Source organism: Psittacula echo (genome assembly GCF_963264785.1).
Source record: "Psittacula echo genome assembly, chromosome: 2".
Taxonomy (NCBI): Eukaryota; Metazoa; Chordata; class Aves; order Psittaciformes; family Psittacidae; genus Psittacula; species Psittacula echo.
In genome coordinates this window covers 61,001,732-61,145,910 of record NC_137737.1, presented here as the reverse complement: position 1 = coordinate 61,145,910, position 144,179 = coordinate 61,001,732, and the positions used below count along the sequence as shown (strand labels likewise).

The 144,179-nt window shown below is 39.1% G+C and overlaps 3 protein-coding genes across 3 annotated transcripts; 2 read left to right on the top strand and 1 right to left on the bottom strand.

Moving 5' to 3' along the window:
- Window positions 1–11,541: 11,541 nt before the first annotated feature.
- Window positions 11,542–56,764, top strand: SLC9A3 (solute carrier family 9 member A3; the record flags this gene model as incomplete). Its single annotated transcript, XM_080610900.1, has 16 exons — window positions 11,542–11,737; window positions 34,148–34,450; window positions 39,481–39,641; window positions 40,562–40,640; window positions 41,424–41,601; window positions 42,477–42,697; window positions 43,783–43,985; window positions 44,812–44,901; window positions 46,817–46,887; window positions 49,157–49,286; window positions 51,623–51,738; window positions 52,373–52,502; window positions 53,003–53,179; window positions 53,750–53,825; window positions 55,086–55,196; window positions 56,517–56,764. 16 exons carry the CDS (start codon window positions 11,542–11,544, stop codon window positions 56,762–56,764), a joined length of 2,490 nt encoding a protein of 829 aa, XP_080467026.1.
- An 18,039-nt stretch (window positions 56,765–74,803) lies between these two features.
- LRRC14B (leucine rich repeat containing 14B) lies at window positions 74,804–77,764 on the top strand (the record flags this gene model as incomplete). Its single annotated transcript, XM_080611534.1, has 3 exons — window positions 74,804–75,188; window positions 75,318–75,708; window positions 77,122–77,764. The coding sequence occupies 3 exons, from the start codon at window positions 74,804–74,806 to the stop codon at window positions 77,762–77,764; spliced, it is 1,419 nt and encodes a 472-aa protein (XP_080467660.1).
- A 9,285-nt stretch (window positions 77,765–87,049) lies between these two features.
- SMARCD3 (SWI/SNF related BAF chromatin remodeling complex subunit D3) lies at window positions 87,050–142,228 on the bottom strand (the record flags this gene model as incomplete). Its single annotated transcript, XM_080611075.1, has 13 exons — window positions 87,050–87,162; window positions 87,260–87,361; window positions 89,746–89,868; window positions 92,059–92,194; window positions 93,552–93,649; window positions 94,242–94,403; window positions 97,092–97,193; window positions 97,702–97,797; window positions 99,610–99,732; window positions 111,317–111,439; window positions 127,765–127,807; window positions 130,953–131,170; window positions 142,151–142,228. The coding sequence occupies 13 exons, from the start codon at window positions 142,226–142,228 to the stop codon at window positions 87,109–87,111; spliced, it is 1,458 nt and encodes a 485-aa protein (XP_080467201.1). The 3' UTR covers window positions 87,050–87,108.
- Between the last annotated feature and the right edge of the window lie 1,951 nt (window positions 142,229–144,179).

The following is a 144,179-nucleotide window of genomic DNA, read 5'->3' as shown; positions in this document are numbered from 1 at the left end:
ACAGTAATTTTCATTTTACATTTGTATACTAAAAGGTGAGGCTAAATAACTTGGAAAATAAATTTTTAACGTAATTTTTTTTCCCCAGATTGAAGGATTTCAGGTTAATTGAAAATTACTGTGGTTTTCTTTTTAAAAATTTCTTATGATCGTTTATTTTATTTCACCCAAACTAATGCTTTGTCTTTTTCTTTTTTTTTTCTTTTTTTTTTTTTTCCTTCAATTCTGGTGGTGTATCTACTGAATAAAAATAATTTCACTGCTTAGTGATGTATATCCTACACTAATAATGTAATTTTGTTTCATCAAATGACATTATGTTTTTACTGTAACCTCTAGCTCATATTTATAAAATAAGGTATCTTTTCTTAAAAACTCTCTTTTTGGCTAAGATTTTGAAGTTATTTCCCTAACTATGCTAAATCAATAGATTTCATGTAGCACACTTGGCAATTTCAAAGAATTCCTGTAGCTTACACTCATTCCTTCATGTATGAATTAAAAATTTTGGATATTTCCCTTTTCAGTTGTTTTGTGTGGGTTGTTGGTTTGGGGTTTTTTGGTTTTGTTTTCTTTGGTTTGGTTTTGTGTTTTTTTGTTTGTTTGTTTGGTTGGTTGTTTAGCTATTGGAGCTAAATAACTGAAAGCAAAAGCAAACATTTCTTAACAGGCAGATTAAAATAATTCTTTTTTTCCCCATTTTCAATTTCCTGTATGTCAGTATTTCATTTGTTCTGTAGTCCTTATAGAATCTTCCCATATAAAGCTATACTTCACATTAAAGAAATAGAAGCACAGAAAAGCCCTCTCTGTAGTGTATTCAATGCCAAGCAAAAAAAAAAAAAAAAAAAAAAAGAAAGAAAAAAAAAGAAAAAAAGCCCTAATTTTTAGATACCTTCATGATCTCAGGCAAAATATTACCTAATTCCCTAAGCAAAAATGCTGACGCCTGCATTCCCAGAATCCCAGGTGCAGAATAATTATTTGCTTTTCTGCCATGAGCTATCAATCTGCTCTAAAAACATATTCTCTGTAGAAAGCATTTTAATGATCATGTCGGAATGTACATATATTTTTAATATGAAATCAAGTGCAATACAGCAAGTTTTCTGGCAGAAAAGGCATAACAGCAAAGTCAAGGTTTATAGTAGTTTTTTCTTTTGAATGGAATCTTGTGGTTTTTGCTAAAACATTTCGAATATGCCAGAAAACAATTTGACTTTGAAATGGTAACATGCAGAAGGAAAAAAACAAAGACAAACAAACAAACAAAAAAACCCCAAAAACTTCCTACAAGGAAACAGATCTTTTTGCTAAGTGTAATATCTTCAGTGGAGTATTCAGTATATTTGATTTCCTAAAGCAATACACTTTACAAAGACGTTCAAGAGGGAGAAGAATGACCAAGATTATATTAAGCTTTGTGCTTGATATATGGGAAGTTACTCCTAGCTGTGAGGAAGAACAACATGTAGAAGTGGCTTTGTTGTTGTTTCATTTGTTACATTGCCAAGATTAGAGTTTACTGAGGATTATAGTTCAGTTTGCAAACTAAAGTAATGTCTTATTTGATCTAAAATAAGATCATACTCTGATCAGTTCAAAAGAAAATACAAGTCATTTTTATATAACTCTGAAATTGCAAAGAGATTTTAGCCTTTTCAAAGAGTGCTTCTGAAAACAAGTTTCTGCTGGTACTGTTTTCTTAGTAGCAATTGACTGAAAAATTTTTGAATCAGTCTCCTTAAGAAAAGTAAGTTTGTACACTACTCCCTGTTTAAAGATGCTTGAATTTCAACTGTACTTAAACTTAAGTTGTAATAACTTCCAAATTAATGCACCTAAAATATGCATATAATTAAATATACTAGTCAGTGAAAGATAAAACTGCAAGGAACTTTAGAGGAACTGACTTAGCAATGATGAAAGTAAGTGTTGATAAAAGTGAAGTATTTGACTGGGGAGAGGGAGATATGAAATGCCACTCATAAAATTCTAAGTAAATCCTATCATCTTCAGGACAGGCTTTTGTAAATAATTTTTGTTAAATCAAAACCAATCAACCAACAAATGATACAACTCTGGCAAGTATGTAGAAGTAATAAGAATAATATATATATAAATAAATAAAGTAAAAAGAGATGATATATGGAAAAGAATGAGAAAATTACACAAGTTGAAATTACAGTTTTATTTAGAACATTTTATTCACTGTCTGTAATTTCAATCCATATTCTTCTCCCTGAATTGTAAATATCATTGAGATGGCTGAATTATGAAAGTAGGCCCCCTTCACTCTACAAAGCATAAACAGGCACCTGCAGAAGGTAATTAATTTTTATTTTTAAACATTCTGAGTTTCCCTATGGACAGCCTGTCTTTCCATTGAATATGAATGCTGAAGTGAATATGGTCCTAAATTTAGTGAGGTACATAATGTACCTGTATCCAAATCTGAAATACCAAAGCGGTAGCTCAGAATGAGCCAACTCCATGAGGAAGCTGGGAAGCATGGGGGAAAAACCTTGCATCTAAAGAACAAGTGAAAATAATTGTATGATTAAAGAGGAAAGTGAGTAAGAGGGTATATGGTAGCTGTACAAGGTAAAATAACACAGGAAATAAGGCGGAACCTTTTGTTCTTCGTATTACATAACAGGAACAAGGAAATATTCTGTGCAATTGTAGAATAATAAATTCTAAACTCATTAACAGAAAAAAAAATCACTAAGTCCATAATTACAGTTCTAGAAATTAGAGGTGAGAACAAAACAGAGCTTTCTCAATGCTCATGGATGCCACATTATTTTGAGTAAATATGAGTATCACTGAACTTTCAGTACTGTAAATCTAAATCCTGTCCTTTTACATTTTAAGACCTCTCCAGGCTTAAATGCTTACTTAATTTAAGAAGACATCTTTTGCTCATATAGAGCCTAATCATTCTAAATATGTGGAACTTAACCCCTGCTGATTATTTCAGAATTTCTTTTTTAAACTCTATTGTTCACACATTACTGCATTCTATTTCAGAAACTTTCTGACCTTTCAGAAACTTTCCTTATAATGAGAAACTGACACTATCTTCTTTTTTGTTTGTTGGATAATTTTCTGGATCATGAATTTTCACATTAAACATTACTGATGAGCACCACTGCTAGAGCTAAATATGATATGGTCATAAGAACATAAGAAAGGCCACCTTGATTCAAACCAATCACCTAGTTCCATGACAGTGGTAAATATCTGATGTCTAGTAAGGAGTTCAAGAACAGGATAAGTATGCGCCTGGTATTTTTTTTCCGGGAAAGAAACTGTATATTTATTTCTGGAATTTTATTTGAATTTTGGTTTTCGATTCCTATTATAATTTTGAGCAGCCTGCAAGGTTTTGAAGGTGCCCTAGAAGTAGCTAACTGGGATTGATGACTTCTTTCTCCTTAGATTATAATTTATAGAATAATAATTTCAGTACTTACTTCCACTGAAATACTTTTGGGTCTCTTCTTTCTCCTCTCTCACAGCCTATGAACCATTATAAACATACTCCCATTGATACAACTTAAAATCAAATATGATTTTATGAATAATATCTTATATTAATAACATCAGCTAAATTATTATACACCTGTTTACATACAAAGAACAAATTTAATCTGACATAATTTATTATGAGAGAAAGAATTATCCAGCAGCTCCCAAAGATGTGGTGGACCCTTGTATCATCATGTTGAATAGCTAGGTAATAGCAGTCAAAACTTAGAAAGGTTTTCCAAATTACTTGTTTACTGTGTGGATTCTTATTATCATATAGCAGACAAAATTCATAACCCTTCTCTGCAACTGGGCACCTTATTTTTCAGTGTTTCCAAAAGTATGACTTCATAAGAAGCAGGAGTTTAAAGTAATTACTCTGACAAAACTTGTATCCACTGCATAATTTTATTTCTACAGTTTCATGACAGAAATGTTCTAATCAATTTCTTTCTTGTTTTCACTTTAAAGTTATCATGAAGTCACTTTTTTCAATATATTGTTGCATTTAAAGAAAGTTCCTGAAAATTCAGTAATAACAACTCTGAGAAATTTGTCAAAGCCAGTTGATGCAGTTAATTCTTACATACAATAGCGCCAAATTATTTTGCATGTTTAGAAAATATCACTCTTCCTGTTTATACATTCATTTACCAATCTCAGTTTATGGCTGCTGTTTTGTGCAATGTGGAAGTTCATGCCATGTGTATGCTGCACCTCATGGCCTTTGAAACTCCACTGAGACATAAAGCAAACTAGTTCAGATTCCCTCAATTCAAAGTAGAGAGCCCTTCTATTTCAAAGAATCTCTGTCACTCCTTACACTCTCGGCAAAGGACCATCTTTCCCCATTCCACTAGATTCCCATTCCCATTTTACTACTGTCTAATGGACTACGAAATACATTTTGCATTCCTTTTAAATTGACTTCTGAAATATCACATGCAGGCTTCTTATATTGATTATAATATCTAGCACAGTTAGTGAAAAGATTTGTTTACTAATCTAATCAATAATTTTTAGCCAGTTTTCAATTTCTCAAGAATTGAAGTTTCAACAATCATTTTTGCTTCAGTGTAGAACAAAATTAAATCAAGACCATCTTAACTTATTCTGAGTCATGATCAGGGCATTCCCCTGAAATATATGAGATTCAAGATTATGTCTTTGCACTGAATTAGGCAGATCACTGACACTGTCATCAGCTCTGAAGTTTTTCCTTCCTCTGTGGCTTTGACCAGGAATATCATTTTGATCATGTGAAAACTTCCTAAAAAAAGATTCACAAAAATATGTATGTTTTGATTAAATGTGTTTTTCTTTTGTTTTGTTTTGTTTTGGTTTGGTTTGGTTTGGTTTGGTTTTTTTAATAAACTGGAATTATCCAATAAAACTCTACACTCCTCTAATGCATCATTCTTAAATACGTGCAGGTTTTAAAGTATGCATCAACAAAAAATAAGTATTGATTGTTATTTATGTCTTTTTTGCTTATCAAATTGCCATAATCAAGACATTAAGCCATAAATTGTGTTGGCAGATTTTGTTTGTATCATAGTTAATTTAATTATTTGCCTCTTTGTTTTGCCTGATATAAGTTCAAAGCAGTTCCTAATTAGTACATGATTATTGTTGCACATCAACCAAGGTTCACTGTTTTCTTTATTATAATTTAAATTAAAAAAGAAAAAAAAAAAGAAAAAAAGGCAAAATTTTGCTCTCACAAAATTGCAGCTGCCTTCTAAAAATATTTCAAAGGAAAGCTTCTTTATGTGCAGTGACAGAGGAGAGGCTTAGATTGGGCGTTTTGACGTTAGGAGGCATCCTGAAAGTGGGAGTTGCTGCTTTAAACAAGCATCAGATCGAAGAAGCATCCGGAAGCCCACTCCCCAAAGATTACTGAGGGCACTCAAGCCCAAGCAGACTGAAGGGTTACTCCCTCTGCTGGAATAAGTTAGGGATTGCAACAGGTAAGTAAATGTACTCGCATTGCTGAGTTTCCACATACTTGTTAACCATCCACGTCCACCCCGTGGCCTACCAATAGAAACAAGCGTTTAATCCATTCAAGACAGTGGCTGCTGCCATCTATGCAGACTTCAGCATGTAATTTATGAAGGGCAGAGAAAACAGAAGACACTCTTGTTCACTGTGTTTAAATACATGGAAAACAATGAGAGCAGGTGTTTTTTTTGTTGGTTTTTTTTTTTTTTTGATACTTGATCTCTGAAATTTGTAGTTACGGTTTCTGACACAGTCTTCCCCAAACCTTTATAACATAGAACAAAATGTTAATTAAACTAGTAGTGACTTGTGTCTTGAGTCACACAATTTGTGTTGTTCAGGTTGGTGTGAATAGCTGGGCGAACGATATGTGGTTAAAAATTAAATACCTGAATTTGAAGGGGTAGAGAGTCATGTGAGAGCTTAAGTACTGGAATGAACCAGGGAAAGTTGTGGAAGATGTAGGCTGTCACATGTTAAAATCTCTGAGGTCATCTTTGTCTAGCAGCAAGCCCAGAAGAGTCCTAACACAGAGTAGAAGACTTTTGATTGAAATTGGAACTTAAAGAAGGAGGACTTTTCATACACATGGCATTTTATAGAAGTTCATTGTTTTCTGAACATAATATGATAAAACGTACTAAGTATCTGGTCCTATCTAAGAAATTTCTCTATCCCATTCCCTTTTCACTGCTCATTACTGAGAGTTCACTGATATAATCCCTTATGGAGGGAATCATCCTTAACTGACATATTAGGTGGGGCTAATGTTTGTCACTTCTACCCTCCCACTCCTACTAGATTAGTTGCTAATCTAATATAAATGGGGGTGTCATTTAAAATGATAGAAGAAACAACAACAAAACAGAAAAATCTCACAATATGAAATGTCTGCAATTTTCAAAAAGATGTGAGACCAAAAATGATAAAAACTCTCTACTTACTCTCCTTATATTCACACACATATTGAAATGAGTAATGAAAAATACAGCTAATTTCCTCTGCCACCTACTTCCCAGCCAAATCCATTTTCACCTACCTCTCTGATTCATTTGTCCTCACCCTGGTCTTCATTTTGTTCACTTAAACTTGTAGTAATGTGTGTGAGCTGAATAATAGAATCATAGAATCAATCAGGTTGAAAAAGACCTTTAAGATCATTAAGTCCAACCATTACCCCAGGACTGCCAAGATCACCACTAAACCATGTCACTGAGGGTGACGTTTTCTGAACACTTTCAGGAATGGTGATTCCACCACTTCCCTGGGCAGCCTGTTCCGATGCCTGATCATCCTCTCTGTGAAGATTTTTTTTCCTAATATCCAATCTAAATCTCCCCTGGTGCAACTTGAGGCCATTACTTCTTGTCCTATGGCCTGTTATTTTGGAAGAAGATACCAACCCCCATTTCACTACAGCCTCCTTTCAGTAGCTGTAGAAAGCAATAAGGTCCTCCCTGAGCCTTCTCCAGACTAAACAAGCCCAGTTCCCTCACCCATTCCTCATAAGACTCATTCCTCAGACCCTTCATCAGCTTTATTGCCCTTTTCTGGACCCACTCCAGCACCTCAATGTTTTTGAAGTGAGGTGTCTTTACAATGTCTTGTAGCTAGGGTCCCAGAACTGAACACAGTATTCAAGGTATGGCCTCCTCAGCAACAAGTACACGGGGATGATCACTTCCCTGGCCCTGCTGGCCACACTACTTCTGATGAAGACCAGGATGCTGTTGGCCTTCTTGGCTGCCTGAGCAAAAGCAGGCTCATGTTCAGCCGTCAGTCAGCACCCCCAGGTCCTTTTCTGCCGAGCAACTTTCCAGCCACCCTTCCCCAAGCCTGGAGCTTTGCATGGGGTTGTTGTGGCCCACATGCAGGACCTGGCACTTTGCCCTGTTTAACCTAAACTAGTTAATCACATTGATTTAATACATTGCTTCTCAACAATTTCAGAGGTTCATATTCATCAAGCTGTAACATAATGCTCTGCTACATTACTTAGTCCAGCAATATTTGGCCTACTCCTTGCAACATAAACTTTAACAAACTGCACTGATTTCACTTGTAGAAACGTTGGCAAAATGTCAGCTGTTGAATCAATTCAATTCACTATAAGTTCATATGTTTCTGCATTCATGTGCATATCAAACATATTAATTTCCACCAAATCAAACAGTTATATTGGTACAATGCCTTTCACAACAATTACTCTGTTCTATGTAACTGTGTATAGAGTTGGAATTATGGCATGAAAATAAATGCTGAAACTCTATTCCTTTCAAAATCTTACCTTAACCTGCTTATGCACTTAGTAGGCACGAATATAAAAAGAATGCATTTCCCAAGGACAGACAGGAATGATAATAAGTGATTCATGATGGCTTATGTTACAGCAGAAGATTTTTCACAGTACATTTGCCATTTCTTCACTACTTAGATTTATTTATTTTCTTTATGAAAGGTTTGAACTCCCCAGGACCTTACTTTCTTACTTTCACCTCAGCTTAAACACATTTGTTGTAAATGCCAATATTGAAAGTTAATTGTAACTTCTACCTCTAAGTAAGTACAACTGAAGTACTGTTGTGCTTTCCAGAGAACACTAATATAATTTTGAAAAGTTCAGTTTATGTATTAGGGGTTTTTCAAACTGAAATTGTCTTTTACCTGAGATTTACAAAAATCCCCAAGAAGTAATCTTTACAGGAAACAGATCGTGTGAAGGGTGTGTTAGATACTACCAATTCTCTTCTCTAAACAACTATTTACACAACATTTCCAGAAATTACAATGCTTGAGGTTTCTTCAGTTAGGGAAAAAAAAAAAAAAAAAAAAACAAACCCAAACCCATACAAAACAAAAACACTCAGGACACAAAGCATTATTTTACAGTAAATAGAAATCTTCCTTGTGTGATCTTTTTGAAGAGTCGGGAAATACCAGCTGTTGTGTGATAGGATATCTTTATTGCAAACTTAGAACTCAAGATAATGCTTCTGTTACTGATAGAGAATGAGGTCATAGGAAACTACATACGGATTTCCTTGAAGAACCTTGAAGAAAATGGAATCTATTAATAAATACATAAACACAAATTTCTTACTGTACAACTAAATAATCTGTACATGAGTTCTCGCATATTCAGCGGTCTGCTGGTTTATCATGTATTCCTGTATCTACAGGAGATTTATGAGTTCCAGTTCCTTCCTCTGTCCTCTCTGTGTCATGCTAACATATTAAAGAATTGCACAAGAATTCCCTGATATATACTGTCATTTGATATCCAGCCTACTTTGAAAAATTCATAAGCATCAGAAGATAGGACAAATGTCACAGATACAGCTTGAACCATTAACGTGTTACTGTTAAACAAAAACACAGTGTTGGCATTTTAACACTGTTGTAAACATTTTTTTGGGAAGTTTTTTTGGCAAGCAAAATTATGTACTTTTGTAGCAGTTTGCACCAAGGTCTTAAAAAAACCCTTACAAATTATAAAATTCTCACATTCCTTTAAGATAGGTTGCTAGACATTACACTTTCAACTGAGGAACATATTTACATTATCTTTTCTGCTCTAAGATTGTACTTCCAACATTTTTTGTTTGCTAATATGGGTTTATCTCCACCACCAAACTCAGAATTGTCATGTAACTTGGTTGCTGATGTCAGTATTGTCATGAGTAGAACACTACCTAAATGTAATCAGAGGCATGATCTTGGCTGCAGCTCCGTCAAGTGAATTGCAAGCCTTTGCTTATCAGAGAAAAGATCCACGGGAGAAGGCTTTCTCATTTTTCTAGCACAGCTGCATGCATTCTTGATCTAGGATATGTTTGTCTTAACAACATGGTTCCCTTCAAACACTTTCAATAGTAAGGTTGATTTCTAACCTAGTCATCACTTTGTGGAATTAGATTTGAGAAGAAACACATATATAACATGGGACACTGTGACACCCTCAGCTGCACCTGAAATATTTAATCGTGATGTGATGGTACATGGAATAAGTTGTGAAAAAAGGTTGTGATAAGTTGTGATAAAACTAGTGCTGATAGTTTGTCTCTATTAAAGTTAGTTGTTCTCCTAATATCAGCAGAAGGAACATTAGCAGCTAGAAGCTACTACTATCCAAAGAGCTCAGCAACAGGTTACACAGATGATCAGCAGGTACTTAGTTCCAAAAAAAGATAAAAAGAATATAGGTAGGATTTCAGTTCTTAGACACTGAAACATTCTTCAAGTTTTTGTCCACAACATTTACCATATGAAATGGTACCAAAGAAAATATTTTACTGTCTATCATGCTTCCTAACGTTTTGCAAATTCCACCTTCGAATTAGCTCCTAGTTTAAAAATTCCTGCGTAATTTCTTTGCCCTTAAGTAATGAGGAAGTAGGGGAAAGAAAAAAAAAAATTAAAAACCTGTTTAATTGTCCAACATAAGGCCTGAACTTGCTTTGAGGTGATGATAACTGAATCTTTAGTGCATTAACTAAAGAGAACTTTGCTCCTTGAGTTCCTTAGCTAAATAAGATTATTACATCATAATGATAGACACCTTTTGTAACAACGATATTTCTTGCAAATTCATTGTTTTTATTAACCAGTTAATTGATTTATAGAGTGTCTGTGCAGGTCACTTAAACTTTGAAAAAGTATGTAGCTGTTCTCCCAGGTGATTGAAATAATCAAAATCATTTCATAATTTTCCAAACGTTTTAAGGGAGAGCTTTAAAGATTTTGAACTCCTGACAGAACTATCATGTGAGTTATATAAAAAGGTGGGATTTTTTCCCCAGAAAGTCACAGAAACAGTGGACTGCACATGTGACCAGCTGGATTGCTTCAGAGCACACAACTGAAGATAGAAGTTGCTGCTAACTGTGGTGTGCGTAAAGGTGCACTGAGGTCGGTTTACTGGGAACATGCTGCTTTGCTGCCTTTTACAGCACCGTGATTAGCATGGGTCCACCTGCCTACAATACACAACATAGACCGTCCAGGTTATCAGGTAAATGTTACTAGCACGAAAGAAGGCTTTAGGAGGAAAGTGAGAATCTTCCAAAACCTTTCACATTGTTAACAGTAAAAAGAAGCCAGGTAGTGTTTTTAATATAGCACATCTTAACAAACAGCTGCAAGAAAACCGAAGTGGAAAGCTAAACCTTGCCTCGTGGTGTCATTTCCCTGAGCACCGTGGGAAGAGGTGCTCTCTGGTGGACAGAAGAAAAAGCTGGCTTGTGAAATCTGCTGTTTCTTCGGTGTACTAGATCCTAAAGTGATTTGAAGTTGAAAAGCAGAAAGGAGTGCATTTCCTCCGTGCTAACCGGCTAGACAGTGGATCTGAGAGAAGAAGGCTGACCCGCTGGGCTGCGCATTCAAAGCGCTCAAACGGAGACTTGTGGATCTGTTCATCTGGCTCCGGTCTAAGCACGTACCGTCGGGTCCACCCTGGCGGTGCCCGCTGGAGCACCTTTGCTTTCGCCCCCTAGCACCGAAAGCTCAAAGCCACTTCTTTCCAACCTCCATGTGCCCACAGCCGAGCCGAGCCGAGACGGTAGACACAGCCCACAGCCTGCTGTCATCCCCTCAGCGGAACGGAGCTCCTCTGCTGATCCCGAGCGGTGCTCAGTCAGGACATCGCTGTCTCCGCACTGCAGGCTCCGCGGGAGCGGCAGGAAAGCTCCGCCTCCGGCCGTTCGGGAACAGCCTGATAAAGGCAGGTGCGGGCAAGCAGCAGGACCCTAGCTAGAAGCATCTGTCTATGCAGAGAGACCCTGACCCGTCCTTGGCCATCCCATGCAAAGCAGCACCTGAGGCAGCCGGTGCGGCCGTGCCGACGGTGGCGGGATAGGACCCTCCCTGCCTCCTGCACGCGTGTCCAGCGGTCCACAGTCTTTGGTCGCGTCCCTGCGAAGGGACAAGGACCTCGCCCCCAAGGACCTCCGAAGAGGCGGGATTTCTCAGGGAAGGGGAAGCAGGATTTTGTTGTGTGGCTTGGAGATGAGGCAGCTATCTGGAGTGGGGTTCCTCCTGGGGCTGATGGCTCTCCCAGTGGCGCTGGGACAGAGAAGCTCGGGAAGCCCTATAAATAGCAACCAGTCTCAAAGCTTTGCCATCGTCTCTTTCAAATGGGATCACGTCAAGGACCCTTATGTCATTACACTCTGGATACTCGTGGCCAGCCTGGCCAAAATCGGTGAGTAGAGTTATGTATTAATACATGTTCTTTCCCTTTCCCTTCCCCCTTTCCCTTCTCCCACCCAACGTAAATGAAGAAAGCTTATTATAAGTCCACTGACCCATTTTCAGGGGGTTTACTGTACTCTGTCCTGATTTCATAATATTGCCCTACACAGTGCTCAGCAGATCATCTTCTGCCCCGGTGAGTTACCTAGTTCGTTTTCAGTGCCCAGGACTGTGGTTGTGGCTTCCACACCTGACTCCTTGAAACCTTGCATTACTGCTGCTCCTGGGAAAAACTTCTTACAGCAATGAAACAGAAATTATTGCTTATACAATGCGTATTCCAATTTATGATATATTAGTGTCTTGATTGTGACTGGTTGCTATATTAGCTAGCACTATCAAAAATGGACCCTGTGAACTACACATATGAACTTAGTCTTCTTCACTTGCAGCTCATTGCTGAATTACTGTAAGAGTGTGGTTTACAGAGAAAGCTGATGCGGCTGAAAAAATACAAGCTTTAGAGCATACAGAATTTTCTTCAAGAAATTGGAATCAGTGAAAAACAGGGACTTAGTCCAACTTCAGTGTAGTTTAAGTGCATTTATATGAATGTTCTAACTCTTACGTTCTGAACTGTGTGGCTTTTCTAAAATCAATCTTATATTAATAATGCTGCTGACCTAGAAGAATCACTGTTTAATTAGAATGTATTTATTAGCTTGATGCTATAGTTTTCAGTCCATTTACATTTGGATCTAAAAACAGACCTCCAGTTTGGCTGACACTTAAACTGTTGTTTTCAATTTTTAATAAATCATCTCTAAAATCAGTCTCAACTCAGAAGGTATGATCAGCTGAAAATCCTAATAATACTTTTCTGTACTTGTACCATTAATACCCCTTTGGGATACCAGAATCACATTCCATGGATTTTTCATGTCACAGAGAGAATGGAAGATGTAAAAAGGTGTGCTTAGGTATGTTCTGTCCAGAGCATAAACACAGAAAAGCTCAGGTGGAAAAATGCTGTCTCCAAATAAACTATTTTAAAAATAAGGAGGAAGTTACATAGAAGTGATACTGTCAAGCATATTTCAGTGATACCTGCATCTTGGGTTTCACTTGCTTAACCATAGATAGATAAATAAATATCTGAATCAATGCTGGACTACATCTTTCAAATAGTTTGTATTCAGATGGTTGCTGCATTACCTCGATTACATAAAAACATAGTTTTGTCTTAATTGACTTTTATTGGAGGGTTATATCAAGTAGAAAGCTGGGGAAACCACATACAGGAAAAAACAGTGACAACACTGAGTCTCTACAAAATCGTGCTAACTAAACTAGTACACAAGTGGCTTATTTGAATCTACTTCTTGAAATATTCTTCTAAATAAGTATTTGCCCTTTGTGTTATTAAGGCTTTGCTGTTTTGTCCATGTGCCACAGTTGTATAGAGTAACATTATTGCTGCACAATCATATCAGTGCTGTCTTTGAAACCCTGTGAAGCTATCAGGACAGTCAGATTGTCGTATACTTAAATTTAAATGGCCTGGATTAAGATTAGTTTGGATTAAGATGAGCCAATCTACTGTGAAGTCCTCATCATAAACTCTTCATAAAACATTTATTGCTCTTGGAGTTTAGGAGCTGAATGTTGCTGGTTCTGCACTTCTTCCACAGCTGCACAGAGTGTGTCACTTACTAGTAGATAGTATCTATCAACTCCATCATTTTTCTTCCCCAAAGCTGTCAATCTTTGTTCTTGTCTCTCTTCACATTTGTAATTACAATCCTATGCTACTTTGGACGTTGTCTCTGAAGAAGGAACGGACAGCTGCTGTATTCCACTTAGAGACAATGAATGCTCCTGCTTTCCCCACTGATCAGAAATAAAATACAGAAAAGCAGAAATGTATACTCACTGTTCATCAGCTTATTAATGAAGAAAGCATGAAGGTGTTCATATAAGCCAATGAGAGGGGGAAAGGGGGCGGGGAGGCAGGAAGCCCAGCTTGTCAGCCTTCTTATCTGCCTTGGTATGTCAGTGGTTCTGGAAAGTAGATCAGAAATCTATCAGATTTTGAATGGCAAAAGTCCTATGCTGGTTCAAAGATTGTTTTATACAGTAAAAAAGCATCAGAAAAGAACTGAGGAAGAAAATTTAGAACATCTGCCATTATATTTCTTGCTTTAGTACCTGAAGGAGGCCAAAGGTAGAGTCAAAATGCTGGTGTGTTTTTTGCTGGGGAGGCAGTGTTCTTACCCATGAAAACTCGCTTCTCCATGGCTACAGAGATTGGGAGAGCTATTTTACTGGTGGATGACAGGGTAATGAGTCAGCAAAGGGTGTTCAAGGAATTGCAATTGGTAGCTGGAGATGAAAGTTGTATGAGAATATTTTACCTTCTCTTGCATTAGAATAACTTTAGGGGTTTGTGTGGGGTTTGTGTTTGTTGGTTGGTTGGTTTTTTTGATGTTTTTTTCTGTTTTGGTTTGGGGTTGTTTTGTCTGTTTTTTGTTGTTGTTGCTGTTGTTTGGTTTTTTTTGAAAAAGTTTCAGTTTATGATGTATATGGCTTGTGGAAACATGCATATAATAGAAGATTCTTGTGGATTTTTTGGGACTTGATGTTCATGTTGTGTACTTTCAGAATGTAAATTGGTGATGACAAGTCATTCAGCAACATGAACTATTGTATGTAAAATCTCAGAAGCATCCCAAATACATGAAGAAGTGCCTAATGTTTTGGGGTTTGTGGGAGAGAAGCTGCTTTTTTTTATCTGTGTGTGTGTGAAGCATACTCGCATCTTTTGGGCAAGTCTAAGTATTGCTGCAAATGAAACTGGAAGAAGAGTCTTCGTACAGTTTGCTTTCATACACTATATGAAATAAGTTAACATGTCTGTGTCTACTATGAAACTTCCAATGCATGTCAGTGTACTGTTTTACATACTATAATTGATTTGACCTTCTTCATTTGAGATGTTCCAACTCTTCATTCTAAGGTACACAGTGTTCCACTTTGGCTAATGATCTTTATTTCCTCTATTGATAGGCTGTCTTATCACTTCAAGTGAGTATCCTCATAGGATAAGGCCAATAAACTACTTACACGTGTAAAGCTAAGCCTGAAAAACATCTTATCTAAATGAAGAAGGTACAAGAGGTACAGCTAAGAACCCTCCCAGTGGGCTTCAGGTGTCTACTTTCTGGCACCTCAGTTCTCCAGATGAAGAGAGTAATACCAATGAAAAAAAAACCAACCCCAAACAAATACACACACATGTGTGTATAGTTACAGACTAGGGCACCGATAAAGAATGTAACATTTTTAAACAACATACTTGCAGATTAAAGACACATGCACATTCTCCAGCCCTGCACATGCTTTTCTATGTTCATTTTTTCATGTGTGCTTCTCCTTTCTATGTCTTTAAAAGGCCACATCTTGAAAATAACTTTTGAATAAACAGACCTGTAGAAGACACAAACAGTAGCAGGGAAGTCTGATACAGGAAAAAAAAAAAGAAAACAACAAACCAAAACCAAAGAAGCAGGAGGGAGATCAGAAACAAGTAGAAGGAAAGGAATAATCAGCTCAGGAGCTAAAAATGGGCAAGAGAAGAAATAGTTTAAATTCTGAATATTGTATACATTTTTTTTTTTTCTGAGGATATTTCCTGAGACCATGTCAATTTCAAAAAAAAAACCAAGTACGCTTTTTACCTAGGCTGTATGCACTGCATGCTACTATACTTGTTCATAACCCTAGGAGTCAGAGAGAGATTGTATTTCTATTTTCATTGGAGGTTATGTTGCAAAAGTGGAAAAATTCCTACTTGTGGTTTAAATCCTTTTGTGGATTTCTTCATCCTTCAGAAAGATAGTTAATTTTTGTCCCAAAATAAAATAAAAAACCAAAACAAAAAACCTTCAAAGCAGTCTTTCTGCTTTTAACCCCCTGAACTTGCTCAGTGTGGAACAGATAAGCAACTGTAAGAAAGAGTGGGAGAGTGAGTGACCAGGAACAGGAATGAGGAACAGCACATAACCTTTTCATTATCTGTGATTCAAACCTCATGCCAACTGTTTTCTTTGGTATAGTTTATGCTGAGTCCAAGAATGCCACAAAAGCTTTTTTTCTTTTCTATTTTTTTTTTTCTTTACATCTGAAGGCTTTTATATTAGAAATTTAAAAGTGGGAGTGAAATTTGAATCCAGGGCAGCTGGTAAATCTCTATTCTCTCTTCAGAAATGCCACAGTACTTTGCAGGAGGGGGAAGAAGTGATTCAATAACAAGGAACAAGCATTTAGGAGAAGGGTGGCCTAGTGATGTCTCAAAGATACTGTGTCAGATAGACTTGTTGAGTCCATCAGCTCTTGAGACCCCAGGAGGAGATGAGAGCTGGGGTGTAAAATAAAACATTCTGTATCTCTAAGTTTACAGAGATATGATTTCCTGCAAATGCTCTACTTTGTGCCTGTTTTTGTTAACACAATTGCTGTTGAGAATCTTAAGCATGTTAGGGATGGGCTAGGGAAGGAACTGTGAAATGCAGGTCTAGCAACCCATCCAATTTAGACTCCTGGGGCAATATTTTCTTTGAAGAAATCAATACCCCACCCTCCAAAGCAAACTGTCAAAACAAAAGCCTATTTGAATCCCAAGTTTCTCCTCCTGGCATTTTAGCAGTAGTCATGTCAGTTACTTAGAGAAAGTGATTTAGTGTATCGTTTTAATAAAAAGGGGACAAAAAGTGAGAATAGCTCTTCAGTAAATAACATCTTTAGGAAGAAATGTTGAAGGATGCTTAACAAAAGTTTATTGGAAGTATTTAACTGAAAATGGAGTCAGATACTCAAATGGTGAGGACACCACCAGACCCTGCAAAGCTTAAACTACCAGCTTTGTCATGATTGCAGTGCTTGTTAAAAGCTGCTTTCATTAGCAGGAGACAATATGAAAAAGAACTTTACATTGTGACTAGGAAGTCTGGACTTGGTTATCTTCCCCCATATCCTCCTAAACAAGATAACAAGAAAAAAATATTTACTTTTGTTGTGGACTTAGTAGAAGCTGGAACAGATTGACATAGTTACAATAGAGGCATATGCATTTCCTTCATGAATATAGTATTTTATTATCTATCTTAAAAAAAAATATATTAGGAATGCTATAAATCTGTGCTGGCAACCATGTTGTAGAACTGGGGTGTCTTCATTTTAGTAAGACTCTATATTTCTTCTTGCAAAGTGCTGTTTATAGCTGTTTATAATACCTGTGAGCTAAGAATGTTTAGTACTGTAAAAATCTCTGCCTTCCTAGGAATTACCTTTAGTATGCAACATTTTAGGAAGCTGAAAAGAACATGTCCAACATAGAATAATAGCTTTGCTTTTACAGTCCTAGGAACAACTGTATAACCCATATCTTTCTTAAATGGATGCCTATTTCCACATTTCATTGCAATTTTTCTCTTGCAACCTTACTTATTCTTTTCTTGTCCTTCCTGCCCCCTTGAAACACATATTTACCTTCTTCCCCCTCCTCCTCCAGGTCTTGCAAGTCTCAAGTCTTAATTATTTAGAGTAGGGAAGAAGATATCAGGACAGTATAATTTGACAAGATTCAGATTACATCCCCCGACGAATAGCAAATGTACAATGGCAACTTGTGTGAATTACATAAGAAAACAATGGCATGTTGAGAATGGCCCTGAATTGAATACAGTTCAGGCATGCATACCTAAGAAAGGATCTCTGCCATCAATTACTTTCAGGCACCTGTGTGCAAAGTGCTTGGTGTTCTCTGTAGAACAATGGAATCCTTTTAATACTGCAGTCTTAGGACTGTTGAAACCATTGATTTACCGTCTTCAGAGCTAAAGCCACTTATTACTAAGAGTGATCTACATACCCTCCAAGTGACTGTAAATCTCTCCTAGTAATGTAGCAGACCACAGGTCTGCAAGTAGTGAGTGCAAGCAGCAAACCCTTTCTGGTGTACACAGGTTCTCCAAGTGAAAGGCTTTGTGAGGTCCTCTTTGTTTTTGTGGAGCTTTGTGTGTTAGAGATGTTTAGCAGGGATGTTGGTATGAGAAATTATTACTTTGACCTGGCAGTAAGAAAGTTGCTTTTCCAGTTGTTTTGACTCATACCACCAGAAGTTTATCAAAAGTCAGTGAGTTTCACCACCATTTTGCTTAAACAAATGTTTTGAATTCAAATACAAAACTTCTTTTCCCCCTACTTATCATGTTCTAATTGCTCTGAAGTAATGCGGTAATGGATTACTGAGGTTTACTGTACCTTCTGTATGGCTTGTTCTATTTCAAGATGATGTGTTGAGTCTGAAGGCATAGAAAAGTATTTCTTGTCTTTTTGCTTTTTCAGGAAATTCTCTCTGATTTTTCTCATCTTTCTGCATTAGTTTACTGCAGAAAAACTAATGTCCTGAACAACTAGGGGCTCTAATTATTATTCAACTTGCTAATAAGTGGCCCCCAATTAAAATTATAGACCATTAAAAAAGTCCTAGTAAACTGCAGAGCATGGCCTGTTGACTGTGTTCTAATATTTTGGTTGCTTTTGTAAAACAGCTTACAAAGTATTTACCCCTATGGCAGGAGTTACTTGATACCCAATTGGCTGTTAAGTAAAGCACTGTAAAGTCATAGATACTGAAACTACTGGCTGACAAGGAAGAGCCAACTGAGATGGAATACAAGACCTAAAGTGGAAACACTTTTAATTAAGGGACAAATATTTAATGTTTATTCATGGGAGAAGAAAACTGAAAGATATTCTGAAAAGCCTTTGCAAAAGCAGGGTTTTGAAGTAGATATGAAGAGTTTTCTGCTTCCTCAATAACTGAAAGTAGAAGTAGATCTGAATTCATTAATGTGTGCCTAGGTGAGTTTTTGAAAGAAAAAATGCTTCAGCCTCTTGTCAATCCCAACTGTTAAAATAGCAGTAGTTACACACCAAGGAGGAAAATTAGTAGATTGTATACCAGTTTTCAAAAACATTTAGTTATTTTCTCTGCTTCAATTACAGTTCCTTAAAATTGGAAAGTGGAAAGTAGAAGCCTTATGGATTCATTCACTTCTAAAAGTTGGGCTTTGAGGAAAATATAAATACTCAAAAACCTTTATAGGTCTTGAGCCAGTAAGATTTCATAATGAAAATCTCCCAGGTGCAAACAGATTGTAAACTGATGGAGGGACTTGTCTAAATACAAAACTGATTTTCTGTTAACTATTTTGCCATAGTTAAAACATTTTAACTCATTTGTTAAAATGAATATTTTTACATTTGTTTGGTGGTATAATGGTATTCCTGGAACTAGATGACACTGATTGTTTGCTTTATGTTACTGTAAGCATCAGTAGTAATAGTTGTACTGGAGGTACATTGTTAAGTGACTATATAATAAAACTAAATATAGTTGTAGTATGGAGTTCTTACAATGCTCCTACTCCAGAGAAATAGCAGTACTGATGTCTATCAGGATGTAGATTTATCAGGCCTAGACAGCTTAGACATATAGTTAACAAATTCATTTGATAAATGTTATTTAGTGGTTTAAGTGCAGTATTCATGCCACAGTGAATAAACAGTGTTTGAATGCTTGCTGTTCTGTTCTAATGCATAGTCTAGAGTTTGAACTGCTATGGGATTTGGGTTGAATTCAGTTGCTAGATTTTCCACTGAAATAGCTCTGGTCCTTGGCTATTCCATCCTACTTAATTCTGGTGATGTCTTTGGGATGGTAGTGAACTGGGAAAAGTAATCTTTCAGATTGGATCAGTCAGTGATAAGCGGCTGTGTTTAAGGCTTAAATCAGTGACACAGTGTTCCTGTGATGTAACTATTTCTGAAGCTGACGACTAGGGAGAAAGAACACAGGAATAGATGCATAGTGTCCTGTAACACAGGCATAAGTTTGGAATTTTGCTGGACATGGGGCCTCCCAGAGTTCACCAAATCATAGAACACAGAATGGTTGAGATTGGAAGGGACCTCTGAATATCATCAGGTGCAACTCCCTTGCTAAACCAGAGCAACCTACAGCTGGTTGCCCAGGATCATGTCCAGACAGCTTTTGAATATCTCCAAGGATGGAGACTCCACAATCCTTCTAGGCAACTTGTGCCAATGCTCTGTGCCCTCACAGTGAAAAAGTGTTTCCTGATGTTCAGAAGGAACTTCCTGTGTTTCATTTTGTGGCCACTGCCTCTTGTTCAGTTACTGCGCACCACAGAAAAGGACGTGGCTCTGTCACCTTTGCATCTTTCCATCAGGTGTTTATATATGTGGGTGAAATCCCCCCCTTGAGCCTTCTCTTCTGCAGGTTAAACAGCCTCAGTTCTTTCAGCCTTTTCTCGTATGTGAGATGCTCCAGTCCCTCAATTATTTTCCTGGACCTTTGTTGAACTCTGTCCAGTATATCCATGTCTCTCTGGTATTGAGGAGCCCAGAACTCAATGCAGACCTCGCCAGTGCTGAATGGAGGGGAAGGAGTACCTGCCTTAGCCTGCTTGGCAATACTTTGCCTAATGCAGCTCAGGATATCAGTAGCCACCTTTGCTACAAGGGCACATCACTGGATATGTATACTTGGTGGTTACTGGGACCCTTAAGACCTTTTCTGCCAACCACTTTTCCAGCTGGGTGGCCCCCCCAGCATATCCCTGGTGCATGGGTTTGCTCCTTGCTAAACTCCCTGATGTTCCTGTCAGCCCCTTTCTCCAACATGTTGGGGTTCCTCTGGTTAGCAGCACAACCTTCTGGCCTACCAGCCACTCATCCTAACTTTGCACCATCAGCAAGCTTGCTGAGGGTACACTCTGCCCCATCATTCAAATCATCAACGAAGATGCTGAACAGGCCTAGACCCAGTACTGACCTCTGGGGTAGACCACTAGTTACAAGTTTCCAATTAGATTTTGCATCACTGATCACTACCCTCAGGGACCAGCCATTCAGAGTTTTCAATCCACCTCACTGTCTGCTCATCCAGCCCCTACAGAAACAGTCTGGGGGACTATGAGGCTTTTATGGGAAACATTGTCAAAGGCCTTACTGAAGGCTCAGCACTAGCCATTTTTCTGTCCTCATCTATCAGGCCTGTCATTTAATAATGCAAATTAACCAGGTGGGTCAAGCATGACCTCTTTTTGTGGAGCCATGCTGACTACTCCAGAAGAATTTCTTGTCCTTTATGTGCCTGGAAATTTTTTTCCAGAATTAGTTGTTCTATCAGTAAGGCAGGCAGATCCTGGTGTTTGGATTAGCAGTGTTCAGATGTGGATGGACCTTCACCCAGGGCCATCCACCTGGTCAAAGAAAGCAACATTTCTCCATGCAGTTTTTACAGAATCAGTATACTTTGATTAGCTGGAGCAAAATTGCATTGTAAGATACAGAGGAGAGGGAAATATATGGTGGCCATATGAATCCTAGAATGGTTTGGGTTGGAAGGGACCTTAAAATTCATCTAGTTCCAACCCCCTGCCATGAGCAGGGACACCTTCCCATCTTCCACTGGACCAGGTCACTCCAAGCCCCATCCAGACTGGCCTTGAACTCTTCCAGGGATGGATCATTCGCAACATATCTGGGCAACTTGTGCCAGTGCATCACCACCCTCATAGTGAAGATTTTTTTCCTAATATCTAATCTGAACTTCCCCTCTTTCAGTTTAAAGCCAGTCCCGCTTGTTCGATCACTACTACTATCTTTTAGAGGTGTAAAAAGAACCTGCATACCGAGGCTTAGTTTTATTTCCACTAAGGTGGCATTTCCTAGACAAGGTCAGTAGTCAGCATCACTTTGTTCTCTTCAATGTTATGCTAAGTATTCCTTCAAATCAGAGAGCCACCTTTCTATCTGCTCCAAATAATCCTGTAATTATTCATTTTATCTGTATAGGATTACACCTAACAGGTTTTTTAAAAAAAAACAGCACGGTGAAGCTGTCCACAGTTTACAGAGTTTTCTGCTTTAGTATTTGCCTTCTTTTTATTTTTTATTTCTGTGTTCCACAATACCATGCCACAAAGTCTTATGATTCAAGATAAGAACAAAAGATAGGTTGTAAAACAGGGAAGGTGATAGTTCAATCAGGCCAGTTATATAAGTTGCTGTGTAGCATCCCTAACAGAGCCCGAAACTTGTTTCCTGTAGTGCTGAAAACTTACACTGCTTATACGGTAAGTGTCTGGAAACAGAAGACTGGTTTAGTTACTTCTAAGTAATATTTAGAAAAAATGTGTGCACTCTTTCAAAATTTTTATTAGAAATAAAGAACAGAGCAAGTTGGGAAACTACACATTTTTCTTACTTCACAATGTGGTAGATATGGCATTGAAGTTGGTGAAAGAGAAATGCTTTGTAATTTCCTTTCCCCCTCTTCGCCTCTCAAGTTAATTCAATCAATTTTCAGATATTCTCTGATCTGAGGATGAGGTTATTACACTTCACATGAGTCTATAAAAAGGGCTGTCACATTTCTCACAGACTTAAATGGAGCAACAATTCCTTAGTACATAATATTAATTTTATTTCCAATCTGATGTTCCCTAACATTTCAGTAAATGGAAGTATGTCTTGTTTTCCTGTCTTGAATACTTGTACTGAAGAAAATGGTAGTAAGTGAAAAGCTTAAGCTTTTTGCTTTGAGACAAAATTATTCTTTATGAGCACTCAATAAAGCACCTTAATTCTTCAGCCTTTCCTAAGGTATAGAACATAATTTTCAAGCCAGTTCACTTGCATAATGCTGTTTGGTGTTTGAAAGTATAAGGATGTAAAAACAGCAGGAGGAAGTATGAAGTTTCCTTCTGTTTATTGTGATTTAAAAGTAAAGATTAAAACCAGTCCAAAATAAATCTGCCACTGTAGGTGGAAACTCAGCTGGTGTATAAATACTGAAGCTCTTATGTCAGGAAAGACCTACCCAAACGTAAGGATGACTGGTCTATAGCTGTATTTCCTCTTACTGCCTGATATAGTGTGTGATCTTTATCACATGATGGAGGATCCCAACGTGGTAGTAGTCAATAAAATCTTGTCTGTATTGCCCTCATCTGATAAAAGCTTTATGATTAAAGTCAAGTGAAATAGTACTACAGCCAACAGTAGTGTTTGTGCTGTTGTGCCTAAAATACAATATTTGTAGCTGGTGTTGAAAGAAGCCTGGTAAAGAGTCCATACTTTGGGAACAGTTTATCAGTTACAAGTACGATGGAAGTACAGATAAATAATAAGGCAGATTCAGATGCTGACAAACTAAACAGTCATAGCTGAAATGAAAATAGAAAAATACATCCTGTATTTTATTCTAATATCCTAAGTATATTACTTAGATGCTAGTGAATGTGGCAGGAAGTGGAGAATCTATAGACTTAAATATAGCTGAAACTTGGCTGCTGTCTTGACATAGAATCATAGAATAGTTAGGGTTGGAAAGGACCTTGAGATCATCTAGTTCCAACCCCCCTGCCATGGGCAAGGACACCTCACACTAAACCATGCCACCCAAGGCCTCATCCAACCTGGCCTTGAACACCGCCAAGGATGGAGCACTCACAACTTCCCTGGGCAACCCATTCCAGTGCCTCACCACCCTCTCAGTAAATAATTTCTTCCTTATATCCAATCTAAACTTCCCCTGTTTAAGTTTGAACCCGTTACCCCTTGTCCTGTCACTACAGTCCCTGATGAATAGTCCCTCCCCAGCATCCTTGTAGGCCCCCTTCAGATACTGGAAGGCTGCTATGAGGTCTCCACACAGCCTTCTCTTCTCCAGGCTGAACAGCCCCAACTTTCTCAGCCTATCTTCATATGGGAGGTGCTCCAGTCCCCTGATCATCCTCGTGGCCCTCCTCTGGACTTGTTCCAACAGTTCCATGTCCTTTTTATGTTGACGACACCAGAACTGCACACAATACTCCAAGTGAGGTCTCACGAGAGCAGAGTAGAGGGGCAGGATCACCTTTTAAACTTCCTATCAGGAGTAACAGTATATTTAGATAGAGGAGATCAAGAGATTAATGGGAAAAAAGATAGTATTAGCAGAAAACTATTAAGTTTGGCTGCTCACAACACTTTGTTTTCAAATAAAAATGGAATTAACCTACCTGCATTTTTTACTTTATAGTTGGTGTAAAGCAGTGTCAGTGCAGCTACGTCTTTCTGTGTGGTTGATGCTCTTCCATACCAGCAGTCTTTTTCCAGAACCTATCCTGGCATTTACATGTATTTGAAGATGTTACATTAATTCTTTTAGAACTAAGGCCAACACTGGACTGCCCTTAGTGGACATGAGCAGGCAGTGTGTGCTCACAGCCCAGAAAGCCAACCGTATCCTGGGCTGCATCAAAAGCTTGACCAGCAGGTTGAGGGAGGTGATTGTGCCCTCATACTCTGCTCTCATGAGATCCCACTTGGAGTACTGCATTCAGATATGGGGGTTCCAACATAAGAAAGGCTGAGAGAGTTGGAGTTGTTCAGCCTGGAGAAGAGAAGGCTCTGGAAAGACCTTATTGTGGTCTTTCAATAATTAAAGGAGAATGAAAGAAAGATGGTGGCAGACTTTTTTAGTAGGACCCGTTGTGATAGGAAAAATGATAACAGTTTTAAACTAATGGAAGGTAGATTTAGGCTAGATATAAGGAAGACATTTTTTACAATGAGGGTGGAAAGGCACTGGCACAGTTTGCCCAGAGGGGTGGCAGATGTCTTATCTCTGGAAATATTCAGTGTCAGGTTGGACAGGGCTCTGAGCAGCCTGATCTGGTTGCATGTCCCTAGTTTGCAGGGGGTGGATTAGATGACCAAAATAAGTCTCTGGCAAAATTTTGAAGCTTTGCAGGGGGAACAGTAGCATTCCCTTTCAGCAGCAGCTAGCCAGGTATGTTTTCTCAACTTCTCTCAAATTAAACTTGTTTTCAGTTTTAAGCAAGAACTACTTGACATTTGTGATTTTACTTTTTTTGTCTGTGGGCATCACTGCTAAATTTGAATGCCTTAATACTCATTTAATTTACTGCTGTAATCAGAATATTTCCACTGTAATACCATGCTACTCCAATTGTACTAATTAAAATCTTGCCCGGGTAGAATAGGGAGCAGGAAGCAAGGCAGTCTACCAAGGAAAGTGCTTTCCTACCCCATGACTTGGAGCAGCCTTCATAGCTATTCCCCCTAGCCCTTAGGCATTAATTATGTCCTTCATGCCCTTCCTAACAGGAAACAATCCTTACCATGCCCTGCAAGAAGCAGTACTAGGGAAGAACAGGAAGTCCTTATAGAATTTTGTAGAGTTTCAACCTACTGTTGGGATTCATAAAATTATTTCTGATGCATCTTCTTTTTCTTCTTTGTACAGTGAACCTGAACCAAGGAGAAGAACTGGTTCTTATTTGTGTTCAGGCTTTGGTAATTCTTTATATGATTTATCATGACACTAGAACAACTGTTCCCATATATTACCAGTAACCCATTTCTTTGCAGTGTTTCGTCTGTGTGAGCAGAAGCCAAAACATTCCCAAAGGGAGACCTTTATTTTAATTCATTTATCATATTAAAATGAAGGTCAAAAGGAAAAAAATTCTAAAATTCATAGTGTGAAATGAGTTGACCTAGCTTTTTTTTGTCATTTCTTTATTTAACTCAGTTCTCCCCATGTTTAAAAATAATAATAAAAAAATGCTTTCACTATTTGTCAATAAATTTCAGTGAATATTTTAAGATAACTTAAAAGCTGGAGCAGTTTCAATGTGTACCATTAGTAGAAAGTAAATCCTTGTGTTCATGCCCTAAAACGCCTTTTTATTTAATTTGTAAAATCAGCTGGACTTTTAGACCTCTAGCAATCATTTTAGTCAAAACCACCTTACTGATCAGAAAATTACTGCTAATTCTGCTTACAGTTATTGCCAACCCTTGAACATTTAATTGGAAGAGGTTATGACAGAAATATCGTATTTTTATTCTTTTGTATACAGAGTAGCTCTAGAATGTAAGACCTGTCAACTGTAATTATTTATATTTCTATTCAGTATGTAATACCATGCACTGACAGCATCTAAACACAGAAAACTCATAGTAACTCTTAATTCAGAAGTTATGGAATATTAACTTGAGCAAGAAATTGTCTTTCAAACTTAACTTTAATACATTTGCGTAGGAAATTAAGCAGTTTTATGAGACTTTTGCTGTCCTGTTTTATATCCTCTGCTATACTTCAAGGTGTTTCTAATGTGTACTTTGCTCTCATTTTGAAATATTATTTTTGACTGTTCCCATTTTTCTTTCAGTGCCATTCAGTTCCATAAGGGCCAAGTGCTACCACACTTGCACTGCAGTGGGACTGCTCGTTCAAACAAGAGCTGTTTGGCATAATTATGATAAAACCTGATTGCTTATACTTCATTATGTTCTAAGTGCTTATAGAAGTAATAGTTGCTTACTCACACACTTCTTTGAATTTGACTTGGGGCTATCTTGTTATGTTATAACTTATCAACTGGGAACCTTGACCTGTATGTTGGTTGCATTTTTAATTACTAACATATTTTGTTAATTGTTCACCTACAAAGAACAGCAACCTAAAATCTCCTGTTTAATGAGCTCATTACAATGCTGTACACTTCTTAAATGGTGGTCATTACATATGTGACAAATAAAGAAAGCTTTCTTGAGCTGGATAAAACCAAACTCAAACCAGTTCATCCGAACAAGTTACATATGAAGGACTTCGTGCTTTGCTTAGGAAAAAAATATGTCCAAGATTAAGTATGAATAGTATTAATAGTCGTGTTCGTATATTTTAAGACAGTATCCAAGGACCTATAAAAAAAGGGGTTTACTGCTTGTTACAAAATACACTTACATTATTTCTCTGATTTTCTTCAGATATAAAATAACTCTGAGACATAAAATATTTCTGTGGGCTTTTTTTTGGATTTTGGGGTTTTCTGGTTTGTTTTTTTTTTTTTTTCCAGTAAATCTTTGTATTTTTGCTAGATTTGGTAAAAGCATAAGGAACTGATTAACAAAATAAGTTAAAATCTAAGTAGTATTGTTTAGAATAAATCAATAAAGGCTTTTTCTTTAAGGGTTTTGTACTACTTGTACATAAGCAATTCAAAATGGCAAAACCAATTTGTAAGACTTGCAGAATATTGTTATCGCAAGGTCCACAGAACAGTATCTAGAGGGCTAAAATGTGCTATCAGTCTCTTGATTGGGGAAAAAAAATGGAGCACACTTTGTTGATAAAGATTAGAAAGGCAATAATGATCAGCTTCAGCCATGTTGTGTCTGCTCAAACATTTCCTGGACAGACTAGAAAGGCAGCTCCCTTATGCTTTGAACCCTTGCTTCAACAAAACCATCCTTGGAATATGATGGACCATTTTTGTGGGGGTTTTTTTCTCCTTGATTTAGGCCAAAATTCAGCTATTAGTATCTAGCTATGCCATGAAGGTTGCTGGTGAGTCTTCAGATAGGCTTAGCTGGAGCAAAAATCTCCCCAGATCATTAAATCATTAGATCATTAAATGTGGTGGTGTGATAATGGAGGGCCTGTCTACACAACTAAATGGGTCTTCTAGTTCTTATGGTGATAATTAAAATTCCTAGAGCCCCTGTGCAGGCAACATAAGCAACTGTAATTAGTTGGAAGGTATGCCTATGGCTATGCAGGCAAGAAATGCTGTGTCTGGTAATGTAGCAAGGGTAGAAAACTAATGTAGTAAAGCCATGAAGGAGATCTTACAAAAGAGATCCAGCATGACTGAGGTCAGTGCACAGGGATGAGAAACTGGCATGTCAGGAAAATAATGAGTTATAAGGATAGAACAGAAAATGAAAGACACATGAATACAGAGAAATGAGGTTTAGCAAGTGCAGGAACTTTATTAGAGAACTAGTAGGTTGGTAGGACTAATGAGAAGTAAAGGGAGCCATAACAGAGCATAAGAAAAATATTATACGTATGGGGAAACTCTATTACATAGGAAATTGTATCAAAAATCTTCTCTTAGTAGAAGAGTGGAGTAAGTAGAAAGTGGACTTAAGAGAAGAATGTGTTTTTGAACAAATATGAAATAGATAGGAAGTAATACGAAATACTTAAGGACAAGTAGCAAAAAGTCTGGAGAAATTTGAGATTAAAGCTTTAGAAGTATAGAATCCTGGAATGCTTTGAATTGAAAGTGACCTTAAACCCCACCTAGTGCCAATCCCCCTGCCATGGGGCAAGGACACCTTCCACCAGACCAGGTTGTTCCAAGCCCCATCCAACCTGGTCTTGAACACTGCCAGGGATGGGGCAGCCACAGCTTCTCTGGGCAAGGACCTCTGCCAGGACCTCACCACCCTCACAGGGATGATTTCTTTCCTAATATCTAATCTAAACCTTCTCTCTGCCAATTTAGAGCCATTCCGCTTTGTTCAGTTGCTGCATGCTCTCGTAAAAAGTCCCTCTCCTGATTTCTTGTACGAGTACCCCCTTTAGGTACCGGAAGACTGTTATAAGGTCTCCCGAGAGCATTCTCTTCTCCAGGCTGAACAAACCTTGCATAAGTGTAAAGAAAGTTGCCCATCAACTGGAAGGCAAGGTGACTGAAGAGTGGAAGAGACCCACCATTCCTAAAAAAAAAATAAAATAAATTTATATATATATATATATATATAAATAAGTTAAACTCTAATGGTCATTACTGTTAGGTCATCTTCTAACCAAATGCAACAGTGAAGTTTTCTAAGGAGTTTGTAATCTCAGTTTTTTAAGGAACATTCACTATTAGTCTTGAATAGGTGATGTGCAGAATGAAACTTACATACATTGTCTTTGTACCATGAGAGGACCACAGCAAAGACTGACAGCCAATAAATATCCGTGAGTGATTATGAGACTGTTAGTAAACCGAGAGCGAGAAGTTATTTTGAAACAGTTCAGCTTCTTGCAACAAAAAAACAACAGGGGAAGAAAAGGAAATACATAGTTCTCTGCCCCCACATCTGCACACAGTTCCTACACCATGAATAATGTGCAACCTCTGTCCAGGGACTTGTATAGGCTGTATCAAGCATTTCTACAGCACTGCTGCTTCTTTCTTGATATGGCAGATGCAGCCGGTTAGTCTGAGCTATATTGCACTAACTAGCTGTAAGTAATGTGTGGAGATACGGAGGAAGAGTGTGACCAGTGATGCCTACCTTTTAGGGATGGTGGAAGGAAAATAATCCCTTCTTGAAAATCTATGCTCCATATCCTAGGCAGTGTGGCCATTCCTTAGTTAGGTAGACCGACATAATAGGAATAGACTGGGACTTCCCGAAGGCTTTTGGTCTGTATTCCTGCCCAGCTACTACTGAGAATAACTGCAGAAAGGATAGAACTAAACAGGTTTTGGACAGAATTCACCTTTTAAGTGCTAAGGAGAACATAAATAAGTAGAAAAGAAACACAAATTTAATTTCTGCCAGTCAGAGTCCAGCTGTTGGAAGATGTTTAGAATAAAGGTTTCCCTTCAGGCAGAGTGTTCTTGGAAATTAATTCCATAGAATCCTCTTCTTAAGTAGCTTCCACGTTGTGCTATTACAATAAGTTATATAACTTATATATAAGTTATATAACTTATTACAATAAGTTGTGCTTATATAATCAGGAACCTGATTATATACTGCCTTGGAGACACTATTATTTACATCTATGTAAAAACCATGATGGAATTTATAGCATTTTGCTCTCATTTTAGTCAATGGCAGGGGTTCTCACCGGTTACAGAGTCTTGGATCTCAAATTAGAAGCACTCATGGCTTGATTGAATATGACAACTTCATCTTTATAAGTGAAAATACAAAGTCAAACCTGAAAAATAGACTAATAGCATACTATCAGTGATTATTTGACCCACTAGCAAAAATGTATATGGTAGACAGAATCAAAGAATCACAGGATCATTATGGTTGGAAGGGACCTTTGGAGATCCTCTAGTCCAACCCCCACAGCCAAGGCAGGGCCACCTAGAGCTGGTTACACAGGAACGTGTCCAGGCAGGTTTTGAATGTCTCCAGAGAGGGAGACTCCATGACCTCCCTGGGCAGCCTATTCTCTGCCACCCTCAATGTACAGAAGTTCTTCCTCATGTTGAGGTGAAACTTTTTGTGTTTCAGTTTATGGCCATCACTCTGTGTGCTGTCACTGGGCACCACTGAAAAGAGTCTGGCACCATCCTCCTGGCCCCACACCTGTAGGGGAGCAGTGATAGGCAGAGCTGAGAAATGTTTGCAGATTCATATCTATGCTTTCATGGGGACTGTGGAAATTGTAAGTCTGAAAAAAGAGGTTGAAAATCTTCATCTAAATTTTTTTGTGATTCTTTGGCCTTAGAAAGCTGCTAAGTTCACTGAATGCTATAAATTCCACTAAAGTATTTAATCTAAGTTACTGCACTTTAAAAAGGTGATAAAAAATAACTTACTTCTGAAAGTATATTTCTTTCTTGGAGTCAAAAAAAAGCTGGGTCCCTCATTAAATCATAGATTGCTAATTTGTTTTGTCTTTCTCACTGGATATGTTAAATGTCACGGTCATTTTTCTTGGATCTCTAAGGAAGTGTCAAAAAATTTCACAGAAAATTTATACTGTTGTTTCTTAACTTCGTAGAAAGCTTCTAATTCAGCCTGAATTTAAGCACAGTTTGCCCAGTAGCCAGTTCACTTTAAAGCCAGATTTCCATATACTGGATGGAAGGCATATGTTTAATATTTTTTGTTAATACTCTGCCTAGACTTACATAGATGAATTCTAAATGATAAAATTTACAGATTAAAAGATTGCCTTTTGTGCTGTTATTTCTTTTATGCAATGGACTGGCTAAATTTTTTTTTTTTTTTTTTTTTTTTTTGCTGTTTCCCTCTTCTCATTAAAATACATTCATGTATTTTTCATTATTAACAGCAGTGAAAATAGACTTGATTTCATCTCCGGGTCCCTCACAGAGTAATTTATCTGAGCAGCACTGCATGTTATCCTTCCTGATATTTGCAATTTCTTTCATAACAGAATCAAACTAAACTCCTTGACCATTATTGGTGCATTGTATTTTACTCCTTAGTTAGGTAAATACCCTGTCGTTCTAGATATTTAGATGTAATTAATTGTCATGGAGACATAATTCATTCTGTGGGACTATTTCTGGATCGCCCGTAAGCAAGTAAAGTCAAACTTTATGAAATGAACATACTATCATTATTTAAGTTTGTAAAACATTCAGAGTGTACTTGGGACATAACTTCAGGATAATAAATTTTTAAAAAAACCATCAAGGAGTGAATTTGGAACTAATCTATCTCTATCAATTTCTATAAATGCAATAATTACTCATAATGCACAGTCTTGATTGAATGTATTTTATGTATATAGCCAGGAAAAAATATCAATCACTGTAAATACAAATATTAACTCAACCCTTGATCTAAGTTTTAAATTAGTCTCAAGTTATTATATTGAATTTCATCAGCTGTGGTATTTTTCTGTTACATATTTCTATGTTTATATGCACTAGGATTTCACTAATCGTATTGCATCCTGTCTGCCTGCAAAGTTAGCTAAGCAGTTCCCTTAGAACCAATACAGTTTAGTGTTCAGATTTTGCTTAGGCCAAAGGCAAAAAAAAAAAAAAAAAGAAAGAGAAGAAACTTCTCTAGAGCCTTGTTCCTGGCTCATGCAATAACTTTCCTGTCCACAGCTGCATTTGTAACCTAGCTGAGAAGAAGAATTTATTGCTGATAGTATTAAAATCCAGTACAGACAATCAGTTGATTGGAGTTAAAGAGAGATATGGTGTAGCTGATTCATTGGGAACATGTGACTTCTAGGAGAAAGTGATATAACCAAAAGCAGGTTGGCTTCCTAGTATTCACTGAGAGAAATTGGTTTTGGTTGTAAAGATGAGAATTCTACAGAAGATGAATTTTTAGCTGGATGTCGTTTGGGGTTTTTTTTCCCCACAAATGTCTAGTTCTGAAAAGTCTTCACAGGTTTATTTTAAATTCTGAACTTTAACTTCTTGTAGTCATGGCTTATCTACAAAGAGTAGGTAAACCAGACTTGGGTTAGTAAGACTAGCTCAGCAACATTCATTTCCATGGATAAGGAGATAATCCCTACTCTGTGAGGTGATAAATTAGTTGATAATTCACTGACTGGAAATTCTAGAAATCAAGAATGACCAGTAGGAAAGACTTTTGGGAAATTAAATCCTACAATTTATATATATGGAATAGCAACTAGTTTGGTTTTCTTTCTTTAACTTCTTCCTTTTTTTTTTTTTTTTTTTTTTTTAATGGAAGCTCATGGGAAGAGAGGGAAACTAACTGGGAAAAACATACAATACAGAAAACTGGCATGGTTTAGCCAACTTCACTGAAAGCAGTTTGCTTTCATGTGTAATTGCTGTTGTATTAATCCCACTCTGAAGCTATGTTCTAACATGGCTTAGTGTTCAAGGTTTGTCTATGAACACTTAGGAACGTCTATGTTCATGCTCACTGTTGGTATAGAGCAGGTCATCATAATTTTTCCTTTTTATGTTTTCTATTCTGATTAGGCCATGGAGGTTATATAACTAGTAGGACCTATCTTACAGTGCTTATAATGACAGTGGTGCCTCTAACATTGCTTGTGCAGATACAGCCAAAACGAAGACAGAGAGTTAAGGAATGGGGCCCTTAAAACACCCTAAAAGGTAACTAGTAAATATTTGACTAGGGTAAATACTTGTCTGGGAAGAAAAACAATGGTCTTTGAGTAAAGTAATCTGGTGTAAGATTGCTACGTAGTCATAGGAAAGATTCTTCCACTATACCTTGAAAAGCTAGAATTCTTTATGATGTCTTCTTGTACAAACTAGTTTTGAGGTAACTTGCATCAACATTGTAAAGGCTTCTACACACTTTTAGGCTGATGCTCAAATCAGAAACTCAGTGGCTTTTAGTAGGATTTTCTTCCTAAAGTGAAACTCGCATTTTCAGCACAAAGCTATGTAAGTAAAATCCCAATTACTGGACCAATATCACAAAGTGCTAGGGCTCACACCATTTGGGACACATCAGAATTTTAGATAAACTGAAGGAAATGCTTGCAGAAATCCCAATAAAGTCAATTAGCACACCTGTGCTTCCTTATTATCCAACATCTTTTCCACCTCCTCCATTTTGATGTTCCATCTCTCTGTGTAGACCCGACTTCTTTCTGTTCTTCTCTCTGGCTTTGGTTGGTTGGTTGGTTTTGGCTTTTTGGGTTGTTTTTTGTTTGTTTATTTCTTGTTTATTTCTTTTTTTTTTTTTTTTTAATCTGATACCTAACAAGTGCACTGGAAATATGTTGGCACACGTACTTGCAGTGTTACTTGCGTTTCTGCCATCCTGCATAGTTTATTTTTTCTCTCTTGGCCTTGCCATCTTTTCACACATTGCACTGTCTGATTTTCTCCCCCTCTAATTATTAGCTAGTTTAATAGTCTTACCACGCCATACAATTACATAGTTTTGTATAATAGGTTTCATGTATTCTTCATCTTTATTAACAGATTTGACATACTACTGTAAGATACAGATTTTATGACACTTTATACAAAAGAAAGTAGCCTGCTGCAGAGCCATTTCCTGTGAATATATCTATCTATGAAGAAGGCACCACTAAAGTTCCCATTCCTCCAGAAAGCCTCTGAATTAACTGAAATCCTTACTAGAAAAATGTTGAGGAAAAGGCACAAAAGGGATCTCCCATTATATCATCTCCATTCTGCTCCTTCTGCAGGCTACATTGTCATATTCTTCACAAATTTAAAAAGAGTTGTCTCTAAACTTGTTCTTCTTTCAGCATTCTTCTGTCATCCTCCAATAATGTTGGAGGGTTAATACAACAACTGCTAATACAGTGATCATTTGTAAAGCTGGGAGTCAGAAGTGTATTTTTACATACAGAAATAAACCATAAAATCATACTTCCAGCACCATATTTCCAGCGCTTCTACCATTTCTTTTTGGTCTTGCACTTGCTGCGTTGCACAGAACACCATCTTTCCCTAAACAGATCTTGAATGGGGAAGTTAATTCAATAAAGGAAATAAATGTAAGGGAGTATTGGTTTCATAAAAGTTGAAATATGCTGGATAAAATCTGAAAATTAACCTTTATATTTTATTTTATAAGTGGCTGGGTTCTGACACTGTCTGTATCTTATGCATTCTATGCATGTTTTTGGGTCTTATAACAACAAAAGCAGGATGTTTCTGTGAAGTCAAAATTGCTAGCTAACAACAGTTGTTGCTCAAATTGTTTCTCCATTCCAATTCTGACAAAGTGTTTTCTTTTTTCCTTACAGTTTTCCAGTTGTCCCACAAAGTCACTCGTGTGGTTCCAGAGAGTGCTCTTCTGATTGTTCTTGGTCTCTTCCTTGGTGGCATTGTATGGGCAGCAGATCACATTGCCTCCTTTGCACTTACACCACATGTATTTTTCTTCTATCTGCTGCCCCCCATTGTTTTGGATGCTGGATATTTTATGCCAAATAGACTGTTTTTTGGAAATCTTGGTTCTATCCTTCTGTACGCTGTCATTGGGACAGTCTGGAATGCTGCCACAACCGGTTTATCACTCTATGGCGTCTATCAGACAGGAATAATGGGTAAGTTTGATCTGCAAAGGCACAATTGTGAAAGCTACTGTATGCCAGATGTTAGATGGGTGATACTTTACAACTTAACAACTCTTTTCAGCAGGAAAAAAACCAAACCAAAGCAAACAAACAATTGTAATGGGAGCAATCTGTAATATTTTTTTTACCAGATTTAAGAATAGTCTGAGAAGTCTTCTCTGAAGCAAACACAAAAGAGACACAAAATTGTGTCTCTTGTATTTCCCTGCTGTAAATGTGTGCATACACTCTCAGGATAAAGTTCAGGATTCATCCCACTAATGGATATCTGGACAAAAAATACACTCTGAAGGGCTTGTTTGTTTCTGCTGTGATAGAAAGTTACTTCATAGAAATAGAAATAGAATAGAAACTTCAAAGATACTGTGAAATGAAATTGTCATCCTTCAATCAGCTTTAATATTAAGCAAGCAATGGTTGTTGAGTGAGTCTGTATGCATGACATCTCTATTCTGTCTTCTGAGGCTGAAAATTGTAACTGAAGACTTACAGAGCCAAACAGCACACGTCAGACACACTCTGTCTTAATTATACTAAAATATAAGAGTATTGGGCTGCTAGAAGAGGCAAAGAACAGCAATTTTTAATCTCCTCAGAAGTTGTGGCATGCACATCTGCTGTGTGCTACCACCTGAAGAACAATGATTCACACTGTATGTGGATTACATGTGTTTTGAAACAGGAATCCTACCTATGCTTTTTACTGTCTGTAGTGAAAAGCCCTTCTAGGACAAAATTCTGTTAGACTATTGAGTTCAAGAAAGTACTTACATGGCACATCTGAGTGCTGCTGAGAGCAACACAGATTTAGTGTGCTGCTGTGCCTGTGCACTTTGACCATCTGTTCTTGGCAGTCAGTGCTGAGATCCTAGACTCTCTGTGTGGCTCCAAGAACGTGAAGAGTATGTTGTGCTGTATTAAAAGCTCAACAGTGAGTTATGGGGCTGTTCTCTAACTACAGTGGTTCAAAATCGACTCAGAACAATTTACCACAGACTTCCTTTTAAGTCCAGATAATAAAAGTGCCTCAAATATCAGAAGCTGCAGAGACATTCTTGTGATGAAGAATTAAACTATTAACCAATTATTACAGAAGATAACATAATAGAGACTTTCAGCCTGAAAGCCAGCTCTCATTATCCAACACAGGGAAGCAGCAAAATTTAGTTCTGGAAGAACTACAAGAAGACCACAAATTTGTTCATATGAGACTCGTTTTATATAACTGCAGATGTTTGTAATACAGACATCTATGACAGATTTAGCTTACATTTTAGATATTTACTTACAACACAACTATAACACATTTTGTGAGCAAGAATTTAGAAGATACAAAGATGACAGCTCAGATGCAGACACTATTGACTTTTATAGGTAGGTAAGACATTTTATGTGCTTGCAGCCTGTGAACACAATATTGCATCCGCAATTTCACAGTTAAATACAGGCTTTCAGGAACAAAAAAATGAAAAGGGATACTACTATTACAACAGATTGGACAGGTAGGACAAGGATTTCTTTCTTCAAATATCCAAGCTGTTTGGAACAATTTACAAAATACAACCAAAAATATTTTATTAACATCCTGTTCTGGGAAATATAATGAATGACAATTACTTTTAAAATATGTTTATATAAAACATTAAAGGACAAGCATTGACCTCTTTATGACATGTGAAATGGGAAAGTATTTTCCCCAAAGAAATGATTTTAAGTAAAAAATCCATTTATCTCTTACTCTCCTCCCAATCCATATGCAATTCTCAACTAACTGTAAAAGCTGGATTAAATGGCTACGTGTTCTTCATCATTATGTAAATCTTTCAGTGACGGTATATACTAGAACTCTGAGCTTATAGTTAAACAGGAGAATCAGCCCTTACCACAGGTCACAACTAAAGCTCTACAAGCTAAAAATAGAGATGTTAACAAAAGCAAACAATAAACTGACATGCCTGGTGAATTTAAATGTTTAGGATGAACATTAATTGATATACTGTGGGGACCTATCTTTACCACCAAGTTGTATTATAATCTGCTGGAGTTCTAATTTCAGATATGGAAAAGGCCAGACAAGCCTGTCCCTGATTCAAACTATGTCACTCTCCAGCAAAGCTAAGTAGGACTTTAAAATACCTTCGTGACACATACTTACTAATCCACTAAATACATTGTGTTGGCCTCCAAGATATCAGCAAGTTCTGAGTACCACGCTTAGTGAAAAGCCTTCCTGTTGTTACTTATTTGCTGAAGTTAGGAGAACGCTGAGTTAATTTCTAGAAGAGTTCATAGCAGCCTCTGGTTAAAGTTCTAAGGCATATTTTTGTTTCTACCACACTTTTTCTAAGATCGGATTGAATGCTAAATGTAATATCATTAAAATGTAGGAACATATATCCTCTACAAAAATTAACTAAAACCAAATTACTTCCATTGAAGTAATGGTCTACTAACCATTGAATGGGCCTGTAGTATTGTCCATCAATATGACATGGAATGATCCAAACTGGATTACACAAATTTACTACATAAAAATAAAAGTAGCTTTGTTCACATTCAGTATCCTTATAGATATCACAATTTGCAGAAGAAAAAAAGAGAAGGCGATAATAACAAAGAAATCCTTCTTTCATAAGAAATGAACTTAAAAATCAGCATCTTAACTACACCCATAACACAGCCCTACCAGTCTCCTTTCACAGCATAAGAAGTACCTAATCCAAAATCTTCCTGGCTGATTGCATCTAAGTGTTCACCATCTGCTGAAGAACACATGCAGTGCTTGTCTGTGGAATAACTGTGGTTGTGACTAATATTTAGAAAGATTTTTTTCCTTTACAATCTAGGTCACATCAACAACACTCTGAGTATGTGCAGAAGTCTTAAAATGGGCCCAGTGAATTTACCTCACTCAGGTGTCACAGCTGGCACCTAGTCAATCCAGACTCCAGATCCTCGAGCTGGAAGAAGCAGTGGTCATGTATCACTTGGAAATAACTTGCATTATTAGTCTAAATAGAAGCCTGATTTAGAAACCCCATGCCTCTCAACACTGCTTTGTAGGAATTATAGTTGTGTCCTAACCTTTCCATAAATATTTGCTCACTAGCTTTGCAAGTCTTCAAAGAATGTACCAATGATCATAATCGGTAACATTTAAAAAAGATAAGCCATCTCAGTGAGCCAATTTATTTTAAAAGCTTACATCCTATTGTACTTTGATATCAGACAGTTATTGTCACTGGGTTTGTTCCTTCCTTAAGCATGGCAGAGAAGGACATTTGATGGAACCATTACTCAGATTCAGATTCAAGGCTGTTCTCAGAATTTTTGGCACAGACTTCAGCTCACTGCTTCAACATGTCTGTCACACTAAAATGGATAGATTCAGTCCTCATTCACAGCCCAATATCTCCAAGAGTGTAAAATACTATTACTCTTTTTGAAAACATAAAGCAGTTATGTGACTGTGCAAACTACGAATTTTTGATTTCAGGGCCTTACCAAGGTCCCTATAAACCTATATATATGGAAAACTGTAGGCATTCTGATTGGCAGACAGCAGCTTATAGAATATGTACTTCTGCATCTGCCCCAGATTTTTGGCCATTGTTGTTTTCTACTCCTGTCTCTGGTTGCCCATGTAAGTGTCCTTCTGTAGAGTAAATATGCCCATATTGTTTGTATCAAAGCTATTTGGAATATTCAATTACCTTCCAAGCTCTATACATTCTGGATTTGAAAAATTATTTCATAAGAGCTCTTGCTGAAGGAGTGGCCATGTTGTTCTGGAAGTATCTTACAGGCAGTATTGAGCCTTTTGCTATAACTACTGCCTGTCATTGTCTAACTTCTGCTTCTAAATAACTAAATCAGATGGATTTCTCCCTCACCTTTAGAAATCATGCCTCATACAATTGTCTATTAATTTTGGGCATGGGCCTCTGCACTGTGTTCTAATGAATGAACTCTCAACATATTCCTTCTTTGCTCCTCAAATACTTTTGGGCTTGATCATCTCTTAATAACCCTCCATTCATTACATTAATGAACACAAAAGGGATGTTCTTGTTCTCTATGCTTTAAAAAATCAGTTCCCTAGAAAAAAATATTGGGATAGCACTACTCCTGATTGCATGAAGAGGGTCAATTTAGCAAGATGTCTAGGAAGGTAAGCAAAGCAATCATTGTGGCTCTCCCTTTTTTGTCACTTTTAAAAGAAAGTTAATGCTTGTTTCAGTCTTTGCATAACCAAAATAACCTTAATAACTAAAAGAAGATTTAAAAAAAAAAAAAATACTGGGTTACTTTATCACCAGAGTTTTGTAGTTTCAAAACTTTTGAAATCATTGCCGAAATCTCTAAGGGGCTACAACACAAACATGCTGATGTACATTTACTCTTTCACCTAAAGGACTTGCAGAGAGTGGCCTCGTGAATCATAATTCGGGAACAACTGGCTTAACTGCATCTATCAATGAATGTCTCCTTGAGTAAGGAGACCACAATGGTTTTTAACTGCACTGAATGCAGTTAAGCACCACTGTAGCAGTCTTGCCAACCAAGAGTTGAATTTGGCCTATGGCATGAAGTATTTTGGAACATTTACTTCAGGAGTACTGATATATTCCTCTTACCATCTTGTCATTTTTCAATTACCCTAAGATAATTTACTTAAATTAGATAAACCAAATCCACACAAATACAAAGCCAGTTTGGATCTGGAAATACTTGTCTCCAGTGCCTTTCCACAAGAACAGGATTGTACTGTTCTCAGAATCAACTTTGATCCACATGGACCAATTCTGGATCCAAAAAACCTTGTAGGATACAAGGTGACACATTGCAGAACTTGTTAAGTAGTTTCTGGGACATGCTTTCCAGTCAGTGCCTTAGGATCCCTATTTTCAAGGATTTTGCATTATTTGTAATATCACAGTATGTCATTACTATAGATAGCACAGAGCTAACTCTGCTTATACTTGGCTTTGTTTTTGAAGGCCACCTGAATACTGGACTGCTGGACTTCCTTCTGTTTGGCAGCTTAATTGCCGCTGTGGATCCTGTAGCTGTTCTGGCAGTGTTTGAAGAAGTCCATGTCAATGAAGTTCTATTCATCATTGTTTTTGGAGAATCACTTCTGAATGATGCTGTAACTGTGGTAAATAAATTATATATCCCAAAGTCATCCAAATTCTAGAGGGTTCCTTCTGAAGTTCATTTTCACCTTAAATGAAACACTGTATCACCTGTGTGTATCTACTCATGGGCTAGTGGACAGTAGCTGATGGTTTTCTCTGTCTTGCTTACAAACACTGTATTGCAAAGATTAAATGTTTGAGCATGAAAGCTAGTTGGAGCCCATAGGTCACATAAAAATACATAGTCCTGGGTTGGAAGAGCATGAAAAACATTTGAAATGAAGTTTCAGGTGTGTATGTTTCATTTGGCTTTCATGACATACTGAAATTAGTTCCAGGGATTTTAAGCCTTTCTTTGCTGTTTATTTTTAATGCACATAATCTTTTCTGTGTATTTCCATTATGTTCATAATTTATATGCATACCTCAGATACATAAACAGAAAGAGAATACTCTCCAAAGTGCTTATGCTTGTTCCCACTCTTTTACTTCAATCAGATGTTTATCAAACAGATATATAACAAAGAACCAACTTGAGAGAAATTATGGGACATTTTAGAAAATTTCTGATTAAGAGAATTATTATATCTTATTATCTTATTTATTTTATAAAGGTGATTGATTAAATCTGCTAAATAACGGGATTTTAGAATGAGAAGTGCTTTAGAAAACCCATTTAGATCTAACAACACTTCTTATAGACAGAAATAATATTGAACTAAGAAATGGGAAGTTGTGGGGGTATAAAATTTGTTTCTTCTTGTATCACTTTTTTTCTATCTTGAAAAATAAAAAACCCCTGTGAAATCTTTGCTTTCCACACAGAATTTCCCTCTGTCACACATCATTTCAGAATTCAAAATGTTGGAACCCATAATGACATTATTGAAATACAGTTAATTCAGGAGCAAATATTAAGTTAGTCTACTTTTCTTTTCAGGTGCTGTACAACGTGTTCGAATCTTTTGTTACAATAGGTTCAGAGAATGTGACGGGGACCGAATGTGTCAAAGGCATAGGTGCGTAGAATTGAATTCTGTATCAAATCATTGATGTATGTATGCAGACTTTTAAACAAAATGTTATTATTGTACTATCAGTAAATGTTATTTTTCAGCCCTTTCCCTTGTCACTCACATTCCTACATTCCTGTGGCATAGACGAATGCCCTAAGAAAGTAAATGAGTATTCCTGAATATTTGGGAAACTTAATCAGATATTTTTTTTCTGAGGAGGCTCAACAGATGTGGAGTTTGCTTGTTAAGAACACTGAATTTGATGGCTGTACATATTTTCTTTCTATTTTATAATATGTTCTTAGTTTCAACGTATGCTGTCACTGCATGCCAGGAGAATTGAAATTGCGCTTGGGCATTCTCACTCCTTATCACTGACTGCCATCAAGTAATGTTTGCCAGTGACTATAAAATATTTGCTCACTATTTCTCATTCCAAGCACGACATCATACTACATTATCTTATGAATCAATGTTTTATCAATGACTATGGCATATTCTATAGCATGCTTTTGGAAAAGCATTTGTTTACAGAATATGGGGGAAAAAAAAGTTCAAAGGAATGTAGTGAGCTTTGGACAAGCCTAAAATGGTAAGGCTCAACAGAAAGTAACCTTGTTTTTATTACAGAATCTTCATTCACATAAAAAGTGCTATAAGGCAATTCCTTTTAGAAATAATTGGTGTGTCCTCCAAAGTTTTCTCTGATGTGCTAACCATAAAATAGAACTAGTTCAAACTGTTATATTTCTACTGTTTAAACCTGTGTTTGGTTTTGGTTTTCAGTGTCATTCTTTGTGGTGAGCCTCGGTGGGACACTGGTTGGCATTTTCTTCGCATTCCTGCTCTCATTGGTCAGTCGTTTCACCAAGCATGTGAGAATCATTGAACCTGGATTTGTGTTTATCATTTCCTACCTGTCCTACCTCACGGCAGAGATGCTTTCTCTTTCTGCTATCCTCGCGTAAGTGTCTTTTAATTACTGCTTGTGAAGGGGTTGGGAAGAGAAAATAATTTTTAAAAGCACTGAAAAGGAAGACCTAAATTATATAGGACAGCTATTGAATATGACACTTATGAATATTATGCTGAATATTACTATCTTCACACTGCAGTAAATTGTAGTTTGTAAATATTGTCATTTAGGATTGAAAAGGAATGCAAGTTTTCCAGTATCTGCTGTGCAACATGAGAGCTTCCTTTGCAAAATACAGAATAGACTCTTTCCTCTTTGAGATTAATAATACTTCAATAACTACAGGTTGTCCATTTGAATTGACATCTTTCCCTATAATTTGTAATTAAAACCATATTTTTCTAAAGCATTATGTGAATGTCTATTATTTGCTGCTCTCACTTTCTTGACTGGCCTGTTAAGGTTTGCTTAAATCTTGCCTGGTTTAGCTTGAGTACCTCTGTGGACTTCCGTTTTTTAGAATCCATTGATTCCTGGCACCTTTCTTCTCAGTTTTGCTTGCCATGTTTGTAGATGCTACAGTGAGTATACTCAAGATCAGAAAATCTTGCTGCAAAAGCAGATCATTAGTTTAAGATAATGTCTAATGTAAACAAGGTTTAAAATTTTCCATGTAAAACTGTGGTACTCTGAAGAGAATTAAGGTCTGTTATGATATAATGAAATGCTGTCTTCAGACCTCTTGGGGATTACCTCAGGGTGATTGTTCGAGATACGCATTTTACCTAGATTAGTCCCAACAGTGGCTCCTTAGGAATTAATGATAGGGTTTTATCAGTATGTGACAGGAAGATAGAAATACTATTGAATGTTACAACAAATATTTTCTGAACATTTGTTTCTTTTTTCTTTTTCTTTCCTAGGATAACCTTCTGTGGCATCTGCTGTCAGAAGTATGTCAAGGCTAACATATCTGAACAGTCTTCTACAACCGTAAGATATACTATGAAAATGATGGCCAGTGGAGCAGAAACTATTATCTTCATGTTCCTGGGAATTTCAGCTGTAAATCCAGATATCTGGACTTGGAATACAGCTTTTATTCTGTTGACTCTGGTCTTCATCTCAGTATATCGAGTTATTGGTAAGGGGATGATCTTCTTCCTGTCCTTGTGTTGTATTGTTGATGCAATCACATATTCTTTTGCCAAGAAATAAAAAAAAAAAAGGAGGGTTCTAGACTTGTTCCTTTTAGAGTATTCAATTTATTGTGGTTGAATTTATGTTTGGTTTTGGGTTAGGAGCATAGATCTCTACAGTCAGCTTCATCATATGCTGAAAATATACTAGAATTTCACTTTTGATGATGCATGAGGATATGACTAGACCAGCAGTTAACATCAATCAAGCTGTGGCTGACCATTGTTGACCCAGCACATTGTCTTGGCAAAATCTTGCAGTGAAATGGACTTTGTTCTTTATTAGGCAGCTTAACAAAATATGTGAGTCTGTCAGCCATCTCTTTCCTTCAGCTCTTTCAATTTGGTAATAAAGAGACTGGTTTAAGCTAATTTTAGGGTTAACTTCAGGTTTGAGATACACAGTGATATCAGGTCATACATAATTACACCACAGATTTTTTGACTTTAGAAATAATTAAGAAACAAGAAGCTGTCTTCCTTGTGTGTGGTGGGAGCTCTGGGAGACATGAATTCTAGAGCTTTAGGTCTCCTACAGCAAGCAGCATCTCATCTGTAGGCCTGAAGACAGTATTACCATAACTACACAACCCTTCCCATTACAATACCATCAATGTCATTTTAGTGATTTCTAAATCACTCTCTAAATAAACAGTTTCAACTCTGTTCTCCTTCGTTAAAAGGCGCTGTGCATATCAGTGGCTATGGTGCTAGAAATTCTATTCTTTCTCAACTGTGAATTTCAAAGGTTAGCACGTAACAGAATTTCACCTATACTGTCTATGCCAGATGGCAGCACTCTCAGAAGTGCTGCTGGCCCACAGAACAAGCTTCATCTAACTCCTTTGGCTGAATGTCGGTACCAAGAGGGCCTGTCCTCCTTGGCAATGTAGCAATACAGAGGGAGAAATAGATGGTGTAGAGAATTTGTTATGAAAGCAGACTGACGATACTGGGTTTTTACACACAATTGGGTTATTAACATTTCATAAGGGTATTTCTGGACATGCTGGCATTTTCTTTTTTATAGGTGTAGTTTTACAGACATGGATTCTTAACCACTACAGAATGGTCCAGTTGGAAATAATAGACCAGGTGGTGATGTCATACGGTGGACTACGTGGAGCAGTTGCTTTTGCTCTGGTTGTACTTCTGGATGGGAATAAAGTGAAAGAGAAAAACCTGTTTGTCAGCACAACTATCATTGTTGTGTTTTTTACTGTTATTTTCCAGGTAATATAACTTCTTAAGTATTCTTCTTGCAAGGAGAAGGAGTCCCCCAAAAGTACTGAATGCTTAAAGCAGTTCTGAGCTGAAGGTTGCGTATTGTTTCACTGAACTGAAAGCATAATTGAATTTGTAATTTTAGTAACAAAGATCCTATTTTATGTTTTCATATGGCACCACAAGGGACAAAACACAATTTCCTCTGTGCTAAAAAATGTTCAGTCTTAGCTGCTTAGTATTAATAGTGCTCAAGTTAATATCTGATTAAACATCCTTCACCTCATATGAATAACTATAGGGAACAGTCCTTTTTATGGGCAAATACAGTCATTAAGCTGATCTACCTGAGCTTAATTCCTTGGTTTTAAATATAACCGTATTTAAACATGAGAGTGGGACAAAAAGTATTTAGCATCAAAACAAAACAGCACTTTCAAGATGAAAAAAACAACATTAATTTAAATGCAGATATGTCCATATAACCAGCTGGGATTTTTTTTCTCAAGTTTATTATAGAAAGTTTAATTGTGGTCACAAACTCCTGATACGTATAGAAAATAACACAGTCAGTGGTATAGGAAACACTTTAACCCTTCCACTACCATATTTTTCTTATAGAAGATATATTTTTCCACTGGTTGGTGTCTTTTCAAACGTTTGTAACAGGAGCTGAGGGTACTGCATTATTTTATCTTCTAAAGAGGACAGAGATCAACTGAAGAAATACCACCATATAACATACAAAAAATGCTCTATCTCTCTGTAACAACAATCAGCTGGAGGAAAATCTAAGACCATTCCTAAATATTTATTATCATTTTTCAATCCTTAGGGACTGACTATCAAGCCTTTGGTACAGTGGCTGAAAGTGAAGAAAACTGAACACAGAGAGCCAAAACTGAACGAGAAACTTCATGGCAGAGTAAGATTTTTAAACAAAACTGTAGGATCTTCTGGATTTTTATGGAGTGCCCCAAGGAAAAAAAAAAAAAAAAAAAAAAAAGGAAAAAGATAAAATTTCTCTTTGGAAGGGAGGGGAGAATCAAATTTCAAGTGCAAAATCCTTCAAACATTTCAAAATTTTTCTGTAGGCTGTAATTTGGCTTTGGGTTGGGTCCTGTGAAGGGATACTCAGCTGAAGGTTCTGGTCTTTCACTTGACAATTCAATGGGGCTGACAGTACTGGGGAAACAGCATTGCTGGAATATGCTTCTTTCTCTTCATCTAAAAGAGAGAGGAGGACTTTCAATTGACAACTCCAGGGCAAAGCATGTGGAAGTAAGCTTGTATTTCCTTCCCAAATATTGTTTATTTATGGAAAAGGTATGAAAGCAGGCTTTGTAGCTTGCATAATACATAGAAAGGTAGTCTGCTGCCCAGTGCAGATGTTAACTATATAGTGAAATTCCAGATTAATGGTAATAGTTCAGTGTGAAGTCTGGGTTTGTCCCCTTTGGTTTAACCTTTCAAAACATTTTGAAACATCATCTCTTCCAATTTACTTTTATAGAATATCGCAAAGTTTTTATTCAGTAAAAGAAAAACATCCGTTTTCAATACAAATATAGGTTAAAAGATGGAAGACTATAAAACATCTTTCATGGTCTTCTTTAATTAATAATCTTTTCAGATTTACACAGCTATCCTGCATTAAGTATTTTAACACATTCTTGTATGATCTCCTAATCTTGTCTGTTTTCATGTTGGATGTTACCTGAAGTGAATTAACAAGTTAGTGATGGACAGGGCTTGTTTCTGATTAATTCTTTTGCAGACTACTGAATAAATACATTGTGCTTTTGTTATCCAGCAATTAAAATTTCCATTTCCATTCAAATATCTTACTATCTGAAAATCTTGATTTTTCCCCAGGTGAAGACCTACAGTCTTTCTACATTCATGGGATACACATTTACGTGACACTTAGTAGTGCAGGCCGAGCAGCAATGTTAATCCTAACACTTTGCAAAGTTGTATGTACTGATTCACCACTTCCTAGAATATTCTAGCAGACGCTGTCTCAGGAGGCACAGTGTTCCTAGAACTGTATAAACCGCAAACTTCAGAGAGAAGGAAGCACTGTCTGTTCTCAGAGAGGAGGAGGGAGACAACTTATTGTAATATCATCTTCTCCATTTCCATATCAGATATCTCCTGAGGCAATGATTAATATTATTTTCAGGAAAAATCCATATCACCCATGTTGTTCTAAACCTAGCATGCTGTATATTCTGCAATAAGCACTCCAATGTTCAGAGTGAAGTGTAAAAACCATATACAGAAAAAGACTAAATTCTACCTGCAGCTGCCTTGGCTTCAATCAAGATCTATAAACTCAGGATTTCTGTCAGCCATCTAGTATACTCAGTATGGAATTTTGCCCTAGATATCAAAAGAATGGAGCCTACTTCAACTCTGACGGATATAGGGATTCCTCAAACGTCTGAAAAGAAACGCTAGGAACTATTTTCAACTTATTTAATCACCAACGCAAACAGTGGCTGATGTACTTCATAGGGCAGAAATTCAGATGGCAAAATGAGTTGATAAAAAGAGTTTTAAAATTCAATGTTAAAATGGAGGATCAAGTACCTTCTTGCTGAGACTCTTGTAATTTAAAAAATAGTGAATTCGTAAAGAACTGGTTAGAAAGTTCAGGACCTTTGAAGAAAAGCACATAGTAGCTGATATTTCAGTAAATGGGAAAAAAAAACACTGCTTAGCAGCAATAAAATTATTTTCCATAGTCGCCTGGTCGAACCTGACATAAATTGAGCTGTTTTCTAATTATGCCTTTTATTTCTGTAAAGATATTAATTCCACTTTCACTTTCCTAGGCCTTTGATCACATTCTTTCTGCGATAGAAGACATTTCTGGACAAATAGGGCATAATTATCTGAGAGACAAGTAAGTCGTAACTAACTTGTTATGTTGAAATATTGCTAGAAAATCTTGTCTGTAAATTACGACTTTTTAAGCCTCTGAGTTTAGAGACAAGAAGGATGTCAAAAGTAGTTGAGAAGGTTGTATGCTGAAAATGCTGGAAATATAGCAAATGTGAAAGTGGAGGAAAGGGTTGTCCCCTACAACTGGACTCTTTTCCTTTTTTCCCCACAGTTAAGAGTAGGCCTTTGCAAATGCCTCAGTTCACATCCAGGGATCAGTTACTCTCAAGATTTGAGAACTGGTCATTTGCACAAGATTTAAACTAAAATGTTAATGTTGGGCCTTCTCTGTAGTACTCCATTTCATGAACATTATTTGTGTGTGGAGACACTAAAAAACATGAGCTACAACTGTCCCAGTTGTTTGTTCTATTTCTACAAATAATGTGTTCAATGCTTCTGAAAGTGATGGCCGAGGGTGCTTGGAAATGACTGTAATAGTTTAAGCCTATTAGTTTGAAACCAACAATGAAAATTACAGATCATTTCTACCTTCCCCTGTTTATAGCTGATTCATCTTGAGAGAAGCAAAATTACTCAGCTGAAAGATACAGGCACCATTTTCTTTAAATTACACTTGAAGAGTTACCACTGTGATGGGCAGACTTCCATAATCTAGATGAACAAATGTGAAAGAAAGACATTAGTCTTGGACATCTTTAAGAGTGTTAAGGTTAGGCAGTTCTCTGCCTGGAGTTAGGTCATTACATAGGCATAGACAGTCACAGTTTTGACCTGCTAATTAATGTCTTGCTGACTCAACAGGTCCATTCCAATCCAAAAGCCATGTGGTTCGGTAGAGCACCCTGCTAGCCCTTCCTGAGAAGCCTGAATATATTAGCTTAGGTTTAGCATTATGTTTGCACAACCATAAAACTCCTAGGCTGGATCTAGATTGTACCTGAGCTCAAGCAGAATTGCTCACCAGTTATAGGAACAATCTTCTTCCTTTCCTTTTTGCTCTTTGTTCATTTATGCATCAAAGAATTTTCATGAGTTATCCCAAATACAGCATCCCCTTTCTTTTGCTCTAAATTTTTAGTTTAATTTTTGGGAATTAATTTCAGCCGGCTATAATGCAGGAGAATACATCCCCAGATTTGAAATACTGTCATGAAGTTGGAGCTAAATATTTTTAAAAAGGGCGTATTTTTTATTTTTTAATATATTTTTTAAATGGCTTCTTAAATGTCAGAAAGTTATCTCCCTGAGTAACAAGAGGAGTAGCTTAACATGGATCCGTGGTTGAGTGTGTGCTTTGATGACTAATGTATTCTGAATGACACCATTTTAAATCTGCTTCTTTTGGACTCTATGTACATGAAAGTGATGCTTCCTCAAAGAAACAACAGTCTCTAGCATCCCTAGAGATGTGCTTAGATGTAGCAACTTGAATTAGAGATTGCTTGTCAGATATTCTCCCTAGAGAAGAGGAATAGTTATCAATTCAGTGAATAATATTTAGCAACAAAAAGGTTTTAACAATCTGAATAAGAAGCTATAAACTCAAAATAGCCATTGGGCAAGGTGGATAGAATCATTTTGAATAGTAGTCTTAAAAGTTGCCTCATCGCCATTTAGAGAAAATCTTGAGGAAGGTCAATGAAAGTAAAGCAGCCTTTATCTTCTGGAGCCTAAATATGAACTGGCAGATATCCTGCTTTCAGACAAGCCTGGAAGTGTAAATAACAGAAAATACACACCACTTCTATCCCCCAGAGTACATCAATGGCATGAATAAAGCCCTCTGTAAGCGCTTTTGGAAGGACAATGTTGTGAACTGATTTTCTGCACTGGCTGTCCTGCAATACAGCTGGGGAAAAGCAGATTCCCTTCCAAAACAGGAAAGAAAATTAAACTTTTCGAATTAAGTTAGATACAACTGCATAATCAGAAGTGGAAAATTGGGGTAGCATAATCTCCTAAAGTATAAAATGTCCTAGTGACTCTGAAATGGGATATTGTAATAGTAGCACTCTTGCTGTTGTAGTAGTGTTTGGTAAGTGAACCTATGGAAAGCTTTATGACAGCTGCATAACTCTGTAGCAGGCTTTTCCTTAACTTTCTTTAAATGCTAATGGGACAGACTCAAAACACAAATACCTCATATTGCTATGTTCACCATTCTTTTAGAAATGCTTAGCTCAAAAAAATATCATTTATGCTAAACCGAAAATGATGTGAAACTAAAATTGCTTGTTGCCATTAACACAGTTCGTTTAAATCATCAGGTGGTCCAATTTTGATAGGAAATTCCTCAGTAAAGTACTGATGAGAAGGTCTGCTCAAAAATCAAGAGACCAGATCCTTAATGTTTTCCATGAGCTCAACTTGAAGGATGCAATTAGCTATGTGGCTGAGGTACTCATGAACACTTGTTGACATGTTATAGCATCATTTGGCTTTGTGGTTTTGTGGAGTTTTTTGGGTTTGTGGCATTTTGTTTGTTTGTTTGGGTTTGGTTTTTTTTTGTGGGGGATGTTATTTATAATATAAAGGAGATTGCAGGAGATGTCTTAAAGAAAATCATTTTAATTTCTGCTCTGCTTTCTATTCCTAAATGTGTTAATGAGACTCAATATCACCTGTTTCAGTGGCTGTAGTTCTCAGTATTATGCCTGATCCCCAAGAATGAGTATATTGTACTTATTATCGTACTTATGTCAGTGTACTTTTCTGTTGGGTTTTACTGATTAACTTTGTTTCTATATTTATTGCATTAAAAAAATACTGTAATTCCAAAGGCATCAGGCAAACTACTGTCTGTCTAAATGTGTCAACAGCCTGGCTCCTGCCGAGCAGTGGTTCTATGTTGTTGACAAATCTGAATTGAAGAAGCTTACTTCCAAATGGTGTGGATGTATGACAAACGTAGTGGACTGCTATAATCCCCTTCTGCCAGATCACAGTAACACACACCAAAAAAAGAAAACTGGGAAGGGTAATTTTAATTCAATGAAATCATAACACCCACAGTTCAAAAATTAGGGTTAAAGTTAAGTACTACAGGTATCAAACACAATCACAAAATTGTGAAGTTAGAGAAACTAAAGACTTGTTACAGGAGACATTTTAAAAGTTACAGAACAGAAGAAAATTACTGGTCTTCTGCAGGAGTACTATTACCAGACTGGAGCAATGTTAACAGGTTGTGTAAGAATTCCTAATCTTCCTCAGTGTGAAACTGACCACTTTAGTTCAAATCACCACATATATGCAGTATTCATACAGTGTAGAGGATAGTTTTAAACAGAGTAATTTAAACAACAATCTTTGAAGTGATCATCTACCTATGTCCGTAACCTCCAACTGAACTCATTATCACAGTCAGGTGAAATATCAGTTAATTTCTTTAATTAAAATAAACACCATCATTGTGACAGAATCTGCTACTAATACTAGTTTCTTTTTAAGAAAGTTGAGCTACAGCCAGGCAGACTTCTGTGAAACTTGGGATTTCAAAAATCAAATTCAGAAAATAAGATTAAATTCAGAAATTATATTAGTGTGAAAAATGGGGAATAGTTCACAAGATAAGTAAATACTTCCTTTTGAGATTTTGTAAATTGCCCCTTCAGTTTTCATACCATTTGAGCTCAAGAACTAATTTTCTTTCTCGTGGTGCTTTCTGGGTCACACCTTAGAGGAAGAAAGTTAGATAATGACTTTGATGTTGATGAGCATGAGGCTTATATTCTCATTCACCATTGAATCTGTTCAGAGCCTACTTCTTAATGTCACTGACCTCATCCAACACACAATACTTTAACATGTATGTGGGCTATCACAGTAAAAGGAAACACTTTTTTTTATTTACTCTGTGAATGTAAACATGTAAAGGGAAGGCAATATAGCTAAAGTTGGAGAAATGTAGATAAACTCTTTCAGTATTGTGCAAGGGAATTGTTTTGTCTTGGTGTATTCTTCATTACAGTTTAAAATGTAGGGACCTGCTATGGGATTTCTCTCTCCTGTTATGCAAAACCATAGATGGGTTCAACCTATGTAACCACAATGTCATTCAACAGCTACCTTTCACCTAAACAAGGTATTATGCAAGCAATAGGGAAAATAGGAAAAAATAGGGAAAACAAATCTGAGCTTTTCCAGCAATTCAATTCTGACATGTGTTTCAGAACTGAAAGCAAATCTCATCTCTTCAGTATCTCATTTCCTAGTGCAATAACCTCTTTCCAATAGTCTGGTAGACTTCTACCTCCACTTAAACTTTGTTGCTTCCAGCTTTGTAGAGAACAGAAAATTTAGTATTGTTCCTTTGAAAATGGTACTGTTAATGCAGAGGTGTGTTGAGTCATAAAAATCTGCATAGATATCCCTATGTACTTAGTTTTCAACGTGATACACAGTAAAAGGTCCATCCCTGAAAGAGTCTGTGAAGAGGAAAGAGACTGTGAAAGTGCAAGGATATAATTTGTAAACAGATTGAAGCCTAAGAAATCATTCACATCTTCAAAATCAATTTACAAGAGTGGAATAGCTTTTCTCTTTGCTTTGTTCATTGGCATAACTTCACTTAATGTAAAGAAACCATACCACCAAAAAATGGTTTGTATTTGTTAACCAAACACAATTTCTGCCCTGCTTCTTGTGCTATTTGCATAGAGCAGCGTCAAATTATCTGCATTTTCTCATACACGTTTTGCCCTAAGTGTTTACAGCTTTCTTTCTGTGGTCAGGGAGAACGCAGAGGTTCCTTGGCATTTATACGCTCTCCAAGTACAGACAACATGGTGAATGTGGATTTCAACACCCCACACCCAAGTACTGTGGAAAGCTCTGTCTCTTATTTACTGTAAGTAGTAAGGACTGATTGGGGTGGGAAGGTTGGGGGGGCATGTATGTTATAGATGAGGAAATGAAAACAATGTTACAAATTTTGAAAACCCCATATTACAGAGGCTTCATTCACTACTTTTTTGACCTTCAAGTAATTTTTTCTCCCACATAAAATGCACATTCATGCAGTTACGATGTTTCATTTCACATAAATTTTTTTGCAGTAAAGCCTGGTAAGATGAAGCAGACATCCACATTAGAGTTGTTTCACGTGCCTTTTGTTCACCAACTGCTAAAGGCAAGCCTAGATGTCATTTCTGTGTCTCCCACAGAAAAAGTCAGGAGAGAGGCAAGAAAAAACCCTTGCTCTTTCCTTAACTCTTTCATGATTCTGTCACCAAACAGATTGCATGTCATGTAAACTGAGAAATTAATGCTACACGCACCCAAAAGATGAAAAAATACACTATTTTCACATTTCTCTTCATTTGCTCACTCATTTTCAGTTAGCTGATTTTGATCTTTCCTTTTATCTTCTTTTCCTTTTCATCCCCATTTCTCCCTCTCGTTCCACATTTTCCTGGTTTTATTTCCTCTTCAGCAATTACTGATTTTTAAAACTGCTGTCTCTGTATTGTATTCTTCTTCAGGAGAGAAAAAGCTGGACCAGTGTGCCTTGACATGCAAGCTTTAGAGCAGAGGAGAAAAAGTATCCGAGACACAGAAGACACAGTTGCTCATCACACTCTACAACAGTACCTGTATAAACCTAGGCAGGAGGTGAGAGCAGATTGGACTGTTTTCCAGTCTAAAACTAGGAGACATTAGGAATCAAAACTTGGGAGTGAAACTCAAAAGGAAAGAACCCATCTGTAAAATCTGCACCTTTGAGGAAGATAGGCTTTTTGTCTATATTCTTTCTCATTTATGAATAGAATTGTATCCTTGATTTCACTGGGGCCAGTGGAATGCAGAACTGGATCCAACACAGGTTCTTAAGCAGGATTAAATGGAGTGTATCAACTGAAGTGATTCAGACACTTATAGGGAGAGGCTTACTTTGAATGACAGTTGCTCTTACATATTTAAAATTCTTGGATTTATACCTTTTTCATGGTAAAGAAAGAAAAATAGGAGTTTCATTAATGCTTTCAGACTAGTCTTTGATTCATCCATTTTATGGAGTTGTCTATATTTGCATGACACTGATTAAATGCATTGATTCAGGGCTTCCAGTTGTGTTTCTAAATAAATTAATTGTCTTCCCTTCCTGGCCACAGCATAAACACCTGTACAGTCGGCATGAGATCATGCACAGTGAAGATGAGAAACAAGACAAGGAGATTTTCCATAGGACAATGAGGAAGCGCTTAGAATCTTTCAAGAGTACCAAACTAGGAATAAACCATCCCAAGAAGCTCAATAAAATTCACAAGCGAGACCGAGGACAAAAAAGGGTAAAATACCTTCATAAGGACCCAGGTGTAGGCATGGAATCGGAAGGGAGCACTCTGAATGGTCTTATGTCCTGCATTTATCTCTGTCCTATATAACTTCATGAACTTAAAGGGCCCAAGCAAGAAGAGATTAAACTATGAGATAACTCTAGGAGCATCTTCTAACATGCTGCTCTTCTCTGTGCTTTACAACACTTCTGGGTGAGAGATTTTGGATCGCTTTTAAAACAACAGACCTTGAGCCACACTACAACACTGTGGGAAGATGTTGCAGGGTAGAAACATCTAGTACTATGCTATAGTAGCACTATAGTATTGAATATTTCACAAAATTTGTGTGAAACTAAGAGGTAACATACAGCATATAAAAAGCCAAAATTCCTTTCTTTTCCTGTAGTGAGTACAAGTGTTGGGGAGAAATGAATAACATCCCTATTGAATCTCAAGCAAATATTACAACACATTTCAGGGTTATGATTCTGAACTCATAATTTCAAAGGATTCCACATCCACATACCATTGCTATCAATGATGGTAGCATTTTTAGTAACTTTTTTTGTTTTCTTTCAGCGAAACAGCAGTGTCATACCAAATGGAAAAATACCTTCAGAAAATCCAGTACAAGATTTTACTTTGAAAGAAAAAGGTAAAAAGACTCTTAGACTGGTTTCATTATTAATTTCATTCATTTTCATTATATTTCATTTCATTTTTGCATTTTACCAGCTACCTTGTCCATGAAATATCACTGAAAATTTTTGCTATATACAACAATGAACCTGGCATTAAAAAGGCTTCTAACTGTAACTCAGACCTAAGAGTGGGTATCTGCCCGATGCTTAAATGCAGTGTCTTGACAATATAGAAGTTGTTTTTCTAGGTGGCTTGATGACAAATCAAGTTTTAATTGGCCTTTTTACTCATATTAAAAATATCACATTTCACTTTTGAAAACAAAAATATTGCAGTAATTATAAAATAATATGTATCACTTAAAACTGAAATGTGGTTTAAAAGCCACTGAACTCTTACTTTTCTTTCTTCTGTTTCTGCATGCAACCCCTTTATCTCAAAGAAAATTGAAGTAGAGAGGGATTCATCTTTTCTTAATGCTCTGAGCAGAACATTTTTCTTTATTACGCACTTTGAATCATTTTCTGAGCATTATTTTTCTTTGACTGACTGAGGCAATCCAGGCTGGCTGAGTAAGTGTAATAACCTAGAACCTTTTTGCACAGGAAGAGCTTTCCAAATACTTATAAGTAGGTCACTCAACGCTGTCTTGTTAAAGAACACTGTATATAGGTGTCACCCCTACTTAAAAAAAAAAAGCTTCATTGAAAGACAGTCTTAAAAAGTTGTTTCGTAGCTGTTGTAAAACTGATTCTTACTTCTACTGCAGTAGAAGTAGAACTGATCTCACCAGGTTTGAAATCAGCCAGCATACTAATGCTGGCCTCTTTCAAATGATGAAAATGCAGTGACTGGTCATTGTAACAGAATGACATTTGTCAGCATCATTTAATCATGAGCATTTAAGACACAAAGCACAGTAGCAGTGGTGCCACACCGTAGACTGATTTGTTTCAGTCCCAGGAAAGCAGACAATTCTGTAGGCCAAAAGCTTAACCAGCATGTGAAATCCCTCTATCATAGCACCAGACACTAACACAAGCCGGAAACCTGTGTTGAGTTTCATGCTGTAATTGGTATCTATGTTGCAAGCTCTCTATATATTCACATTCCCATTTAAGTGCTATAACTGCTGATTAATCTTTACCTTTATCTAGATCCTTGTTAAGATAAATCTTTGATAACAATGCCAGCAACAAAACAGCATGAAGTAGCATTTTCTATGATAACTGATACAGATCTCTAATCAAACTGGACTTTATTCTTTTTCCAGATTTGGAGTTTTCTGAATCAGAAGAAAATGATTATGAAACTTTGCATCTAGGCAAAGGAGTTGACTTCCTGGCTAATGTGACAAAGCAAAATTTCACAGATGCTCCTACTGGTAAAAATATTAATTACCTACAAAGCTGGGGTTTCTTCTCTCCATTGTGAAAAAAAAAAATACTAGAAATGCTGCCGATTTAGTTGTAAATTTTGTTTTGATTTGTTGTGTTCTATTAGAAAATATATTTGCTTAATATTAATGTTAACAGATAACAAGTTTTGGATATTCGCAAGTATGGAGTGCATCAAATTTGCTAGTGATAGAAGTTGTGAGCATGACCATCTAAACCTGTCCTAAAACCACTAATTATTTCTAGCAACAGAAATGTTATTTTAGAGTTGTCCTACGTCATAAGACCAGTCAATACCAGTCTTTTGGAATTGTTTTCTACTTGCACTTTGTTGTGTTAAACTTCATGCTTTTTCTTTCAGGCCAGATTTCTCCTCTTAAATTCACAGCTTCTTCACTTCCTTACAGGCTCATAGAAGTCACTTGAAAAGCACAGATTTGCAGTATTCCTGGAGCATTCATTGGACTTGATTTCCAGCCCTGAAAAGCTCCAAAATATCAGATAGTGTATTGCTATATATAACAGAAATTACATGATACCATTTATAAAGTTTTAAGATTTATTATTTCTCTTTAGCACTTTTGTGTTTGAATTTTCAGCATGCCACTATATACTTCATTTGCAACATGGTGTATATGGTGAAGAAAAATACTTGTGTCTGTACTTTTTTGGTAGATACAGCCTTTTCACTGTTCCATGACAAATTCTATGTTTGAAAATGTGTAAAGACATCCAAAATCAACCCAGAAATAAGTTGGTGACAAGACACAAACCTAGACTTATTTTTAAAATATCGTTTTCTGTTCAAACACTACAAACTTCATATCTATATTACAAGGCCCCTGTAACTTACTTGTGACTGTTACGTGGCCTGCTTGAGTCCTTTATGGAGTTCTGCAGTTTATGATTTTGCATTTTATTTTTTTTATCCCATCTTTTGTTTCTTTTTTTATGGCTTTGATATGAATTTTCTGCAGATATTTTTTATTGTGCTTTATTTTACTTAAAATTTGCAGACCGATTTCTTCTTTTATTGATTTTATTTTTTGTCTCCAGGTATCCCAAACATAACTGCATATTGGATATAATATCCAGATTTTCTCTTTAATAGAAATCCAAAATTACTAGTAATAACCAAGGTAGAAAGAGCAACCTGTGTGTGTATAATGGTCTGTCACACCTACACTGGCATGTATGGGCCTATTTTTTTCCCCCATTACAGCTGTTCTTTTACAAACCATCTTGCTTTGCATTACCAAGAAATCACTTTAATCAACTATATTTGTCACTCATGAACTTTTTTTTAGGAATTGATAACCCAGTATTTTCAGCTGATGATGATCAAAGCATCTACATGAAGTTCTCACCATGGTTATCTAGTGAAGACACAGTGGTACCATCACAAAGGGCCCGAGTGCAGATCCCATATTCTCCAAACAACTTCAGAAGGCTCACACCATTCCGGCTCAGCAATAAATCAATAGATTCCTTCCTGCAAGCAGATGGACCAGAGGACCGACCCAGATCTTTTCTCCCAGAATCAACACATATGTAATATTGTAAAAGATATTATCACTTTTGTTTTTAATCAGCCTTCTCATCAAACCTAATTGCTGACAAGTAAACTTACTTTTCTGAATTTTCTTCTCACAGAGCACCTCTTTCCTTTCTGATTTCTTCAGACAACTAAATTTCTTCAGATAACCAAATATCTTCTATTTTCCTCCAGCCTGAATAACAAAACACCTTTCTATTTTCTTTCTGCAGAAGATCTGTCAGACTATTTGGGGTCCAATGCCTTGCTGTTTTTATAAGGGTCCTGCTCTTCGTTTTGGCTTAAATGCCAAGAAAAAAGCATTCCAAATACCAGAATATTGTGCAATCATTTTCAAGAGGTTTCAGGTTTCTGGAATAGTGAGTTCTAGATGACAAAATTTGTACCTGAATTCCCTCACAGGAATCAGGTACCCTTTAAACGGTGATCAGTCTTTTTGAGTAACACTATCACTACTGTCTGCAAATGTAAGCAAAGTAGTCTGAAGCCCCAGAAAGACAATACAGTTGCTGGTGCCAAAGGATATGGTTTGCCCATAAGAGGTCAGATGAGTCATTTAACCATTGGACTCTATTGCATTTGGTTGTACAATAGGAGCAGCAGGGCTAGATCAGCAATGGGCTGGGCTATGTTTTGCATTCTTAGCATTATTAGAATATGATTTTTGACTCTATTGCTAAGAAGCCTTGAGGCAGTTCTGAACATTTGTCCTGGTTATTTAGCCAGTGCTCAGGAAGAGAAAATTGTCCCACTGCTACAAAACAGGTATTTAACGACAGTGCTGATGCCATAATTACATTGTGTAAAAAAGAGTTTAAAAATTAAGCATGTTTACTAGAAAGCGTCAGAGTTCCCTTGCACAGGTAGAGGTAATTACACAACAGCCATACTGTGGGGAAGCAGAATTCCATTTTTGGTTAGAGCTTTATCTTTAAACTGTAGATTTATCTTAATCCATACCCTATTTTGAAACCAGATAAATGGTTAGCTTTCTGATGTGGTAAATAACTTATTGCTTCTAATATGTTACAGGCTTAAAATTAAATTGACTCTGAGTTTAAATGAATATCCTAGTTGCCCTTGAATTCTTGCTCTATGGCAATTTTTCACACCATAAAAAGCAGCCTCCACTTCTGTAATCAACACACTCAGTGCTGTAAATTAGGTGGGTCAGGTCACAGTTCAAGCATCGTAATTGAATAGAACATAGGGCACTGAGGGGATTATGCAGTGAAATGCAACAGTCAGTTTCATCATTAATTTGCTTTTGTGGAATCCATGACCACAAATGTGTAATCTAGTGTCCTTTATGCATCAACAAATAAAGGAATGTGGTAAATTAAAACTACTTCTGTAGTTAATTGATGAAAGTTTGTTCAGACAAAAGACCTCAGGATTAAGAGTGAATGCGGATAATTTTTATTTGAGAAGAGCTTCATAACCTTTTGAAAAGAAACAGAAAAAGAAGTTACATTTTATTTCTGTTCTGGCTTCTGTCCCTGCAAGAAGATGTGCTAGTTCAAGTGTAATTACAAAAAGCATGTTACTTTCTTTACTGGAGGAACCTGTAAGTCTGTGGTTGCTTCTGCTACTCAGTTCCTTATTAATGCATCTTTGCTTATTTTTTAACTGATGTTTTAAAATAAACACTGGATTAATTAAAGAAGTATGAATTAAATTCCAACATCCTGATTAACAACTTGAACAATGACCAGCATTCTGAAAAGAAAACTTCTCCTTGACACTTATCCACATTGAAATTCTCTTCACTCTTTTTCCCCACTGAGAACATTGTCATAAGATATTGCTATATGACTTGCTAAACATTTTCTTGCTAGCTTTTGTTCTTTTCCTCTATTCTAGTGCCTTATTTATAATTGACTTTATTATTAGGAACCAATATATGTAAGGTTTTGTGCAGGTATGTTTGATATATCAAAATCACTGGGGTTTGACTGCTTTGTTTCCTAAGAAGTATTTTGGGAAGTTAGATTTCCCAAGCTAATAAGCTTAGACCTTGAATACTCTCTGAAACAGTCCTCTGGATTATCTCCTTAATAAAATTCTCCTAACAGGAGAATGATACTGCAATTTCAATTAAAAGGTTTTGAAAAACAACATGAGCTGGAAGCCAAGGGTGGAAATCTGAAGTTTCTCTACAGAAAAACATATCATAGGTTATGGTCAGTAAGGAACTGACTGATACATTCGGCTACTTGATTGAAAGAGCACCGTTTTTTTTTATTTATTTATTTAAAGTTTCTGAAATATTTCCTTGCTGAGCATCAGGACCCTAATGACCAGATGATGGCTCCATGCCCCAAATGTCTGAAACAGGCAGCCGTTCATCACAAACACTGAAGTTTCTTCTGATACTTAGCAAGGATAAGAAGTTTAATAAGCTGACTTCAAGTTGTCAAAGGTAGAAATTGGGACAGGTTACAGTTCCCCAGGGAAAAATAAATAAATAAAAGGAAAAAAGAAAATAAAATTAAACCACTTACTTTCATGAGACTTTCATAAAAATAGCAAAAAGCAAAGCAAAACTAGTCAGCATCCTAGAAAGTGTGTATTACAAATGTTTCTATTTAATTGTGTTCTCTAGGTGATATCAACCATGATGTTGAAATGACAGAATACTCCTCTTCAGATGATCAACTAAACCAAACTGAAGGTGTTTCAGTGAATCCCCTCCACTTCTTCCCATCATGTCTTGAGATGCCTTGGACACAAAACTATTCTTCACTGGAAAACAGAGGGAATGTATCTCTTTCTACTGTCTCTGAGTATATAGCTTCTTGTGACCCAAATGTACCTGATCTCTTCTGGGAATCAGGTACAGATACAAATAACAAAGAGACAGTAAACTCAGGTTATTGTTCCGAAGTTAACTACAAATCACAGAATTCACAAGAAGATAATTCCTTACTTATGTTTGAAGGGCTGGAAGACTCTTATATGAAAGAGCCCCAAGAGAAGAAATTGTTGCTTGACACACAAGGAAACTACAGATCTGCTGCCAGACGTGTACAAAGCCGACGTTCTTTTCACAGGCCAAAACCTCTGCAACACCCTAAGCTTCAGAAGCTAGCATCTCTTCCAGCATCTTGTCATGTTCCTCCACATTCTTTGGAACAAGAAGAAACACAGTTGTGAGCCAACTTTCTTGTTGAAAGGAGAAGATGAGAGAGAATAACTTAAACAAGGGGCTTCTGTAAAAATAGAAAGCAATCTATTGGTTCATGAGGTCTGCTCTAGAACAGTTTCAGATGGAAAGGGAGTCCTACGATGTCATAAACACTGGAGCTTTTCTGCTGCACTTACATTTTTAAGTTCTCATTCATAATGAAGGGAAACGTCTCCTTGTTATTTTGTTCAAGTAGACTGTTACAAAAGATCAATATTATTTTTGGAAGGCTAAATCAAGAATCTTTTCAAATGGTAAATCCTTGGGTTTTTACATGGAAATGGTTTCTTATGCCATAAATACATTTAAAGAAATAGGCTGCATTTGATGCTTCAGTAATGGAATTAAATATTTATGATGTACGAAATCAATGTAGAAGAAGCCAATGGTTAGCCTCTTGTCTGCTTTTAAATGATGTTTTAAAGTCTACTGTGATTGAAATGAATCAGTGCCTTTTATAAGTGCAAGCTAAAGAAAAATATTTTCATGCTCTTGAACATTTGTGTCACTGAGTAATTGTGGGATAGTGACTCCGGTGGAAATTTTCCAGGGAGAGGAAAGTCCTGGCATCTTGAAATTTAATCAAGGGTTCCAGGAAGGCTATTTCCTTCCTTCACCTTCATTTCCTCCACTCAGTAGCACTGGAATGAAAGAACATCCAGAATTAGCTCAGAATTTTAGTTTGTGTGGTCACAGGCAACACATTTCGTATTCTTAATTATGCTGCTGTGTTTAAATAGCCTCACTCAGAAGTGTAAATATTTGTCATTTTTACTGCTGCTTTGGAAGACACCTTCCAAATACTCTTTTGGATTTTATTGTTAATTTATGTATCATTTTCAATAGCTGATCAGGATAATGGTCTCTCAGATCCTATCCTGTGTTTTGCCACATGGTTTAAGTGCCACAATGACTCAGGATGTTGATGGTACAGAGGTAGTTTGGCTACTGTGTATATATATACATCTGTTTGTGTTAGGAAATTATTTTTTGTCCCAAATTTTCTGTTAAATGATATTAATTAAAATTGCACTAGACATCTATCGTGTATGGATTTGGTCTGCATCACCTTGAAGACAGAGGAGACATCAGTGAAAGCCAACTCAGATGAAAACTAAATAAAAGTGAAAACTGAGACATCTTGTGGAGGTACAGTACTACATGACAGTGTATACTCTGTGGGCATATCTGTATTTTGCCTTGGATGATTTCAGTCCTGAATTTTTTGGCTTGAAGTCCTCTGCAGTATTAAGTTGCAAAGATTCAGGACATGAATAGAAGATGAGTGCTTAGCTGCTTCTGTGATCCTAATGTGCACCTTATTTCTATTTGACATCAGTGTAAACCATTGGTAAATGAACTGAGTCACCTTCAGGGAATCTAAATTGCTCAAGACAGAGGCTTTATCTGGTAAATTTTACTTTATCATAGGAATTAGTGGTTTTTTCACTCTACCTACCCAGATTTCGAACAGGTTTTAAGTGATTCTGTGTCAGATGTCAAATTTAAGATTTACCCAGACACCCAAAAGGAGTGAAGCAACGTGTGAAAATTCATGCCCACATCTTTTTTCTATCTTTGCCCTCTTTGCTAAAACTGCCTGTTAGGCTAGTGCAAATTGCAGATATGTGATGGAAAATGCCATGTACAAATCTAAATAGATACATAACATATGCCTTTAGAGACTAGATTCAGAGTCCTGGTTCTTTTGATATCAACACACAAGCAGCTGCCTGTTTGAAGGCAAATCAGTGCCAAATCAGTATTCCTAATTGGAAAGCTTCATCACACAGTTCTAGTCTTGTTAATGAGGATCATAAGACATAAGGCTGTCACCAGTAGGGATGCTAATTTTGTAAATAAATAATGTAAATACAATTTTTGTGAACTGAGTACATATGAATGTACTATTTTGGTGAAGCAGACAATATTAATGCTGTTCCATATATTATAATTGGAACAAGTATTTCAGTCACTGGCATAGATATATAACAGGACCATGACTGATCCCACTTACTAGCACAGGTGAAGTGCAATGTGCCAAAATCTGACCTCCAGTCTCATAGCAAAATGCTGAAGCACCAACACCAAAGTTGGCAAGATGCTCATCAGGTATATATATATTATATATATATAAAATATATATATTATATATATAAATAAAAAAAAGTTTAATAAATAAAAGTTTAATCTCTTATTGCTGCTGTACAGAGGTCATTGCAGTCAGAAGAAGAACCACACTGAGGACTGTGTTTTCTGCATGATTCTTGAAGCATTCCTAATCTTTGTGTACAGGCTACCTCAAGAAAACATTTGTAAGTCACCATCATCAGATAGGAATTTTCACCAGACAAGTGTTGCACACACACACAAGAGTAAGCAATTTTGAAAACCACAGGTTATAAGATTTTAATGTTCTTATATGTTTTTATGTTAAACAAAAGAGGATCAATTGACAGGACATTATTTACAAATACAGCAGTCTGCGAAAAGTCAGCAGGATTCTGTATGCTTTTGAGAGGGCTTTGGACTGTAGGAGTTTTACAAAACACAGAAACATGTCATTTTTAGCAATACAGGAAATAGAATGACACTATACACAAAGGGCTTAACTCTTCATTTACTTTCAAAGGCCTTAGAAATTGGATGTGGTGTCACAATAGTTGAACAGATGAAGGATAAAATGGGCAATTCTGATAGCAAAGAGACCTCTCCCTGGAAGACGCCTCTGGAAGATGTTTCTAGTATAATTGCCTCTACAGCAAGGTTTTATTTGGCATAGATTCTCAAATAGAAATGTGACGGAAAAAAAAAGACTCATGTCCCCATTTTCTATATTGAGAACATACTCTTAGCTTGATTACAGTGGATTATAATTCCCTTTTTTTTTTTTCCAAGGCAATTGCTCCCAGTGTCTACCAAGTATATATGAAAAGCAGGTTATAAGAGTTCATCATGTCTCTGACCCTCTTTTTCTAGACTCTTTCTATATACTTTCACATATCAGTACATGTCCTGTGGGTGCAAGTGTTTGGGTTGCTTTTTCCCACTTCAATCAGTCAAGCACCACTAATTTCCATCGCCGCAATACAAATTTAGATCTGCTGAGGATCTGGCTGTATGTATCAGCTTCCTTTTTCCTATGTGAATTAGACCAGAATGATCAGTTGGGAAATCAGTTCACCTCTGCTGAGGCCAGTTTAGTTCTTCCCTCCCTGGCCAAAAACTCTTTCTCTAAATATTTTTGTCACATGCTCTGTAAAAGAAAGGCAATTTGGGAATTCCACAGTGGCTATTTATTGAATAAGTAACTATGGTCTACCTTCTTGTAAAAAGATGAGATGCAGAAATATTTTATATCTCTTCTATACATTTAACTCCATAGATAAGATTTGTTTTGACAATGTTTATTATGCTGCACTATGACCTAGCAATGTTAAAAGAAAGAAGTGTTACCTGCATTCAGATGAATTCTGAACTGTCTGAGCTGCAAAGCTAGTTACTGAAATATATGAAAATATGTTTTATAAATATATGGTCTAGCCAGAGATTTATGTAACAAATGTTGCAAAATAATCATGTGCCTTAAATTACTCTTTGGAGTGCTGTTGTTTGCAGATTTTTGTGTGTACTTTCCAAAAGGTGTCAACTTATTGCATACATTTTTTAATAAGTCAATTTGTTCTGCTAATGTGTCTTTATAGAAATGTTTTAATAGTATATCATACTGAGAAGTTTGGCAATAAATTGTATCACTTTGGTGGAATCACACTGCTCTGGCAAGTGATTTAGAGAATCATTTATTTAGTACATTTAGAGAAGACTTTCCATACAAGACTTCTGAGAAGTTTCTATTTCTGCTCCCAAATCAAAGTTAAAAAAAAAAAAAGTGTCCTGCTGATAACTCGTGTCATTTATAAAATGCAAATCATTAAAAGCAGCGACAGAAGATGTAGAAGATCTCCTGAGTCTCTCTCTGAAAACTATAGTTCTATCCCCACTGCAGTCAGTGACAGAATTCCTATTGACTCTATAAGCCTTACAACTGAAGGGTCCGTATTTCATCAAAATATATAAGGAGAGCTTGTCATTATAACAACACTATAATTCAAACTTTACATATATGATGATGTAATTGATTATATGATGATCTAATTATAATAACATTCTTTTGATGCAAAAAATCAAGAGATCATAAAATCTTACAATGATTAAGGTTGGAAAGGACCTCAAGATCATCCAGTTCCAACCCCCCTGCCATGGGCAGGAACACCTCACACTAGACCAGGTTGTTCAAAGCCCTATCCAACCTGGCCTTGAACACTTCCAGAGATGGAGCAGCCACAGCTTCCTTAGGCAGCCTGTTCCAGTGCTTCACCACTCTCACAGTAAAGAATTTCTTCCTTATATCTAACCTAAATCTCCCTGGCTTGACTTTGAACCCATTATCCATAACCCTTGTCCTATTGTTACAGTCCCTAATAAAGAGTCCCTCTCTGGCAAACTTGTAGGCCCCCTTCAGATACTGGAAGCCTTCTCTTCTCCAGGCTGAACATCCCCATTTTTTTTCAGGCTGTCTTTGTATCAATTTTCATTTACTGTGCCATGTTCTTTGAAGATATGGTAGTCACTTATGTCAGACAGCTTGATTTCCTACACAGAAACCAAGGAAACTTAATCCAAGCTGTTTTATATTGGATGAATCAATTTTCCCTGAAAGCTCTGTGATCCCTGTGAAAATTACCATTTCCCATGACATCTTCCTGCTGTCACTGTTTCCATACCTCATATTGCTTTCTACAGTAGATAGGAGGCATGGGGTGAAAAAATAAGTTCTAAGTTTATTTCTAGAGTAATGGAGTTAAATATTTATTGGAGTTAAGTAAACATTATTTTCTAAGTATGGATTTGAAAAGATTAAAATAGACACAAATGACTGAACCACATGTTAGCAAATAAGGTGCTGCAGTGGCAAAATTAGATAGAACTGGTTTTGTGGTATGTCCATGAAATAACTAATTAGCAAATACGTCATTAAATCAATCAGGTGCAAGTGATTTGAAAAGCAATCACCACTTTTGTTGATACATAAAACATACAAAAGCCATGATTTTTCTAGTGGAAAAATTAAACCCTGAAATGAGCATTGAATGTTATTGGTAAGGATTCTGATAGGTCAGATTTAATGCTTCTTAGTTTAGTGAGTTAAGAGGTTCATCACATTGAAACAAACCCCAGCCTTTTGCAAATGATGTGCAAACACAACTGGCACACAGAACATGAGAGAATTCAGTGCTGTCCATTACTTAGAAACACAAATACAAAGTAGTGATCAGCACAGGAGACCCATACAATGTCTAAGAAGTTAGATAATACTGCATATGGGCTTTAATATTTTAATCTTTAAAAACAGTGAGATTATAACTAAATTTCAAATCTCAACTGTGTTTTCAGTTTTCTGAAGCAGTGTTGGTGTCTGAACACACCACAAAAAGCTTTTATATTCTTCCCCTTTCACATCTGCTTCAGGCTCTTCTCACATGCTCAGGGGCATTCCGAAGCTTTGTACCTCTGCGCTTTGTACCTCACAGATCTGGAGGTAGACAAAGGCTCAGTGCTAGTTATTAGCAATTGCAGCAAAACCAAGATGTATGCCTATGGAGTTTACAACATTCTAACTCACTCTGAAATCCTAACCACACCTGAGGTTCAGGTTTCCTTACCTATATTATACCTCACTATGCTCAACAGTTACAGAAGAGCAGGCTTTCAGTGAATTTCATTTGATATTATAATGGATCTGAATGATCACCTCTGCCTCACAAAAAAAAGTTTTCTGATTGGCTAGCTAGGTGATGTGCCACACAGGACCTGTACTTCCATCCACTACATATGAGTTGGATGGCACGCAACGCCTTTGTCAAGAACAGTCCGGAACATGTAACTATCCAACATTGCTTTTATTAGACCTACTGCATTTTGTTATTTGCAAAACCTGATCCTTTTCATTTGTGTGCAGTTAACATTTAATTACTTGCTGTTCTGAAACATTGACGCATCCATCTTGAATCCTGAAAGTGGCAGTATTACACCCAACATGTAATTCAAAGAAAACAAATTTTACTCTATCTGTGTAACTCGGCTGTGAACTGTGGGGCTGTGGATGGGTGAACGTTTTGCTGAGACTGCGTAAGACGGAGAATCAAAGAAACATTGAAGAAATTCAGTTGGAAGGGACTTCTGGAGGTCATCTAATCCAATCTCTGAGGAGCTACCTGAGATCTACTTACCTTGGAGCTAACTGACCGAAGTCAAATCAGGCTAGAATCTGGATAGCGGAATGGCAGGATTCACTTCTTTTCATATGCACACTTTCAGCTCTCAAGGCTATTTTCTCAACTCACCAGAAGAAAGCCTACCTTCTGGCAGAAGGCCATCAGGGTATCCCCGAGAAAACATTCCAAGCACCTGTCATCCCTGGTATCTAGAGGTTCATACAGGAGCCAAGAGTACAGACTGCAGAGGACATGGTATGGTATGCTCATGGAAGAGTTGGGTAGAATCACTTCACCTACCATATAAAGTCTTCTGCATATACTAATCCTCATAATGGGTGTTTATAAGGGATGTTTATTATGCTGATGTGTGTGGTGCCCTTTTCCTTATGAGCATTGACTCATTTTGCTATATGAAAGACACTATTCCTCTATTCCCCAGAGGTGGTCACTACAAGTATGATTCCGATAATAGGATTAAAGATAGGCAGTCTTAATTTTCTTTAGCTTTTTAAGCAGCACTGCAGGATGCTGTGTTGGTAGTGCTGATCAGGTAACTGCTCTGCAACAATCTTGTATATAGCCAAGATTCTGAATGTGATAGTGAACTCTGCTTTCCAGTAGTCTTCACCACATAAAAACAACCGTCTTTTGAACTTGGCACTTCCTCTGGAGCCTTCTTCATTCTTAAAACATAGAAAGAACCCAATGACATATGTGCCCATATTTTTTTCTAGTCATCTTCCCGTGAGAGACTCCTACCTGGGGGAGACTGAGAGTAGCCCTGAGAAGAAGGTTTTTGGGGTGTTAGTTGACAAGAAGCTCGCTATGACGCGGCAGTGTGCGCTTGCAGCCCAGAAACCAACCTGGGATTTTAGCCTGTATTTTTCTCTTCTGACAAAATTTTAGTAGATGTTAAAACCTCTTGTGCTGGACTTGCAATACATGTGCTTTTGCTTCTTTCTGACTTAAGTAAGACACCAAAAAGAATAAGTGCCTTGAAAGACTTCTAAGTGGTACTAATGCTTTTTGATGTTTAGGCGTAAATAAAGCGTTTCCTGTACTTGTACATTGTGGTACTACAAGCAGAAGAGATCTAGAAATGAAGAAAAGCTCTCAGTTTTGAGTGTTTGTACAATTTTTGTTCGTCCTGTATCCTTGTCCCCCTTATTCTCCCTTTATTTTTTCCTGACACAAATCACGTTATGAAACAATACTCTTGAGGCTTCCCTCCCTCTTCCCTGCCCCAAGATTTAGATTAACCTAAATGATTTTAAGAAGCCTATGGAAGGAGTGGAGATAGGGCTGTGTGCCATTTCAAAATACCCAAATATGGGAGGTCCACTTAATTTATTAACCTCCAAAGACAAAAATTGCTTGTATGGAGGCTGCTGGTTTATTCTGCAACTCCTTTCTGTGTTTGTATGTTGTTCCTATCTAGTCCCAAGCCCTGCTTTGAATAACCAAACAAGAATGGTTGATGGACTATAAAAAAAAAAAAGACAATACTGATTATGTTGGTCTTATGTCAATCAATTCAACCTGACTATAATCAGATCAATTGATATTTTTTCAGTATGTTACTGTTTCATGTTATTTTTTAGGGTAAAAAACCCCAACTTTTAGGGGGCAGCAGATACATCTTGTTTATTTTATTTTCATCTCTATGATGTTGGAATATTTTGACTCTTTCTTGTTTCCAAGCAAATTAAGTATGCAGACTTCAAATACGTGTGAATTGTTTAAAAATTTTCTCTCCCTTTGCTTTCCTGTCTTGCTATCAGCTTTTCTGCAGTGGTCCTGAGGAGCACTGTATGATGTCATATAGAGTACAGGTTGAGGAACACTGGCCTAGACTGAAGTGATGGTACATAAAAACAAGCCTCTCTGAGTACCATCTTTTTCCCAAATTGCAGGAAAAAAAATCTTAGGCAACTCGCATTCAGACCATTTGATCCAAAATTACATGTTTAAAAATGCAAACTCTTATTTCAGGGTCTGTCTGTAAGTTTTATCTTCTGTTGAGAGACATTCAAGAATCTTAGCATTTTTTCCAGCAAGACAGAATTAAATGGATAATTCCTGTATGGTTTTTTCTTCCTTTCTTCTTAATCTAAGTTAGGATTTGTTAACAAGCCTGAGGTATTGGAAAAGAGATTTTAAGTATGCTTGGCTCCTTCTGGAGCCTACATTAGTCTCAGTGGGACCAAAACTTGCAGTCTGTCACCTGCATGCAGCAGAACACTATGCCATGACACAATATGGCATGATGCTGTTCTCAGTCTATGCTGCGTTATCTGCTCTGTTTCTTAGCAGTCTCAAACAAGATTTGTGTGTGGACATCCGACACCATGGACTCAGAATGCTGGATGTGCTTGAAAAACCTTTGTATCACCTACTGTATGTTTTGGAAAATTCCATTATTTTCTTTTTGAGGACTAATTAAAAAAAAATAAAATTGTCATCTTAATAAAATACTTAGCTCCATAATATGTCCTTTGGAATGGGCTCACAGCTTCAGAAACTGGTTTAAAATCCCTCCACATTAAAGATGTATTTCAAGACCCATCTCTTTCACTTCAATGTAAAGAGCATTAGGAGATATAAACTTAGAGTGTGTCAAACAAACTAGTAAACTATCTTGATAAAGCATAATATCAATTGGGTTTACTTAAGATTAATTTTTCAGTAGGATGAAGTACTGAAGTCCTTGCAAATAGTTGTTAAAATCATGGGTATCTCAAATGAGAAGGAAAATATTAGATACGTTAATACAGAAATTAAGGAGGAGAAGCTTTGAGCAACTTCATCTAGTGCAACATGTCCCTGCCTTTGGCAGGAGGATTGAAACTGGATGAGCTTTAAGGTCCCTTACAACCCAAACTATCCTATGATTCCATGATAAAGAGTATCAGGAATGTTGTGTGCAACTGTTCAAAGTGTGTATTGTTTATCATGCAGAACAAAGCCATATCCAGGTGTTTCCTTTAAAAGCAGAATCTGGTTGAAGTGAACTTTTTTAACTTGACATCTCATTGGACTACTTCTTTGCTGACGGTGTAACATAATTGCAACCATCTCTTTCATTCTCTTTTGGAGTGGAAATACATTTCTTTCAGGAAATTGGTGGCAAGAGCTGGTACCCATAAAAATAAACAGTGCTTTTGAATAAACCTCAAGACATGGATGATAATCTGACAGTTTTGAAGTTGTTGTTTTTTTCTTGCAAAAGTTTTCAGCATTTGTTTTTGGACTTGCCAGCAGCTCTAAACCTGGGAAACTCTTGAGCTTGCACAACTCATCTGCTGATTCTGTCTTTTATCACTGAAACATGAAATGAACTAAGTTTTTCTGACCAAATTAGTTCAAGGGAATCATCCAATATAGCAGATTGTTTAATATCTCTCCCACTGCCTAGATCAGAATACACAGTTCATTTTGCAGGTTCCCAAACAAAAAACAGAGATGAGAAAACTTTGAAATCAGGAAAAAGCTGTGCTGTATGTTGTCGGTGCAGGCTGAAGTATTTATTGCCTTACACTGAGATACTGACCTTAGAACCGCAGAGCTGCAGGCAGTTTTCATTTTCTTCCTTCTTTCGCAAAAAAAAAAAAAAAAAAGGGCTAACTTTGTGTCCTTGTGTTCAGAGACCAAAAAAAAGCCTTCTCCTGTTGGTGGAATGTAACTTTTTTACAGAATTTCTTCTCATCCTTATTCAAGGATTTGTAAACTTATTTTGGCTTACAAACATCTGTCATCAAAGCTTGCTTGGAGTAGCGAGTGTTACCTACACTATGTTACATGTAGCTGTCACCCTCTAGCGTTCGTATGTGTTGCAACAGGACAATTACTATTGCTACCTTTTTGTTTGGTTGGTTTTTTGAAGAAAGATAGCATTCTTTCCTCATCTGAAATGGAATTTGCCTGGTTTTGCGGCATTCCATAAGCATAGGTAATATTTTAATATTGTAATGCATAAATAAGCTCTAAAAGAATAAATAAGAGTTACTGAATATGTAACTATACATTAGATGAAGAGCTAAATAAGATCTTTCAGATCTCCATCAAATTCTCAGTATAAAAATCTTGATTTTACATTTCGTACTTTAGTAACATACTTATTTTTGAAACTCTATACTGGGTTTCTAAAGAGGCTTGCAAATCTTGGTGATTGCAAATATTCAGTGTATCTTTTCATATCACAGAATGTATGACATACATAGAAAAAACCAGACAGGATATACTCAAAGAAGAACCGCTGCATATTTTGTTGATTAATATTTTTTTAATATCCCTTGTGTTATTCATTGCATTACATTGCATCCCTATGTTATGAAATGCATGTAGTGACAGTGTTGGTTATTGATATGTTATTTCAAAAAAGGGAAAGTATTACAAAGGTGTCATTAAAAGTAATATTAGTAATGATAAATAAGATGAATCTTCAAAGACATCTGCAGTTCTTAATATGACTTTTTTTTTCTTGATATTAACTGGCATTGAAATTCAGCTGAAAAGCACATAAAGACAATGTAATTGCTCTTCTTTTGCTCCAACAGTAGCTAAGTGTGTGAATATTACTTAATTATTTTGAGATGATATTCTAATTTTCAATTTCTACGGTTTGTCAGTTTCCTGGGTTTAATTAGTTGAGTTGATTTTGGTGGGATAGAAGTACTTGTTAAAAAGAATGAGTGTTTATTAGTTTAGTAACACAATAAATAATCTGAAAAATAACATACACCAAGTTGATAAACTAGGTGTTTTACTTAGCAACAGGATGCAAAGCAGTTTGCATCCCTCCCTGAGAGAAATGAGTGAAAAGCATTCAACAGTTCTTCAGTGTTTATTGGGAGGAGGGAGGGGAACACTGTTTGCTTTGGGGGTTGTGTGTTTGGGGTTTTTTCTCTGTGAAAGATAGAAAATAATAATTACTATTTGCATATGTGAATGACCTGCAGGGATAAAGGGAGTAACTAAATGAGTTAGCGGTAGATGAGCTAAGCAATTCTACATTAAAGAAGATTGACGGCCTTTAGGGTAAAGAAGCCTCAAGATCTGCAGTTAGCTGTCTAGCTTATTGGAACATGAACCTTCCTCCTTTCTTCTAGCTTCTCCCTGTTGATTTCCAATGAGGAAATTTTTAAGTGGCAGTAGTTTGTTAAATAAGAAATTAAAATGCCTAATGTTGTGAGCCAAAGCATCCTCCTGATTGTGTCAGTAGTTACCAGCTGTGACTGTTGCATTAACATCTTCCTGATGCTTTAAGCCCTGACAGCAAGGCCTCCTTTACTGACTGGAAGCTTTAAGACCCTTAAAGAATCCAGACATCATGTCATTAATGCTATCCATATATCTTTGTTTCCTAAAAATAACTCTGTAAAGTTGTTTGTCTAGCGTGAGTCATATTAAGAAGAAAGGAATTCAATTGTACAGATCTGTAGGACAAGACTGTTATTCCCTAACCCAGCAAATGTGCAATATGAATAATTATTTCTGTTTCCTCAAATAAGAGGCTGTACTTAGCTATCTTGATACTGCCCCCTTGTAAAACTCAAGGGTATGACTTCATGAGTGGCAGTGAGCTCATTTAACAGCTCACTGCTGCTGAAAGGAGGCTCCTGCTCTTGTATGCTCTTGTCATTTACTGTGTCAAGTCCCTTACTCAATTTAACTCTCAAAGGCAGTGGAAAAGAACTCAGCAATAAACAAACTCTTCCTTTCCCAAACTTTGCAGTTTTACAGTGAGAATTAAGCCAGTGCAAGCTAGGATGCTGAGCCTTGTGGCAGGGAAAAGAAGAGAGGATAAAGGGATAGGGTACAACCTCTCTCCCTTTGAATGGCACCAAGCCATTAGAGGTGTATGTGAAATAACAGGCTGGTTCCATTCCATGGACATGGAAACTTACTTAGAGGTAAAATGGCATCTCCATCAAGCCAAATGTGGGACTGGAAATGGCAGACACCTCTCTGGATTTGCCTCCCAGTGGTTATCTATTCTGTATATGTGCTACCATGAATAACACATTCTAAGGGGACATTACCTGGGTAACTCATATTTTTTTCAGTCTTCTTCTAGAATTAAATGCTCTTTTTAAAAAACTTTTTTCTTCATTTTGTTTAAATCTTCAATCAAGAAAAAATATTTTCTGTTGCCCTTGAACTAACCTGAATTGGTTAAATGTGATATTTTTATATGCTACTAGACGGCATACTAAATACATCTGTCTACTATGATAGATGGTATGACATATTTTATCTAGTCATAGGTTAATAAATGATGTGCCAGCCCATCACAAGCTCTATCTTTCTGGAATGCTTTGGTAGCAGGAAGACCCTGCAACAGAAAATGTGTTTTGGGGGAAGCAAGAGGAGGGAATGCGAGGAGAAAGGAAAAGGCTGCCTGACCTTCCTTCTCATTACTTCTACACCCTTTTTTTCTCTGTCTTGTAAATTGGAAAATAAAATGAATTGTCAGTATGCCAGAGTAAATTGTCTTCCTTTTTATTTCTCAGCAGTGGAAACATTTAATGTTTATTTCTTTAGCAGTCTAGTCAGTTGAAATGCAGCACTATTTGGACCTTTATGTAAGCAATTATCCTCTTGCTTGTAGATTTTTTTAGGGCTCCAATTTGTTAGCTTGTTTTCATGCTTTGAAATTTCCTCTAAGGTGAAATCTAAGGCTGTTAAGATTGCGCTACAGGGAATATCTGAAGTTCTGTAAACATGTTTTCTTGCAGGGCAGCACAAACTTGTATTATTAAAATTATTTTTAATATTTTTTAGCAACACAGAAGGGAAACTTCTGCTGAACTCAGTGTGCACTGTGGTCTTGACTTCTGAGCATTGAGGGAGCCAGATGCAGATATGGTGATCCTAACATTCCAGAAGAGTGATAACGGAACACAAATATGTTGTAGCCAATTATGATATTTACTGATTCTTTCTTTTTTAATCTCCCAGCATCACTTGCCAGCTAATCACTAACTCCAAAAGACTTTATGTTGTAATCGATTCAAGGTCTCAGGTTCACTATTCTCTCCGTCTTAAATCTAACTGATGTTGAAAGTATTTTAGTACTCTAAATATTTTAGAAATATTTAATATTTAAAAACATTTTTACATAAAGGATAAATAAATTCACTGTTTTCAAAGTGCTGTTAGGTGACCAAAGGAAATCACATAAATTATCAACAGGGGTGGGTGGAGAAGGGAGGTGAGTAAACAGGTTCTGATCTCCCCTTTCTTAACTCTTATGCTAGCAGATAGAAAAGCATCTTCAGGTGGAAGTATAACTTCCTGCAGTTGTGTATTCTTAAGGACAGAATTGTCAAGAGAGCAGCTTAAACCAGAATGGCAGTATAAGCTCCAAAACTCTAGGGAACAGGACTTTGGCTTCCCTCTAGCTCTAGTACAGTCCTGACTTGTGAAGATCAGGGCTTTCAGCTTGCTGGGCATGGGTAGAGTTTACGAGATTCTTTAGTAAGTCCAGTAGGAGACAAAACTCTCTGTTCTGGTTTCAGCAGAGAAATTTGCTTACCATCCTATCATTCTTGAAGACGTCTCTGTCGCCCAAGGCTTCCCCAACTTTTTCTTGTACAAATGCCACAGGATGATCACAGCTTATCAAGTTTCATTACAGTTTATTTATCAACAAAATGACCTTGGAATCATCTGTGTAATATTGTTACCATACATTTTAGTTTAAACATTGTTTTATCTTAATTCCTCCTGCATGTAGATACTTAGACCTTCTGCAAGTAGGCAGTAGCATTCTGGAGTTAATTCAGGGGTTTTACCTCCTAGTAGCAGATGCTAACTGATGTACTACTTTCGCTTAGATAGTTGCCTATGAAATGCAAAACTGGAACCCTTAAGCAAAAACATTAGAGGAGTAAGACTAGCCCTGTAAATATTTCTGCTGCCTGATTCAGTAAAACAGCATTTTAGGATCTTTGTAAGGATTTGAGTAAAAATAAAATAATTACCACTCATGTTATAGTAATTATTTTATTCAGATAATTTTAGTGGTTTATGAGATACTTTATTATACCTTGGAGATATGGCAGATCTGCTTAAGGTAAAGCATTGAATTAAGACAGACTGTTTTGACATGTTTCTAAATTTAGTTGTAACCTATCCCTAGAAATCTATCCAACAGAAAAATCACCATGTGAATCTGTGGAATGCAGATCATGTTGTGTTTAAGTTGGAATCCTGACTGTCTTTCTGTACAGCACAGAAAAGATAAATACTCATGTGTATGTGTTGCCTTCATCTTACTGTTCCTGCTGGCGGTGTTCTGTACTTAGCTGAGTTAGCTTTGCTATATGTGAGGGCTGAAATGAAGTAAATGCTCTCTGACCAAAGATCTCACAGTTAATTACTGCAGAATCACTGTGTAGCTCCAAAATAGAAAGCTGAGGATCAGCATGTGACTGTTCATTCTGCCTTCCCAGCAAGGTTTCCGTTAGCAGCAAACAGCAGCTGCAGACAAAAATAGAAGGTGATAAGCAACTAGGATCTTTAGTTAAATGCGAAGTCACTCTCCATGACAGCAAGAAGTCCAGAGGAACAATGAAGTCTCTCCGATTCATTAGTGCTGAAGCATTCGTGTCAAATGCAGAGTTTGTCAGGAAGACTCTTGGTGGTGTAGCCCATAATCTTTTTCCTCTTCTTTTTAAAGCCAGCTATTTACTGGAGCAAGGGGAAGTTATTCATGACTTGGTAAAGAACTGGCCACTTGCTGACTTGAACATTGGAAAACTTTTGGGAACTACTGTGGACTACCAGGAAGATCTGAGCCATAGAACATGCTCAGTGTGCTTGGAAAGCTGTCTGACAGGCCTGAGAGACTACGTGCTGAATCATTCTTCTACCTACATGAAAAAGTTGAAAGTGGTGGACCTCACGGGTATAAAAGATGTTGAAGTTCAGTTTTGTAAGTGTAAGAAGAGAATGGGCAGGTGGACCAGGACACAGGTGCTCTCTAAGCTTTGTTTGGAACTGCTGGTTTACCTGCAACAAACACAGTGCAATCCAGGTACCTTTGAAATCAGTATTGATGTGTTAATTGATTTGTATGTTACAGAGCGGAACTATGAGCTGGTGGTGCAGGCCCTGCTAAAGAAATGCTACTGTCCACTAAAGATCTGCTGTGTGGCATTCAGATCTGACAACCTGGCTTTGCAGAAATTCTTCTACATCATAAAGCTCACTGATCCCCCTTTGCTGCGCAAACTGGAAATAGTTCACAACATTCGCTTGGAAATGGAACACCTGGAAATACTCTTCAACAGTATTCACTTCCCTCTATTGATGTCCTTGACCTTGCCAGCACGAACATTTAATGTGCGGAGGTTCACAGATGCAGATGAAGGGATACTTACTAATATTGGAGAAAAGATGGGTGAAATGACACAGCTGACTGAGCTGAATATATCCTTTTCTATACTCACAGGAAGAATACGGAAACTGCTCAGGTAATTTGGTCATCCAGCTTTTAGTCAAAGTGTAAGGACAGCCCTTCGTGCGCTGTTGGGGAGAATAGGAAGCCAGTGTTATTTAATACATTTAGAAGAACTGACCATTATTAGTTTTCCAGAACCCATCTGACTAGAATGATGAAAATATACTTTTGGCTACCACATAAGAGAGGGGTATACTCAGACATTTTTAATTTGCCATGTTCTTGAGCTTGTATCTCAGTCAGCTTGGCTGGCTTTTGGTGCAAGACCCTAGTCCAGGTATTTTTCAAGGTCTCTAGTGAATTTTTGTCCTCTAAAAACCAGGCAGTAAATCTACTGAGATTCCACAGATACTGTATTTTTAGGTGGGCAGGGGGACAGTAGACTTTGATTTGAGACTTTCATTTTAGTTGTGTCTGTTAATCTCAAAGCAAAAGAGATCTGTTGCTTTTCTGTACAGCAAATTAAGCTAATATATGAATATTCATGATGAATTCCTAGGAAAAAATGACAATTCTCAAAAAGATAACAAGTTGTCAGTGAACAGTGTTCACACTTGAACAGAAAATAAGTTAACTGTATTTTTTAGATGCTGTGAAAAGCAAAAGCATTCAAAAGTTTCATTCAGACAAATCACCTTTGTTTAAAATTCCTCCTGTACAAGGTAATTTCATTTAAAAGATGTGAATGGCACACTGCTTATATTGATAGAAATAAATTACAAGTTCCTAACCTTGATCCAGCTGAGGTCTGTGGCAGAAGTCTCACTAAGATTCAGTATGTATGAAAGGGATCTCTTGATTTTCATCTGTCAGAGCTATTTTATATTCAACTAGAATATCTGCACATAATCTCAGCAACACTTCTTCCACCCTTCATCATCTCAAGGTCTCTTTGCAACTCTAGAAAAAAAATCAATGTGTAAACCTCTTGGGCATTTAAAAATATACTAGAAACAAAACAAGAAAGAAAAACAGATGTCTTGTTAGATTACTGGTTAGCATTCATCTTGGCATGAATCCTTCCTTAATGGAAATTATCTAAATCTCTGGAATTATAACAGCTTTCTACAAGAAGCAGCCACCAATACTTTCATGGTAGTAATGATACACTGTTAATTCAGCAAGTAATAGACACTTGCCAACATGCAACTGGTTACAAAATAGACACATAGGATGTTATCAAATTAATCCCCATTAAAACTACACAGTAGGAGACACATAAAGTAGGAGCTAATTAATGGAACTGATTGCAGGAGGAAAATTACTTGTCATTGTTGGCATATGCTTCGTTTTTTCAAAAGAGTTTAGAAAAATAACAAATATGGCAGACGGCTACATTCACAATGTGAATAGTCACATGTAATTTTGTAAATATAGCATTTCAATGTTTTATGTCATAAAACTTTTTCTGTCTTTAATTCTGCAGCCCGCTAAAAACTCCACTGAAGATGCTGGATGTCTCTAACTGCTCACTGAACCATGCTGATATGGCCTATTTAGCCAACAGCTTCCACGCTAATCACTTAGAAGCCCTGGACCTGAGTGGTCACAGTATACATGACCTTTACCCATCAACATTCTTTAAGCTTCTCAGCCATTCCTCTTCAGTGCTCCGGAGTCTTACCTTGGAGGACTGTAATATCCAAGACACTCATCTCAACATGTTGATTTTAAGTTTAAGTCCTTGTCAGAAACTACAGGAGTTCAAGTTTATTGGAAATCCGCTGTCATCCCAAGCACTTAAACAGCTTTTCACATTTCTCTGTGAACTGCCAATGCTGAAAACTGTGGAGTTCCCAGTTCCAAGGGACTGCTACCCTACTGGCATCACCTACCCGATCGATGACACCAGTCTCTGCAGATTTGATCAAAGAAAATACGAAAGTGTAGCAGAGGAACTTAACCTCATTTTACTCCAAGCAAACAGGGAGGACGTGAAAGCGTCAACTCCACTCTTTGGCAGCTATGATGCAGCTGTTGAGGAGACAAACAATGAACTGGGAGCTTACCTGATCAAGTCCTTCAAAGAGACTTTAGAGAAGTTCACTACTTCTTTGAAAATGAGTTAAAGATGCAACATGGTGATGAGCTGCTGTTAAATCAGAAGCGAGGGTTTTCTAGAACTATACCTTCATTGATCAGTCTTGAGGTTTAATTTCTTGCCTGAATTTACTTCTGATTGAATAGCCTCTGATCATCTGAGGTATTTTAACTACACTGTTACTATTGCATACAACTTACATAAGCACTATTTGCTCACAAATGAGGACCCTTAAGAGCTTATTATTTTTCACAAAAGCACTTTATTTCTCAATAAAACAATAGGTGTCTAAGCTTGGTTGATTTCCTTTGGATTCGGCAATGGGGCTTGTTATCCCTACAGAAAAGACAAGAAAGCCCTTTCCCAAGCCCAACAGTTTGTCTAGAAGATTGTGCACCAATCCTCACCTATGGCTCCCTAAATCAATCTTTGTTTTGTCCTTGGCCATCCAAATTCAGCATTCTGTGTTTAATCCAGTACATTGCCAGTAGTGGGGGATGTATAAAAGCTTCCATGTCTCTATGCCTCTCTCTTCTACAGAGGCAAGCATGATAAAACCTCCTTTTGCATGGGGAATTACAGAGGTTGTCAAACACATTGTGCTGGTGAGGAGTAAAGTTCCATACTGACGAGTCAGCAGACCAAATGGCTGGCTGACAGCAGCTGATTTTCCCCTACTTCCTCCAGTAATATAAAGAGGATTCTGCTGAAGCTCTTGCCAAACATTTTACAAAGGCATACCAGGATAGTGCTGCACAGCCATGCTTCTGATGTCAGCAGGTAATTGCCTCAAACTGCTCCCTTTGTTCAATCAGTTTCTTGGCTGATAGAATGTATCCTGCTGCTTTCAGCTCTTTTAAAGAAAGTCTAGGACAGCGGTAATAACGCAAAAAAGGCTAGTTTCAAAAACACATACAGAAAAATGTATCCAATGCCAATTTCAAAAAATGTGGAAAAGGGACAAGGTGGGTTGCTGAGTAACTAGTTCATCTGCATAAAACTGCCCTCTCCTGCCAGGACTGTGCATTGTTCTGCTACAGAATTAACAACCACTGCCTGGAAAACAAAAAAATGAAAATCACATTCATTTGGCAAGCTCCACCCAAATGTATTTGAGTGACAGAGTAAAGAGAGTCTCAGACCTCCACACACACTGTGTTGGAACGCGCATAAAGGGGCCAACAGGGTGTCAGGGTGCAGCCACAGGGCCCCACAAAACAAATCTGGGGAAAGTATTGTAAGGGAGGGGGAAGAGTACTGGGAGGGGAAGAGTACTAAAAGTGGGGGTGTACTATTTCCTACATTTAGAATCACAGAATTATAGAATCAACTGGGTTTGAAAGGACCTTTAAAATCATCGGGTCCAACCGTTACCCCCGGAATGACAAAACCACCACTACCCCATGTCACTGAAGGCCTCATCTACACGGTTTCTGAACTCTCCCAGGGATGGTGATTCCATTTCCTTGGCAGCCTGTTCCAGTACCTGATTACCCTCCCTGTGAAGAAATTTTTCCTAATATCCAGTCTAAACTTCCCCTAGTGCAACTTGAGCCCATTACCTCTTGTCATATCATTAGTTACTTTGGAGACCAGCCACCTTCCTGCTCCATCCTCCTCCCAAGTAGCTGTAGAGAGTGCTAAGGCTCTCCCTGAGCCTTCTCTTCTCCAGACTAAACAACCCCAGCTCCCTCAGCCGCTCATCACACTTGTGCTACAGACCCTTCACCAGCTTTGTTACCCTTCTCTGGATCTGCTCCAGCACCTCAGTGTCTTTCTTGCACCTGAGGGGCCCAGAACTGAACACTAGACTCCAGGTGCGGCTCCCAGGGAACTCCCTGGGGCTGCCCTGACTCGACTCACTTCCAGCTGACTGGAACCTGCCGCACCAGGCAGATTGAAGCTCCCCGTCCCACCACTCCCAGCAGCCAGCGGGCAGGAGACACCCCTGCACACGCCGAAGAGACCCACTCGTCTCATGGATGTCCTCAACCTTCATCAGTCGCAGCCACCCGCACCCACCACGCCCCCGCTACTATCGCGGGACACCGCGCATGCGCCGGCTGCCGGCAGAGAGCGAACGCCCAGCTGCAGCGCCGCGCTTCCGCCACGAGGCGGCAGCACTCGCAAGCACCCGGCCGTTGCTTTGCTTACCCTGAGGCACCGCAATCCCGTCGCCGGCGGGCGGTAGCGTGGAGCACTCGCAGCACCAACACCGTTTGGTCGCCGAGGGGCAACAGCGAGGGCAGCGGGGGCGCTTTCCATCGTGCTTGCGGCCATGTGTCGGAGCGATCCCAGGCACAGCTACAGGTTGGGCGGAAAAGTGATTCAGAGCAGCCCTACGAAGAAGGACTTGTGGGCGTTGGGTGACGAGAAGCTCAACGTGACCCGGCAGTGTGTGCTGGCAGCCCAGAAACCAACCATGTCCTGGGCTGCATCACCAGCAGCGTGACCAGCAGGTCGAGGGAGGGGATTCTTCCCTTCTGTTCCAGTCTCATGAGATCCCACTGGGATTACTGTGTGTAGGGTCCTCAACAATAGAAGTACATAGACCTGTTGGAGTGAGTCCACAGGAGGCCACGAGGAGGATAAAGGGGCTGGAGCACCTCCCACACAAAGACTGAGAAAATTTGGGCTGTTCAGCCCAGAGAAGGCTGCATGGATACCTCATAGAAGTGCCTGAAGGTGCCTATAGGGATGCTGGAGAGGAACTCTTTGTCAGGGACTGTAGTGATAGGACAAGAGGCAATGGATTCAAACTGAAACAGGGCAGATTTGGTTAGATATAGGGAAAAAAGTCATTGCGGTGAGAGTGGTGAGGCCCTGGCGCAGGCTGCCCAAGAAAGCTGTGGCTGCCCCATCCCTGGCAGTGTTCAATGCCAGGTTGGATGGGGCTTGGAGCAACCTGGTCTAGTGGAAGGTGTCCCTGCCCGTGGCAGGGAGTTGGAACTGGATGAGCTTTAAGGTCCCTTCCGACCCAAAGCAGTCTATAGTCGCAGCGCTGCAGCAGCGGTATCTGGTATCGCTTACCCCGCGCGCACGCGCGGCACGCGAGGTGCGGCACCGACGTTTGGGCGTTAGGCGGCAGTAGCGAGCGCGCTGCTCCAGGTGCTGTACCGAATGTTGGTCACCGGGCGGCAGCGTCGCCCCGCGTCCCAGGACTACAGCTCCCGGCGTGCTCGGGAGGCAGCCGTCCCTCCTTTTTGATCTTCCGGGGACACCGTTCCCTCCCGTCCTGTCCCGTCTTGTCCGGCGCAGACGCATCGGGTACCCGCAGCGACCGCAACCCTGGGCTCCCCAGAGTGGCTTCGGGCACAGGCCCTCCCTCCCTAGCCTTGTGCCGATCTGAGCCTCCGCCACAAACCTCGCCGGCCTCGGCACCCGCCTCACTCGGCGACGGCTCCGCTGTTCCCCTGGCTCACACCGGCCCACTAACAAGTCGCAGGAGCGAGCCTGCTCAGGGCTCGGGGCCCCCGACATCTCCCCTGCCTCGGGCTCCTGGGAGGTCGGTCGGCTTCCGGACCGATGGGCTGAAGGGCGGAGCCCACCGAAACACGAGGAGCAGGGCGCAGGACACTAGGAGGAACAAGCGGCTGCCAGCCGGAGAGTAGCGAGAAAGCTTGAGGCAGGTACCGGGACAGCAAGAGAAAGCCATAAAAGACTGGTACAAGAGAAATGACAGGCACAGCAAGACCGGAGGGTGAAGGAATCAGGGGTGGAGAAAGAAACAGGAGCGTCAGAGGAGGAGAGGCAGAAAGAGGGAGTAGGAGCAGGACAGATAATGAAAAAGACCTCAGATGGGCAGCACAATAGAGATTAAAAAAAGAACAAGGGCAGGGAACAAGAGAGACGTCTTCCTTTCCTTTTTCACCCTTCTCACTTTCTACTCTTCACCCACCTCACTTCTTTGTCATTCTTTCCTGACACTGTTGGGCTAAGAAACTTTAACCCAGAAACAAAACCTCCTTCACTGAGCTGAACTGTAGCTTGCTCATCCTGACAAAGGTTTCTGATATTACTGGCTCTGTAGTACCTCTGTTGGGAGGCTGTGTGCTGTTTACACAACTTAGTCCAGGATCCTCTACAGTGAGAATTTGTGCCAGAGCTTAGCACTAGTGACTAAAGTAAATGAAGCCTTAGGCTACTTGAACTGTACTTTAACCTTTGTTTTTATCTATGGAAATGTAACTGGTAGATAAGTATAACTTTACAGTATATTATGTAACGAAAGATAAGGAAATGTCTCAAGACACAACAAAAAGGGTGCCTGGAGGCTGTGGGAGCAAATCAGAAGAGGAAAAAAAACAAGACTGTGCAAACAGGTTTGTATGCACCTTAAGTGCCACCAGGAAATCAAGGAACCTGTAGAGATTATGAAATGCAGGAACAATCAACAGGCAGGTCCCTCTGGAGAGGCACCCAGCTCGAGTTGTAACTGCTGTATTAAACACAGTGGAAAAGGAACTCTGATTCTTTTATTAAAGTGGAGGTGACATCTATGTAATTCCTACCACAGTCTAGGTGGTGCCTGTATTATTTTCTACAACACCTCTGAGCCTTCAAGCTCTAGGCCCAGCTGCAACTTGGTTGTTGACAGTAACAGTGATAATGATAAATGAACTCCAGTGGTAAGGATTTTTCCTGGAAAGGAGCCAGACCTCTCCAGTAGTAAGGATTTTTCTCTGTTTGATTATGAAAATGGTTGAAGATGGAATCCAGTGAAGAAACGAATTTACGTAAGAAAGATCCAAACAGCAACAGTTCTCACCTTTCTAAAGTCCTATGCAAACCTGTGTATGTTTAACCCTGTGTATGGGTGTGTGCAGGTGCATGCAAAGCTGAACAGAAATCCGAAAACTTGAGAATAGTAGGAGCAGAAAGAAACCAACTGTACTTGTCTTTGTTAAGATACGTAAGGTTAGTGCAAAAGATACAAAGAAACAAAGTATTTATTGTTAAAAGCTTTTCTACGAATCACTCAGCATCATACAATGAAGATATGGTGGCTACAGGGTAGAGGGAGTTTCTTCTCCCTCTCCCCCTCTTTATACACATATTTGCTCACTCTCACAAACCCACAGTTGTATTTTTCTTTTAATGGAGTTCCTTTCTTCAGTGAGATTGGAAAAGGTGTTTTTCATACAGGATCTGGCAGAACAGATACATCCTATTAAACAACAGAGCAGTTACAGAAAGGAGACCTCTTTCTTCAGGAAAAAAGAGCTTTCTTTTCCCCCTCATCTCTTTGCCATAAAAGGGTTATCAAGACACCAAAAAAAAAAAACAGGCCAAAAAAAAACCCCAATATCGAATTAGCATTTTGGCAAAATTAGGAACCCAAGGATATGCCCCAATATTGACGTATGCACTAATATTTTCACTTGGCTTCCACAGAATAAATTCTAAACAATGTGGTTTAAAAAATTTGCCAGCTGAAACGACGTCTGCACTACAACTACTCACCCTACTAAGCTGAACAACTGAATCCCTGTTAATAACAGTGGAAAATGTTTTGACAGTATGTCTCAAAGTTACTTGCAGAACATTTGGTTTTGTCCTGCCTGCCCATTTCCCAGGCTACATCCAAGTTGAGACTGGCTCTCTCCCACATGCTCTCTACAGGTAAACATACACACATGCACACAGCATATACAGACTCATGTAGACTGTGCTATTTCCAAAGTACTTTGCACATTATCCTGTGCTAAGTCTTACAGACACTTCAGTGGTGCTCTGCTCCATCTTTTTATTTCATTTTCTACTGCTGTATTCTCTCTATTCCATAATCATTTGTTTTCCCTTAACTTTCTAAGAAACGCCTGGTCTGAATCCTGACTCATGGCCAACAGCACAAAGGACTAAAAAAAGTGTTTCGAACCTGGCATGTCAATACTTAAGCTCCCAGACAGCTTTATCTTCTACTGGTACTCCAGAATTCTGTTTTAACCCTCTCCTAGTTTGATGCTATATTTCCTAACAATCTATATTATCATCTATGCATTAAATACTTCTACGCACAGAATGTTTTCTTGCAATATACACAGATTTGTATTGTACTGTGGCAGCAACTGAAGACTCCAAAACACAGAATCACAGAGTGGTTCAGGCTGAAGGGACACTAAAGATCATCTAGTTCCAAACCCCTGCCATGGGCAGGGTCGGCTTCTACTAGACCAGGTTGCTCTAAGCCCTGTCCAGCCTGGCCTTGAACACTTCCAGGGATAGAGCAGCCACAGCTGCTTGGGGCAACCTGTGCCAGGGCCTCACCACCCTCACAGGGAAGAACTTCTTCCTAATATCTAATGTAAATCACCCCTCTGTCAGTTTAAAGCCATTCTCTCTTGTCCTGTCACTACATGCCCTCGTAAAAAGTCCCTCTCCAGATTTCTTGCAGGCTCTCTTTAGGTATTGAAAGGTTGCTCTAAGTCTCCCTGGAGCCTTCTCCAGGCTGAACAAACCAAACATCTTCTTTTCATTTTTTATACACACAAAAGGACAACCATTCTGAACTTAAAATGAATTTATCATTCACAATCTGCTACAATTACATGCCTGTTCAGTACCACTACCACTTCATTTTCATATGCCCAAGCATATGCCCAGTATTCCTCCATTATTTCTCTTCAAATATAATTTCTCTTTTTGCGAACAAGCAAGCTCCTGGCTGCATTCCTGGAAGAGAGGACAGAATTTCTCTCTGTCTCTTCAGTAAAACACCTGAACACAGGAAAAAAGCATCAAAATCTCAAGTCCCAGTTTAATCAAAGGAAACACACCTGACAGCTATTCCTAAGACTCACTGTTGTTGACTATTCTTTTCATGTACAGTAGGAATATGGTCAGAGGGATGTAAGAATTTAGATTTTGGATTGCCATCCTCAGTGTCATCTGCAGTGGCTGACTCATGCACGTGCATGCATGGACACACGCATACATACACACTTCAGTACAGCATTGGTGCTTTACACAGATTCACCTTCCAGTGATGCTGTTGTGAACACTGGGCAGCAATACCACATTAGTTTCATTAGCTTGCTCTGAGACAGACTTGGAAATAGATCCATCCAATTAATTCAACAGAGAGATTCTAAAAGCAGGCTGGACTCCGTTATGTTGCCAGCTGTGGCACATGACTGAAATTTCTCTCCACAAATATTTGCCACTTCAATGGGAAAGTTCTCAAAACACAAAATTCCTTGGCAGACATCCCATAGGCATCTATCTCAGTCCCATGCCCTTCTCAAATCCTTGCATATCATTCTCCGCATTTCTTATTCCTTGAGACTGAATGCATCCCCTGAATGTAGCTGCTCTGTTTACCACATACAGAAAAGAGTTTTATACACTGGACAGCATGCACACAACTGACACAGCAGCATAATAAATATGGAAGCACAGTAGCAGACGATCCCCACTGTTTTCCCTCATAATGCTTGCTTGTATTCCAATTAGTGGAGTCCTACAGAAAGTAAGATTTCAAGTCTGGCAGCCTCACAGCCTCTCACCATACCCCGTTTAAGACTGCAAGATTTCACGTTTTACTGCAAAAAGAGGTTTTAACACAAAAAAAGTTCCAAACAAAGCCATTCCTGGTAAAAGGCCTCCAGCAAAGAGGTACAGCTATGCTTTTTCTCACACCAATGGTTCTGCATGATGGTACTACCATCATGACTGCAATCAAATGTAAATTTTCCATTATATCTCTTGAACACAATGGACAGAGTAAAGGCTATAGCAATATTAATGTGAAAGCACAGGTATTAAATGAAGGGGTGGAAGAGAAGACTATCTCTTTTGTGACTGGACAGAAGAAACTTCAAGTTCGACATAGAAAGAAATTGGCAAAGATAGCAGAAGAGAGAAGGACAATACTACAGCAAAGTGCATTATTCAGAAGAGCTGTCTCCTGTACCACATGTGAATTTGATTATCTTTCCAAGAAAGTGAAAGGAGATGCAAAGGAGTAACCTAAGAGCATTTTGAGTGCCACATCATCTGGACAGTTACAATCTGGCAGCTGCTTTTTGCACTAGAAATCATGTTGGGCCATTAATTACGGACTAATCTATGCACTACAAAAAATGAGGAGTGAGAGGAGGATTTAATGAGGATGTCCCTGCGTCCGATTAAATACGGTTTAAATTCCCATAGTATGAATTTGTTGTACATTTACAAAGAACATGGTTTCAATGCAATACGTTCTCTGTGCTATTTAAGGCTGATAGGGCTTTATAACTCAACAGCATCCTGTATGACCAGTATGTATCATGTATGGGGGAACCAAATCATTCATAGTAAGAGGCAGTTCACCTATAATCAAAATGTGAGACCTGTTAGCATCTTGAAGTAAAGAGAAAACTGCCACATTATAAGAAGTTAAGCTGCTTGGATTCTGCACCAACTTAACAATTAGGGAACTTCTTTTCAGTGCAGATCCCTACTGGCACACAGAGAAACATTTAAGATGTCTTGTATTTTACATATATGCTTATATTTACATATCTGCTGTGTTCAAGGCAGGTATCAGCAAAGCACCATTAAGTTGTTCTCATTTTCTCAGAATGCCTCATTTCTTGCTCCAACCTCAGCTTTGCTAATACCACTGACATTAAGGATGCCTAAGAAGCTCTTATCCCTCGGATAATTCTCTTCCTCTCAGTACAGCACACTGATGATACCCATCTACAGATAATGTAAATCAGTCTACCTTTCACTGCACGGGCAAAGGAAAAAAGAAGTATTAGAATTTGCGGAAGAGATGTCCTGACTATGCTTCTTTCTTCCAGAGGGGCTCTTCATTCCAGGAGTGAAAATCCTCCTAGTTTCTTCTTTCCCATGGTGAGATGGCTTCTTGTACTGTTCCAGCTGGAGTAAAAAATCTATTCAGGAATGTAAAGCATTCCATAGCTATAAGAAAGACTATCTTGTCTAATTCCAGAGAAGTTACTATTTGAGACTCTTAGGTAAATAGGATGAGAACTGCATTTATTTCTCTAAATCTGTAGTCTCCTATAACACCTATCTCAACCTCCCCCTTCAGTGCCACCCACAATTCTATGCATAGCCCATTAGGATTTGCTGTGTAGTGTCTGAACTCTCCACTAAAACTTAAAAATGTGCGTTGATGAATGAACCTTTAATCTTCTTTAACACTGACACTTGTATGGCGCTGTCTCTGGCCTGGAATTGTTTGAGACACCCCCCATGGGCAAGATTTTCAAGGGTCACTCAAAGCTGGTGTTCTGACTGGTGTGCTGATGGTACATTCTCATCCAGTCAGGAAGCAGGTCCATGTGTAACAGTGAGCTAAGTAACACTGGAAAGTCCACTGGTTTGGTGGTCATGATGCCAATGGGATCTTGTGAACAGTACTTATGTGTTGCGCACTCCCAGAGATTGTTCCAGTTCCTGCCGGCGCTGCTGGATCTGAAAGTAAAAGAGAAACTGTACAGTTTAGCAGATTCAGTTTTTTAGTGGCAGAAGATTCATTTATAAGCCAGCAGTGTGGATAATTCCTTCATACCTTGCAGTAGAAATATCTGCTCACAGCCTCTTGAGACCATGGCTCGTGATAAAATTCAGCTCTGCGTTCTTCCTCTGGGTTTCCAACTACATCAGTCATCACCTGTGACAAAAATAAAAATGTTTTTCATTATAGCTCTTCTACCACGTAAAGAAACGTAAAGAGATTTACCTAAAGTCAAATTTTATCTGTATTACTGCATTAAAAATGTTCAGGACCATTCTTTAAGCCCAAGGCAAATGGACAATGAATGGCACGTGTGCTTAATTACCAAAACAATATGGTCACATACAAACTGTCAGCTGTGAACAGCTCCTAACCTCTGCTTTCTCTGTGCCAAGGAATAATTCTAAACACCAGTAGTTGCCCTGGCCAAGTGCCACAATCACTAACAGTGTAACAGCATGGATAGCTTAGTTCCAGCACCCACGAAAAGTTTGCCAGCACCATCTATTTTATTAGCCTATGTATTCAAAGAACCTCAGTAGTTACCCATACACAGGGTAACAGTTTGAAATTATTAATGTATTCACATTAGATTGAAATACAAATCTATATTAGTGTTGCCCTTATCTCAAAGTGTATTTTACCTTGATTTCAAGAAAAGTTCTGATGGCAAAAGCATTAAGGAAAAATCATTCTACTGAAGTGTGAGGAACAAAAAACCCTAGTAATTCCAAAAAATCCTGAGCTGATTTTCCAGTCTCTATACAGCTACCAAGAAAGCAGGATTTGAACAGAAAGTTGTTTAAGGAATTAGTGGATGAGACCACCTGGAAAACTGCCCTTAAGGACAAAGAAGCTGAACAGATCTGGCAGCTCTTTAAGGACATTTTTCTTAGAGCAAAAGAGCGCTAGATCCCCATTTGTACGAAACAGGGCAAGGAAGGCAGAGACCAGCATGACATAGCTAGGACCTCCTGGTCAAACTAAAGCATAAGAAGGAAATGAACAGGCAGTGGAACTAGGGACTTGTATCTTGGGAAGAATATGGGGATGCTGCCCAGATGTGTAGGGATCAGCTCAGGAAAGCTAAGGCCAGCTGGAGCTGGATTTGTCCCTCTACTCTGCTCTTGTGAGATCCCACCTGCAGTACTGTGTCCAGCTCTGGGATCCACAGTACAAGAAAGACATGGAGCTGTTGGACTGGGTCCAGAGGAGGCCACGAAAATTGTGACGGGGTGAAACACCTCTCCTATGAAGAAAAGATGAGAGAGCTGGAGTTCATCCTGGAGAACGGAAGGCTCTGGAGAGACCTTACTGTGCCGTTCAATACTTCAAGGAGTTTTTTAAGAAAGGGGGGGGACAGACTTTTTACCAAGGCCTGTAGTGACAGGAAAAGGGACAACAGTTTTAAACTGAAAGAGGGTAGGTTTAAATTAGATATAAGAAAGACTTTTTTACAATGTGGTTGATGAGGCACTGGCACAGGTTGCCACAAGAAGCTGTAGCTTCCCCATCCCCGGCCAGACTGGACAGGGCTTGGAGCAACCTGGTCCAGTGGAACGTGTCCCTGCCCATGGCAGGGGGTTGGAACTTGATAAGCTTTAAGGTTCCTTCCAACCCAAGCCATCCTATGATTCTGTAAAAAAATAACATTCGGATGACTAAGTCTGCAGCATCACAGAATTAAGGGTAAATATAAAACTGTTCACATGTTTTGCAGAGTAGTATTGTGCAATTATAATTCTGATGTGAGCAGGGCAGATATCGAGAAGGCCCTTATGGGACTGTTTGTCAGTCAGGGAGAGCACTGAACAAGTGTTCTAAGAAGAATGTTCAGTCAGAGAAGCTCTACAGCAACTTAGTTTTTAAGCTCCTCAAGCTTAAAAGGTGCTTTATTTAAACATTCTTTCAAATGCCTGTCCCCTTTTGAATACAGTGTAAATAATAATAATCATAATCTTAACAGAGCTTTTGGAAGACAATTGACTAAGAAACTAGACATTTCTATTTGAAAGATACAATTTTATTAAAATAATTTCATTGATTAATACATCTGATTTTGAGGTATCTTTATGAGGAACTTTACGAGGAACAAATTACTAATTTTTGTTGGCAAACAACTGAACTTGTTTACATTCCATTTCTTAGGTACCTCAAAGCTAAGCTCAAAGGCAGCTCATATTTAATGCGCCTATTTATTAAATAAGATTAAATTATGAACTAACAAAATACTCAAATTGTGTTATTGTACACAATATAGCTTTAATTTTACAGAATACACCAACACAGCCCTGCACTTCACTCTTGCTGTCTGACCACAAATTCACCCACCATTAAGCACAGCTGTTCTGCTGGAAGTGGAATACAGCCTAAGCTGCCTTTCCTGCATACTGTCTGCTCTGGGATTGCAGTATTCCACTCACTGCCTGTCTTTCACCAGCTTTCCATCCTGGATGTTTTAGCTATAGACTGTATATGCACTAAGATAAAATTCTTACATTCTGGTTCCACTATTCATTCTTCTTCAAACCTCAGCTTACCTTAAGATCCCTACTTTGGGACCGGAGAAGGTCTTGGATGTATCCTTTGGGATCTTTGGAGAAACTCAGCATGAAATCACGTTGTATTTTTAGCTGATTTATGGATTCAATTGTCTCATGAATCTGACAGAAAAAAACAAAGCAGATGTACTTAATTCTTCTCCTGATCCAGTAACCCTGAGGTGAGCCCTATTAGCATTTCTTGTGAAGTACAAAGGTGACAGTTATGTACCACAGACTTGCGCAGGTCCCCATGGCTTTCTCCCTTCAAAGAGGGAGTTAACCACAATCCTGCAATTACATTTTGGTTTCACCTGTACTTCTGCTATACAGGTATGTACGGGATTCTTCTTCACTTCCTACGCTGAACTGCTGAATAGGATGCTATATACAATATTGAAGAGCTAAGTCATATCACTATACAATGTAATAATTTCCTGTGTATAATTAGTCTTTCTGACAACTCTGAGATTTTTCAGGAAAGACGCTATATAATATGTCTTTAGACAGTGCCCCATGCAAGAAAGCAGTTACTGCCCAGGTTAATCATCATCATATCTTCAATACCTTGCTGTGATCCTTAAAATTTCTAGTGATTGCCTGATCAAGTCCACATTTAATTAACTCACATAACAGCCACGACTTTTAGATTTTTTTCTTACGAGAAAGCCCATTAAAGGCACCAAAAAGAGTGTGAACAATGCAAAATCAGGAGTATGGAAGGTTTATAGAAAATGAGTCACATCTTCAGAAATATTATGAAAAAATTGAGCATTAGCCATCAAGGAAGAATGAAGACTCCAAAAAGTCCTAAAGTCAAGGTCCTATAATCATCCTGGATAACAAAACAAATATGATCAGTGGGAGGACAGTTGATGAATCATTTGCACATACACACACAGAAAAGCAAACTTTTGCTATTCCATTCCTTTCAAATTCCAATTTGACATTTTAAACCTGTCTTGTTTAGTTTCATGTGCACATCTATTTTGCCACAACAGCTAATGTGGCCAGGCACATGGGGAAAATAATCCTTCCCTGATCTCGCTGTGCCATCAAGGCCACTAGTATATGCACAACTATATGGTATGTTAACAGAAGAGAGCTGCTGTCAACTTAAAATCATTCCTTATTTGGGAAAATGATGTAGCCATGCTGGAGAGAATTCTGTTGGCATGCACTGAGTTTCCACTAGAGGACTCTGTGGCAGCACAGCAATAAATGGTACAGATGATAACAATGCAGCAGCCTGTGCCAGTTTACTTAGAAGTTACTTCAGAAACTTCACTAATCATAGCTTGCTGTCTGCTGTAGGAGGTGCTCGAAAAAAGGAGTGATGCAGACATGGGAAATGGTGGGCTGAACTGGAAATGGAATAATGCTATGCATGCTGCATGCAAGCCTATATAGCTGGGAACCAATTGGCTGAGCAGCTGCCCTGCTGCAAAGGACCTTTCTCAAGAGCCATAAAACAAAAGATGCCGCAATAGCTACCAGAATACACAGGATTGCTAGTGTCCATCCCCCCTTTAAAATCATATGAAGACCAGAGTTTAACATATTTGTTTGTAGTAGAGGTAAACAAACAGAAACTGGGCCTATCTGTTTGTGAAATAAGTCATCTCTGGTCCACAAAGTCACACCTCTTCTTCCCTTGCTCTGAGAAGCCACTTTTGTTCATCCCTTACCAAGCTAAACCAGCCATTTACACACATGCCAAAAGCTGGCTAACAGTCCCCACTACATGATAATACAAGCCTGCAGAGCTCACCACTGCTGTAAGACAGATACTGTTATTTAAAGTACACATGATCCTTTTTCAATAGCCCTGAAAACAATTCTGCCAACTGCTCCAACTGATTTTTCTTCTACGCATTTTCCATATTTGCACCTACAGCAGAGAGCTGTTCTGCAACCAAATATGCACAAGACACATTCAGAGTATGACATTCTCTTAGCTTTGCTTTATAGCAATTTAGCAAGATACCATGACCCCTCAGTAAGAAGTTACAGTCAAACAGTTCAGATGATTATTGAACGCCAGGGGACTCATTATACTACCTGTGAAACTCTGTTTCTATCCCCTTGGCAACTGTGTCAAGCCCTGGATCACATCCTAACCAGCAATGCCACTCACTCCTCTGCATTACCATTGCATGTGGCTGATTCATCACTTGAAAGCACATCCAATTGAGAAGCCCCTGTCTTGTAACAGTACTGTCTTTGACATGTGACACCAAGCCCACATGAAGGTACACAATGCCATGTGATACGCAATATATGCCATGTGACACCTTACTCCTGGGCTAGTACCTTGTTGTCCAATGCTGTAATCTCCTGTTGGTTAGCTGTCGAGAGAAGAAAACTACTCATCTGTCCCTTTAATGGGTCTTCAACTTCTACATCTATGTCATAACAAGCTGTCTTCTTCTGATCGTTTGGGTCAACACTATAGAGAGTATAACAGAAGATCATTAGAACTGCCATAATGAATCAGAATAAATATCCATCCAGCCAAGAATACATTCTTTTGCAGTCTTTGCACATCTATTGCAGATGCTTGGAAGAGTTTAAGAACAGAGTATCTTTATATATTTGTATATTTGTATATCCTAGTATATTCTCTCATCTTTCATCAATCAGAATTCAGAGGCTCTTTGCTGTCTCTCTGCCCCTGGAAACATAACCATCAGTTCCTTGTCATTTTTATTCAAGACAATGACTATCTCTGAGGACCTCAGCTTTTTTTGGTCCACCAAATAGGTCACTGAGTTGTCTTCAATTACAGTTTATATATAGCTATCAATCTACATGGTAGTCAAGCTGCTTTTTGATTACTGTGTTTTATACACTTGAATCAAAAGGCAAATTTTGTTTTGATGGCCTATGTAATATTTAAACTTCTTATAATTTATATTAAATTTAAAATAAAGAACCTGATTTTAAGTATATTCAGAAATGTTTGTTGTCAATATTCTGTAGGAAATGAAGTCACTATGCTCAATTAACAATAATATTTAAACACCAGAATCACAGTTTTGACCAAGGCCACAAAGGAACTTGGGAAAGACTGAAGTATCTAAACAGCAAGATTACAAACCCCAAGAATCTCTTTATCTGTCCATGTCCCTCTCCCCCTCCAAGTTGTCACTTATAAGCGGAATGTGCTGGAAGTGCCCTAGATAGCTGAGAGTTGCATTTCATCTACTATGCCAGAAATACATCTGTTTTGACAAGGATGCCAGAAGCTCAGTACTCTTGATCACAATGACCTTTTCTGAATCTAGGCATTCTATACTGCGAATCTCTCGAGATCTCTGACTAGTTTGCATTCTTAGAATAAGATCAACACCCAAACAACAGCTGACCTAATCCCAACAAAGTATGCATGGACTGGCCACTGCATTTGAAACTGTAATACTGTTGTACTTTTTACAGTGATTGGAATGATTGTTCATAATGTACAATATCTTATTTCATTTCCCTCTTTTTCCCTTTAAGTGGATTCAAACTCTCATTCCTCTCCCCTTAGGAAAGAAACCTGACCAACTCTTTCAGTGGTATTCTAGTAGGCATAAAAATAAGAAGTTGTTTTGTATAATCCTAGAGAATTGGTGCCATTCTATTGAAAATCATTCAGAATTATATAGACCAGAATGACAAAGAGAATGAACACACAGGAAAGTCCAAGGTACTCACCTGGAAGTTATAAAAACTAGATTCTGGTCCCTGATATGTAGCTGTTTCTGTATTTTATATAGTGAGTGTTTTGCACATGACAGTGCTGAGCTGACTCACCAGCTTACCTGATTATATGGTTTATCACTATAGGGTCTGGTGGCAGCAGCAGGTTAGTGAGTCTCTGAGGAATTTCAGAAAACTTTAGCCGTGGGCAGTCAAAGATCTGGAATACAATAAAGCATGTTATCCTTGTCCAAAACAAAAACTGCAATCAAATGAGAAAGAATGAAATCAACAGTTCAAAAGTAAGGTGATTTTGAAAGCTAAAATTCTGGCTTTTATTCTTCTGTACTTACAACCTGGGCTAGTTGACAGATGCATCAGATTACAACAATTTTAGGTATCCCACTTTTGGTTTAGTTGCCAAAGGGCACAGGTCACTTTAACAGAACACCAGTATCAAGTGTATCAATAATGGGAGAGAAGTGAACACTTCCTCTTTCACTAAGGGTTTGAAACAGCATATCATAAAGAATAAATATTTTTTTACCAGAGGAAATATAAAAGCAGTTTGCTTTATTTTCCCCAAGATATGCTTCCTGCAGTATTTCATGCTAAATAAAAGTACAAGAAAACACTTTGGAATTTTAAAAACATTTGGGGTTTGGGTTTGGGTTTTTATTCTAAGATTAAGGGGAAAAAAAAAAAAAAAGGCAATATGGTTTTACTTATTTTCAACCAAACCTAAATAGCCTCTTGGAAGGGATCCATTCCAGTTTGCCGCTAAAGATCTACTGTGTCCAAAAGGGAGTTACCTGCTGGAAGTACTTGTCACAGTTAATGTATTCTTTATCATGGGAGTCTTGCAGCTTGTTTGTTTTGATGTACTGCCAGAGAGCCTGGATGATGGCTGACCGGGTCTGCGTGTGTATCCCCAGCAAACGGGCTAGTCGTGGGTCCAGTTTAAACTGTGGAGGCTGTAACGGAAAGAGAGGGAAATGGCAATAGAGAGAAAAGCAACCAGATACACAGGTATGAAGTTTCAGCTTTTATTCTTGAGGGACTCTGTTTCTCAGGCAAAGCACCCCATTCAATGGCAGAGATTGAAAAAATACAAAATGCTCAAATGTGTATCACTGTCAGTGCTCTGGAAGAACTATGTCTAGGATTTGAAAAGAAAAAGAGAGACACTCTACATGTGCTATGCACACAGACTATCTGTATCACATGTATTAGTTAGATAATAACAACCTGCATGCAGACTCAGAAAGGAATTCTCCTTTTCAACACTGAGGCATATCTTGACTTTAGGAAGTGGGGAAGAAAGAGGATGGACCTTCCTCTGAAGGTTAACTGCAGACAGAGAGAATAAAGTCAGAATGATGCTTCGACTTTTGCTAATAAATGCTCAGCTGCCTCACAGCAACAAAGTACCCTGGAACTCTGTTTTTCAGGCATGTTCACACCATTCTGGTGGGTACCAGAAAATTTAGCAAACCACAGCTAGTTGATACAATATGTTTCTTCTCTTGACCTCTGTGATACAACTCTTGAACTACCCTGTTTTGCCATCTCTAGTAACATACATTCCTTGGGTACTTTTGGATTTGGTGCCCCTTCTAGTGTGTTCCCATGCTCAAGTATAATAATTGCCACATTATTAGGCAAGGATTACTCTGTTGTGTGTCCTGTCACCCAATGCTAGCTTTAGAACAAATCGAGACTTAAGCATAAGAGAATATCTTTTTTAAAGCATAGATTTATAATAATGGTGAGCATAACAAACACCATTATACTGTCGTAACAATAAAGATTTTAACTAGTTACATCAGCATTGCAGTTAGCTCATGCACTCTCTAAAATTCCTAAAATTTTCTCTGTGTTAACATAAAATGGAATGTCTTTTCCCTGGATAGATGCTATCTGCACGGAGGGGAAGAGAATGGCACAGAGTAAGATCTTACACAATCAAAATGAATCTGAGACCAAACTACCATTGAGAAGGGAGATCCCACATCCTCTCAGCAGTGCACTTCTATTAATTTCCTTAAGACAGCAAATTTTCATTCAGGGATGGTTTCAGTCAGATTACTGAGCTCCACAACTGCAGTCTCCACTGTTTGTGCCAAGAGGATGGAGACTGTGGCAGTGCACAGCCACAACTGAAATGAAGGTGGGTTTTTTTGAGCAGCTTATCCTTATGATAGCTTAAAATAATTTGAAATTGTGCCCAGGAACCTCTTTCACATTCTATCCCAAGGCAGAATAACCTAATTTTGCCTAATTTTTTTTGTTGTTGTTGTTTCCTGTGACTGGGATCAGGGGACCAATTTCAAAGTCAGTCTTGTTAGTTTTCAAATGGATCCATTCCCTGACTTGTTTGGGTTCAGCCCACAAATAGTACTAGTACAATAGAACTAATACTGACAAAAGAAAGGAAGAAGGAATGCCTAACAAGACCTAAGAGTAATGGCAACTCCAACCCTTCCAGGGCACTGCTGTTTTATGACAGACTAGGGCACAATATAATCAAAACTGAAGAACCCAGGAAAGCTGTGTAGTCTGCTCTGAAGAAAAAGGCCGCCATAGGTGTACAGTTCAGGTACCACTAGCAAAAGCCACTCCTTTGAAATTCTGTGCAGAACCACACACATAACTCATGTGCAACTTATCTGGCTATTCTTTGAGAAGCGTGAGGTGGAAATTAGAGAGCAGTGTAGGGGAGAGGGACCTGGGGGTCCTAGTGGACGGCAGGATGACCATGAGCCAACACTGTGCCCTTGTGGCCAAGAAGGCCAATGGCATCCTGGGGTGTATTAGAAGGGGGGTGGTCAGTAGGTCGAGAGAGGTCCTCCTTCCCCTCTACTCTGCCCTGGTGAGACCGCATCTGGAATATTGTGTCCAGTTCTGGGCCCCTCAGTTCAAGAAGGACAGGGACCTGCTGGAGAGAGTCCAGCGCAGGGCAACTAAGATGATTAAGGGAGTGGAGCATCTCCCTTATGAGGAAAGGCTGAGGGAGCTGGGTCTCTATAGTTTGGAGGAGACTGAGGGGTGACCTTATTAGTGTATATAAATATATAAAGGGGGAGTCATGAGGATGGAGCCAGGCTCTTCTCCGTGGCAAACAATGATAGGACAAGGGGTAATGGGTACAAACTGGAACACAAGAGGTTCCACTTAAACTTGAGAAGAAACTTCTTCTCAGTGAGGGTGACAGAACACTGGAACAGGCTGTCCAGGGGGGTTATGGAGTCTCCTTCTCTGGAGACATTCAAAACCCGCCTGGACACATTCCTGTGTAACCTTATCTAGGTGTTCCTGCTCTGGCAGGGGGATTGGACTAGATAATCTTTTGAGGTCCCTTCCAATCTCTGGCATACTGTGATACTGTGAAATACATATTCTTTCTGCAGATGGACAATAAAAATACTAATTATCATAGTGCTAAGAACAGTATTTTCTGCTAGGCTGTAATGGAAACTTGCTTGATATGTCCCCTTTAATTTTTAAATAATCTGTCAGTTTGGTGTCATTCTAACCTCAATGGACTATGTGACATTCTGAATCCAAGTATATTGGGTTTTGATGTATGTGACAGGATGAATTTGCTCTGTTGCGCTATGTCCCAGTGGCTGTATTTTCCATGCCAAAAGCAGTGTGCTGACCTGGTAGTCCAACATGAGGAGTAACGTGCACCGCACACTGACATCACCAGGTCTTTTCACCTGGAAGCCGTCCGTTTCCTGGGTTGTAGGAGTTCTGTGCCACTGCCAAAGGAAAAGGCAAGTAATATGGTCAGTCTTTTCTTCAGTGATATCCATGGAGGTGCATAGTATGCCATGTAAGAATAAGACAAATACAAGCTTTCTGGACATCCTGCAATTAATTAAAAAATAAAAAAGAAAGAAAAAAAACCCCACAAAACACACTCCCTCCCCCAATTAATCTCTTGTTCTGCCCTTACAATTCAGCTTAAGTGCACAATCTGTTCTGCTGTTAACAAGCTTTACTGAGTGAAAATACTGTGCCCATTTTTCCTAACATTTCATACATTCTGTCCAAAGATGTGCACTACATCATTACCACATCTATGGTTTTAGACTATATAGATTCTGCTAGGAAACAATTCTTAAAAAGAATGGAATTCTGAAAACTTTAAATGAGGTACTCTAATGAGATAATGAATGCAAGGGAACTTAAGGTAGAAAACAGGCACAAAGCTGTTTACCTGTGCTAGTATCAGGTTTATATGCAAAGAGTGCACGACCTTCTTACCTCCACAAGATGGTTGTCAGGTCCATAAAGATCTTTGTCAAGCTCAATAACCAAACTCTTAAAAAAAGACGAAAACTTCCGTTTTTGTTTGCTGAGCTGTACAAGCAGAAGAAACAGAAATGTTTAAGGCTGTGTATATTAGCTTGTGTTCTATGCTTCCTTCTCAGGCTTTCTCTTTCTCTTGAACATTAATTCCCATATAGACCACAAATGTGATCAATCTAATTAAGTTTTATCTCTGACAAATGCAGGGTAAGATGCAAAAATCTCAACAGCAGTGGAACAGTGCACACTTGAGGGAAGTTTTCCCCTACTCTCTTAATGTTACTGGGAAAGATTGACTTGTAATGCGAACAAAGCACCTGTTGGAGTGGGTCCAGAAGAGACCACAAAATTAACCCAAGGGCTGGAACACCTCTCCTGTGAGGACAGGCTGAGAGAGTTGGGCTTGTTCAGCCTGGAGAAGAGAAAGTTCTGGGGACACCTTATTGTAGCCTCTCAGTACTTGAAGGGGACAAGGCCTGTAGTGACAGGACAAGGGGCAATGCTTTTAAAGTGAAAAACAATAGGTTTAGATTGGACATAAGGAAGACATTTTTTACAATGAGGGTGGTGAGGCCATGGCACAGGTTGCCCAGAGAAGCTGTGGCTGCCCCATTCCTGGCAGTTTCAAGGCCAGGTTGGACGGGGCTTGGAGCAACCTGGTCTAGTGGAAGGTGTCCCTGCCCATGGCAGGGGGAGGTTTGATCTTGTAAAGTCCCTTCCAAACCAACCATTTTGTGATTCTATGGCCACTGTATACCTTCTATTTAACAGTTTGTTTTTTTGATGAGTTTTAATTTCTTGGTCTGATTTGTCAGATAACAGTAAATTTTACAGATTAATCATACACTAAGTAAAAGTATTTCCTTTTACATTTTGCTTTTCAATTTAATTATCAGTTACTTTTTACTAGACAGCTCATACTGTCTGAATGAAAAACTGTGAAGTTTATATACATATACATATCTATGATTTCATATCTATAATCATATTTTGTATATATATAATCTAACTTTTAATAGAATACAGTTCACAGGATTTCAAGTATCTTCTTCTTATTTAATGCAGATAATACTTTAGAAATACATCCTCCTGCAATTTAAAATTGCCAGTAATTGAGAAGCTATTTTGTTCCAATAAAGACTCTCGTTATTAAAATATATGCTCTAATTTCTAAACTGAGTCTGTCTAACTCCAATTTCCAGATGTTGCGTTTTGTCACCCCTTCATCCTCCAGCAAGATTATGATTTTGATTCATGTACAGTTATCTCCAGACAGAGAGATGTGCCTTGAAAGCCTTGTCCTCTCCATACAGACATGTTCCCCATCTGTATCTTATCAAATAGCTTGCCCAGTCTATTCAAATAAATGACACCTTTTTTAGGAAAGTCCAGCCCTCCCCAAGGAAAGCTAAATCCATTACTGAGGTTTCTGAGGACTACAGAATGATAAAACTTTTCTTCCATCCTTGCTCTGACCATCCATACGTCATCTTGTCCTCCGCAGAAATGTAAACTTCTCACTTCCCCTTGTCATCGTACTCTTCACAAGCATGCAAATGCTTGCTGCAGGCACACCTCTCACGACCTGCCGTATCTTTTAAGGGAATTGTCTCAGCCCTGTTCTCTCCACCTCTTCATACCTGTCCTGTCCTTAAGTCTGCTTCCCTCCCTGCCCCTTCTCAACATTTACATTATGGTCTTATCCCTCACTCCAGCTGGACACAGCACCTTCCCAGCAGCAATAAGCCAATGCTGCCATTCAGAGATGTCCTGTCTCAGTTGATGTCCCCAGGAAAATTCCACCACCCCACAGGACAACCTCTAGATCCTTGCCAGCCCCAGTGAAGCACAGGTAAGTCATACGTCATCCAGCAGCTTCCCCTCCACTCGCAGCTCCCATGAAGCAATGCTGCCGTCAGAGTCATCAGCATCAGATTTTGCAGGATTAAATGTGTTGGAGATGTAAAGTCTCAGTTTCCGCTTTTGCTGTTAGAGAAAAGTACACATCCAGTTTAAGTCCAAGATCTGAGGAAGCCACACGAAAGGTGATAGTTATACATTTAGTAGAGAATCTGCAAGTTTAGTACAGTTGCACCAGGTTACACTAGAATTCAAGATTTGGTTATGTATAGGAAAATATACTGAAGAGCTGAATCTGAAACTTCCTTTCAAAAACTATTGGCTATACAAACATACTAAGATCCACTGTAAGTGGATAAAGACAGGAAGTTGCAGGGCCAAGCTTCAGAGGCAGGGACAAGCCTCAGAAGTACAACCTGTACTTCTGGATTAGATATTTGAGAAACCATTGTAAGAAAAGCATGATACAATACCCTTCCTGTCTAGATCCTAGCTAGACTGCTAAAACTCAGCTGCAAACCTCTTGCCCCATGAATGTCTTCCATAGTTGCATCAGTTCAGATTTGTAAATGGCAGTTACAAATACAGCTAATGCTGCAAATTATGTGCTGGACACATATTTGCCCATCTTTATTTGAACATCATGCAGGGTGTGGTAATAATCTTCCTATACCTCACACACAGGCTGCCTAACCTTAGAATCATAGAATGGTTTGGGTTGGAAAGGACCATAAGATCATCTAGTTCCAACCCCCGGCCATGGACAGGGACACCTCACACTACAGCATGTCACCTAAGGCCCTGTCCAACCTTCCTCTTTAACTGCCTTTTACCCACATCAAACATGTTGCAGATCCAACTTGCTGTGAGACCTGAGTGGAGTAAGGCATCATGCTTCACTCCTAACCCAGGTGCTCAAACCTGTGAGAGATACAATCATGCCTACCTGATGTAATTTTTACAGGGTATCCAAGGTTTCTCAGCCACTGTACTGACTTAGGGCTATGTTATTTCTCAGTGCCCTTCTCTCCTGTGCACCATATGGAAAACCTGGTGATTAACTCTGATGCATGGATTCAAGAAAAGATATTGCCAAAAATTTCTCGGGGACTCAAATATCTGTTTATAATACAATGACAAAAAGGCTACAGCTGTCAAGTTAAACAGTCAAAACAACCTTCAGACAGCTTAAGAAAGGAGTAGCCTTGTAAAGCTTTCACACTCCCACATACACACATATAGGAGAGAAGGAAGTCATACACATCAGGTCAGGAAACTAGAAACCTAATATAGCACAGAGGAATGTGGGAGGCAGAGATGTATGGCTGAAGAGGAAAAAGAAAATTACCACATTTTGCCAAATCTGGAGAAGACAGTGACAGAAAGGTTTGATAGAAATGGAGTGTCTATAGTATGCACTGATAGGAAACAGGTTTTTCAAAAGTGCCTTAAGTCCAGAAAGTGACAAGTTGACACAGATAAGAACAGGCAGACACATAGTAAAATATTCCTGGGAATCCATATTCTTTCTCATCCTTTCCTACAGGATTTCTGTTGCTGAAGTGCTCTTTCATTATATAGATTTTGGGGTTTTTATTTTAATGTCTCAGAATCTTTATTTGGTGTGAAGGACTTGTGAAAGACTTCACATTTCTAAATTCACAACTCTTTAAATTAACTTGCACATTTTATGTTCCTAAATTTTATTCCCAACTGATTATTTGCAAAATTGCATCTATATACATAAGCAGCTTTTCTTTTACCAGTTCATCCTAGATACTCTACAGGTATTTCAAGTTTGTATCACTGATTCCATTTCCTCTTCTTTTGATTTCCAAAGACATTATCACCATTCTCCCTTTTACCCTGGAAACTCCTTCTCTCATTGTATGTCCCCATATCTGGTAGGAACTATGTCTGTTTCCTCTGAAATCTGACATTTCATCCCTAAGATCATCCTCTGCAATAACATCCTTATTCAAATCTGAGCATTGTAGATGTCTTTCTTTCTCCTAGCTTTCAGGCTCTAGCTGCCCAGTAGAGTCCACCGAAAACTAAGTTAGTAGCAATGCCTAACTCTACTCCAAAATACCTCTCCTTGATACTTTCCACTGTTTGCCTTCACTAACTCCTTATCATTTTGCTTTCAAGTCATGCATAAGCCAGATGCAGCTTGCATTTCAGAACTGATCTCCTGCTGGGTTCCCTGTACTTTCCCTGCTCTGTCAAACTCACGAGTCTGCATATCTTTTCTTTGTTTCTCTCTTCAATGTACAGTGTTTTCTTCAAAACAACAAACTCTTAAATATAATCATTTCCTCACTGTAACCCCTATTAATCAGCCCACTTCTTCCACACTGTCATCAGAAAGAAACTTAGAATAATTATGAACAAAAATCCTACATAATGGCTATCTTTAAAGTTATCTTTTGTCCTACTTTCTATGTACCTTGATTTTAGATCAAAAAGCATTTAGTCTTTGACTCCAGCATGCTACAGACACTACTGACAACCTGTAAGTACTGTGGAATGCTGAGCCTCTAGTCTCTGCTAATCAAAGATATTCTATTCAACAAGCAAAATGTGAAACCTGTGTACTGGGGGTTGTCTTCAGATTTTGGTCCAAAAGGTACTGCAAATTTGCAACACTATTAAGGCAGTGATTATTTCCTAAATGCAATCACAGAAAGATCCTTGCTTCTGACTTACCAAGAAATCAAACAGGGCAATTGCACAGCTGCAAGAGGACTCCAACGCCAAATGGGCTTTAAATCTATTAAAAATCTTTATTAGAATAGCCTTCCTTTTCTACACTAGCCTTCCTTTCTACAGCTGAGCTACCATCCTTTAACAGGAATCTTTATTAGAATAAAGATTTTTAGACTCAAAATCCTAAAAGTCTTTATTAGAATACCAAGCAGAGTAAGGGAACATAAAAAAGGAAAACTCACTTTTGCCAGGTAAAATGGAATTTAATAAATAAATAAATATGTAAACCATGTTTTCTCTGCTCACATGTCCTTGAAAATGGATCATTTCTTTAGGCTTGCTCTTATTCCAACAACCCTGTGATTTCCAGGGTTGCAGAAAACTCTGTAGGGTCATTTCTGGGGAGACACAGAGAATCCTCTCTTTTTATTACTTAAGATCCAACTGTGGTTGTGCTATTTCCTTCTTTCAGGAGACTCCAAATTTCTGCTTTTTCTTCTGGTGTTTTACTTTAAGGAGGTTGTCCCTCATCCTTTTCACCTCGCTGACTGCACTACCCTGCATTTCAGCTGGTACAACTTCCCCTCCCTCTAGGGGCTCTACCAGGCTAAGTACACCTCAGGACATGATAAACACTAGCCTTCCTTTCTACAGCTGAGCTACCATCCTTTAACAGGAACCTACGTAGTAATGCAACTGCAAACAGGTGTCAGCCATCACAACTGTCACAACCAGTAACTCTAGACCTAACCTGCAGAGTGCAGCCAGATCTGCCAGAGACTTTCTGGTAAGCAGTCTAAAAAATTGTGAAAGAGGCATTTGGCCCTGAACACTGCTTGAACAGCCAAACATGTTCTCCTCTGTACAGCACCGTACTGACCCAGAAACAACCAAGCCTCCACAACTATCTTTCTGAAGCTGCTGACAGCGTGTCCACCTCCTGTTTGTCCCCTTATGAGTTGCTGCTCCATTTTTCCTTCTTTCTGCCTTTCCCAAAATTCCCACTACCTCTTCTTCCTTACGCACATCTAAGTGTTGCCAGCACTACTGGATTCTCATAAAAGCTACCAGGGAGCAGCTCTGCACCAGACATTCTGGGAGGCTGACTATCTTCTTCCAGTTCCAGGAACTACACAAGGGCACTTGAACTTGCCCTACATACACCTATCACCAACAGTGGTAATACATACTTTGAGCAGTGGCATTCAAAGAAAATACATATTCAGCAAAACATCAGAACCATAGTTCTACAAATGAACATTTTCTTTCAACAAGTAGGCTCCTTCTCCTGTACCATGACTCTTCTCCTGTAAGCTGAGACACTACAATCTCACCTGACGAAGCAAGATTCTGGCAGACACTGAAGAATACAGTCAGAATTCCTCCTGAAGAGATCTACCCAGTGAGTAACAATTTCAGCACTCACAGCTATACTGCCATCATAAGGATGATCAGCCTTGGAAGATGTCAGCTCAGAAACGATACAGTCAAGACTCAAGTTTGCTCAAGAAGAACAACTAAATGGTACTGGCTATATATACATATATACACACATATATATACACACACATATATAGCCATATACAGACCATAAAGTCCCTTGGTTGAAGATACACACCCAAAGTGTCAAGTTCATATCCAGAAGGCTCTGAGTGTGAGGTATTCTTTCATCTCCATCTCATCCAGGCAGGAAATGATACAATATCAGTTATGTGCAACTAGGATATTGTGCAGCTTAAATACACCAGTGCAATGTAGTTTAGGAAGAAGACACTGCCCTTCAACAAATTCTGCAAATTTCTTAGCAATGCATATTATAGCACAGATCTAAAATCAGTTCTCCTCTCTGTATGGTTGGCTCTCAGAGAACAGAAAAGCAACCAACCAAAACCTGTGGCCTTGATTTTTACTGGTAGGATTCTCAGTACCTTGGAGCAAAAACTAGAGAGAAAACTTGCAGCTCTAGGGCAAGAAGAAAGCATCACATTTCATCTCTCCTGACACACTGAAACTTTACCACCCACACAGAAAAAAATAACAGGGGGGAACTTGACAGAGACCTGATCAGCACTGCGAATCAAATAACCTCTTGAACAAAAATCAATAAATGCTTAATCTGCTTATTCCCTAAGTGTGAGATACACATCTTTAAGATGTATCTTTGACTTGTCTTCAGCAAAATGAACCTGAAATAGCAGTCATATTAAAAAGAGCAGCCTTCCCCATAGGTGTAATGCTGGAAATCTATCAAATTCTTCAGAAAACTGCCTCTGGTCCATATTGCTTTTTTTTTTTTTTTTTTCCCAGCTTCCATTAGCATTATATCCTTAAAATTTAAATCAGAATCCAGTCATCTGAAGATACTATGATCTGTGTGATACCCCCAAGACAAATCTCCATCAAATATTGAAGTTAAAGCTTCCTTCAGTGACCTCTCAGGCAGGACACAGTAATTACAGGACACTTCCAGAGAAGCTGTGCTTGGGATTTCAAACAAAGTTATCAGAAGATGAATCAAGGAAATCTGCCTGCTGATCTTAGGAACAGTATTGTATTAACAGCTTTCTATGCACATCTTAAGGATGGATTTCTGTGTATGTCAACACAGCATAAAAACCTCATGCATAAAGCACAGGAAAGATTAACATCTGTGTTTCTGCATTTGCACATAGAGTAACTGTTACTTTTTCTCACAATAAAAAACCCCCACACTTTTTAGGAAATAAAAAGAACAGGAGAAGATAAAGTAGCATGGAGACTAGAAATCAGGAGACAAAAAGAACAATGTATAGAAATAACAAATGTTTAAGTCTGAGCATTATAAAAGAATCAAACGTGTCCACATCAGAACTGGAATACAGAGGTATCGCTCACCCAGAGTAGCAACAATCAGATAGGTCAAAATTTGTAGAAGAAATAAAATTAGTTAGGTAACTCATGGCAAGAAAAGATGGACACGAACTTAAAAATGGCCAACTTGAAGCAGGAAAATCAGTGACTTGGTAGAATAAACAAGTATCATGAATACTAAAAGGAACTACCCAGTATTTACTGAGTTCAAAATTGGACTAACACACGAAGAACACCTGTAGACAGTTCTAGAAAAACTTCAACTAAAAAAAACCCCCGCAAACCTCCAAAAAGTCAAACAAATGTTATAGAGGAATAAAATGGAGAATAGTATGAACAATAATCTAAAAAAATCAGTTACAGCAGCTTATCTGGCAGTTGTATACTGCACTCTTTCAGGAAGAAAATCAGGAGGTGGATACTAATGGGTGGTAAGAATAGCTAGGTGCACTGAATTATTCTTTCTCTACAGTGATTGGGAGCACTGAATTTTTTACTTAAGAAAAGAGAACATTAAAGAACATGAAAGATGTATTTAAAATATAGGCTGACCTGAAGAAGGAGATATGGTGTTTGTGTTTTCCTTATCTCACAACGCAAAAAGCAGAACACATAAAATTGTGCCACAAAACCGTAAATTCAAAGCTGATCAATGGAAGTATGTAATGTATGCTATACAAAGCATAACGAACCATAGTTAACCCATAGAACTCACTGTCACAGAACACACATTTAGAACTTGCAGATTTTTAAAGCAGAAGGTACTTTATTGTCCAGTTTAATTTCCTGTGCAACACAGGCCCTAATCATTCATCAAACAGGGCAGCACATTTTAAAAGATATCCAGTCCTGACTTAAAGACGTGACATAATGAAATACCTATTACATCTCTGATATCTTGCTCTAGTGGTCATAAATACACACATTAATTAGTCACAACTGGTCTATTTTTGAACTACCAGTGGGTTGGACCAAAGCCAAAAGCTCTTAAAAATGAAACAAACAAACCCCTTTCCCACCACCACCAACAAAAAACCAACAAACAAACAAAACCACCACCAACAAAAAAACTCTCACTGAAACAAACTCCCCTTAAACACCCAGGGAAGCTGTGGAATGTCCTACCTTGTAGATGTTCAAAAGCCATTTGGACAAGGTTCTGGATAACCAGCTCTAGTTAGCCCTGCTTGAGCAGGCGAGTTGGACAAGATGACCTCCAGAGGTCCTTTTCAACCCCAACCAATCTGTGATCCTGTTACCGGTCACTATTAGTAAGGACACTGATCAACACGAGCCTCATAATTCCTATTGCCACTGCATGTGGAGAGAGAGGGTGATCATGCAAGATTTATCATGTTCTCATCAAAAACTTCAGCTAAGAATGAAGAGTTAAGAGATAAGAATGCACACACCCTTTGCCTGTTTGTGTCAAGGCTGAGGAACCTTTTACCCAGTGGCTTGATACAGTCCTAACTAGTTAAAAGCAGCATAATATGGTAAGGCTGTGGGCACAGGCTCTGCTAGTAAGTAACTATCTAGGCAACAAGCCAGCCAGTAATGGAGTAACACACACTGATGTGGTCCCATTGGCAACTCAGTCCTCTCAATAATAACATGTAAGAAGCCCCACATCAGTCCAGGGAAGAAAACCTGGGAACTCCTAGGGCCAAGTTCAGGGTACCCAAAAGGAGGTGGACTCACCTAAAGCCCACTGACTCTGAGGTGACCTTCAAAGATTAGGTGACTGCAGATCAAGATACATATTGAGACTAAGGACAACCACAAGCCATGACCCAACTCTCCCCACATACAACCGCATGCTAATTAGAGGATGTATCTGTTGTAGACTGATCTCCTCACACTTTGGGAAACTATAAGCTATTCAGCTTTTTTTTTATTTTGTAAATCTCATCGTTGATGATAAAGACGAGAAAATTCCTAATAAAATTCCCTCAATAGATTGTTTTGTTTAAATTTAAATTGTTATAAATTCTGTTTTACCTTCAACATATTTCTACTTCAAATGGCTTGTGCAGACATTTACCCTGAAGAGCTTGAAAATATCTTATGAAAACCACTGTAGTGCTTGATGGGGTCTGGGGTCACTGAGCTGGCAGAAACAGTAAGTCCGGGTTACAGATCTGTATCATGTAATGCATTTCAGAACCAATGAAGATACAATTTCAAAAATGAAATCTTTTTTCCCCCTCCTTGGAGTCTTCTCTGACAATTACATTCATTCAGGCACCTTTTCCGCATTTGTTCTTGTGCCAACATCGTCATTCAGCCTACCTGTTGATACTTTTCCTCCCCTCCACCTAAAAGGCAGCCACAACCAGTCCCTCCCTTTTTTCTTTTCATATTCACATATAAAAGCCAACTGACATACACAAGGTGAATATTCCTTTCTCTAGGTTGTTCCAGAAGCACTTTTTTGCATTATCATTCTAGTTTGAACCATTCATTTTGACACTGCATTCCAGCTTTAACAAGTCAGATGTCACCAGGGTCTTCTGCAGCAGTACTAGGACTTTTCTGTTGCTCATCACTTTGAATGATGTTTTAAATCAGTTGGCAAGTGTTTTATAGCAGGAATTCCTCCACTTAATCCCAGCCAGTGCCAAGTCCAACACGACAATCACAGAAAAGGAAGTACGCTGCCCATGTGCCACAGACGTCAAAGTACAGAGGGGAATCTACAACAGCTAAGAAGTGACAGAGCTGCCACTTCTCCCAGTTACCTTAAATTTTCCTTAGTAATCCCCAGCTCTTTCTCCATAATATCTCATGAAGAATGAGTAAAATGCTTTGCTCAAGTTGGAGAAAATGATACCAACTGCATTTGCTGACTGAAGTGAGTACAGGTTTGATTCCAGGAGCCCAATGACAGTAGGGTTCAGAGTATGATGCAAAAATCCCCAGATATAATTCATTCTTCTGCCTCTAAGAATATCCCTTGCAGGTATAGAACTCAGTACACAGCAAAGATGAGAGTCTCTTAAAACAGCAGAACTCTAGAGCTCAGATACAGATCTGAGTGAGCTGTGGCTCAAGGCATACTGAGCAAAAAAGAAAATCAACCTGTTTGCCTGGAGGATAGAGGATCATGAAGAAACCTTTGTGTTTCAGAAAAAAAAAAATGCAAATTTCCTTCTGCCAGCAATCCAACAGTAATTGCTCAGTTATCTTAAAACCTCAAAGTGGGGAAAGAGCATTTAGTTTGAGGAACTCCAACTACACACAGATCTGGTCAATATCCCTCATCAGTTCAATGTGAAAGAGCGACAGCCCCTTGCTTGGGTGAGACAAAAATATCGTCTGTGGTGCCAGGGCTTGGAACAGGCAACTTGCTTGTGGGATGGGCCACTAGATGGTCTCCTCTCACCCAGGTGATCTTGATATGAAAATCATCTCAGTCTTAAAATTATGTTTATGTCCACAACTAGTTATCTCAGGCTTACACAATGGAGAGAAACAGGCATTTTTTAGGGCATGATTTATCTATATTCTTTTAAACATCTACTACTGTTTACAGTACTGTGCCCTGAACTCCACTGCCCAAACTGACTAAATCTCTTGACTATAAAGGGAGTCCAGAGTGACTAGCTTGCATATAAATAAATACAATGTAGATGTCTATACTTAGCCAAATAAATCCCACTCCCAAAGTCCACCATGGCCTTAGCTGTCCAGATCTTCAGTAATGCATTCTTCTTTAATGACATCTATTTGTTTGGAGTTGAGCCATGAGGTTTCTGTTTCCTTCAGGCCATGGAGCTTGCTATATCTGTACCTCTGGCCACACTGAAGCCAAACAGCCCTGTCTGCCTGACTCCCTCTTAAAAAGTCCTTTATGGAATTCTGAGTGCATGAGTTTTCCATAAGGTCGGTACAAGGACTCTTGCAACAAGTGGCATGCAGCAAATACTGCTCTGCAGACAAGAATGTAGCCCAAGCACACAGGACTGACAGAAGAGAACATGCTAGTACCCAAAGGCAGAGAAAAGACAAGGCAGCATTTGGAGTGAATAAGCTGGGAGCTGCGGATTGCTAACAGTGGTAAAGTGAGCTGGCAGGTGGTGAAAGCCATTTCCCCACCCTCAACCAACCTCACAAGCCCTAAGTCTCCTTGCTTTCTGAGCAACCCCACAGCTGTCATCTGTTTCAACAGAGCAACTGTTCACAGAATGTCCAAGTAGGATCAAAAGACCAAGCAAATTTTATACACTGTCCCCAATCAAAAGTGTTTGAAACATTTTCCCAAAATTTCTCCAGAATAATTACTCTTCAGAGAAAAATGTCAGCAACACTAGACCATAAACTTGTGGTTGCCAAAGACTGTTTCTAGCTACAATGCAATCACTGTGACCAATATGGTAAGTGCAATTACAACTGGTAATTTGGAGCAGTCCTGCATATTCCCTACATATTATCACATGCCTCAGGCAAATTTAAATTTTTACCAGGATTACAATCCCAACTTGGGAACCACTGTTTTAAGGCAAATATTTCAAAATTACAAAAGCTTTTATAGGAGGTGGAAATGTAGAGATAACTTTTACTGCTGCTACTTACGCTCCAGCTATAATAAAATGAATACACTTAATATCATAACAACCTCAAATTATCTGGGCTTAGCTCTCTTTTGACAGGTCTTGAATTTCACAGCTGCTACATGCTAAGTCTAGACATGAATTTGAAAAACATCTGATTGATCATTCTTTAGATGTTAACTAGCTGAGTAACTGATATTTAAAATGTCTGCTGAGCCCTAGATGGAAATGGAATTTTCTGTCTATAGTTTCTGTAGAGTGCTGTGCCTCCTGACTCTTCCCCATTACAGGGCCCTGGACATCTCTGGATATTCAGAGCTGGAACCTCATATACTGATCAACTCCCTAGTTAAAGAGTTTGCCACAGAATAAACATATTCCTGCAGATTTATGAATGCAAGTCTAAGTCTTCAATTAGTTTCAAACATGGCCAAGTTCCTCGCTAGTTTAAAATAATGGTGTTCTACAGACATTAAGAAGCTAAGGCAAATTATTTCAAGTCAGTTCAGTCTACTATATACAACACTTTTTGACTACAAACTTGTGCTTTAAAGCATCCACACTTCACTTCCTATCCATAAGTAGATATGCTAATGGAACTCAATTCTTTCCATTTTTTTTTCCTGTTTCATATATATGAATTGGAAAAACATCAGAGGTAAAGGCCTTCCACATCTTATCACATACCTGTACAGTGACAAACAGAATGGAATCTTGATCTTAGTTGGGCTGATACCCATTACGCTGGTACAGACAAAAATGACAGCTTTACTTCACAATAGACATGCAGCCACATAACTATTCATACTACAACACTTACTATATGAATGAGTATGAGCATTCAATACAGTCACAGAAATGAAAATAAATTCTTCACAATAAAAGTGGCCAAACATTGGAACAGGTTGCCTGAAAAGGCTGTGAAACCTCCATCCATACAGATTTCCAAATTACATAAGGCCTTGACAACCCTGTTTCGAGCAGGAGGTTGAATTAGATGACTTCCAGTTTCCACCTACCTAAACTTTCTGTGATTCAGTTGAATAGACTCAGAAAACTTAGGAAAAGACCATTTTGGTAGGGTATTATGTATGGTGAAGTGCTGGGCTCAATCTAATAGAAATTGCAGAAAATGCCATCCATTCTTTTCTTACATAAATCATCCTTTTACAGACTATGTGAATGTGTACATTTTTGCAGGATCTTTAATAATTTTCCTGTAAGTCATTCTTCCCATTGTATGTTTTATTATTCCACAAGTTTAGCTTATGACTGAGTTCTAATAGGAAATTTAATACATCTCTTTAGCACACCTCTCTAATCTCTTACTTTCTTTTTAATCATTCTAATAAAAAGTTCCAAAGCCAGTGTTTATTTATCCAGAAGCTATTATTCTCCTTATTAAAGCCTCTCAGAAGACAGAGCTGGTAATATCCACAGAATTTTCCCCACCACTTTTCTATGCATGCTGCTCCCCAGCTGCTTATTCTTAGGAGCTTTGTCTGACCTGTTAACAGGACTGGGCAGATCATTCCGCCATTTCATACAAGGATTATTTTTTTCGCCCTAACTTAATGTAAAAAGTTTTCATTACATACCTTCATTGGCCTCTTCAGCGCTTCCTGAATATCCACACGCTTCCGCATAATGGTCTGGTCTAGTTTGCGTTCAAAGGCCAACAGATCCATGTAGGCTTGGGACTCAGGAACCAGCTCCCGGATCTGAGAAGGAAGCAAGGAATATCCAAGCACTAGAAGCAAGAATCTACTATGTTCTAGAGCAATAATACCGACACCTTCCCAGACCTTAGACAGATGTGCTCAGAAGGAGTTACCCCTAAAGCAGTTCCCCATTAGTGGGGCAGGTCTCAGTGGCATAGTAGAAGCATACGACTGTAAAGCTGGAGCACAGAACTAAAGCTAATGAATTCTGGAAGACCCAAGCTGAATCCACAAGGTCTGAATCATGGATCTTTGGTTGTTTTTTTTTTTCAAGTGAGGTTTAGCTACAGGCAGCCTGGGAGCCACTGCTCTTAGCAAAGCAAAGCACAGTATATTTGTCCTGTTTAAACTAAAAAAGTATTGGTTCTCTCTAGACTAAAAATAAAGGTGATCATGTTGACTTTTTAAAAACAAGTGTTATCCATCATAAGTAAAAACTGCCCTTTAGTCAACACATCTTCTTGACTGAGATGAAATTAAACTTCACATCAGTTTCAACATGACAGCTATAAGGTGTCGACTTAGGATCTTGCCAACTTTTACTGATATTTCAATACACTAGTTAAACTACATTAGTTCAATTAACAAACCCCATTTCTATTTCCCCTTTCACAGAATCACAGAATCCCGAGGATTGGAAGGGACCTCAAAAGATCATCTAGTCCAACCCCCCTGCAAGAGCAGGGTAACCTAGAGTACATCACACAGGAACTTGTCCAGCCGGGCCTTGAATATCTCCAATAGACTCCACAACTCCCCTGGGCAACCTGTTCCAGTGCTCTGTCACTCTCACAGTAAAGACGTTTTTCCTGATGTTCACATGGAATCTCTTATGCTCCAGTTTACACCCATTACCCCTTGTCCTATCACTGGACATCACTGAGAAAAGCCTAGCTCCCTTTTCCAAAGAAGTTAGCAGAGGAGGTGATAAGAAGTAGGTTAGGTGGAAGATCTAATGATCTGAGCTTGGAAATGGGCAAGTACACCCTTACGTCAAAGAGTCTGTTCTTAATTGGGTGTAAGTCATGCAGGCAAACCATAAAAGAAAGGAACTGTAAGTAATTATAATAAATCTACTGGACTGCCTTGTCTATTTCTACAATATTCACTCTAGCTTTCACCTATATAACTAAAATATTTAACTTTTATAATACTTCTGTTCTATAGGAATTAGAGGTAGTTCATATTCCTGTTCTGCTTTAGAATCAGAAGTCTACAGTTTTAATCTGATGTAAGACACAAACATCTATGAGAGACATACCAGGCATACACCTGTTCACCCTGTTCTGCAAGGACACAAGAACTATTGCATGAGGTCATCCCAACAGTCATCTATCCTAGCATTGTGTCTCTGACAGCATTTGAAAGTTGTTGCCCTTTAGTACCTACAACAGCCTGAGGCATGGTGTTCCAGAACCTATGTGTGAAGAAGTACCTCCTTTTGCTCATTTTGAACCTGCCATCTGTTAGCTTCATTTGATGCCATCTTCTTGCATAGTTGGAGCAGCAGTCAGAAGGCATTCTTTATACACCTTCTCCATCCTGCTCATACATTTCCCTTCATACTTTTCTTCTCCATCCTGAAGAGGAACAATTCTTCTCTCCTGTATTTAGACTGATCAATACTATCTAATAAATGCCTCCCTCAACCTCATTTGTTTGTTTGTTTGTTTGTTTGAGATGTTCTATTTGCAGCAGGACCAACACTTTGGAGAAGCAGAAACCATGGAGCCAAAAACTCTGTTCAGCTTTAGCTAAACCTCTGTATTTTTAACTGCTTGTATCCTTTCACAAAGTCTTAGTATCAGCAAAATAATAAAAGAACATGAACATTTTTAAGAGTGAAGCATACAGAGCAAGCATTGCCCTGGAAACATCAAGGAGTTCCCAGACAGCTTGCAGAATAAAGACAGTTAGGCAATACTTCCTCCCCACACAGAATATAAACCCTTGGACCCAACAAAATACCTCAATGCTTTTATCCTGTCACACACAAAAGAAAAGATTCCTCAGTTCCTTCTGCATAGAGGAAATTAATCATGCTGTACTGCAGTCAATTAAAAATTCTGAACCTAAAAAAATAGCTTCAGTTCATGAACTCCTAGGCACACAATGAAGCAGGTTGCTGGCCTACACAGCCCTCAAGATTGAGCATATACTACAGCTGTGATAACTTTCCAGCTAGTTTGCAGGGTACTGGACCGAAGATCTAATGAAATTTCTAAGAAGCTTGTAGAAACAGCAGTAATCGTCAATAAATATTTCTATTTCACACTTTTACATCTTACCACATGAAAGTGAAAGGGTATTCAAAACTATAACAAAACTGGATATTAAAATTATAAGATGTTAAGAAAGCATAAATACAACAAAGATAATACTGCATAATTCCTTGAACTGCAAACGACTGCAGTTTGGAAGAGTATCAGGGAGAAGAACTGTACTTGCCTGTGTTTGTATTCTTCTGTAGGTATGTGATATGACCACAGTAAAGACAGGATACTTGGCTAGATCAAAGGTCCATCCAGGCTAGTTTGGGCTGCTCTTACAGTCTTTTGCTCTCTCACACTACAATTGGAATAATCTTTTGGAGGCATGATAATGTTACCATTCCACACTCTTTCCCAATTTCCCTCAAGACTGATATGAAAATTAAAGGGGAGCCCTAGAAATATTGCATCGCAATGAAGAATTTTCTTTGTTTCTGGTACATCTTAGCTCAAAAAGATAAAGGTACTCTTACACTCCAGCCAGTAGTACATAATTATTTTTTTCAGTCTTCTTCATAAGTAAGCAAACCCCAATTATCTTGGTGTTTACATGATAAGAATCTGGCTAATTCCTTCCTGTTGCATAGTTTGCCCTAACTGAAAAGTTCATAGCTCCATTAAAGCCACCGCTCTTCTACAAAAGTTCTAACTATGAATGCATAGTGAGTATTTCAAGACCTGAATTCTCTATTCTGGCCTATATCTATTTCAAGAAACTACAATAAGCACCTAGTAGCAGAATCCCATCATCTGAGTTTTGAAGCATGTATGTTAAACCTTAGGTTAGAATTATATAGATAACTGGAATAGATTATTATTAACATTAGTAAGATAGTGTCTTTCTAGAGGTCAGGGGTTCTTTTTTTTTCCAATTGTGAAAATGCAAATGTTTCAAAAATTTAAAAATCAAGAAGAACATATTAAATTATGCACCTTTATCCTTGATTTCCATGGATTATTTATTGATGGTGACAAAAGAATGGAAAAATTATAAGTGGGGGCAGTGAGGACAATGTGCAGAGAATAGCAGGATGGGAGACACTCTCACCATTTCCTTGTAAAAGCAGCACAATGTAGAGGCCCCACCACGTGTGCCTGCAAACAAATGTGCAAGGCTTATCAAACAGAAACAGAAACCAGGGAACAGCTGCAACACTTCATTTCTGGAATATGAAAAGTATCACGGGATAATGTCTATGAATGGCACAGTATGACAGCTTGGAAGGCAATTACAAAAGGCTGCACACTAGGTAAGGCTTCATCCAAATGCTGAGAGTTGCACTGGAGCAGGTGACACTGCAAGGGGCATCTCCTACAAACCCCCTGATCAAGAAGGAGACAAAGCCCTTCTGAGACATCTGGAAGAAGCCCCACAGTTGCAGGCCCTCATTCTCATGGGAAAAGTTTAACCACGCTGACATCCATTTTGAGGGCAGCAGCACTGGAAATGACCCATTCACTGATGTGTCTTCAAATTGACAGTACGGGACTTTTTAATTTAAGGTAACTGATAGTCTTACTTATGCTGTAAGATTTTTAATTAAGATTTAATTAATTAATTTAATTAACAGATCAAATGGCTTGAAGAAATCCAACAGTATCAACACAATTTGTTATCAAAGAATGCTGTGATCTCCTCAGAAGAAGGCAGGCTTGCTGAACAAGATTCATTTTTTACAAAGCTGCACATGGCATCAAAGTGCTCAGACGTCTTCACTCAGGTAGAGGTACAAGGATCTTCCCAAACAATGTAAAACTTAACAGAGAAAGCAAGAGAAGCCCAGGCAGGGAACAGAAAGATCCTTCCTCATCTAGAGAGCAGGAAATTTTCCAGAGGGGAACAGAGATTCCCCAACTCTGAATCTGTATTTTGCTGTCTGCCTGTTACCAAGAAGTGGAATGGCTGTGAGTGATCCCTAACTGGACTTGGCAGCTGTCAAGCAGAGAAGAGAACATAAGAAAAATATTGCGTAAACAATAGAACTGCATTCTCCCCTTCTCCTCTGCACCTATAGCAGTCACCTAATGCAGCAACCATTAGCACAGAGGCAGAATGCCCAGTCCTCACTTCCCAATCCTGAAAAAAATTGTATTCTAATTCAAAAATTTCTTCCTTCTCTTTTTACTTTGACATCCCACTAACTCCTAGTCCTATCCCTTAGCCCCATCAAAACCATCATCATCCTAATAATGCAATTGTGTTGGGGAATGGTGCGTTTGTAAATTTATTTAGAATGTTACCTTCATTCTGGCTATCTCATTATCAAATAAATATTAGTAAAGAGTTTCATGAGATAAAATATTTATCTGTTTATAGTCATGGAGTTATGGGAACAAAACCAGGAAGTTGTATTTTGAACTAAAGCAAAGAAGAAACGTGGAACCAGGACAGACAAGCTTGTTATGTACAAATAAAAGACACAAGCCAGATTTAGAGAGCTTTACTCTGATTTCCCTACAAATGTCTTAAGCTGAATGTCATGAACATTTCCTAGTTATGAAATACAGAGTCATGGACATTTAAATCTAGACTAAACTCTCTCAAGTACACCAAAGAAACAACACTGCTTCAGTCTCCAAGACTATAAAGATACACATTCTGTCAAAACTGATCTCGTGTGTCCATTCCAAGCTAATTACTACTGTGGCTGGAAGAGTACTAAAAAGCATCATGTGAATTCCGAATTTAGTCTTCTAAATATCAAGAGACCTAGCTGTATCACTCCTGCAAGAAAATTATGTCCCATCCATTCCTTAAAGATGCCAGAAATAATGGAAAAAATCAAACAGATATTTTAGACTTTCAAGTGGTCCTTAGGGATACAATCCTTCACAAGAACTTTTTGAGGAATTCCCAGTGACACACAGATGAAAAGCAAATACTGGCCGTGTGTTGCCCAAGAAAGCTGAAAAAAGGCATTCAGACAAAGAGTCTATTTTCATTGTGGCCAAGTGATACACAAAACCTTACAACTTTCATCTACTTTGACTTAGCAATTTTACTAAAATGATCCAGAAGTGGTCACGAGACATAAACGCATTAAAAGCTGTAAAATTTTTAGTTAATCAAGACCTGAAAAGACTGTAGGACACATCAGAAAAGACTTTTTCCAAGTTTGCCGATGGAGCTGCATGGTGGCAGCTGAGCTGCAATACTGAACAACCACAAAAGAATGCACAATGAAGCAAGTAATTTCTCTGTACTGGTGGTACTAATGAGACCATGGCTACTGATGAAAGTGACTGAAACTCACTGTGGATAAGTTAATGAAGCCATCTGCATGAGCAGCAGCAAACAGACAAAGATGCGAGGTATAAAGAAGAGGAAGGGTTCTGGGACTCTTCTAATTTAACCTGAACATAACAAACAGAACCTACAAGTGACACAGGATAGAGAAATCAGAAATAAAGAAAAGGACAGGGATATGGATCCGTACCATGGTGACCTGGGAGAAAGAAATCAATGCAAATAACTGAATACAAACAAAATAAAAAAAATAAAAAAATAAATAAAAAAAAAAAAAAAAAAAACCAAACAAAACAACAACCTAGAAGCAAAGGATGTAGGACATAGCTACAGCATGGGGACTTTCACTGCTTCCCAGGGAAATCTTACAAGAACTTAGAAAATGGTAGGGTAGGAAATAATAGCCCACAACAATAGGAAATGGTAGAGAAGGAAACAATAGCTCAGAACAATAGGAAACGGTAGGAGAAGAAACAATAGCCCAGAACACCACTGTAGCCTAAAGTGGCCAGTGCAGTTCTTACATACCTAAAGCAGGAAGACACAAAGCACGAGTAAGGATTTTATAATTACTGCCATGCTTGGCAGTAACATAATCACTAAAAAAACACTAGAGTCACAAATGGAGAAATCTACTGACAAACTCAAGAAAATTCTGAGAAAAGCTATTGAGATGATTAGCAGACAGGAAAACACCCTTTATAATACAAGGTGTCATGAAGCCAGTTAATATAGCTCAGATTAGAAATAAAGTGAAAGTTCTTAGGAATGAGTGTAACCAGATATTGAAAAAATGTGACAATGACTGCAGGGAGTATTTTGTTACTAGTGATTTTAAATACATACACTCTTACTTACAAGAAAATCCTCAGGCCTGTCATGTAAAAGTTAAACAAAAACCAAAGTAGCAGTAAGTTCTCATGATAGCACCAGACTAGTTGCATGACACTCAAAACAAATTAGTACTTTTAGTCTTCTCCCAGAAGATCAAATATGTGTTTTCTTTTCAAAGTCTTCTGTAAGAAGGCTTGCCAGTTTTTAGTACAATTAAATACACCTCTTCATACAGCTATAAGGAGCTGATATACAAGTATGCAGACCACAAAGAACAGACAAGAATACTGATAGTAAATGACAGAAAAAAAAATATCTGTCAGTGATGGAAAACCTGACCTTAAGCTGGAGACAGAGGTTTCCTTGAGTTTCCCTCATTGCCATTGACATAACCAGAAGCAGACACATAAACAGAAATAGAAGTGACATTTCCCATTTCTGGAAAGAACAAAGCCATCTCCCACGCTCTTAACGCTACAGAAACAGACTACAAAACACAGACCTCCAATATTCTCATATAGCAAATATGTTAGTTCTTGATTCCTCTGTTCTGAAAAATAAACATAGTAATCTTTTCTGTGACTTCTGCCATCAGAAAACATAGGAGCTAGGAAATGCATTTTTGGCATAGAAAGTTTTCTAAAGGGGGTTGTTTGGGTTTTCGTTAGCATCCCCAGGTGAAGTGTGGCCACCAGCAAACCTAAGAAATAGATCTGTGTCAGCCTCATTGACATCCAGCATGACTGTATGTAATCTTTCCTGCCAACAAGAGTATAACCCATTCCACCATAAACTTAACATTGTAGGATACTGAATTCTGAAAGAATGTGAGTCTCTTCAGGTGGAGCCCTGATAGGAGTACTCCTGTAGAGTAGAAAAAGGTCTATATGCAGTTCAGCCTTTCTTGATCTTCACAAATTCTCTGTGTCAAGGCAGTCAGCACTTCTTTGCTAGTCAAGGGGCATAAGATGCACCTACCACAGCTCTCTCCAACAAAAGACAAACACCAAAGTCACCCCACATCCTAGCAACAACCTGTTTGAACTTCTGGAGTTATGTTGATGAAGAGTCCTCAAACACACAAAGGATTCACAGAGTATCTGGCAAAGCCATGATGTGGTGGACAACTGCTTAAGCCTTAGTAATCCCAAAATAATTTGGATCAGAAAGACCTCTAGAAGTCCCGCAGACCAGTTGTTGCATAAACCAGGTTCAAATTATATCAGGTTACTTAGGGCCTTGTCCAGTCCGGTTCTGAATGTCTCTAACCAAGGATGGACATCCCACAGCATCTTTTGGCAGCCTGTTCCAATGTTTTGTTGTGCATCCTACTGTTGTGCACCTCCAAGAGGAGGCTGGCTCTGTCTTTTCTCCATCATTCCACACAGCAGTGACTCTCCCTTTCACCTTCTCTTATCAAGGCTGGACAAACTCAGCTCTTGCAGCTTCTCTTGGTAGGCATGTGCTTCAGCCCCTGGGCATCCTGGTGGTCCTCTGCGAGCCTCACACCTATCCAGCCTGACAGGATAACATGTCTCTGTGGTCCTCTGCCCACAAGTCCAGACACAGTTTCACAAGTGTGGCATAGCAAAGAATAGCTTCTTTCCTCAACTTGATGACAACACTTGTGCTAATACAGCCCATTTTGCAGTTGGCTTTTGTCACAGATGGCTTACCTCACAGACTCATTCTCTATGAGGACCCTCAGGTCCTCTCCTGCAAAACTGCTTTCTATCCAGCTGATGCCCACCTGCACCACAGCATGGTGTTATTCTGTTCCAGGAGCAGAACTCTCTGTTTGCCTGTGTTGAATTTTACACGTTGAACTGCCCTCCTGTTTCTGCAGCCTGTTAAGGTCCCTTCCAACAGCCATGCTCTGACTCTGATGTAGGCTCAGTGACCTGGGAGGCCTGGGGACAGGGCATACCAGGAGAAACAGAGGCAAAGACAACACTGGGTGCCTTGGCCTTTTCCATGGCTTTTTGATATGAGCAGCAGAACCAGACCAAGACATGGGTTTTACTTAGTCTTCCTTCTGCTGCTGATCCTCTTGCAGAAGGCTTTCTTGTTGCCCATCGCACCCATTCCTAGGTTCCATTCCAGCTGAGCTTTGACTTCCCTAATTTCAGACTTGCATGCTTGAGCACCATTGTGCTGCTCCTGCTAGGTAGGCCAGTCCTGCTCACACCTCCATGCACTCCTTTTTTGCATTTGAAGCCACTCCGGAATTCCCTGCTTGACTCTGCTGGCCTCCTGCCAGGCCTGCTCAACTTTCTGCACTCCGGTCTGATCATTCCCCGTGCTTTGAAGAGGTTGTTCTTGGAAGTTCAGCCAGCTTCTCTGAGCCCCTTTGTCCTCAAAGACCTTCATATCCCCAACCAGTTCTTCCTTCTTTGTAACAGGTCCAGCAGAACATCTCACCTTGTTGGCTTGCTGACTGCCTGTGTCAAGAAATGGTCCTAAATCCAATCCAGGAAATCTCCTGTAGTGCTTGTGCTTAGCGCTGCAGCCCTCAAAGCAGAAGTCAGGGTGGTAAAAGCTTCCCCGTATGAGCGCCTGCAACCATGGGGCTTCTTCCAGATTGTCTAAGAAAGGCTTTGTACCCTTCTTGATCAGGCAGATTGTATGTAGCAGACAGACACCATGCTGTGACCTGCATAACTTTAGTTTAAACTTAAGATAATAAAAAAACCCCAAAAAAGCCACCCATGCACACCCCCAAAAAACAACCAAACAACAACAACAAAAACCAGACACGTAAGAGTGTGCCCTTCAGATTGATGTTTCTTTCCAAGTGAAAGTTGGCTATCATTACAGGTGCCAGGAAAAAAAATAAATAAATGAGATCCATGTCAGGTAGGAACAATTGAATTCTTCACTACCTGAGCAGGGACAAACAAAACAGTTTCAGCAACTAGCCTTTTTTTTTTTTTTTTTTTTTTCTTAATAAAAAACCCCAAACCATCAGACACTAATAGACAGAGCTTTGGCTATTTCCTTAGAATTAGGCTAGCCTGTAATTTCCATCTTTGAGAGAAGTAACAGAAGACAAGGCTCTTGCTCCCAAAGCCTGACAAGCCCAATACTTGGGCCAATTTTTTTGCTACCTACAGCAGATGCACACAACCTAGATACATCAAAAAGAGTATTCCAAAGGCAGCATTTTCACAGGTGACAATGACTGAAGTCTGACTTACCAACTAGTGGGCAGTTTTGCTGCTAAGAAACTTTAGCTTATAGCTTATTGACAAAATCTACTGTTGAGGCTTCTATGGTAGTCAAAGAAGGATAGGTAAGAGCTGACACTCCTTAGAAATGCTAACTCTGTGCCACCTTGCGAGTCTTGATCCCTGAGAGAGAGTGTTTCAGGGAAGATTTCTGACTGGCTACCACACAGCCAATGATACAGTCCAGTAACATGGCAAAAGCAATTAAAACCTGTGCCATTCTGAATTTTATGGCCCCATGCAGATACCATTCAAAACCACAAAGATCTTGCAACACTACAAGCAACAAGTGAGCAAGTTTTTCACCAGCCACTCTTGGTAATCAGTTATGAGCACTGACTAACATGGGCAGATAGAAGCAATACATCTAAGCACCTAAGCTCCACACTGTTTATATTTGAATGTTTAACTACATAAAAGAAGGCTATAAGTCACATCTATGAATTAGGATTACGAGGCTTCCTTATGAGTTACTCTCAGAGTTTTAGTAACAGCAGTTCAGTAGCTCCTTTATGTTTGGTGGCTGGGCAGCATCTATGACCCGACCAAACCTCTGAGGCATGCAGTCCAAAGAAACAACTGAAGATGTGACAACAAAGGCAATCATCTTGGAAAGCATCAACTCTAGAGCAGGGAATCAGATGGCATATGAAAGCAACATTTCTGCAGACTTCTGCTAGAGACGCTCTATGGAACAGCAGCTGGATCACAGACGCTAGCTTGAAGGGATGTTGGGAGGTCTCTAGTCCAACTTTCTGCTCAAAGCAGTGTCAACAATGAGGTTATGTTGTGGTTTGAAAGATTCCACAACCTGTCTGGGTTCCAATGCTCAACTGTCCTCTTGTGAAAAAGTTTCTCCATACATATAGCCACCTCCTGTCCTGTTTCAAATTATGCTTGATGGCTGTCATTCTCCTGCCATGCTCCACTGAAAAGCTTGCCTCCATCTTCTTGACCATCCTCTCTCAGGAGCTGGAAAGCTGCTGTTAGATCCCCTCAGAGACATCCTTCCTCCAGCTGAACAAGGACAGTGTTCTCAGTCTCTCCTCACACGCTGAACCAGCCCTCTGACCAATATGACAACCCTTTACCCAGTCCAGTTTGCCAATGTTTTTTAATGTTTAAAAGTAAACACAGTGCTCTAGCTACGAGCTACCAAGTACTGAGGTAATCAAGTCCTTCAATCTCTTGGCTGTGCTCCTGTTCATACAGCCCAGGATGCTGTTAGTCATTTTTGCTGCCTGGGCACACTTCTTGTGCACGCTCAGCTCATTGTCCACCAGGGCCTCCATGGCCTTTCCGACAGCACTGCTCCCAGTAAATGCTTAGTGCCCCCTACTTTCCCAAGGAAGAACTATGCATTTGACCTCGCTGAATTTCATAAAGTTCCATCAGTTCATTCCAGCTTCCCCTAAATGGCAGCCTGTCCTCAAGCATATTGGCTGGTTCCCCCTACTCCATGATTTGATGTCATCTGCAACTTTTATAAGCAAGTACTCCCCTGCTTCTTCTATGTCAACGTCAATGTTCCTTCATTGATAAAAATGCTAAACTGAACTGCTGCCAAGATAGAACCTCCACAGCCTGGCACTGTCTTCCCAGTAGAGCACAACACATTACCCACCACCCTTTAAGCCAAATCATCCAGCCAGGTGGCTGTCCATGCATCCAGACCAAGTTGGCTTGGATACAAGACTATTATGGAAGCCAGTGTTGAAAACTTTGCTAAAGCCAAGGTAAATTACATCCACTGCTACCTCTTGCTCACAGACCCAGTCGTTTTATCAGAGGATGCAATCAGGTTCGTCAAGCATGATTCACCCTCAGTAAATCCATGCTCACTGTTCCCTATTACCTTCTTCTCCTTTACGTGTTCAAAAATGTGTTTGAAAAAGCAGGTGCTCTGTGATTTTCCCAGAGACCAAAGTGAGGCCAATTGGCTGCAGTTCCCAGAATTGATCTTTCGGCCTTTTGCAAAGATGGGTGCAATGACTGCCTTTTTCTAGTCACTGGGAGACTTTTTCTCCAGTAATCCCTAGCGCAATCCCTGCCCATTGCTGGCTGGTTCCTCTTGAACATGTTCAAGGATCACAGAGGTATGGAAGACATTGTTAGCGCAGACTGAGACAAAGGCAACTTTGAGTACTTCAGACTTAATATGTCTCTGTTGTCACTGTATCACCCAGACCACTCAGCATCGGTCACACATTTTCCATGGTCAGCCTTTTATTACAAGCGTAACAAAAGAAGCTTTTCTTGTTGCCTTTGACATCCCTTGGAAATCTCAACTCCAGCTGAGCTTTGACTTTCCTGATACTGTACATTCAGGTAAAATTTCTAAATTCCTCTTTTGTAGCCTCTCCCTGCTTCCACCTCTTATATACTGTCTTTTGATGTTGGGACCTCCACCATGAGCTTTCTGCTTAGTTAAGCTGGGTTCCTCATAAATCTGCTCATTTTCCTGCATATCAAGACAGACTGCTCTTGTGCTTGGCGGGTCCTTAAAGACCTGCAAGCTTTTATAAGCCACTGTGCCCTTTGGAGCTGCTTCCCATGGAATCATACCTACCAGTTCCCCAAATAAGCCAAGCTCTGCTTGTCTGAAGTCCAGAGTCTGTATTTCACTAGCCTCCTCCCTCATTCCCTTCAAGATCTTGAACTTGTTGCTGCATTCAAGGCTGCCACTGATTATCACATCCCTATTTTTTTCTTATAAGTGAATAGCAAATCCAGGTGCTCCTCACCTCTAATTGGCTCAGATGGAGAAAGAGGTGAGGAGCTGTCACAACAGCCATGTAGGGACCAAAAAACAACAGGACAACTATTATGGTATGGGATCTGTGCAAAGAATCTCATATGGTGGTCTGTGACTGGCAGCAGGAGTTGACTGAGTATTTGTGTAAAGGAGAATGAAGTAGAGAGGATGAAAAGGAGAGGACAGCTGTACAAAAACCTGTCAGCACAGCTAGACAAAAAGTCCTCACGGGAATTTGGGGCCCAGTAAGAAGAATAGCAGCCAATATTAAGTGACAAGCATGCTATTTAAGGAGAAGCAGCTTGCTGCTTCAAAGTTGCACTCCACTCAGCAAGTTAAATGAGGAAAAGCAGAAACATAGCTATGAAGTCAGAATGATTTTCAGCTGAGATTCTTGCATCAGAATGGGTAGGCAAGGAAGCTGAAGAAACAGAACAGTGAAAAAATGTAATGACTCAGAACTAAAAGAAAATAAGACACTGACCAGAAGTAATGAGGAAACAAAGCCTGGAGAAAAAGGAGGCTAAGTCTGATATGCAGTCGTGGTTCTCTACAGACAGTTTGTGGCCTGAGGTCGACTTGAGGCACAATTGCTAGACTTGGGTCACACAGGCCACATCAGCTCCAGAGATCCAGGTCCTCAGTTATGAATGAAGATGCCTATGAACTTTTCCAAAATTGAATGAGCATTTCAGTGACCTGAGAACAAGGGAAGGACCCAGAGATAAGGAAAACAGGGTTAGGTATAGCCTGCTGCACAGAACTGGAGTTAATATTAAATACACCACAAAAAATGTTGCCTTGTTACATTACGGTATGTCAGCCTTGGCTTAACCAAGTCTTTCTTCTAATTAAAATTGCATTTAGACAAAAGATACACAGTAGATCAAATCAACCTGCATTTACGTAAAGCATTTGACATGCAGTCATGAAGGGAACCACTACTTAAGACTGAAAAATAGGGAACAGAACAAGAACAATCTGTGATAAAGAACTGGCATAGAAAAAAGTATTAAAGCAGGAAGGACTTCATGCACCATTTTTTAAACTAATTTTATTTAGATATATTCATTAATAGCTCCAGCACAAGAAGGAGAAGTATGCTAGGAAAAATTAAAATGACAAATTTGGGTGGCACCGTCAGTACAAGTCAGAGGATAGTACAGAGAACATAAGGAAACTGAGAACTGTATAACAGAAACAGGATGAAATACAGCATTACAAAGCACAAGATCATGTTTCTCAGAGTCTATACCCATAATTCCTGCCATAATACAGGAATTCATCAGTTGCAAATAATAGAAAGCAGAAATACTTGTGAGTATTAGTCAATCACAGAATGACCATATGCTGTATCAATGTAGCAAGGCCATAAAAAATAAAAGCAATCCCAATCTGCATTATTAGCTATTTCTAGTGGAAATAAAAATGCATTAGTGGCATTCAAGCAGTGGTGATACTGGCAATCTGTACTACTGCATATGGTTCTGGCATCCTGAGAGGTAGATTTAAAGAGGCTCAAAGAGGTGAATTTAACCTAGAATAGATATAATGAAGGACTGTGAGGATTAGAATTATGAGGAGCCCCTCTTACCTGGTAAACTAAAAGCACTTGCCTTTAGCATAGCAAGAAAGAAAAATACCCAAAACAACCAAACAACAAAAACCTGACAGATCTAAAGTATCTGAGAAGTAAGGAACCTAAGTAAGTTGAGGCAACAACTGTGCCACGGCTTCCATGACAAAGGGAACCAGACTGTATGTCTGAGGAGGTCCCATGCAATTCCTTAATTCTATCTTCCTACATGCAATAGTTTGCTACGTTGAACTTTCTCATACTATTATATCCATCAAAATCAAATCTTTGTCAAACAGCTGATCTGTAGCTGCTGAATAACCCTACCCAACTAGGAATATGTTCCAGTGCTATAGCACAGGCTTGATCAGAGAGCCTGGAAGTCCAGCAGAAGGTTATCTGTGCCAACTGCCTGACTCACTATCACAGCAAGTAACACTAAGAACCCACCTCCTTTTCCACTATTACATAAGATGGTTTGCAAGATTAAAATTTATTAATTATCTTCCCCTCTCCCCTTCACAGCTCCCAGAAAACACAAAGCAAGAGTCTGCAAAAGATCTGTGGGTAACAGAGGCTGACTTGCTGGAAAATACACCAGAAGTAGCTCTGGAAAGTTGGAAGTTTTACCCTGTGTTCCACACACATTCCACAGCCACCAGTGCAAATCTTCCACTTGACAGGACATCGATGCAAACAGATTTTCCCATCCCATGAATGGTGAGTGTAAGGAGGTTCTGATACACTGACTGCAGCTTAATGGAGTACCTTAATCCAAACACAACGTCACACCATCGATACCAACACTCCAGCTGCACTGATAAAACCTCCATTGCAGACAGAACTCTACCAATTAGTGTTGCCTTATCACTCCATCAGTTAAAATTATTGACTGACAGCAACAAAGATACTGAAAGGCAAGAAGACTAGGTAACAGCATGATCCTGAAAGGTGCTAGCATCTGTGTAGGTTTTTGAAATATTTGAATAAGGCTCTATCTATTAAAGAATTATTATGAATCTGATAAACAGGGGCCCAAGTCTTCTGTTTCTGGAAAACTTTGGTTACCTCTGCTGTGAGCAAGACCTTTTTATTTCAGAAAGGCACCAGATGGGGGGGGGGGGGGCGGGGAGGAAGAAGAGCCTTGAAATGGACATATATTTAAAGCAACAGCCTCACCATAGAGGACATATAGTGTTCTGTGGAAACAGTATGTGTTGGACAGACAGAACTGACAGCACAAGAAATGTAGTTTTCATTCTAAGAAAGTAGAGACTCCAAGCAAGATACAGAAATGCAGGAATGGCTTTAATACAAATACCATGGAGGCTGCAAGTAGTTCAAACTTCTGGATTTAATTGTAGCTTAGTCCTTTCAAGACAGCAGCATGAGAGAACTAATGGCTAAGCTATGAGAGGCTGTGCTTTCAAAGGGTGGCTGGAATTACAAGAAATGAAGTGCTGATATGACATGAGGAATACCAAAGTGGGCTCACCTCCTCAGAAAGCTGGCAGTAGGTACCTGCGGAATGACACAGAAGAGAATGTGGAGGCTGCTGGCAACTTTGGGTTTATACTAGCAGTGGAGAGGTAGACTTGGAAAGGACATGGAGATCTACACACCTGTCAAAGTGATTTTGATTCCAGAAAATGCACCAGAAGCTAAAGAAACTGGGTCTAGGATGTGACAAGGCTGTGTGTCTTGAAGACTAAGGAAGCTTGCATTTTGGGACCAAGTAGGTTTGGGAAGAACTGTACGGAAGAGGACGCAGGAAAGGAAACATCTGGGAATAATGAAAGAGAAGAGGAGCAGAGAGAAATTCTGATGTTTACAAAGGAAGTAGAAGATTTAAGCACTGAGGATCAAGCATAGGCAGACACTAAAAGCTAGACATATCCCCAGGGTAAGGGAATTACTAACTCTCTGGACAATGCAGGCCCCTTGAACTCTGTTGTTTACATGGGTTCACTGGAGTCCTACTAGGATACAACCACAGAAATTAGAACCTGGCAGCTCTACCGTGCCAGAGAGACCTGAGAACAAGCCCATCTCCTACAGGCACAGCTGTGCCCTGAACTAGCTTTTGACCAGCCTCAACATTTGATCAAAAACATCCTTAAGACCCAGAGGGCCCCAGCGTCAAGTCTATACTTCACGGCCCAGCACCACTGTCCATCCAGCAAGTGGCAGTGCTGGCTCGGCTAACCTAGGGCACGAGGCCGGCACAGGCCGGCTGCGCTCCACACTCCCAGCCCCCAGCTCCAGCCCCAGCCTTGCTCTCGAGACTTTTACCCACTGCCTACTTACTTTTTAATTAGATTTTTAAACAAAAAGTGAAAGTATTTTCTAAAACCCCTCTAATTACACTAAGATCCTGAACTGATTGTGAAGGGAATAGGAAATGAAAGCGACTCACCCTCTGAGGGAGAATTTTGTCAGCCATCTTCCTCCTCTTGGCACTGTACATTTTTTAAAGAAAAAAACACGTTACCATGGTGACAGATCTAGGAGTAACGAGGCCACCTGCTAAATTATCCTGACATCTCCACATGCTGGTGCACAGCTGTGCATGCATCAGCAAAAGGGTCTCACCCATGCCCAGGACCTAGGACCCCTTCTCTCAGCAGCCTGGGGAGGTAGTTAGCTAAGAACAAATCAGGGCTGTCTGTTATGCATCTTGGAAAGAAGTGTGCAAGTTCTTTGATCACAGCATCTTCTATGGTGCCAGGCAGCAATGTATGCAAGTGCATGTGCACATGCTGTCTGTGGATGCAGAAAAAGCATGTAGGAAGACAGTGTGTATGTGTGAAAATGGCATCATACACCTATGCATACGCACATGTAAGTGGTTGAGTGCCTGTAAACAGAATGTGAACCTGTTCAAACAGAGGATGTGCATTCATTCATTAATGCCCAAAACTGAGTGCTGATGAAAACATGTATGTGTATTCCATACGATGTATGAAAACATACATATATACACACCCTTCCCTACATATATACATTTGGTTTATTATAATGTATTTGCATGAGTGATATGCAAAGGTGGCGATATGCAAAAGGGCTCATGTTTCCACAGTTTTCATCTTTATGAACATACAAGTCGAAAGATATACATATGCCTGCCGTGTATATACATAATGTGTCCATACCCATATGTAAGCACATTTACAAATCTATGCTTTTAACAACATCCTTGTATTCGTGAACATAGACACAAATGTATATGTGCCTAAGAAATGGTTCTGTCAGGATGATTGCCAAATACATTGTCTTTTGAACTCTTCAGATTCTAAAACCTGTTTGTGCCCACCAAACCTGTCACCTAGCTCTCTCTAACAGGGCCAAGAAGGAATTCAGGCCTTATTCTTCACCTCTGTAATTTGTGAGGCCTTCCTCGTAAGCAGGAAATGAATCATTCCATCTGTGACAGACACTTGGGAGAAAACAACTGCCTGCTACCACTCTGCCATGTCACAAGGATGCCCCTCCTTACTGTTTTTATACAGGAAGTCTGTCATCAGCCATGACCACGTAAAAATTGTTTCCACACACATTGCTGTGGCATACTCCCTTCCTACATTTGCTAATAAGAAGCCTGGCCTGAAATACCACATCCTTAGATTCTCTCCCATGCCCATAGAAGTCAAGCCTGAAGAACTCTTTGTGCCCAGAGATGCAAACTACATCCTTCCTCAGGGGCAGAAAATTCATCCACACAGTCACACCCAACCTCGTAGGTGAAAAATGTCCCTTTTTAAAAGTGTATGAATGTTACATGGTGTGAACTTCCAACACCTTCCACAGCTCACAAAATCAAATCTGCACTGCAACACTTCACAGAATGTGGAAGTAATGCATGAACAAACTCCACCTTCCCAAAAGGAAATGGGATATGCACACACATGCAACAACCCCAAAGGCTTGCAATTAAAAAGCAAATATCAAGCAAATCAAAAAAGCCCCAACAACTTGGGTCTCAACCAGTTCTCCTAGAGTCTATTACAGAAATGAGATTTTGGTCTCCACCAAATCTGCCAAGAAAGGGTGACTACACCTTTTTGGCCTGTTTGTGCCATACAGCATAGGAGTCTATTACTCCCAGAATTGCACCTAAGGCGCCAGGAAAGTCTGCCTGAAAAAAAAAAAAAAAAAAAAAACAGAAAAATTTCAATGGGAAACAACAGGGAGGCATAAATGAACAACAGAGAAATATTCAACACATTATCTGAGGGTAAGACATGGCAGAAGAAACAGAGAAACATTCCTGGGTACCTAGGAAGCATTAGTGTGAGCTGGACTCACTACATTAGAGATCACTGCTGGGTTCCAAATTAGAAGCACAGAAGTTGAGAACTGGGGAGGGGGAACACTTCCTTCTGTTAGTTACGACATCTATTTTTAGAAAATACTTTTTTTTAATGATCCCTGGAAACTAGTTAATGACTAAAGTTTACCTTAATTAACCAGCAGTGGCAATTTTTCAGGTTATATCTACCCTGTATATTTGAAGGCTAGGCATTATTTTGTGCAGTTTCCAGGAGTACCTCCTGGGAGGTGCTGTGGAACATGCATTTTGCCTAGTGCTGGGCAAGGCCTCCAAGATGCACATGCATTTCTTGCGCTCATGCGCTGCACTCATACACATTCCTTCTGTATTCAATCTTATTCAATCATAATATATTAATACTCTCAGGATTGGTGTCCTTTCCAGATGCATCCCAGACATAAGCACGCCCAAGTCTGGCTTGCTGATCCAAGGCAAATAACCCAGAAAGAGCAGGGCTCCTAAAGCACTGAGCTAAGAGAATCACGTTTTAGCTACAACTGGATATGACAACACTACCAGAATATTGTCTTAATCTATATATACACCTATAATGATTTTGCAAAAGGCAGATCACCTAGATGTCTGCTGTATTTACCAGGAACTGGTAAATACTAGGAACTCAAGACTGCTGAGGTTAATAAGTTGCAAAAAGAAATTAGCTGTTATTTAAGAAAGAATGCATTCAGCACTGTACAAAGTGGGCATATTTTAAAAAGAAAGCTCCTTTAAAAAAAAACCCTCTAATGATATGAAATTATTTTCTATGCATACCTCTTTACTTTATATGCAGGAATGCCTGTGACAATTGCAAGTTTTATGACCGCTCTCCTGAGTAACTATTGTACACGCATTCACATGACGAATGAAAATTTTTTTCTACTTGTCTTGTTTACAAACCACTTTGTTAGCCAGTCAGAAATCAGAGAAACTATACACACCAGATAACAAATAATGCAGTAATTGTACTATATTAGAAGAGATCTATTCATAAACTTTAAAGGCTAAATATAACAGCCAGGTTTATAGCCTGATAAACCTGCGAGGTAAAAGCATTATAACTGCAAAGCCAGACATTAGTAAAGGTCAGTTTGTTCAAGATCATTCACAAAGTAGAGAGTAAAATTTACCAATGTTTTTCCTGCTTTAAGAAACAGACAATATCTAAATCTTCTATCCTGTCTTATTTGATCTTAAAGGTGCTACCTATTGCTAAAAAGATATCATTTTTTTCTTCCTCAAATTGTCCTCCCATATTTTCTTTCCGGAACACTCACCTCCTAGTTCGGTTCTGAGTGGCTTGCTGCTGCTGTTGCACTTGCTGCTGCACTTGCTGTTGCTGGACCTGCTGTGGTGCAGTGCGTTTTCTTGTTGTTTCCATCACAGTCTGGGGCATCCCAGGTCGCACTGAGGGGCTTCCAACGTATGGGGGACCTGGGGGACCCATGGGAGCCCCCTGATGGGGCATTCGAGCTCCTGATGGCATCCCAGGTCGCTAGAGAGGAAGCAAAACAGAAGGAAGAGCCAGTTTGGTCCCTGTTTCTTCAGCTTCTAAGACATTTGTACTTAAGCAAACACTAGCTCCAGCACATTCCCCATTTTAACCATCCTGTAAACACTAAGCAGCAACATGGAGCACATGAGCTCTGCACTGGTATTTCCTGGATATAGTAAAGAGGCATTCAGTGATAAAGTAGACAGGAAAGAAGGATGAAAAATAGTAGGCTTGGGAAAACACTCAGTGGTCAGTAACATGTCCAGGCCAGATTACAGAAGAAAGCTCTACCTTCAGATCGAAGAAAAAGCTCCATGGCAGCTACACGCAGCCCAGATTGGTGCAGTTCACATGCTAATCAAAGCCACAAGCAAGCTCACATCTACAGTGCTTCAGATTCTGCACTGACTAGCAGGCTGCTTTGATCAGAAGGGAGACTGTAACAAGCAAAGGTGAACCCTGAAACACTAGGATAAAACATTTTCCATTAAGAGCCCTCTCATTCACCTACACCAGAGAGCAGTGTAAGTTCATAAAGTGACAAGCATCTTTTAAGAAAAGGTCATGTCTCTATCAAGCCTCTAAAATAAAAATTAAAAAAAAAAAAGGAACGTGGTAGTTTGTCAGCAGCCCCTATAGGCGTTCTAAGTCCTGACATTTATGTTGACTTCAGCATGCTCTGGAGAGACACTCAGGGTCAAATCACAAGCTTAATGCTGATCAAGACACAGTAAACTCTGTTCTAAATCCTAGAAGTTTGTAGTCATCACAGAAAAACACACCAGTGAAATAAAGACCACCTGTAAAATTCAATTTAAAACAGAAACAAGAGCTTAGTTTCATTCTAAGAATTATCAAGATGCTTATTATCTGTCTACATACATATGAAAATACAGAGAAATATACACATAGCCTTATAGGTATTTGAACTGGTATATGAATAAGGATAATTACACACACACACACACAAAAGTCTTTTGAAAGTACAGTCCCCCTATGAAGTCTTTAAGGGAACCAAGAGGCAGTATCATCCATTATGGATAAATGAGGTAAAGTAATTGTTTCTGAAAAGAAAAGGAAGGCACATGCAGTGTGCTGCTGGGACTCACGCTTTTCAGCATATTCATAAGCAACCTGGGAAGGGAAGAAGGGAGGGATTAAAAGGAAAAAAAAAAGGAAAAAATAAAGAGAGAAAAAAAACAAAGTGAAAAAGTTTGTTGATAATGCTAAGTTATTCAAGCTGGTAAGGATGAAGGCCAGCTTCAAAGAACTGCAGAAGGACTTTTATGAGACAGAATGAATGCTAAAAATGAAGATGAAAATGGATTTCAATACTTATTGAAGTGAATAACTTGGGGGAAAAGCAATCCAATCATCATATACAAAATAATGGGCTCTGAGCTGACTGTAGCCCAACAGAAGCATGATGTTAAACAGATACGTCCGGGGGAAAAAAAAACAAACAGCAGTTCACTGCTTACTAGAGGTCAAAAAAAAGCCATTAAACAAAAGAAATGACAAGGAAGGGAACAGAGAACATCACTGTGCTACTGTCTATAGTTTGCCCACACGATGAATGCTGCATGCAGTTCTGGTTCCTGCAGGTACCAGCAGAGTAAAACTGAAAAAACCAACAAAGAATGGCACAGAAATGATTAAGATATGGAACTGCATCCAAGTAACTGAAAATAAATACACTATGATTTTCCATCACGACAGAGGTAATCTGAGGGGGGCGTTTACTAGAGCTCTGCAAAATCATGAGTGGCCTGGAGATGGCAGTTGGGGATTGACTGTTCACTGTCCCTTCCAGAATAACAAAGTTCGGTCATCAGACCTGGTTAGGAGGAGTCAGGCTCTCAGACAGCCAAAAGAGGATAGTCTGCCTCACAGTAGGTAGTCAGCCTGTGAAATCCCTTTCCAAAGAGGTGCTAATGACATGGAAAACATATTTGCCTCAGAAACTTCATTGAGTTATCAACAGTTAAAGACAAGAAAAAGTACTGGGGAGAAGTACACTTGTGGTCTCCAAAGGGAGGTGCTTGCACCACAGAGGGTATGCAGGACAGTCCATTGGGAGATGGAAAAAGGTCTTTGCACCGCTAATAAATAAACCAGAAATTTTTAAAAATAGTTTATTTAATCTTTATATCATCCTTTTATAATTTGTAAATATGTAATTATAATATATAATTAGGTATTATTCTAAACATAATTTGGACTTGCATCTCCAAATTAACCACCCAAATGCACTGCAGTCCCCAAAGCCCAAGCTCAGTGCCCTCCCTGATCATCGCAAGTCTTCAACATTCCTTGCACTTGTATGCATGAAGAAAGGGAATGATCAGCAAAGAACCAATGGCTATAATTGGTATGGAAGAAGGCTGAGGTAGGAGACGGTCCAGCACAGGGAACCAAGCAGGTGGATTCAGCAAGTATTCATGTAGGAAACTGGTTGTTGGTCTGGCCACTGAGCAGAGAAGCAGAAGGAGGCAGCAAAAAGGCAAAGCCGAGGCTCTGTGCAGAGCTGGAAACTCTTCTCCCATAAACACAGAGCTATGAAAACTGCTGGAACAGAGCAGCTCTCTCCGTTCCCACGTACTCACACCCACCCTCTGACCCAGGCAGAGTCAGCAGGAACAAATGGCCCAGAAAATGCTTCTCACTTAAGCTTGTGCTTAAGATCTCTGATGTCTGTCAACCTACACCTCATGGCCTTCTTCCAGCAAAGAGCAGACCACTGGGCCTGCTGTTGCCTGTCAATCAGCTGGGCACATTTGACAGTCATTCAGGAGAGACAAGATCCTGAGCACTCCCATCTCATGTTCATCCCTCATGGAGACTGTCCGGCCACAAGGATCAGACTGCAGACCCGCTTTCCTGCTACTATGAAGGACACCTTAAGGTCTGGAGAACAAGATCAGCAAGCCAGGCCTACTGTGAGTCTAAGTCTGAGGTCTTTAAACTTCCTTCAGTTCCCTTTGTCACACATCAAAATAGGAAAAACACAGAGAAATGACGAAACTGAGAAAAACGAGACTGCTCTAGTAAAAGCATATTCAATTTCCCTTCTCATGTTCCCATCTCCAATACCACCAACAGAAGAAATATAACTTACTGCACAATTGCCATCTCCCTGCTGCAAGCCCAACAGACTTCCAAGGTACGAAAATGTTTTCTCTATGTAAACTTGTAAAAGAAGAACACACAAGCAGTACCTTACATATCTAAAAGCTTATTTTGCTCTCCAACACATGTGCAAGACAAGGCAGTGACAGATAATACACTGAATTTTTCACAATATTAACATTAAAAAAATAAAGAAGTCTTCATACGAAATAGTACTTCACTACTTCTCAAAGAAATCATGGAGGTGCACCTAACTAGGGGTTACGATCTGTCCCTTCCCTCTTCTCAGAGGGATGCAATCTGTCCTGAACAAGTATCTTCCATGGTAAAGGCTGCAGTGCAAAACAGCGCTGACACATCCTCCTTCCTAGGAAATCGTTTACCCTAGACACCTCTACCTGACCCAACTGTTCTCACCCACAGACCTAACCATTTTTTTCCTGCATTGACTCCATATACATATACTCTGCAGTACTTCAAACACTTTAATGGACAGAGGGCAAACCCACTGTGGGCCATAGGAAATGAGGAAGATCACAGTATGTCCCTCGCTGAAAGGACCACTCTCACAGCTCTGAGAAGATGAAGAGTAGAGCAGAGCTGCCTGCAGAGCAAGGACAAAGAGTACAGCACTTAGAGAGAGAGCCAGGGGGTTGGAACTAGACGATCTTCAAGGTCCCTTCCAACCCTAACCATTCTATGATTCTGTGATTCTGTGAAAGGCACACAACCAGTATTTCATGCTTGCATACTGGTCCCTGAGAGTTCTGCTGGCTGCCTGCATTATTGTACACAGTCCACCACTGCCCTGACTACACCTTTCCAAAACTAAGCACACTGTCAGTGCCACAAGCATACCACCTCCCCAACACCTGTTGCCAAGCTCCTATCGCTACCTTCCACTGCCCAGTTTCCCAAGACACACATCTGGCTTTCCTACTTTCTTCCCTGCCTGAAACTTCTATCACATCAGATGACAGTTTCTTTCCACTTTGCCATTCTTCAAGTGAACTTCTCCTCCCTGGTGGCAGAAATGAGACAGCACTGGAGTGGTTCTTTTCTATGTATTTCTGCTGCAGTCTTTTCTCCAGGGACATCAACATCATAGTGACCAAAATGCTGAAGCAGAAAAAAGAAGGGTTCCTGTCTGGACATACCAGATAGAGGAAAATAACCTGGAGAACTGACAGGTGAAAGTGTCAAGAAAAGAAAAGCAAAACCACCTATAAGATCCTTAGAAAGAGACCAAACAGAGAGCAGGAAGTCACTGCAATGCCTTGTAGCATTGAGCTGCACCTACAGCAATTTCTTCTTCTGAAAGACTTAGACTTTATCCATGTTTGTTCTACACAGAAGGACTCTGATGGCATGCAGTGAACACCCATGGGCTTCTTGTTAACAGAGCAACTGGCAGATTTTGAGAACAACAGTAATTACCAAGTATACAAACAGCATATTTTTTTACCTAAAAATAGAAGGTACTTTGGCTAGACAATATATCCTGCCAAGGCATTACAGTAGCTACTGATTTCTATAGGGCAGAAGCAAAAGCAAGGGGAGATGCCAGATGTTGTCTGGAGGTACAAATGGGTCACTAGAAGTATCTGAAACAACTAAGAAATTCAGACTAGACTGATCCTTCCTGATGGCAACAGGTTTCTGACTGCACAAATGGTTTCCCAGATGGCTTCTCTCCTCTCCTATAACTGCAGATGTTACTTCGTATGAATTCCCTTTTTAAAATGTCTATGAATCTTACAGAGATTTAGTAAGCAGAAACATCAGTATTGCAATTCTTCTTGCTTGTCTGCCATATTCACCTTCCTCCATTTCCCAAAAGCTTTCACATCCTGGAATAAAGGTCCAAGTGTTCCAGGTTCCACTCAACTTTAAATAATGTTCACAAAAATCCAAAAATCTTTAACTTAAAAACCATCACATTTACAGAAATTGCAACTTGAGAAGTTTCTATTTCATGTATGTCCATTCATGACTCAGAATAATCAGACATCAAACTGCAAATGAAGCACTTGTATGCATCCAAGAAAGAAAAACAAAACTATCTTTGGAACTGAAAGTAACAAGTCCTATATACCATCGAGTTCCATCAGCTTGCTCATTTTAACAGATCTGATTACATCCACTACTGTGATGATACAATGAATTAAATGGATTTTGTGTGAAGAACTATCAGAACACACCTTTTCACTCTGTAAAAAGGAATGCTTTGACAAGGGAGAAGTAACATTGCTTTCCAACAGCATGAGTATCACGGAAAGAGAGGAGAGTGATCAAGAGCTCGCTGTCTCTTCCCTTACAAGAATTAGCAGTTGGCAGGACCAAGGACTTCCTTACGCAAGATAAGCTGCAAAAATTCCTGACACAAAACCCTGTGAATGCTAGAAGTTTATATGGGTTCAGGAAGACATCAGTGGACTAACCTACATGGATAAAATCCATGCAGAGATACCACGCATAGAGAGCAGCTTTGGGTCAGAAAGCTTCAGAGCTACAAAATGCTAAGTATTGAGATGAAGCATCACTATGTTTTCACCTTGTTCCTGTACTTCCATGCAGTCTTCTGCTGCTTCCTGCAACTGGGTACACTGGGCTAAATGATCGAGTGCGACTGTTTTCATATTCCTACAGTATTTCTTAAAAAAAACCCCAAACAATTACCCAAAGAAGTAAAAAAAAAAAAAAAAAAAAAAAGGGAAAAAAGAAAAAAACCACCAAACCCAACAAAAACAGAAGAGCAATTCAAACCTTTCACAGATTGATTAGATCAATTAGATCTATGCACCTATATTCATCAGCAAATCCAAGATTTCTCAATGAGCAACTCAAATTTGTTTAACAAGCCAATACTGCATAAAATCACATCAATCTCCACTGAAACTCTAGCTATAACTAATATAATAAATAACAATTTTCTTTTCTTAATTGTGTGTGAACTTTTCTGTATTTGCTAGCCTGCAGTTAGTCCAGGGCTAGGAAAGGACAAACCCCCCATTTCTGTTTGCACCTTACTTACATGGCTGAACACTGTATGATGTTTTCACCCTACCAGTCTTCTGCAAATACCCACCAAATCAAGTTTCTTCACTGCGGTAAGGTCCCTTGATTTTTCTAAGCTGTCGTATACTTACCCCAAACATCTCCTTGTTTAACAAACCAGGGAAATGCATATGCAACCAACCAGTGATTCCACTCCAGGACCTGTGCCCTGACAATATCCCAGCACAGAGAACCATGCAGACGGCCCTGTATTAGGGAAGTGGAACAAACTTTTCAAAAACGACAGTTCATGAGGCTCTTTTCTAGTCTTTCTAGTGTTAGTTGATTTATGCTCTAACAAGAGAGTATTTATATCCATGGTAATATAAAAATGAGTGGCATATTTTTCATTAGTAAAGTTCTGCTTTTTTCAAACCTAGTATTCTCCTCACCTCACTACTTCTACTAGTGATCTCTACAAGCTGATGACTGCCTGGAAGAAACAGTCACTTTTATCCACTTAAAACAGATGGCCACTCTAATAAAACAGATATAATTTTTATAATATAGTGAAATGTAAGCCCATGAGATCATACAGTCCTTCCTTGTTTCAAGTAAGTACCACCAGTACCTCCATTTAACCAATGCCTAGGAGCCTCCAGTGACAGATTTTACAACTTTCCTAATCAATCTCCATGCTTAGATATTATAAATAGAAAAAAATAAAAACTTCTCTTATTCCTGAAGTCTTCACAGGCCTCCCACTACTATTGTCCTCCGAGTTGCCCCTCTTCTTCCTTGTTAGTTATGCAGACAACCAAAACCAGAAAAATATTCTTGTAAGTATATGCCACGGATTTACAATTGCTTCTGCATTATTCTCTGCCCCATCTCTTAATAAGACTAACAGTTTACTTGCTTTCTTAGGAGCAGTGGCTACACACTAGGCTATTCACAGTGACATCCAAGCCTTGCTCCTGAATGGTCATAGTTCATTTAAAACCTGGCAATGCATAAGGAGATGCAAAACTTGCTTATGTAATTCACTGCTCATCCCCTTTTCCAAATCGCTGATAAATCTATTAGATACTCTGTACATCTTTGGGGCACCACACCTGTCTCTTTGTCTTTTTTAACATTGACAATAAGTTATTTATCACTCTATTAAATATTTATTTACATGATGGCATGCTTTGAGACCTTTCTTTCACTGTATTTGAAATTATAACACCGTTTCTGTACTTGCCATAAGATTCTATTACCGGATTTGAGAGGTAGGTAACCAGACAAAAAGACGACTGAGGATAAGCAAGGGAGTCACATAAGTGATACACAGGTTTGTATAAACTAGCAGTCTTGATGTGTTAACTAATAGTAAATTGTAGAGATTGGCAGGAACTATCAAAAAATCCACATATTAGCAGAAAATAAATATGGATGAGGACTTGTATTAACAAGACGAGCTTCCTAAGCAAAGCACAGAGGACAAAGAACAGATTGCTATGGGAAAAAGAAGGTGATCTCAACTGACAGCAGGTATATTGTAAATACAGATACGACTTGATAGTTAAGAAAGGGACATAGACTTTTACAGGTGTACCTTTTGTATAAAAGGCAAGAAGACTGGTTTTGGAAGGAAGCTAAAGTGGGAACAGAAAAAGGACAAAACCAGATTTAAAAGGTCAGAACAATAGGACAAGAAAACGAACCTCTCAGCAGCTTCTTGTGTGAAGATGACACAGACAAGGTCGACAGTACGAGGCACCAAAGAGAAGGCTGCTGCAAGTGAGTCACAAAGGACAAATGTCTGGACAAGAGCTTTAGCACAATCTGCACCATAGACCTTCTCAAGGCTATATGGGAAGATACCTGTTTGAGTAAGAAAAATTAAGAAAAAGAAAAAAAAAGGGGGGGTGGGGAGGGAGGAGAAGACAAAGGTAACATCTGCTGAAGGGATACAGCCAGCAGAGAGGCCTGTGTTAGGGTCCAGAGGATAGAAGAAACTGAGAAAAGGAACAGCCTGCAGGAAGATTAAAAACTTGGTTTGGGTCAACAAAATTTAAAGCAACAGCTGGGCACCTACAGGAAGATGTCATAAAGACAGCCTGAAATGTACTAGTGGACAGTAGAAAATGCATCAGTATCATTTTATCAGTATAGTATCAGTATACTATACTGATAAAATATCAGTAAAGAGATAAATCAACGTAAGTGCGGTGATTAAAGCCATATTAATCCATAAAAGTGCTATAAATAGAGGAGAGAAGAACAACAAGAAAAAAAGAGGACAAAGTGAGGGATGAGGCCTTTGGGAAACAAAAAAAAAATATATTACCTCTTCCCACAAAACAAATGTGCAAGATCCTGATGAAACAGAAGTAAAAGAATTATAAAAACAAATAACTGAAACAACTCTTTTTTAAAAGAACTGCTAAGCGGCGGTGTACCAAACTATCAAGAACTCCAGCAGAATGAGAATGAAGTATTGCACTTGAGATTTTTAATCACTAAGAGATTTCACCTTTCAAACATTATCTTACTTGACTGGGACAAATAGGGAAGAAGACATCTTCTAAGCTGCCCATATGGTAAAGAACAAAGGCAAGATCAGGTGCACAAGAGCAAAGGGCGAAGTGACCTTAGCAAAGGAACGCATGTTTCCAGAAAGATCAAGTGAATCCAAAAGCTAACTGCCCTTGGGAAATACTGCAAAATTATTCTGTTCATTAAAGCGTTCACATAGCAAAAAATTTTCTCACAACTTTCTACCTCTATTTACCTCTCCCCTTTTTTCTGGGGGGACAGGGGAGACAGGAGAAGCCTGCAATAACCAACTCAAATAATGTTGTCATAGATAAAATAAAAAAAAGTAATTTTAAGAGGAGATCTTCCCCTGGAATTAGAGCAGAAACTGCCTCCAATGAATTCCAGTAAAGTTCACTATGTAACTTGATTTTTCAAGGAATTAATTCAGATGCTGACACACTGTGGACGGTAATAAAACTCAACAGGCAGCAATATGTAAACTCAACGTAATGGCTGTGATGGCACATGGTCTTATTTGGTAGGATATGGGTCTGAAGACATAAAATGAAGTCATAGCTTTTTTTTATCTTTTCTAAGTAATGGAAGACTGACTATCTCCACCTGTGTTTTGATCAAAATGAACCAGAGATGAGGAAGAAACTAAAGGAAGGAACAAACAAGGAAGCAAAAAAGGAGATCATCATGGAAGAAAGGAGTGGGTCATATAGGAGGTGTTCACGCAACAGAATAACAGATAAGAAGCTCCAGCCTCACTTACAAGTAGAGGGAAGATGACAAACAAATGCAGATATTCCAGGCAAATGCACATATTCAAGTAAGATGCCACTAGTGGCAAAACTCCCAGGGCAGAAAAGGCAGACTATTCAGAATCCAAATAAGCAATGGAAATGAGTTCTGCTATATTCATTCTGGTACAAATTAAAAATTCCCATGCTGAAGAGGCTAGCATCCTGCTTTCACATGAAGTCCATCTAGGCACATTCACATAACTTTTTGCCACTCTTCGTGATCCTAAAGGAAGACAGCTGGTGTGCAAATGCCAACAGAAACCTTGGAAAAGGCAAAAGCATCCCATTTGCCCACCCCTCCCAATTTGCCTACGGTTCTGCTCGGCTACAGCCATCCTGAGCCAGGGTACCTTAGTGAACCCACACACCCACAACAAAACCACTGCTACAGACCTGCACACTTGATCATCAGTCATCCTTGTACCTCTGCCAACTTCACATCAGACTGCCCCTGTACAGTGGCACCACATCACCTGTTCACTGCTCTCACAAACACAGAATGGCACCTAAAGTCCTTAGCCTCACAAGTCCCACCATATTCGGGATCTGCAGGACACATGCTATCTCCTACACACCTGGAATAAGGCCAAATTATGGAGACAATCCAGGAGCCTGCTGTGAGCTCCACAGATTTCTATGATCTCTGCAAAAGAACCCCCGCCTGATGTCTTCAAAAAGGTGTCACAGGAGGTGGCAAAATCTTCAGGAATGGCAGAATCTTCAAGAGAGAAAGCACTTAGGATACTATCAGCATCCAAACATCTGCATCCCTTGGGGCTCTTTAACAGTCTTATTTTTGTTAAATGTGTATCAATACAAGAAATCCAAATGTTATAAATAGTGACTGCCCTCAATCACTAGAGTCATTTAAAGAACATCATTTCCAATGGCAGCAAAACAGGGTTAGCATTTCCCCTTAAATGGAGATGGAAGACCTGATTCTTTAACAAAAGCTAGAAAAAAATTAAAGACCTTAAGGATTGATTTAATTAAGCATGGCACCCTGAAATTCTCTAGTGGGTGAGTTCCCATACTGTTACAGATCTCCAGAGCTAATCTCTCCAAGCCCCTGAAAGTCACCTGTTAAGTAGCCAGAGGATACATAAGAGCCAAGACTGGAGACAAGACGGAGAGGCAGTACCACAAGGCTTCATCAGGCTTTCATCAGAATTGTTTCTCAAAACACAAGTTTGATTACAGAACAAAGTGTCCTACAAGCCCATTTGGGTCAGATCCAGTGCAGATTCTGCACCATGATCAGACTGAAAAGCATGCTATTCACCATTCATGGAGAATCAAAGCAAAAATCACAGCACACATCCCCCCAGACACAAGCCTATATTATCAATGAATCCGTGCATATTCTGGGGGCTTTACAGACCCCAATGCTCTCCTGGCAAAGCAGTTAGCAGCACCCCAGGAGCACACTGCAGGAGCCAATCCAGCCCAGCACAGAGCCTCCAGTTTCCACTCATCCCTCTATTCAGAGCCAGCCAGCTCACTAACTTTCCCGACTCACCACCCCATGGACCAGAAACTCAAAAAGTTTGCTTTTCGTAGCTTTGCGAGCCCCTCCTGTAACTTCGTCTGTAGCCATCAGGGTCTGCTCAGCCTCTCTCACTCTCTCTCTTCCTCTTTCTTTCCCTTTTCTGCCTTTTTCTCCAACTCTCCCCTCTGAGTCCTGCTGGGCTCTCACACTTCTAATAGCACGGAGTGGGGAGGGGGCCCCTTCAGGGCCTTCCTGACGGCCCACTCGAGCTAAGCCTCAGCTGCTGCATTCCTCCACTGATAAGCCAGAAATAGTTTGTGCTGCCGGGTTCTGTGTGTTTACTCTGCAGGGACAGAAAATCCAGCTTTTTAAACCTCTCTGTCCAAACAGCAGAGATAAGCAGGAGGCAAACTGAAAACATGCCTCAGCTTTTCCGTAGCAGTGCTGCAGCCTCTCCTCCTCTGCACCAGAGGATGGTAAATTCTGGGGCAAGGGGGAAGGGGGAGGGGGCAACTTCAGCAATGACATAGAACTCAGTACCTCACAGGGAGTGTTTTCCCATTAGAAAATGCAAGCAGGCGAGCAGTGAGAAACAATGGTTTTCCCTTGCTCCCACTGCTCCTCCTGCACTGCATTTCCAGGCCTTTTCCCTAGGGACCTGGCAGGCAGCACACAGAAACATTCACTGGCAGCATTTCCAGCATGTGAGGCTGAGAACTAACCCCTTTGGACAAGAGAGAGAAACAGCAGGAGGCTGAAAGCTGGGAACAGGGAGAGACAGTGTGTGAGAGCCAGGGGAAAGAAAGAGTGTGCGAGCAGCGGGAGGAAGGGGGCGGGGGGCAGCATGGCGACCACAGCGCCTGACTTGCTTCTATGCTCACAGCCATCTACAGCCTCCCCCAGGGGTGACCGGGCTCAGGGTGCAATACGAGGGTTCCATTAGAGACCCCAGGTGACTGACAGGGGCAGAGGAATGATTAACACCGCAGCTGCTGTGAGGCATCACAGCTTGCTGCTTATCACACAAAGCCCTGCACAACAACGCATGTGTTGTCCCAGGATGCTGCTGAAAATGGGGAACCCACCTGCCACCCCGGGAAAGGGGACAGAAAGCAGCAGACCATTCCCTCTGCACCTGCCTGCTGCTACAGCGACCCTGGAAGGACATGGGCCAGTGCAGCTGCGGGTGCTGGCAGCACGGCGGCCATTCTGCAAGCAGCAGTACTGGCTCCTCCATCATGGCAGAGCAGGCAACGGTGGCCTGGGGCACTGAACTGCAACAGCTCCTTGTGGGTCTGCGGCATGTGAGGGGCTGATGTTTCTCTGTCTGCCTAACACAGCAATAGCTGAGATGTTGCCAGGTTACGAGAGGGGTTTATTCTATTCCTCTGTTTCAAATTCTTGTCTAGGAGCTGTGAATTTTCTGGCAAGGCTGCCAACAGAAGAGAATCAGATCTGAAACAAGCAAATTTCTGCCCTCAACCAGTAATAAAAACAAGCACAGAACAGGTATTGCCTCAGCCATGAGGCAGTGAAGAGCAAGCCATGGAGATCATATGGCCATTTGCACATGGGGGTGAAGGAAACAACCTCCACTGATTTTTAAGGTGACCCCAATCCAAGTGCTACAGTGTGGCAACAGCCATAGGAATCAAGGAGGTTCTGGGAGGGGGAGACACTCCTACCAGTTCCTATTCTCCCCCTCAGCCCTTCAGAAGGAATATCCCAAGCAAAGTGGTGTGCCGTTATTCAGTGCCTAAACTACTCCTGAGGTTTTAGATGACTGGAACTAAACTGCTCCACATCACGTGGACTTGGTAGTACTAACAGTTAATCTTAAAACTGATTCTATCTGTCAGGATGCCTGACAAGGTGGCAGTGGGCCGGTATATGCAATATTTTATAGACCCCAGAAGCACTCAGAAACGTTGGCTCCCATCTTGTGAACCCTTTCCCTTACTCCCAGCAACACGACGTGCCATTCTTTTAGCGATCGCAGACTGCTGCCTCCTGCACTTGCCGGAGAAGCTCCAGCTCTCCCTGCAGTGGAGCTGCTGAC